Here is a 114896-nt window from a genome sequence, read left to right on the forward strand (position 1 = left end):
TGGGGCATAAGTGCACCGAAGGCTTATGTGCTGTTGACAACCTGCCTCCCCTGCTGAATGTGACTCCAGCCTCCTTCCATAAAGGGCCGGCGGCCCCTGGCTCCAACCCTTCCAAGAGCCGTTTTCGGTTTATTGGCAATAAAAATGACGCGGAACTTTGTCAGATTCACTTTGGCTCCTGTCTCATACGCAGTCATTGACAAACGGTTTTCACAACTGGAACAGCCAGCACCGGTTCTCCCAGGCTGCCTGCTGATCTGCTCCCTAATGCAGAACATCCCGTGAGATCTGGGCACAAAAAGCTTGTCGCCCTGGTACTTTCCCTCCTTAGCAATGGCGCATAATCAGGGCAAGCGTTCCCGGGCTACCTTGCTGGGGTAATTTCCTCCTGCGATTAGCCTGAGGGGGAGGGACTTCATGCCACTGTCTGTTCCCCACATTCTTATGCCCCCACTTCCAAACACCAGCATGATTCAGAGCGAGTCCCTGCAGCGGGGGGAGGCAGTTTGCTAACTGCCTTAAATGGTCCCAACTCCACCGCAATCCCACCCAGTCTGTCTCTTAGACAGAGAGTGGGTTTTCCTACACACCACCACTAGGGGTCAGCCAAACTTCATTTTCCTCCACTCCCTCACCCTAGAGACGCTGACAGGCTCTGTGTGGCCATGGGTTGTAGTCACACAAGCAGAGCCACCGGGGTGCGTGCCTGCCGGGGTGTGCACCGGGGCCAGCTCCCTGCAGAGACGTGCTGCATGTCCCACGGGGCCTCCCCCCCAGAGCTAAGGCACCAGCCTAGCAATAAACAGTGGGGGCCACCAACCAACCAGGGCAGACCAGGCCTAGGAACGAATGCACTTAGGCTCTTCCGGCCCCCGCAACCCTAACCCCGCGAGGGCTGCTGCTTTAGGGAGCCCTTGAGGTTACTGCTCTCTAGGCCACTGCAGTACGGAGTACGAGCTGGTTCTCCAGCACGTCTCCCCATCAGAGATGCTGCCTGCAAGGCCTGGGCCCTGGAGCATGAGCCTGTCCGGAGAACAGTCGGGCTGCACACAGCACGGGGAGGCCTGCTGGAACCCTTGACCAAGCGGCCCAAGTGGCCCGCTCAGTGAAGGGACGAGGCCGTGCCCCCTTCCCGGAGGTCTCAGACTAGGGCTGGAGCCCGCGGCGGTGCAGGGGGGAGCTGGCTGGGCTGTACCAGCGCTGCTGGAAGAGCTGCCTCTGGGCAAGCAAGGAGGGCAGGCTGGAGAACAGAGAATAGCAACGACCCTGTGTTAAAAAGGACGTTCTCGTACTGCACCCAGCGCCGGGCTGGCCCAGGACAGCATCACCACCTCACCCCTCCTTGGATATCACTGTCTGGACGAGTCGCCCAGGCCTGCCGCCCAGCACCGGCGCTTTGCCTGCTGCCCAAAGGGACAGGGCAGGAGCAACAGGGGGTTGGGAGTTTGCTCAGCCTGAATAGCAGCAGCCACTCTCCCAGCCGGACCCTGAGTTCCACGGAGCAGGGCCCTGCCTTGTAGGTTTGGCAAGTGCAGGCCGCCTCCTTCTAGATCTTCACACTGTGCCCATCACCGTGGGCTCTGGGTGCCTCAATCTCTCCTGCCCCAGCTGGGGCTTCCAAGGGGAGCCACATTCCCCACAGCCAGTTCCGAAGCCCCGCCCCAGGCTAGAAACCAGACACAAAAGACGACAGGTTACAGGGCGGGACAGAGCCAGCAGCAGGGACGGCCAGCAGCCCCCTGGGCCGGGGGGGCAGCCAGCCAGGGAGACAGATGGAGGCCACAGAGCTGGCAGCACAGCAAAGAGGCCCACAGCATCCCAGTGCTGCCCATAGAGGCCAAGCACGCTCGGCCGGGATGCTCGAGGGACCCGGCAGGGGGCTGGGTGCACACAGCACAACTGCTCTCCAGGGTGTCATCGTGCTAGCTAAGTGATGGATTATGTCCAAGAGTTTCCTTAACCACACATGGTCCCTACAAGCCCTGCACCTCCATGGACAACCCAGACGCTCTGGCCAGTCAGCGCAGGGTGTGTGTGGGAGGGTGCCCCCTTTGTCTGATGGGTGTCTGGACAGCATCTCTGTCCCCACCATCTCTACCAGCTGCTGCGCTAGTCCCAGATTGCAGGAGTTCAACGTGCCCCTAATCGCTCACTGGCCTGGGGTCCGACAGGTCCAGATGATGCCCAAAACTCAAGGCATCTCTGCTACCACCTGTCACCCCCACGCAGCCCACTGGTACAGTTACAGCTCTTGCAACCAGCCTGTCGATTTTAGGTCGTGGCTTTGCCCCCTGGTGCTCACTCATTCAAATTGCAGCTGGGAAAGTTTGGGCTGCTCTGGCTCATGAGATCCTTGGCAGAATGGGGGGATGCACGTTAGGGGGCTGGAGCACTGAGGAGCCGGGGCTGGGGGTGGGAGTTAGTCCACAACTGGCACCACATCAAACAAGCCTACCCGGACCAATGGTCCCAGAAACGAGTATGGTGGCTTTGGGCATGGGGGTTTACTCACCGCAGGGGAGGGTCTGTCCGCAGAATCCCCACCTGAGAGGTGGAGTGGAGGCATGGTTTGGGGCTGAGCAGTCATTTATGGTGTCTAGAAATTTTCTCTCTGCATCACAGCCTGAGGTGATATACGTACAGTCAACATGAAGATAGCTGAAATTCCCTATTTTTGTAGTGTTTTCTGCCTTTGTAGCCTCTCTACTCTCCCTGCACATTTCACAATCACCATTCTGGTCAGGTGGTTGGTAGTATATTCCTACTGCTACACTCATTGTTCAAGCATGGAATTTCTATCCAGAGAGACATTTCTATCTATCTATCTAGGGGGCAGTTTAATTCATTTAAGATTTTACTGTATTTGACACGATGCTTTTTTTCACATATAGCAGCCCCCCACCACCAGCACAACCAACCCTGTCATTTCTATGTATTTTGTACCTGGTATTACTGTGTCTCATAGATTATCCTCACTCCACCAAGTTTCTGTGATATCTGTTCTAATAATATCCTCCTCTAATGCAGCTACCGGCTACATGAGGCTGGGAAACTGAACTCTAGAGCTTGTCCTCTCCAGTGGTGGGCTGGGCACACTGGCAGTGCAGTGGGTGAAGCTGGCCCTCCTACCACCTACGCAGAGACGAGGGACCCCAGACCCCTGGAATAGCAGGTCAGCGCTTTCCCCACCAGTACAGTCACAGAGAAACATTTGCAAATGCTTTAAAATCTATTCCATGGTCCATACTTTACAGACTAAGTCATGCCAACACGACTCCGTTCTCATGCAGAGCCTTCGGGGGGCCTTTTCAGTGATTAACAACATCCGACTATTATTATAATTACAGTGTATCAGGATGGAAGCTCTCGGATGAGATGGACTATTTGTCTGACCCAACAGAGTGGCAGGCGAGAGGCTGGACTAGACGGGCTGTTGGTCTAGTCCGGTCAACATCTCGCTCATTCATATTCTGGGAATTCTTGAGTTATTCTTTAATCACACTGCACCTAAAGGAAAACCCTATGGAATTTAATAGGGATTAATCCGACGAGGTTCTATGGCGGTCACGCGGAAAGTGTATTTATGTTAATTGGTTATCTCGATATAGGGTGACCACATAGCAAGCGTGAAAAGTTGGGATGGGGTTGGGGGGAATAGGTGGCTACATAATACAAAGCCCCAAATTATAGGGACTGTCCCTATAAAGTCAGGACATCTGGTCACCCTATCTCGATACTTTTTCGATAGGATTTCCATAACATGCTGTATAGCTCCATAGTAGGGACACGGTTCTCTGTTATTCAAGCATCCTATGGAAAAAGTGCATTGTTTTCTATTGTCCTTATGGAGAAGACCTACAGAATATAAGTTCCAGAAGACACTTGGCTGTAGGGGATACGTTGCAGAAATGAACTCTTTGGGGGGAGGGAGGGGAGGAAGAGACACTATTACTATTTAACATTTTTATTACGCTTCCTTCAGAGGAAGAAACTTTCCCCCCCTCTTTGCTGTCTGGTAAGCTGCTAGCAATCATCAGGCAGACAGGTGGTAAAGATTCAGACCCATCAAACAATGCCATTTAGTTTGTAACCTGTGACTAAATCTGGTGTTAGCTTTAATTTCAGTCTGCTTCAGGGCTCGCTTGTTAATCTCTATGCAAAGCAGATGAAATGAATATGCAGCATTTTGGATGTAATTGTGCAGCTTCAATTCAGCTCTATAATTTTCCAAACAGGATCTTGCAATCAAGCTTCTATTCATTAGTGTATAAACAATTTAGTTTCTCAGCTCTCCAGTATGCCAATCATTTCAGTGGAGTGAGCATCTCTGACAAAAAGGGAGGAAAGTTTCCTTTGTGTAATAGAGGTAAAAGTTGCTGGGTAACTTTAGCCCACTTCACACAAGAGAGAGATTCTGGCTGTTTTTAAAGAATCCCTTTGTTTTCCTGTGTCTGGCAAACTGGTTCTGAAGGACTGAGTGGCATTTTCCCCCTAAGTGAGAGCCCCCCAAATCTGGCCAGTAACGAGCCCTTTCATGACTAGACACAAAACCAAGGTACTGACCACATGTGACCATTAAAGATCCTCTGATAGCTTTTGCAAATGGGGTCCGGAACCCCGAGAACAATTTTCCCTTGGATCATGTCATCCTGCGGATCTTCCTTCCTCCTGGCATTTCGATCAGAGGTTTTTCTCCTTCACTTCCTGTCCTAAATCATCACGTAGCATTGCTGCTCTTTATTAAAACAGTGGTCACATTTCACCCCAGAGGTCGCTGCGTGTCAGTGGTGGAAGTGATCCTTCTGTCTAGGTGGTCCACGGCATTCTGTGGCGTAAGTATGGATTTCTGCTTGCTAAGCCTGGTAGGCTCTCTTGGACGGGATTCCCATGCCAGTGTCAGATGGTGACTGTAGTAGGACACTGGCTATAGTGCACCATACCGAGTTTATCCTGGAAACTCATCAGAGGTGCTCAGAATCTAGGTAGATCCTTCCTGCAGCGTGACGGTCACAACATTTGGTCCCAATGCAGAGACAGAGCAATGCAATGCAGAGCTGCCCAGACTAAGCATCCTTGTGAAGCCTTCATTCAGCAGCCCCCCCACCCTTAGGAGCCCTCTTGCTACCCACATGCACAGCACCTCTTTGGGACATTTGTGTCTGGGAGAGAAGACTCTTGTCCCCTCTGAGAGGGGCTCATAATGTCCTCCCCCGCTCTGAGGCTAGAATTGTGTCTCTCCCCCCGCAGCCCACTTTCTCTGTCATGGTTAATACCAGCGCTCTCCCTTTCCACATTCCCCTCAGGCTTCTCCCTCCTGTCATTTCCGCACTGCCCTCTCTACCCCCTCACATCCCCTTGCATTCCTCCAACCCTACCCACTCGCCTGCCACCCCCTTACCCCACTCCATGCATGGGGCAGAAGGGGAAAGCAACTTGGTGAAGCATTTCTCTGTCTCTCCAACCCCTTGGTCAGCAGGGCCAGCTCCCAGGCTGCCCTGCTTTGCTTCCCCTCCTCTAGGGTCTCCGGGTGCCCAAAGGGAATTGGGCTAGCACCCAGGGCTGGAGGGTACTTTAAATATCATCTCTCTAAAATCTCACATCAGCGATCCCGGAGGTTTCCACCCCCTTGCTTTGGGCTTGCCAATAAGATAAAGTCTGAGTGCATGACGTTTTAGAAAGGAGGAATCATTTAATTTAGGAAAAAGTGTTAGCTTCTGGGGGCTAGACGGCCCTGGGCATTAGGTCCTTCATCTCTACGGCACCAATTCAAATCCAGCCCTGGACCAGTACTGGCCAAACATCCTCCCATGGCTGGCACGTGAACTGCTGGCTGGGGAAGGCTAGCCCTCAGCCCTGCCCCTTCTGCCTGAGGCCCCGCCCATTCTGCCCCCCCATGCTGGAGTCCAGAGTCCCCCACACTGTGGCCACCGGCGCCTGCCCCAGGTTAGTGCCCCCAGCCCTGGGAGGGCAGGCGCCGGGGCCCCAGTCCAAGCTGGGGCCACGGCACAAGGGGAGCCGCAGAGCGGGAAGCAGGGCCACGCCTGGCTGTTTGGGGAGGCACAGCCTCCTCCAGCCTAGGACACCTGCTGCCCGGGCATCCTTCCCATGAGACGGCTGTTGGCTAGGCTACGGGAAGCGGGCTTGGGGGCACTCAGGCCAGCTCCTAGCAGGCAGGTGCCAATAGCAGAAGCACAATCAGCAGCACAACACAGAGACGAAGGGTTGAATGGACTAGAGAGAAGGCAGGATGGCCCAGTGGTTAGGGCAATAACCTAGGAATCGGGAGACCTGGGTTCGATTCCTTACAATGCCACTGACTTCCTGTGTGAGCGTGGGCAAGTCACTAGGCATCTATGTGCCTCAGTTCCCCTCTGTACAATGGGGCTAACAGCCCTGCCTTGCGGGGCCTTGGGAAGATAAATACAGTGAATATGGTGACGCACTCAGATACGATAGCCATGGGGCCGTATAACTGGTAGCCAGTCGTTCGTTCTATCTGGCCAGGCCTGGCTGGAACACACTGAGGGGTGTAGCATAGACAAGTCCTGCACTCCAGGAGGTAGAGCATTTCTGGCTCCAAGGCTGTTAATCCACCCAGTTAGGTGAAGTTTTTGTTTAAACATTGAGGGTGTTTTATCTACTTCAATCCATCAGCTAAGCACGCGCGCTATCGACCGTATGGGAAACGGACAAATCCCATGCAATCGGGGGCCAAACCTCGCCATCGGCTGGACTGATGAATATGAACTCCTGGCAACACACCCTGGTGCTCCCCATTCAAGCTCTGCAGAGACATGACCGACACTTACAACAATCTAGGGCTTGCATGGCCCAGGCATTGCTGAGAACAGCCACAAAAGGCAGCGCCGTCAGCGGACATGCTTAGCGTAGTCTCCATTTCTAAGTGAATACCGACAGGTCTAATTACAGACTATCATGCAGGCAGCTTATTCGCTCATCACACAAAAACCGGTACTGAACCCTAAGCCATAGTATTCACAGAACGCAGCAAGACACTGCTGAGACCGCACAGGGAACTAGGCAGGCAAACCACCTCCAGCAAAAACTAATTACTTCCTGATTGTCTCAGGCCACCCACTGGGTAGAATAGTATAGACTAAATTCAGCATATACATAACTAAGTACTTGGCACCAATTTGGAATACAATAATCATCCTCTGCGTTCCATAATTAAAATCTGATCACTCGGAAGAATTATTTCCTATTCTAAGTATTGGGTAAGGATTGCATAATGCGGAGGAAGAGAAGAACGCAGCCTAGCAGTGAAACACTCCAGTACTAACGGTATTCAGTCACACACTGGCTTTCCAAAAATGCACGTTTAAAACATGGTGCAGTGTGAAATGACGGCAGGGGAGGAGCAGGGGAGTCATTAGCAGACAGGAGGGTTTATGACCCTAGTTTTAGCAACCAGTTTGAGGTCATCTCAGGTTTAAGCAGAGATGCTGCAAAGCCCTACCAGCAGCATTTGATGCAGTACAACAAGGGACCTGCAGCAACCTTAACTCTGCCCCTTTATGTATATGCAGCACAACAGGCTCTTTCTTCACAGGGCCCTTCTACACAGAGGCAGCTTCTGACATTAGCCACCTGATGGGACAGGAACAGGTCCAGGTCCAAGCAGAGAGCAATTTGCAAGCCTCTGTATTCTCCGATTTCACGGGGGAGCGGAGAAGAACGGCCGTTACTGATCAACCCATTTTGGCTTCTTTTGTAACAATGTAGCGGAGCCACATCACTCCATTTTGGAGGGAACTGGACACCAGGCTGCTTTCACTCCAAGCCACGTCTGAGTTACAGGAGCATGGAAAGGCAACAGGGGAGAGGTCAATGGATTAAAAAAAACAAAACAACCTCTGAAAGGGCAAAACTGGAAAGGATTCCTTGGTGTGCTGAGCAGTAGCACTAGCCATGAGCACCGCGAAGCTCCGTTGGTGGAGTGATTAGAAGCCACTGGAAATAAAGGTTTAGGACTGGAACCAGGAAAGCACTGGGGAAAAATAACTACCCAGGAGCGTTTCACAAACATTGGTTCCCATTTATAAGTGAATTCACTTTGGCCAGGTTTTCTTGCATTTCCTTTTCATTCACACGTCGCCCTTGCTAGCTTTCCGTGCAAGCATCAGTGCTAATGGTAAGCTCAGCCGCTCACGTACCCGCCACCCTGAGCCTTGCAGTAGATGCTCCCTTGGCATAACTGGGAAGCTTTGGGGCCTAATCCAGTTCTGTCACACGGGTGTAAATCTGGAGTAATACCACTGAAGTCAGTAGGGTTACTGCAGCAGCAGAGAGAGCAGAATCTTTTCTGTTCACTTCCTCCCACTGGTTTGCAGCTGGATCATACGCTGGCCATGCAGCAGGGGTGGGGCTGCTCGGCTGCTCCCAAAGCACGTGCACCTTCCTTTACGTTGACCCTTCGCAAGCAGAGAGTTGACCTCTTACCTACAAAGCAATGAGGCTTCATGGCCAGGTCTATTGTGATTGTGCGTCTGCTAAAGGCGTTTGGAAGGACGCAGTAATAAGAAATAAAATAAAATGGAACGTGTGCGTCTGATCCATTGGCTTCCCTTTGAGGCCCCCTGGAGACTCAGCAAGAATGAGAAAGAATACATGGATATTGCATGAGCCCTGGCATCTGACAGTAGGCCAGCCCTGCGGTCGGCCACTGCCATGACTTGCACTGTCCAAGCTCATAAATCACCCGCCGTGACATCCTTTTCACAACTCGATTCCCAGCCAGGATATTCCTATTCCTGCTGATTACACATCAGTGCGCTCGGGGGAAGTTGTATCTCCCATTTCCAGGAAGGGAGGCACCGCAAGGAAAATGCATTGATAAAAAGGAGAATGAAATCAGCTTTGTTCATGCTGCGAATCCTCTATTGTTCCTGCTGAAATCGTCAGCCATCACTGGAGAAAGTATTTCCTAAGCGATAAATCTCCTGGGCTCCTCTGCAGCCTTTGCCTTGGCACGAGCTCCTTCTTGGGTTGTTTTGAAAGAAAAGCAGCCTTCGCCATAAGGCTGTCTTTGTGAGATACAGACTTTATTTGATTAACACTTTCACCTTCCACCCCTGGCCCTGTGCTGGGGCAACACCTCTGCAGGACGGATGCCAAGCACTTTGAGAGCCCCTGAGCGCTTTTGGGATGGGGGTGCTTAGGTCTTCGGGGCCAGACTTGAGTCGGCCTGTAGTTATGCCGTGCTGTGTCCATCAGAACTCGCAGGGCCAGGCCAGGCCAGGCCAGGCCAAGGACCCCAAAGGGGCACCTAACATAGCAGGAGGTGGAGTTGGCAATTCCATAAGTCAGCTCCTTAACCAGTGCCCCACTGTGGTGCTAGGAGCCACCATGCTGCTAGACCTGCGTCTTGCACAACAGCAAAAAACCAGAGCATGTCGATGTTAGACCCAGAGGGATGATTATTACCACCTAGTCTGAGCCCCTGCATAGAAGAGGCCAGAGAACTACACCCAGGGATTCCTGCATGGAGCCCATCACTTCTAGGTGAGAGCCCTTAGAAGGAGAGCTCTGATTTTGGGGTCACTGAGAACACATGGCACTTTGCAAGACCAGGGCTGCTGCTGACCATGCTGTTCTGCTTTCTTAAATTCACCAAGCAATTCCAATTAGCGACAGCATTCTTCGTGTCTCATCCCAGACCACAGCGCAGTGTTACTGCGCCCAGACGGACAGCTCAGGAGGCTGAGTCAGTAGTGGGGGAGATAATGGCTGTACAGAGGAGGGGTGTGGCAGCATGATTCAAGTGCAGTGTCATCAAGTGTTCTGGGTTCTGTCCCGGCTGTGCCACAGACTTGTATTTGATGGACAAGTTGCTTTGCCTCAGGTTCCTCCCATCTGTAAAATAGGGATTAGTAATACTCACCTGCTTTCATTAACGGATGTTTGTAAGTGCTTTGGGAAGAAAGGAAAGCAGCAGAATATGGACCCTGGACTTCAGAAAAGCAGACTTTGACTCCCACCGGGAACTGATAGGCAGGATCCCCTGGGAGAATAACATGAGGGGGAAAGGAGTCCAGGAGAGCTGGCTGTATTTTAAAGAATCCTTATTGTGGTTACAGGAACAAACCATCCCGATGTGTAGAAAGAATAGTAAACATGGCAGGCGACCAGCTTGGCTTAACAGTGAAATCCTTGCTGATCTTAAACACAAAAAAGAGGCTTACAAGAAGTGGAAGATTGGACAAATGACCAGGGATGAGTATATAAATATTGCTCGGGCATGGTGGAGTGAAATTAGGAAGGCTAAATCACACCTGGAGTTGCAGCTAGCGAGAGATGTTAAGAGTAACAAGAAGGGTTTCTTCAGGTATGTTGGCAACAAGAAGAAAGCCAAGGAAAGTGTGGGCCACTTACTGAATGAGGGAGGCAACCTAGTGACAGAGGATGTGGAAAAAGCTAATGTACTCAATGCTTTTTTTGCCTCTGTCTTCACAAACAAGGTCAGCTCCCAAACTGCTGCACTGGGCAGCACAGCATGGGGAGGAGGTGACCAGCCCTCTGTGAAGGAAGAAGTGGTTCGGGACTATTTAGAAAAACTGGACGTGCACAAGTCCATGGGGCCAGATGCGTTGCATCCGAGAGTGCTAAAGGAACTGGTGGATGTGATTGCAGAGCCATTGGCCATTATCTCTGAAAACTCATGGCGATCAGGGGAAGTCCCAGAAGCCTGGAAAAAGGCTAATGTAGTGCCAATCTTTAAAAAAGGGAAGAAGGAGGATCCTGGGAACTACAGGCTGGTCAGCCTCACCTCAGTCCCCAGAAAAATCATGGAGCATGTCTTCAAGGAATCAATTCTGAAGCACTTAGACGAGAGGAAAGTGATCAGGAACAGTCAGCATGGATTCACCAAGGGAAAGTCATGCCTGACTAATCTAATTGCCTTCTATGATGAGATGACTGGTTCTGTGGATGAAGGGAAAGCAGTGGACGTGTTACTCCTCGACTTTAGCAAAGCTTTTGACACGGTCTCCCACAGTATTCTTGTCAGCAAGTTAAAGAAGTATGGGCTGGATGGACGCACTACAAGGTGTGTAGAAAGTTGGCTAGATTGTCGGGCTCAACGGGTAGTGATCAATGGCTCCATGTCTAGTTGGCAGCCGGTATCAAGTGGAGTGCCCCAAGGGTCAGTCCTGGGGCCGGTTTTGTTCAATATCTTCATTAATGATCTGGAGGATGGTGTGGATTGCACTCTCAGCAAGTTTACAGATGACACTAAACTGGGAGGAGAGGTAGATACGCTGGAGGGTAGGGATAGGATACAGAGAGACCTAGACAAATTAGAGGACTGGGCCAAAAGAAATCTGATGAGGTTCAACAAGGACAAGTGCAGAGTCCTGCACTTAGGACGGAAGAATCCAATGCACCGCTCCAGACTAGGGACCGAATGGCTTGGCAGCAGTTCTGCAGAGAAGGACCTAGGGGTTACAGTGGACGAGAAGCTGGATATGAGTCAACAGTGTGCCCTTGTTGCCAAGAAGGCCAATGGCATTTTGGGGTGTATAAGTAGGGGCATTGCCAGCAGATCGAGGGACGTGATCGTTCCCCTCTATTAGACATTGGTGAGGCCTCATCTGGAGTACTGTGTCCAGTTTTGGGCCCCACACTACAAGAAGGATGTGGAGAAATTGGAGAGAGTCCAGCGAAGGGCAACAAAAATGATTAGGGGTCTAGAACACATGACTTATGAGGAGAGGCTGAGGGAACTGGGATTGTTTAGTCTACGGAAGAGAAGAATGAGGGGGGATTTGATAGCTGCTTTTAACTACCTGAAAGGGGGTTCCAAAGAGGATGGATCTAGACTATTCTCAGTGATAGCAGATGACAGGACAAGGAGTAATGGTCTCAAGTTGCAGTGGGGGAAGATTTAGGTTGGATATTAGGAAAAACTTTTTCACTAGGAGGGTGGTGAAACACTGGAATGCGTTACCTAGGGAGGTGGTGGAATCCCCTTCCTTAAAAGTTTTTAAGGTCAGGCTTGACATAGCCCTGGCTGGGATGATTTAGTTGGGATTGGTCCTGCTCTGGGCAGGGGGTTGGACTAGATGACCTCCAGAGATCCCTTCCAACTCTGAGATTCTATGATCCTCGTTAGCTCTATGCTACTGAGCTGGTTTTCCAAAGTTTCAGAGGAAACACTTAAGTTAAACTAGTTTCTCATGAAAAAAGAAAAGGAGTACTTGTGGCACCTTAGAGACTAACCAATTTATTTGAGCATAAGCTTTCGTGAGCTACAGCTCACCTCATTGGATGCATACTGACTAACACGGCTGTTACTCTGAAACCTGTAGTTTCTCATGGACATTTTAAAGCCACCCATTAAACACATCTATCCACTTGGCTGCTTGTAAAGCCTGTTCTTTAGAACACTTGTGTCCCTTTAACAGAACGTGTCCCTTTGCCAGTGCCCAGTGTGAGGCTGGGGCCAAAGGAACTAATGCGATCCTGGGCTGCATGCAGCAGGGAATCTCGAGAAGGAGCAGAAAGGTTATTTTACCTCCGTATCTGGTACTGGAATGCTGCTGGAATGCTGGGCCCAGGTGTGGGGTCCTCGATTCAGAAAGGATGTTGATGAATTAGAGTTCAGAAAAGAGGCACACAAATGAGAAGAAAACCTGCCTTATAGTGATAGACTGAACTCTTTGAGCCTAGTGTATTTAGCTTAAAGTTAAGGGGTGACTTGATGATCATCTAGAAGTACTGACATGGGGAAAAACATATATGAGAGTGGGCTCCTCAGTCTAGCAGAGAAAGGACTGACACAATCCAATGGCTGGAAGTTGAAACTAGACAAATTCCCACAGAAAATAAGGCCTGAATTTGTAACACCGGGCAATTACCCACCAGAATATTTCACCATGGGTGCTGGTGAATTCTCTATCACTGACAATGTTTAAATCAATAATGGCTATTTTTCTAGATCTTCCCTGGGAATGATCTGGGAGAAGCTCTCTGGCCTGCGTGCTACAGCGCAGTCTGGATGATCAGAATGGTCCCATCTGGCCTCTGATGAAAGCTTTGGGCTTGGCAATTCCCTTGACCTGGTGTCATTTATAAAGCTCCAGGGTAAGGCTTGCTAAAGCACCGAAGTGACTTAGACGGCCATGTGTCAGTCAACGGGACTAAAGAGCCTAAGCATCTTAGGGTCTTAAGAAAACTATCCCTGGCCTGTTTTCTTCATGCGGACACAGAGTTTCCAAAGGGCTCAGCACTCAGTGTGGTCAGCACTCAGTGTGGTCACTTATTTGGGGACCTAAAAGGGAGCTGAGGTCTCTCTAAAATCTGGCCGTATGTGGGTGGAACTTTGAAAATTCTGGCCACTGAGCTGCTCTACATCATCAGGAGGAAAGGAACATGGTCCAGTGGGTTCAAAAGCAGGAGCTTCCAGCTCAGTACCAATGTGCTTGGCTAAATACAGGTATTAGGTGACCTCCCGCGAGGCCACGGAGAGCGTCTCTCAATGCATCAGGCTTCCCCTTACTGGTGGGTGGCAGTGGTGGAGGAAATAATCACTTAATTTGACAGCTGATATTTTGGTAATTGAGATAATCATCTCCGAGACCAAAGCAATCAAACCGGAACGGTTCCACACTCCCCTGGGGAGAGAAGCACTGTGAAATTCACATTGTAAGAATTCAGACACCGAACCTTTCCAATAATCAGGAATTAAGAGCATATTACCCAGGCACGCACAGGAAACACTCTGTTAGGCCCCAGCTTTGCAGCCTCTCCAGGGTCTGATCTCCCTTCGATTCCTACGGCGTTCCACAGGCAGAGCGGGTACAGAACTGAGCCCTTGGTATGCTAGAATGGGCTAAATTATTCAATATCCCAGTTTTTCTGCAATTCTTCCTTTTAAATATTTATTCCTGGCACACAACACATTACAGCGGAACATCTGCCTGGTTTAGCCTAGGGGATACTCTAATGTTACAACATGGGTCTTACTGTAAACTAGCAGTCCAAAACTGGGATTGCATCAGAGGCTCAGTGGGAGTAGTAGATACTGGGAAGCCATAGAACAAAGAAAAAGTTCTGACATGAACCCAAATATGCAGCCCTGTGCCCTTTGGAATTAAACTAGGCTTACAATACAAAGAACTGCATTTAACCTAGATTCTTCACATTATCTGATTACAGGTGAGGATCAGTCATCACCAGACATAAGCAAACCGCAACCATCACGCACTGAATCCAAAGAGGAGATCATGCTAATCCATCTTTTCTGTTACTCTCAGAGCTGACATAGGTTGCTATTGCCAGGTATTTAAAATGCAGGAGTCAGGTTGATAGTTGTACAAGAAAAATAGATCAAATTTTAAAATAAATACAAGCAAAATGATCTGATTTTCATCAGCATCATCAGCTGCCTTTCAGGAAGCCACAGTCATCCCCCTGTTCTTCATTTCTGGTTTACAAACTACTTCATTCCTTGTTGCTTTGGAAACCATCACAAAGACCCTCTGCATCACCCAAAATAACTAGCAACAGATGCTGCTTTGACCTTAGCAACTTCCTGGAAACATACATTTGTCAAAATGAAAATAAAAAGATTAATGTGAGGGAGGCGCTTGAAGTTACAAGGAAATAGCCACACACAACCCCAGACATGGGAGCCTGCCATTTGTAATAGCAACGCAACGCTTGGCCAAGCAAAGGACAAATCAGCTACAGACTCCAGCTGACTGATGTTGCCCCACCCTCATCTCCACATGGCACTCTCTGGGCGGCTTGCCCATGTTGGCGAGATGACCATACAAAGCTTCCAATCCTAGGAGATGCTGGGCACCAGCTGGAAGGTGATTAATGCCCTTAATGTCATAATACAGGGAATCATGGACTCTCAGGGTAAGGTTATGTGAGAAATGCTGCAGCACTGAAGTGTAGAACGGAAGGGGTACTTCCTTCTCCGCAGTAAATCCACGTCTCTGAGAGGCGTGGGTAGATTGCCAGGTGAGCTGTAGCTCACGAAAGCTTATGCTCAGATAAACTGGTTAGTCTCTAAGGTGCCACAAGTCCTCCTTTTCTTTTTGTGGATACAGACTAACACGGCTGCTACTCTGAAATCTGTTGATCTAGTGGTGTTTACACTGGAGCTTACATTGGCTTAGTTAGAGGGCTTAGTTTTCATAGCCCTGAGTGATGTAGTTGAGCCGCCCTAACTTTGTAGTGTGGACCAGCCTCTCAGTTCCTATTAACCAGGAGGCACTTAAGCTATACGCCAGACAAACAGGCTTCTACACACAGTGCCACCTGGATCTGCCTTGGTTTACCAGGACCACACCTGTCTGAATCGCCAATAGAGCACACAGTGACATCCAGTGGCTGCATGATGTTACTACAACAAAACATGACACTACGCTTACTGGCTTCAACAGGAGTTGAGGGTGCTTAGCAGCGCCTCCTGTGAGCAAGACCCACCTCAGGAGTACAGGCATTTCCTGAGTATTCATGACCAGCCCAGGAAGGGGTGATGGCTCAGACTCCAGCATTATCAATCTGGCATCTTCCCTGGGCTCTCACCTCACTTGAGAAGAGAGACACCAGCCAACCTGTTTGAGCGTCACATTTACCTTCTTTATCCAACATGGCACAGGAAACAGAGAAGGAAATGGCCTTCTAGTCTAGCTCCATAGCAATGCAGGGTAGCTCCCCAGGGGTATGTTTACTAGTGCTTTGTGCAGCCTAGTTTTACATGTCCCAGGTAATGGGGTTTCCAACACTTTCCTTAGAAAACTATTGCACAGCTTCGTATATGTCGCACTCAGGATTTTGTTATCACTTAGTGTCCCAAATCATCATGCTGCGTTACTGTGCAACTGTTAAATAGCTGCCACATTCCACCCCAGAGGTAGCTGCATTTTAGGGGTGGGTCAATCATATCCTTGCTCTAGCTTTACATAAATTTACAAGATGCACTGAAAATAAAAAGTGTTAAACAATAACAATTTGTAGAATGAAAAGTTCTTTAGCAATATATGTTTATCAATAGCATTTAACAGAAAGACCACCAGTTTCAGGCTTATTCTTTGCTGAACACTGTACAAAAATTAATGAGAAAAGGTGGATGAAGTAATGTATTTCATTGTCTCTTTCACCAACAGAAGTTGGGCCAACGAAAGATAGTACCTCACCCACCTTCTCTCTCTCTCTCTAATATCCTGGGACCAACAAGGCTACAACAACACTGCAATCAATCAATCCATCAATAATAATTGCACTTAGACTGGGTTCTCATTCTAAATGCCCTGTGATATTTATAGGTTCATTTATTAATATCTTCCTTTGCATTGCTTCAAAAATGTATTGTGTAGATAATATTGAGACTGAAGCAGCATAATTATATATAAATCATGACATTTTTATTTTAGGATGCTTACAAAAATATGGTGTTAGCTTAGAGAATTTTTTTTTAAAACCTGTCTATAGTGCAACAGTCTGTTTCAATTACTCTGCAGTGGTCATCTCCTCTCTGTTTGGTTGCTCTCTTGCCTTTTGTTTCCTACAATATGCAGAAGACTCCATTTTGGGAGGAGGAAGAAGAGCTGTTACGAACCATGGTTTCTGTGTTACCACCACCACACACTAGCTAAGTGTTCTACAGCCACAGAGGATAAGAGCTTATTACTGCTACGAACTAATGGAGTTACTCCTGTATCTCCCGTGCTTAGAGGCCCAGGCTTTTAGTGTTGAAGGCTGTAGGGTCAACCCCCCTTAATACCTTTTTAAGAGGTGCGAGCTTTGTTAACGAACAAATTGGAGTGTTACTTAGGAAGCCCTTGCACCCCACTAGGGCGCTCAGGATTGGGCACATCACAGTCACATGACTGAAGCCAGAGCTAGTCCAGAAGTAAACACACAGTGAGACTCTGGAGCCAGAACTTCCTGGCTCTGGTCCATCTTCAATTCAAATACAATCAAAGCATAATAAAAAACCCACCCTCTTAATATTCAGAACAGTAAAGGCAAGCCAGCAGGCTCAATACAGCGTGAAATGCACATGGGGGAGGTAATAAATGTAGAGGCAACACTGGGCATTCTCCAGGAAAGCAACAGCCTTGGACTGAAGAGCCTGGAGGGATTTTCAGAAGCAGGGAGAGAGTGAGTTGAGAGTGAATTCTGGGGCACCAAGAGTCACATCCCTGGGGCCCTCTCTGCGAGGGCACAATTGCCTGCCAACCTGAGACAGGCTCCCAAAAAACCAAACACAGCTGAGAGAAGCCATTTGGTTCAAGGAGGATGAGGGGCGCTTAGATGTAGCAGGCACCTTTGCTGTTAAGGTCTTAAAAAACAATCCCTCTGATCAGTCTCTGTGAATTATAAAGCTCACGCAAAGGCCCGCACTTCCTCAGCAATAAACTATCCACAATAGGAGCCAAAAGCACTCACCAGCTAGAAGGGAAGGAGACACAGTCTGTTGCAGCCAGATGATAACTTTGAGCATCCACCTTCCAAGTAGAAGACCTTGTCTCACCCTGAGTTACAGGGGCACCTAGCAGATGAGCATGCTGGGAAAGGCTCCTTCTAAAAGAGGGGGGGCCCAGAGTAAAGTGAGAACTAGACTGTTGCTGAGAAACATTCCCAGGGTAGGGGTGGAATTAACAGCACAGGGAGGGGAAAAGTTTCAGGGCTGGAGATAGTTCTGGCCTTTCATTTTCCTTTAATAGCATGTTTCCATAATATAGCCCAGAGGCACCTGGCTGTGAGCTGCTTCTTGGCTGGAAGGGCCTCACCACTACATCACAAGGACTAGTATTTCCTTTTGTATTTAAAGAGAAAGTGCATGAAGAAGGAGGTGTGTTCTTGCCCCGCTTGGGGGCTTCTGTATGTCTTATCTAGAATACCAGGAAGGGGTTCTCTCTCCAAACAAGATGGGTAAGGGTTTTTTCCTGCCTATTTTTCACCTTTCAAAGATCAGGTGTGTCAAGTGTGTGTCCCTCCTCTGGAGCAGTTAGAAGTGGGGCAGCCATCTCTTGTGATCAGTGGTGTTTTTCTTAAAGCCCCAGCTCCTGGAGTCATGTGATTATGTGAGAATCTGTTTTCATTTTTTCAAAAATATAAGTTTCCAGCACTCACGCTGATGGAGAAAATCTTGATAATGTGACGCTGAAAGGCTCAAAAGGCAAATAATACCCACCCCGTCCAAAAAAAACCCCCAAACTCAAAACCCCCCAAACCCCTTATTGTTTTTAAAAGCTCTTGATTTAGGGCCTGACTCATGATTTTTGACCACTTGGCAATACTACAGATATGTGACTTGGGAGCTTTCACAGCCGTTCATGGAAGAAATGGGGTGGGTGTTCTCGCGGGGGGGAAACAGCTTTTCTCCTCTGTATGTGAGTTAAATAAGTGTTAACAAAAATAACTGAGCAACCAAGCATGCTAAACAGTCTGAATACAAAACCCTCCCCTCCTGGGGGTTAGGCCTATTCGCAGGGGTGCTGGAACAATTTGTATAGCGGGGGTGCTGAGAGCCATTGAACCAAACTGTAAATCCTGTATATAATGGAAACCACTTCAAGGCAAGGGGTGCTGCAGCACCCCCCGCACCCCTAGTTCCAGCACCTATGCCTGTTCGTTCTCTGGTTGTCCACTTGGTCATGCAGGGCAGGAAAGAGCTGGAATTCAAGCTTTTATAAAAGAATCAAGAAAGGGACACAGATTCATTTGTTTTGCCCTCTGCAGGTCACTGTTAAACCATGTCATTGGTCTCTGCCCCTGGGGGGGGTACAGATTTCTACCCACTCTACCCTTTCAAAGCTGACGCTCACTCGACAGCTGTGTAGCTGTGTGAAGGGCCTGCTGATCTGCAGCCCAGACTCACATGGCCCCTCTGTCTACGTGGCGCCAATGAACTGGCTGGCTTTAGAACTGTTGTGGGTAAGTCAGTCAGAGCCATAGTGTAGACCCAGATGAAGGCAGCCGGACCCAGTCAGACAAATGGGTCAGGTGCCTTAAGCCCTCTAAAAATTGGGTCTTTGCCATGACTAGAACCAATCTGGAAAGTGGTTAAAAAATGCCCCAGGCCCATAGTCAGAACCCAGCCACCCCAGCCCTGCCTCTGGGTTTTGTTATTTGAGGGTGTTTGAAGCTGCTTGTTGAGTTTGAACATCTCTTCCTTTGGTGGGTCAAACGGTTGGGCCAGTAACGCTCTACCAATAACTCTCTCTAGGGCACATCATTTGCTTGGTTCAGTGGTGGAGACATTGGCTAGATAGTGGTGATGAGCCAGATCTGTTACTCAGAGCACATTACTCAGGGGCTGTTCTCCAGGCACCCCAGGAACTAATGAATATTGAGCGCAGGCAGCAAGCAGCTCCTGCCAATAGCTCCGCAGTCATTCTGCAAACTCCCATTGGCAGCAGTGAGCACAAACCCTCAATTCACTTGGCTTTGCTAGCGTGTTTGACCGTCGCTGTTTATTCATGGCTGTTTATTCTGCTCTGATCCTTGCCAGAGCCTGGCCCACAGGCTCCCAGGTCTCACGCTGACTTCATCCCGCCAGAATGCGTTTTAAAATAACGTCCAGTCAAAGTGTTTGATTGTTCTCAGGGCCTGTTGGGATAGTTCCAGAGCATCACAGTCTGAACAAGAGCGCTGCTGAGAATGACGCTTCTTCCGTTACACCGAGGCCTTCACCGCCGATTGATCAACGCTAATCCCGCCCCTCTCCAGCACACGGGAACCCTTCCTTTAGTGCAGACACTGTATCCTGCGCTGGTAGGGAGACGGGCTTATGATCTTAGTTGGGCTTTTCCATCTCCAGGGCTCCAGCCAAGGAATTCACCCCTTCAGCTACAACTCCTGTCTCATCGTCTCTGACTCAGACCCTTCCTAGCAGTACTAACGGCTGCATTATGGCTGTTGTCTTAGCCCCGCAAACACTTCCACGTGTGCTTAGCTTGAAGCATGCAAGTAGTCTCCTTGACTTGACTGGAGTTCTGACGGTGTGTAAGCGTTCACAGAAGTGAGGCTGGGGGGAGATGAAGGGGGTGTTCAAACAGATGCAGATGAACAGGGATGCTCACATTTTTGCAGAGTTCAAGGAACACTTTTCCCCTTAAGGGACGGGGAGTTTTTAACCTCAGAGAAGATAAGATCAGCCCTATGCCCCCCACCAGGGGTTGACCTCAACTAGCTACAGTGCGGTAAAGGCTACAGGGCCTTGCCTCCACTAAGATTTTACAGTGCAATGTAAAGGCCCTGCTTTGCACAGGGAAGACAGAGCCTTGGCTCGCTCTTCCCAGGAGCAGAACGTGCTCTTGTAGCAAGTCAGGATTTCTGGGTCCTGAGCCCAGTTCTGCCCCGGGTTCCCTCTGTGACTTTGGACGAGTAACATCACCTCTTTGTGCCTCAGAACTGCTGAGTACGAGGGTTGATGCATTTATGCTGGGAACTGTTGCTCTGACAGCTTGGCATGACGCTGACCTGTTCGGATGCTCTTCCCTGACCCATCAGCCAGAAGGTGCTGTCTGGGGCAAGGTCTTATTATGTGTTATTATTCTGTGTCGCCCTGTGCTGCTACTGGGCCTAGTGTCCCTTAATTAATCTGACAATAAAGAATTCGTGCTGTCAGGTAAAAGGCGCTTCAGATGAATGAAGGTGTATTGCGGGGGGGAGCTTCTCCCTGCTGCAAAGTCCTATGGATGTGATTGCAAATTTGGGGGACATGAAAGCCAGAGCTGCTGTCTGCAGCTTCATGCAAGCAGTTTAGTGGCACTTGACCAAAAAAAAAAAAGGGGGGGAGGATTTCTGTGATTACTGATTGTAACTCCGCCTGGCAGCTTCATCTGGGAGCAAAGCAATTGTCACAAATGCAAATCCTGACCCTGCTGGAATTTTTTGCCTTTTCCAATATGCTGGAACACTAGCTGTAATCCAGGAAGTAACTATGGCAACTGACCTATACATTTACATATTCTTCCAGTTAATTACAGGGACATCCAAGGCAACTATCTTTGCTGGGTTTTTTTAACATAATTTATTGTTTTCATTTTGCTAAACAAGCGCCATAATCCAGGACCCTTCCCAGTTACATTATCTGCATTATCTAGAGTCACTCACCAGTTTAAATCAAATTCTTCTCTGTTAAAATACCTTAGATTCATCTCTAACCAAGAGATCCATGTGAGGAGCCTAACATGGGCAAAACTTTCCAGGCCCCACCCCCAAAGCTAAGCCTTCAGACTGATCAGTATTGTATCAGACACACGCACTGATTATTGGACCCCTGGGTGCACGGGACCCCAGTAACGAGCAAGTGTTGAGAGAATGCAGAATCGGTCAGCACTACGCTCAGCTGCTGCGGCAACTCAGGGTGTTGGACGTTATCAGGTGGTCAAGGGACATCTACACAGAACACATCAAGGGACATTGGCAATACCAGGCGGGATGAGCTGGAATGCTGATGAGAAGGGCAGAGGGGAAAGTAATTGAAATACTTTCCTCATGGATTGTATTTTCCAAATGGACGACCTACCCTAAATTCTCAGTTACTGAGGGCCAATCTCACTTGTTGCTATATTTGCTTTCCACAACCAACTCTCTGTATAACTTTTCATGAGTGATGTACCCGAATACTTGGATGCTAATATCTAAACTGTATTCTTAAATTTAGTCCCCTAAATTGGGTTATTGCTGATTATGCACTATATGTATCTTATGACTTTAAAAACAAACTTTATATTTCTGGATAATCTAAGCACTATACCCAGATGTGTGCACACTCTTTTCTTAACCTGCATATTATATTAATTTTTTAATATTAGCTTTAATAAAATGTGTACATCCACCTCACGCAGGGCTCTATGCGTGCAGTAGAAGCGCACTGATCTAATATGGCTTTGTCATGTCTTCAGCTAGGTTTGGGTACTTCAGGCTAAAACACTGGGACAGCGCATTAATCTCTCTAGGAGCCTTCATGGGCTTACGCTGACAAAGAAGCAATAGACATGAAAACTATTGTACGGTTGGAATTTTACAGCCGCCAGTGGCATAGCCAGCCTTAGAACCCTGGAGACCTGACCTCTAGTCCCCTGATCTAGCTATTAAACGACAGTCTTTTCCAGAGCTGGGAATAGACCCAGGAGTCCTGCTTGCTAGTCTCCCCTGCTCTAACCACAAGATTACCCATTCCCCTCTCCTTGGGGAGGGCTGCAGAATTTGGATAACAAAACCAGGGTTCTGGTTTTTGTTATGAACCCTCAACTTGGGTTTCTTGGTCTGGGGGTTCCTGGAGAACCCGGGAACATGTATGTGTGAGGCTGGGGGCTCATTTATAGTCTGGGTGGATACTATGTATCGCTCTCTCTCTAAGTACTTAAGTGGCCCCCCACATCAGTCTTGTGCCCAAGTGACTAAAAGCTGGTGGTTTTAAATGAGTTTTACTTAGTGCTGGGTGCTTCCGTCGAACCTGAAACTCCAAGTGAAACTTGGGGCAGGAGACTACCAACCCCAGATGAACTGAAGCAAAGCAAAGGGCTCCCCAGAGATGGTCGCAAGTGAAAGTGCTGAGTTTCCCACAGCTCTGCTGACCATGCAGGTTTCCAGTTCCCAGCCTGGAAGGAGCAGGAGTTGTATGCTGTGATGTGTGTGAAACGGTTCTGGGGTGACGCTGCTCCAACTGCTTTGCTTTAAAAAATAACCCAGGGAAAACAATTAAAAAGTGATGAGATCCAGAGTTTACAAAAATTTAGCTGCAGCCCAACAGGCTGGGACCTAACCTCTCCAGCCGTTTTTTAACCTGTCAGGGAAGAGTGGGGGCCGGGTGGGCACGTGGTTGGTTTGCTTTTTCATGTTTTTGCTTTGTTTTGTTTAAATGAAATTAAATGATCAATTTTATTGTTGTTTATTGCAGCGCCTTCATTGCTCACGGCTGGCAGAGACGAAAGCCCCACACGGCTCAGGGGGATCATCAGCAGCATTATCCCATTTTAAGCAGAGCCATGCTGGGAGAGTGGGAGGAGGCACACAGCACATCCAGGGCCCTAAATTAACATGTGACTTGCCTGGATTTCTACTGCAGGCCAATGCTCAATTCTCTTCCAGTGTGCACCATCCTGGTTACCAGATGTGCACTGGCTCTCACCAGAATCTCTCTGCATAACCAAGGAGTGTGCAAGGCATGGTCTTTCCACCCAAATCTCAGCACATTCTGCAGGCTCTCCATGATGGGAGGTGAAGAAGGTGGGAGTCTAGGTGTCATAAGGCATCTATTTGTATGTGTACCCTAATTACTGTAAACCCCGCAGATTCTCTGTGCTCCAGCAGGTACACTGTGCAGGGAGAGGGGGCCTGTACACAGGGCTGCTGTTAGCCAGAATAGGGCTGCATGTTAATCCCACTTTTGCAGTGCAGCCTACACCTGTTCAGGGGCATTTAAACACAGGAATGGAATTTGGCCCCATCGCTGAAAATCTGTGATAGGCAGTTGGTCATGAACCGCCATCCCACGCTGTCTCCTGCAGCTGTTGGACAAAGTGGACATCACTTTGATTAGGGCAGCAGGCCAGTTTGGGGCATTAAGCAGGGCATGGGGTCCTTTCCAGGGCACAGGAGGGTGGTGAGCCTGAGGTTTCTCTGAGCACCTTCTGCACAATATCTGCAAACAGGCTCCGAGCAGCCACCCAACTCCTGCTGCTTCCCCCACCTTAAAGATTTAAGATCCACCAGCTTCCTCTGCCCTCTCCACTGAGCCAAGCATCAGAACGTTTTATAAACTCAAGGAAACACGAGTCAAAGCAAAAGGAGCCCAAAGCTGAGCCAAATTGTGACCTCAGCAACCTCTTTTCTTTGTCTCGGCTGGGACCTCATTATTATCTGTCATCATTTGCTGAGTCTCCTCCTTCAGGAGAGACAGCCAGGCCCTTCCTGGGGAGCAGGGCCTTGCCGCAGCTTGAAGCGGATTTAATTAATGTGTTATCTCTGTCATTTCCATCTCTACTTCCCTTCAGCCGCAGGGTTAGTGCCCTATTGTATCCTGCAATCTCGAGGGGAGCTGAGACCCCAGCCCACTCCTACCTCAAAACCTGCTTCACAGAATGGATTCTTGCCCTTGACTTCAATGGCCCGTGGATCAGGCCCTGACTGCAGGGCAGGCGGTAGCTGGATGAGGCTTTCCTGGAATGGAATGGTATAAAGAGAAGGGGGTGCGGTTTTTCAACAGCACCTCAGTTACAAAGAGCTTACAAGCCAAGCTTAAGGCAAGGGCATCAGGTGGGTCCAGACAGACAGGGGAGCGTAAGGAAACAATGACAGTACTGATGAGTATGACAGACAGAGGTCACAGCACACCCATTGGCTAACCACGGATGGATGTTTTGTTGACATCAAGGCCAAGGAGAGCTTTGAAAAGGGATCTGAAGAACAACGAGGTGCTTTACCGAAGTTTACGGGGAGCTTGTACCAAGCAGCAGCCATGGTGGGAGAAAGCACCAAGGGGCTTGTGGGGAAATTTAACAAAGGGTTGACAAGGGCTGGCCTCATGGGAGGCTTCTGCACTCACTCCCCACATTCTGCCATTGGCCAAGAACAGGCTCTGCCTCTGTTTGCAACCCCCTAAGCATGGGCTGTGAGGGTCTAATCCTGGCCTGGCGTTACTCCCTTGGTGCTGCCACTGCATGACTGTGTGGCAAGGCCGTCGATTCTGTTACTCCTTCCCTGTCGCCTCCATGCTTCTGCCCCCTTTCATGAGCAGGCGAAGAACACAGCCAGTCACGGTGTGGGGCACTTTCCAGAATTCCTCCAGCCAGGGCTGTTACAGGTTGCTGAGTCCCACCCATCCAAAGGTGCAGTCTGTTGAGGGGGAACCTGCCCCCGCCCCGCCACACACACACTGAATGCCGGGCTTGGAATGAATAAGCCACACGATGGGGAAAGGAGCAGAACGAAGGCCTTGTTTGCTTAGATAATTTTTAGTTTTAACTAACTTTTGGCAGCTGTGCAGCCAGTTTAGTCACAGATTAAACGGGTAAAGCTAGAATTTTACGCCAGCAAAACCAGCCATGGGAACGTTAACTAAACTACCCCGTTAGCTAATCTCCGGGAGACCTTCTCTTTGGGCCAACTCCTGTAGTTCTTAATCAGGCCAAACTGCCACTGACTTCAAACACAGGATCAGGCCCTTCGTAGGAAGCGGAAGAGTAACAACAAAGGCAGTTTAGGCAATATGCTATACCAACGTCCTTATGCAGTGTCCTATGTCAAGCCCTCTCTGCTGCTCACTGTTTCAGCGTCAAAAAGCCAGTCTCCCTGCTGTCTTGGGAAACAGAAGATGCTAAATGGTGGAGCCTGTCACCAAAGTGGCACCCTGAGAGGCAGGAGGACGGTTTGTAGGGACGTGTGCCCCTGTAAAGATAAATCAGAGGAATGGCTGGAACTTTGCAACACTGGGTCAAGAGCCACAATTACCCCCAGGTCCTGCCTCTCCAGTAGTGATGGCTGAGAAAGGAGCTAATACTAAAGAAGGCAGAGAGCATCATGTACAACAGAGGCTAAAGAAAGGACGGAACATAATTTTATGTTGGAAGCGTCAACAACTTGCCCCTCCAAGCACAAACAGCTTTGTGACAGGCAGGGAGTGTTTGGTGCAAAGGAAGGAAATGGAAGAATTACATCCATAGAACTTCCCAGCCTTTGTTCCCCCTCCTGCCCCTTCTCTGGTCTTCAGTTGTTTGCTCTCCTCCTTGGATGTATATGGCTTGATATTACCCAAGCAGGCTGAAAATGGGGTATATCAGCTGAAAGCAATTTACTTTGAAATCCAGCTGCCAGATTTTCCTTCATTCGTTTACTTTTAAATGCTTTTTTAAAAGCCAAAATATACAAGGCAGCCAAATTGCTGACATGTGTGCTGGGCCAGTACCCCAGCAAATGCTGCATTCTTTCATGTCCTCCTGGACTCAAATCCTCTCTTGTTTATTTAAAATACATAGAACACTTCAGCACTATTAAGGAACACGTCTTACAGTAAATGGAAAAAGGTTTCCTTGCAGGCAAAGTGGGGGGGAGGGAGGGGAAGAGAGGGAATCACTTTGATTCATTTTTGTTCCTAGAATAGTTTGCCTGCCACATAATGACCCAGCCACCCACATCTTCCTCCATCAAAGTCTGTTTGCAAATGGGATGGGCTCAAAAAGCCCATTAGCCAGTAGTTCACCAGGGCTTCACCAGCACACAAGGTGTCTTGGTATTTCCTTTCTATGGATCCTGGTGGAAAGTTGCCCTGCCAAAGCTGAATGATGCTCCAAGGCCGAGCTCTGGAGCAGATAGCAAGGCACTCTGCTGCTTCTGACTCTCATGAGAGAGAGAGAGAGAGAGAGTCTGACTCAGACGGACCTCCATCAGTTTGCCAGCTCATTTGAAATCTGGCCCCAAATCCTCTCTTTCCTCCCTTTCCTATGCCTATTAATTTCCCTCTCCACCTGTTACAGTCTCATACATTCTACATAACTGATCGTATTCGACACTTCTGTAACAATAACACTTGGCACTTTTATAGTGCGTGACCCAGTGCACGTTGACTCCAGGTGCACTGGATCAGGTCCACAAAGCCTCCTGCCCAAGGAAATCAATGTGCTTTGGAAACAAATGATTTAGTCTCATCACACCCCTCGGCATCATTATCCCCGTTTTACAGATTAAGAAATTGAGGCCTCGAGAGATTAAGTGGCTGATTTTGAAAAGTAGTCTCCGTTTCGGTAGGTACAATTTTTAACCTGCAAATTGTGGATTCCAAAACTACCAAGTCGACAGCAAATTCCGTGACTGTACCTGCACACAGGGATTTAATTTTGTTGTAGATGCAAAACTGCACTCAGGTAGACTGGTACACAGTTGCAGAAGAGACCTGACATGGTAGGCATTCATACAAACACTGAGTGAGAAAATATGGATTCATTTTCCATGCAACATCAATCTTTCAACAAACAAACAAAACAACAATACCACCACCAGTAAAAGGAGAAAATACTAAAAAGATGCTAAAGTGGATAGCAAATAAAGACATTACATAAATAAAGCAAACAACAGGTAAAGAAGCAACAAAGAAGTTTAGACTCAAATGTAGTATTTGTAGAAATAGTGTCCACAAAATCACTTTCATGATTTTTTTATACTTAAATCCTTCTGCAACAGATGCAACCCGAACATTACAGCACTGTACTAAATAACACCTGCACCACTAAGTGAAATTGACTATAAACAAAAGCGAAATTCTACTTTTACTGCCCAAGCTTTCAGAAGTACATAAAAGTAACCACACAGCATAAAAGATTAAAAGTGAATATTTTTAAATCCTGTCATTTTAACTGTATAATATATTATTAACACCACCAGGAGAGATAACTGTTTTGTTAAAAATATTATTTTTAGTCTGTCAGTATCCCTTTACCAAACCCTCTTTCTAAATGAAAACTCTGCTGGCTTTGCTAGAATTGGTCTGGTTTCTTTCATAGCAGAAAGTACGTGGGAATCATGAACTTCCACTTAATAACTGTTAATCATGTAGACTGCACCACCTTCTCATAATTTTATTTTGATTAATTATCTGGAGTATAAAATCTTCCAAAGCTTCTCAGATGGAATTTAGAAGCCAATGCTGCATTGTTCCAAGCTCAGATTATGTCATAGATTGATCACAAAAATCCCACAACTGGTTTCACTCATTCCTAGCAGCACCAAAGACTCCATCCAAGTGATAATAGAAGAGTGGAGCAGTCTGCAAGCCAAGCACTTCGCACAGGCTGTATATTAGCCTTTGGGGACTTTCACTTCTGTAACTGACTCCATAGCTCTCTGGTGCCCTGCGCCTCATACTAAACAGTGTCTCCAGTATGAGCTGAGAACCATCAAGTGGCTCCGAAAGCAGGATTTTGCCCTTGCCGGCTATACACAGACAGCAGTGATTTTAGGTTTATGGCTTCAGTGTGGCATACTCTGGAGACCCAAACCACAACCCTTCCTGGCCAGAGCATCATCTTCTATTCCCATGCGCATTCCCTCAGACAGTAAGGTCTCTAGCTGCCTTCCTTCCTGGGCTCTCTGGCTGCCTGGGGCTCACCAGAGCTGTGTGGAGGGAGTTGTAAGGAGGCAGGAGGCAGCTGGGAAAGTTGCTCTAGGAAAGTTGCCCACGGCTGAAGGGACCTGGTCATAGACGGAGGGGATCATTGTCACGGAGTGTGGGGGAGTCCAGGCCCTGCACCCCTCTTCCTGGGATTCACTGAGACTCTCAGCCAGTCAGTAAAACAGAAGGTTTATTGGACAACAGGAACACAGTCCAAAATAGAGCTTGTGGGTACAACCAGGACCCCTCAGTCAAGTCCTTCTGGGGGAGCAGGGAGCTTAGACCCCAGCCCTGGGGTTCCTTGCGTTCCTCCACCCAGCACCAAACTGAAACTAAACCCCCCCAGCAGGTTCCCTTCTGCAGCCTGTCTTCACATTCCTGGGCAGAGGTGTCACCTCCTCCTCCCACTCCTGGCTCAGGTTACAGGCTCTCAGGTCTCCCATCCCCAGGGCACATTCCCAGGTCAACACTCCCCCCTCCCTGGTGCGTCACATCCTCACATCTCTCCCCCCTTCGAGACTGAACTGAGCGGGGTCACTCTGACCAGTGACCTGGGGAAGTTTGGGGCCCCCTCTCCGGGACAGCGCATCCGCTATCAGGTTGGCAAGGTTGGCACTTCCCTTCACGTGGACCACGTCCATGTCGTAATCCTGCAGGAGCAGGCTCCACCTCAGGAGTTTGGCGTTGGCTCCTTTCATCTGGTGCATCCAGGTCAGGGGAGAGTGGTCGGTGTACACGGTGAAGTGTTGCCCGAAGAGATAGGGCTCTAGTTTCTTGAGGGCCCACACCATGGCCAGGCACTCCTTCTCGATGGCCGTGTAGTGTTGATCCCGGGGTAGCAACTTCTTGCTCAGGTACATGATGGGGTGTCTCTCCCCCTTTTCATCCTCCTGCATTAACACCGCCCCCAGTCCCGTGTCTGAGGCGTCGGTGAACACCACAAAGGGCTTGTCAAAGTCTGGGTTTGCCAGAACTGGGCCACTGACCAGAGCACCTGACTCCTTCAGCACCTGGAAAGCCCCCTGGCACTGCTCGGTCCAGACCACCTTGTCTGGCTTCCCCTTCTTGCATAGCTCAGTGATGGGGGTGGCGATGGCGCTAAAGTGGGGCACAAATCTTTGGTAGTATCCTGCCATCCCAATAAAGGCCTGGACCTGCTTTTTGGTGTGGGGAGCAGGCCAGTCTCTGATCACCTCCACCTTGGCTGGTTCCAGCTTTAGGCGGCCGCTCCCCACCCGATGGCCCAGGTAAGATACTTCAGCCATCCCCACCTTGCAGTCAGCCCAGCCCCCTGGAGTCGGTCCAGCACTTGTCTAACCTGGGACACATGGTCCTCCCAGGTCTGGCTAAAGACACAGATGTCATCGATATACGCCACGGCGAAACTCTCCATCCCCCTCAGTAGCTGGTCCACCAGGCACTGGAAGGTGGCCGGCGCTCCCTTGAGGCCGAAAGGCAGGGTCAGGAACTCAGAGCCCCAGAGGGGTGATAAAGGCCGATTTCAGCCAGGCATCTGCATCCAGCGGCACTTGCCAGTAGCCTTTTGTAAGGTCCATGGTGGTAAGGTACCGAGCTCCTCCCAGCTTGTCTAGGAGCTCGTCAGGCCTGGGCATGGGGAGATACACTGATGGCACTGAGCTTCCGATAGTCCACACAGAACCAGACCGACCCATCCTTTTTGGGGACCAGCACCACCGGCGAGGCCCAAGGGCTGGCAGATGGCTGGATCACCCCCAAAGCCAGCATGTCCCGGACCTCTCTTTCCAGGTCCTGAGCAGTTTTCCCTGTGACTCGGAAGGGGGAGCATCTTATCGGCGGGTGCGACCCTGTCTGCACCCGGTGGACAGTCAGATTAGTGCGTCCAGGCTGGTTGGAAAACAGCTGTCGGTACGGATGCAGCACCCCCCTGACCTCAGCTTGCTGGGCAGGTGTTAGCTGATCCGAGAGGGGAATTGTTTCCAGGGGGGAACCAGCTCTGGTCCCAGAGAACAGATCTGCTAAAGGGTCATCTCCCTGCTCCTCCCAATGTCCACATACGGCCAACATCACATTTCCCCTGGCATAATATGGCTTCATCATATTCACATGGTACACCCGGCGGTGGTGCGCCCGGTTCGACAGCTCCACCACATAGTTTACCTCATTGAGCTGCTTGACAACCTTGAAAGGTTCCTCCCAGGCGGCCTGTAGTTTGTTCTTTCTCACGGGGATGAGAACCATCACCGGATCCCCGGTGGCGTAGGCAGGGGCCCGCGCCGTGCGGTCATACCAGACCTTCTGCTTCCTCTGGGCTCTGGCCAGATTCTCCCTGGCCAGGCCCATGAGTTCAGCAAGTCTCTCTTGAAAGATCAGGACATACTCCACCACTGAATCTCCATCGGGAGTGGCCTTCCCTTCCCACTCGTCTCTCATCAGGTCCAGGGGGCCCCTTACCCTCCTTCCATATAACAGTTTGAAAGGCAAAAATCCGGTAGACTCCTGGGGTACCTCCCTGTACGCGAACAGCAGGTGAGGTAAGTACTTGTCCCAATCCTGCAGGTGCTGGTGCATAAAGGTTTTCAGCATCATCTTTAGCGTCCTGTTGAACCTCTCCACCAGCCCATTGGACTGGGGGTGATAAGCTGAGGCCCAGTTGTGCCGGACCCCACATTTCTCCCACAAGCACCGGAGCAGGGCCGACGTGAAGTTGGACCCTTGGTCTGCCAAGACTTCCTTGGGGAACCCCACTCGGCTGAAAATGGTCAGGAGCGCATCTGCCACGGTGTCTGCGTCAATGGAAGCTCAGGGCACTGCCTCGGGGTAGCGGGTAGCAAAATCTACCACCACCAGAATGTATTTCTTCCCCGACCGGGTCGTCTTGCTGAGAGGCCCCACGATGTCCATGGCCACCTTCTGGAAAGGCTCCTCTATGATGGGCAAAGGTCTCAAAGGCACTTTCCCCTTGTCCCGGGCCTTCCCCACCCTCTGACAGGGGTCACAGGATCGGCAATACTGCCGGACAGTGGTAAAGACCCCGGGCCAGTAAAAGCTCTGTAGCAACCTCTGCCGGGTGCACCGGATTCCCTGGTGCCCTGCGAGGGGGGTGTCATGGGCCAGGTACAGTAGCTTGCGGTGATACTTCTGGGGGACCACCAGCTGCCTCCTGATCCCACAGGACTCTACTTCCCTTGTGGGAGCCCATTCTCGGTACAGGAACCCCTTCTCCCACAGGAACCTCTCCTGACAACCTCTCTTCATGGTCCCACACTGAGGTCGGCCAGGTCCCTGAGCTTCTGCAAAGAGGGGTCTTTCCTCAACTCGGCCTGGAACTCAGCGGCTGGGGACGGGATGGGGACTGGTTCCCTCTCATTAGCCTGGTCTGAGGCCACAGCCTTGGGTAGGGTCCTGCGCCTCCGGTGTGGTACCCTCCCCAAGGTCAGGGTGCAGTGCCCCTCGCTGGCTCTGGCTACAGGTCACAACCAGGGCGGTCTGGGGGTTGCTTGGCCAGTCCTCTAGGTCTCCCCCCATCAAAACCTCAGTTGGCAAATGGTGGTGTACCCCCACATCCTTGGGGCCCTCCTTGGCCCCCCATTTCAGGTGTACCCTTGCCACGGGCACCTTAAATGGGGTCCCGCCCACCCCCGTCCAGGTCAGGTAGGTGTTGGGCACCACCCAATCTGGGGCCACCACCTCGGGCCAGGCCAGCATCACCTCCGTGCCCGTATCCCAGTATCCATTGACCTTCCTCCCATCCACCTCCAGGGGAACAAGGCACTCTCTCCGGAGGGACAACCCCACGCCCACCCTGTAAACCGAGCACCCTGAGTCTCGAGCATCCAGCCCTCTGGCGGAGCTGGCCTGGGGTACTCTTCCCTCCTGAGCAGGTGGTAAACTGGCAGCCCCCCTTGCCTGGGCCGTCTTCAGTTAACCCTGGGTAGGTTGGGTCTGCTCAGTCTGTCCCTGAGCCTGGGGCACTGGGTCCGTACGTGGCCTCTCTGGCCACAGTGATAGCAGCTCAGGTCACGTTGGTCCCCTCTAGCGGGTCGGAGGGGCCCGACGCCAGGCGTTCCCCTTTGGAGGGGGTTCTCCCTATTTCCCCGCTGGGAGGTCCCATGGTGACTCTCTCTCTGCATCGGGGGGGGGCCTGTTCTTTTGGGACTCCTCCCGGCTACCCCGACCGACTGTTCACAAACTTGTTGGCCAGCTGCCCTGTGTGCTGTGGGTTCTCTAGCTTTTTGTCCACCAACCACAGCCTCAGGTCGGAAGGGCACTGTTCATACAGTTGCTCCAGTACGATTAGGTCAAGCAGGTCCTCTTTAGCTTGGGCCCCAGCTATCCACTTGCGGGCATATCCCTGCATCCGATTGACCAGTTGTAGGTATGTGACCTCAGGCGTTTTACGCTGATTCCGGAACCTTCTCCGGTACATCTCGGGGGTCAGCCCAAACTCATGGAGCAGGGCCTGTTTGAACAGTTCGTAGTCCCCTGCCTCCGCCCCTGTCATTCGGCTGTACACCTCCACAGCTTTGGGGTCCAGTAAGGGGGTGAGAAACTGGAGCCTCTCTGCAGGGTCAACCCTGTGCATCTCACAGGCATTCTCAAAGGCCGTCAGGAAGCTATCTATGTCCTCCCACTCCTGCTGGGCCAGGAAGCACTTATCAAAGCTCCTTGCCGTCTTGGGTCCCCCCTCACTCACCAAGCCGGGGCCCACTGCTCCTCAGCCTGGCCAGCTCCAGTTCATGCTATCTTTGTTTCTCCTTCTCCTGACGTTCCCTCTCCTTCTACTCCTGCTCATGCTTACGTTGTTTTTCATGATCCTCCAGCTCCCTCATTTTCATCTCCCTCCCCCATTACAGCTGCATCCGCTCCAGGGATGGGGAGCTCCGCCAGGAGGATCCCCTGCTGGCTGCTGGGGTCAGGGTGCCCTCAATATTCACTGGGCTTCCCCCAACCCCTTCCCCAGGCATGGGTAGGAAGGGTCTCGGGATGTCCTTGGCAGCAGTCTGACCACTCCTAGCCCGGTCAGGCCCCAGGGCCCACGCTGCATCCACTGGGCGGCTTCCCTCAGGGACAGGGATCGGGTCATCCAAGCGATCCCTCTCCTCCAACTGGGCAATCCCAATGCGCAGCCCCCTCTGCCTGCACAGCTCCACTAGGTCGCTTTTCAGGCGTTTAGCGTACATCTCCCTGCTGGCCACTCGCAGGCCGGGCAGCTTTCTATGGTTTCCAGGAAAAACCCCTAGTGTGCCAGTCCTTCTTGAGGTCACCACCTCTTTGCCAGGGTCGAGCTGCAGAACCTCCGTCCCTGGGACCGCTCGCTGCAATCCCCCGGGGGACCCTGTTACTGCAAAAGTCCTCTCTGGTCACACACTCCCAGGGGTTAACCGCCCCCTTAAACCGTCTCTCTCTGAATCTTCAGCACGCCTGGTCCCTGTCAATCCCCCTTCATTTTACTGTTCCCCAGTCACTTACTGCAGGAAGCACCGTTCACTGGGTGCAGTACATCCCACCTCTGCCACCAGTTGTCACGGAGTGTGGGGGACTCCAGGCCCTGCACCCCTCTTCCTGGGATTCACTGAGACTCTCAGCCAGCCAGTAAAACAGAAGGTTTTTTGGACAACAGGAACACAGTCCAAAATAGAGCTTGTGGGTACAACCAGGACCTCTCAGTCAAGTCCTTCTGGGGGAGCAGGGAGCTTAGACCCCAGCCCTGGGGTTCCTTGCGTTCCTCCACCCAGCACCAAACTGAAACTAAACCCCCCCAGCAGGTTCCCTTCTGCAGCCTGTCTTCACATTCCTTGGCAGAGGTGTCACCTCCTCCTCCCCCTCCTGGCTCAGGTTACAGGCTCTCAGATCTCCCATCCCCAGGGCACATTCCCAGCTCAACACTCCCCCCCCCTGCTGCGTCACATGGTCACAATCATCATGTGTCATTTCACATTGGCCTGCTCTAATCGCACTGTCTCTGGACACAGCTCCTACCATTCAGGGTGGCCAGGCGTGGGGAACAAGAAGTGCTTCTGCTTGGGACTGGTTAGACTGTAACCGTTCTAGGATTGTGGGTAAGTGCACGTCCAGGGCTCACACTCCAGGGTGCAGTCGTTTTTAAGACCAAAACAGATCAATATTATCAAGGCTCACCTCTGTCTGTAGTAGGATGCTGTAAGTGCTGTATGGGGTGGGGGAGAAAACAGAGGCACAGAAGGGCAATGACTCTCCCAAGGCCACAAAGCAAGTCAACGTCAGGTCTCCTAACTCTGGCCACTGCGCTACACTGCCCCTGCGCTCTTCTCTGTTTGCTGCTCTGCAACATGCTGGGGTGAAGGTAGAAAGCAAACCCATGAATGCGTGAGACAATGAATAACCCAGCAAACAATCACAATCGGCTCCTTGGCTGTCGGGAGCCAAGTGCTACTTAGAGGGACCTGGATCGGAGCTGAGCCTCCCTCCCTGCTTGCATTGTATTCCTTTCCTTCGCCAAAATGTGCTTCCTGAGACTTGGGCAGAGCTCACCGCCGCTGACCCTCACCTTCCTCTGTTTAGCCTGGAGAGCAGGCTTGCCACGAGCCCTGAGATTGCACCTTGGGGCAGACATCGTCCCCTGCTGCGTGCACATTGCCAGGGTCAAGCCTGCCTGTCAGTGGCTTCCTGAAAACGAAAGCCAAGTAGGGCCACACCTGGCTGTGTCCCCTGGGAGCACTGGCTGGAGTGCTCACACTTTAAGAGGCTAAAGTGTGTGTGTGTGTTTAGAACTGATTTGATACCAATGTAAGGCTCTATCCAATCCTCCTTAAACACGCAAAACTTGGGCCAAACCCTGCTGTCCCCTGCACAGCCATAAATCTGAAGTTACTGAGAGCAGAACAGAGGTCAGACAGCACTTTGTCTGAGTGAGTAAGGAGCACTCAACAGGGCTGTTAAATGGCAGCTCCTGTTTGCATGGAGGCAAAAAAGCTACATTGCTGATAAATAGATGAATCAGCCTCATGGCCATCAGAGCAGCCATAAATGCTGCTTTTAAAAATTAAGGGTGGCAATGCTTTAAAATCCCCGATAGATCTACACTGGAGCAAAATTCTCGCAACAATGAGAGTTGGAACCTTAGCTCTTTTATAAAGCTCCCTTTCTCTGGTATTGTATTGCCATTCACAGTGCCAGAAATGGGCCACAGCTGGGCTTAGCAGAGCACCAGGCATGGTCTTTCTGCTCACGGTTCTCATTTCCCGCCTCTCAAGGCATCCGTGGGGAGAATTAACTTGAACCCCGCCGCAGCGAGTGGAAGTTGAGGATTGTTGCCGCTATATAAATGAAAAATTAACTTAAATCTCAGTTTGCTAACGAGGCAAGAGCACACAAACACGCAGCTTTGGAATCCCTTCGTTCGGGGATGTGCCACAAACAACTGTGCTCTTTCAAAGGTCGGGCTGCAAGCAACACTTAGAAGATACTTAGGGGAGGGGAGCAGTGGAAAAGGAGAAGGGACAGAGGCTCTCTCTCACTCACTTTTATTTCATTAAATGCTCTCTGGTTTCCTCTTAGGCCAGACTCTCCACAGGGTCCAGTTGGGTGCAGCAGAGCTGGTTGCAACTACCTGATTCTTTGCCGCAGCCCTAATGCAGGCCAGAGCAGCCATAAATCATGTGGGGAGAGCCCAAGGGCACTGAACTTGAGTTATCTACACTCCAGTTAGCCCAGCTTGAGAGAGCAGCCTACTGGAGCCACGCTCACGCGTGTGGGACTGACTTCTGGGGACACAGCCTATGGTTCTTTGCACTGCACTAAGCTGACCTATGAATTCTTTGCCAGGGAATTGGGGGAACTTGTCTGTTTTTTCTGGGCAAACAGGGGTATTGTGGAAAGGCACTGAGGGGCACCACACTGCAGCGTGGTCATGTTAGCAGCCACCAAACTGTGCTAACTCAAGCTCTAGCCTACATCCCTGATAAGCCAACCAACTTGAGATGAAAGACTCCACTACCACTCCACGTCCCACTCCAGATAATTCCTGCCTTGACTAAAGGACATCTACACAGCTGAGGGAGACCATATTTCCAGCACTTGCTCAGACAGTGTGCCTCCTTCCTAATCACAGCCAGTTATAAGTGGAATGAATGATGTGTGTGGACAGGACTCAAGGTAGGGGCAACACTTGAGTTAATAATTCGCATTAACTCTGTCATGAAGACAAGTGCTGAGTCTGGTTTTCCTCTGCTAGTAACACTGATTTAGAATTGGGATTGACACCCGGGAAAAACTTCATTCAGGTGTCCTAGCAGCGCTTAAAGCAGCCACAAGAGGGAGTCTTCATCTGCTACTGCATTCAGATTTCAAAAACCTTAACAGCTTCTAGACTGTAGGAGCTTACAGTGTTTTGAAAAGGATAAAAAAAACCTGTGACTAATTATTTTGGATTCCCAATTCCCTCTGTGGCCTTGTGCAAATCAGTTACCTCCTGTGCTTTGCTTCCTTTCCCCTTTCTCCCCCCTCCCAGGGATGCTGGGAGGATGTAGTTAATGTTGCACAAGCACTCTGAAGGTTAAAAGCCTGCAAATGTTGATAATTATTAAATAATCCTTTAAACCGGTGGTTCTCAACTCTGGTCCACCGCTTGTTCAGGGAAAGACCCTGGAGGGCCGGGCCAGTTTGTTTACCTGCCGCATCCGCAGGTTCGGCCCATCCCAGCTCCCACTGACCGCGGTTCACTGCTCCAGGCCAATGGGGGCTGCGGGAAGCAGCGCGGGCTGAGGAATGTGCTGGCCACCCTTCCCGCAGCCCCCACTGGCCTGGAGCGGCGAACCGCAGCCAGTGGGAGCCATGATGGGCTGAACCGGTGGATGCAGGAGGTAAACAAACCAGTCCGGTGCACCAGAGGCTTTCCCTGAACAAGCGGTGGACCAGAGTTGAGAACCACTGCTTTAAATCAAGCTACACAGAGTCAGTGCCTTTCACCTGTAGAGAGTCCTAAAAATGCACCTCACGTTATTCTGCCAGCTCCTACAGAACATGTTATACTGGGGGAGGGGGGAGGAGTGGTAACAGTAACCACCACAATAAGGAAGTTATATTCCACTCATGGAGAAGGAGCAACAGTGATACTGTGCTTCAGGTTAGGGAAGAGTTACTCTCTCGCACCTATGCCCCTGCGCGGCTGCAGCTCGGCCAGTGGCCATGTCTCGACCCACACTGCAGATGGCTGAAGAAGATATATGAAAGGAGATGGTCTTGGCAAATCATGGTTTTCCAACATTTTACGGACTTACTCTACCTAGCCCACAGATCTCTCTCTCTCTCTCTCTCGTTTAGGAGGGAGAATTTCATCCCACTCCAGATAATTCCTGCCTTGGCTAACGGACATCTACACAGCTGAGGGAGATGACAATATTTCCAGCACTTGCTCAAGACAGTGTGCCTCCTTCGTAACCACGGCCTGTTATAAGTGGAATGAATGATGTCCAGATGCTCACCTTCTTGGTCTATAACGAATGCTTTCTAGCCCCTCTTCCAGTGTCGCAGGAGACACAGTAACAGTATTGCTTCAGACTGATGAAAATCAAGTTGCAGATATTTTGAAGGCATAAAATCAGAAGGCCCTGGGGAGGATGCTATTTCTAACTGTTGTCTTAAAGCACACGCTAGCGTAGCTGCACCCGAAATGAGCTCTTCTCCTAGAGCACCCAGACTAGAAATTGCCCTACAATTTTACTTCTCCTACGCCAAGGTCTGAAAGAGTGCAGCAGTTTCTGCTTAATCCAGCATCTAGTGTGGCAAGCAACCATGACACCGGCTTGCAATTTTCCAACACTAATGGTTAATTTTTCATGCATGTGATTATGAGCCCTGGCAAAGCTCACAGCCCATAACAAACAAGGCTTCTCACTCACATTGCCAGCAGCAGAACTCCGTGCTGAATCTGCACCAGTCTGCTATCTGCCAAAGAAATGTCAGGGCACATCCCTGGAAGATGGTATTATGGTCTTAACTCAATCTTGCTATTCACCTGTTCTACATTTTCCAAGAAAACATTACAGCTACATGATGGTACTGACGCTTGACTAGAGCAATGTAATATTATTGACCAGATACTGCTACAAACAGAACATTAATCCTGCAAGGTGGGGGAGGGGGAAGAGGGTTTCAAGGAAAAGACCCAGAGCCTTTCATTTCTAGCTCCTGCTGTACATCCAACCCATGTACATAGTGACCGAAGGTAGCTACCACTCATCAGCCTATTTGAAATGAGTTAATGGTCTCAGTCCAGCTCCTTGTGTCAAGGAATCCACATGGTGCATCTCCACAACAATTAACATCCCTCTTTGCACAAGCAGTCTGGAAGCTCAGGGTTAAATCGGCATGGAGACTACACTACTCTCCCACGCCCAGAGTGGAACTCTCAAAGGTCAGGCCCAACTACCCCAGCGAATTACAAACAGAATGATAAAACAAGCCAGGTTTCAAGAGACCTAGTGTCCTAATTATGGAAAACAAATTGTGCTCATCTGCAATTCTTAGTTTTATTGAGGGAATTCTATTAGGAAAGGCTGCCTTACTAAAATTCCCCCTCAGATTCTGCAGACTCCTGCAAATTGGCAGTGAAGTAAGGTCATGCAGTACTTGGTAGCTTATCATAAACTACAGCATACACAGGTGTCTCCCTTTGTTGAGCTTTGTCTTTTATGGTAGCGAGCAAGCTGCATACAAGAGACAACCAAAAAAATTCTGAAAAATATGGGATATGAATTTATAAAGAAACTTTAAGAACAGAAAGGAAATGAAGCATCTTAAATATTCCACTGGAAGTAAGTCACTCTTCTACCCCAAGATGTTGTGTAAATTAAGAATTTTTAGTGATAATCTGAATACATTTTAAACATTCAAAAGTGTTTTTTTAAAATTATTCAAATCAAATGTAGCAGAAGTCATGTTGTAGTTCCAGCTCATAATACCAAATCAACTTCCATTTATTACATTTTTCCTTTCAGCTCAAAACCTTTGCACGGTAAAAGAGCTGAATTCATTAAGCAAACCATACAAAAATGGCATGCATGAATCATTTGCATTAAACAATTAAATTAAAAAGGAACACATCTTGTAATGATATTTCCTTTGACTATACCCTCATCTGACCTCATTATTTTTATCCTGAACAATTCTTGCACAACTGTTTCTGAATACCAACAATATTGGAGGATGGAGATGGACAAGTTTTAGTCTTTTCATTTAAGAGATGAACCATGGACATGGAGTTGTTCAAACTCGCTAACTGCTGGTTTTAAAATATGGCCGTCTTGAAATTCTGCTCCAAATTGGTCAACAACACAGTTGGCCAAAAGTTGATGCTCCGTTTTGTCCTAATACTTTTTCTACTATCTTTTCAAAGAAGAATAGTTAAGGAGGCACAGCTCACTCCCCAAGGTATACAAAGCATGGCTAGCCTAGCCACTCCTCTGTCCTCGTGACCTTTTCAAATGATGGGCCAGGGAAGCTCTGCTGAATTCCTGTTGATTTAGTCACTTCATTTCCCTTCTTCACCAGCCAGTGAAAGACACTCAACCCCACCGCCCCACTCTTGCTCAAGGAGTTCAGCTATTTGAAGTATTTTTCTCACTCCTCTATTTTCAAAACTGCTTTTTGCCTCTAACAACAAACTTTGCTGAGAGAAGTAGATCAGAATGTCACAGTGCAGACTTGTGATCTTAAACCTCAAGGGCAATAGTATAAACCAGAGCATTGGGAGCAAGGCATTTAACTTTTCCTTAGTGCAGTACTCTGCTTAAGGTTTTTTTGTTTGTTTGGACACACAAACAGTTATATTAAAAAAGTCATTCTTTTCTGAAAAGATTTAATGGGAAAATACCCTTTAATTCTAATTAGGAGTTCACTAATGGAATGCCCATACCTATTTGTTCCAAAGCCCGCCTTCAGTGGTGCAATGTTTCATGTGTTATGCTGACAATAGGAAGTTATTAGCAAAGTAATATCTAATAGGTTCTTTTGTGAGGTTGCCTAACTATTGGGTTTGATTAGTAATAACATTCTGCAACAAAAGATCACTTACAATACTGTATCATTTAATGTTCTAAACTCTATTGGCCAAACACCATTTCCACTTATTCAGCTGAATGCAACTAGGCATCTGGTATACCCCTGATTTAGATCTTGACAGAAAGTAAGCTAATCTTTCACAGCAGTAAGAGTTTCTACCCTGAACATAAGCAGTTCTCTGCTTGGACCTTCTAAAAAGGAAGATTGCAGAGATGTTACGGAGGTACACCACAGCTCAGTAACACATCCAATGGGCTTCAAAAATAGGGTGATGTGTACAATAGGATGAAAATATGTATGGCATATTTCCCCTGGGTACCAGTCAACTTACCCAGAAAGTCAGTAGCAAGAGTTCATAAACTGTACATAAGCTATTTGCAGGCAAAGATCTATAAAAAGTTCCTGTAGCTCCATAGATTGTCCTGGTTTGAGTCCCCCACCGGAATCACCCAGAGTTCTCACATGCATTGAGACAAGGACATACGCATTTAACAGGATTTTGGAGCAAACATATTTTTAAACTTGCTGGGTCCCACAAGTGCCAGCTAGCTTTTTGCATTTACCACGTGCAACTTCATCCAGCTAGACCATTCAGAAACTCTGTCCTCTGCATCATAGTCCTCTTGAGCTGGCTCCCGTTGAGGTATCCTACAGAAATAATATCCTACTACAGAAATGGTAGCCCAAGTTCTCCTCTCATAATGGGAACAGAAGGCCTAATTCTGTCCTCAAGCACATCACTGTAAATTTGGAGTAAATCTATTAAGTGACTGGAGTTATTCCAGGTTTACATAGGTAGAACTGTAATCAGTCACTCAAGATAGGACCAGATTCTGAAGGATGCACTCAAAGAACATATACCTCATTGAGGAGAATTAAGGTATTACATACATTAAGCAGCAGAGGAAATCTAGGTTTTTGTTTAGCAAAGGAAGTATTAGTCCAGAGCTTCATAAAAATTTGAAAAAAATCTTTATCCAATTATTCAAGACGTACATTATAAAATGTAGCCAAAAGTGACAGCGACTATTCACATCTGTAGAATGTGCTATTTTTTTTCCACGCAAACAAACAGAAGATAAAGAAAGTACAAAGGAATCCAATTTGTAAAAGCTATAATCAGTTTGACTTTCCAATACAAAATTGATATAAACATTGGCAGATTCTGAGGCCTGGAAAGAATCCTTATGTAAGTGAATAAACCCATGCTTTACCCAAGCTCTCAAAGAATAAGGGCAAGATCATAGCTTATCCTGCACAAGGAAGTAGGGGGATGCAAGCTGCCTCTTACTCCCTTGCACTGGAGTTCTGTACCAACACTTCCTGTGGGCCTGGGAAAGCAGGCAATACATTCCTCCCCACACCTGCAGATGGGCAGAAAGTGAAGGAGTGGCCAATCTTGACTTTACCTCACCAACATACTAGAACAGCAAGGCATGTGTGCGGCACCTATATAGACTCACTGCAGCTTAATCCCTCCCCAGAGGAGACTGTCACTTCAATTCACAGTCCCCCAATCTCCCTCCCAGGCTGCTCCAGCACCCTACCCTTTTCTATGGGCTAGATTGCAAAATGACAATCTAGCCCTAAATACACAAGAGGCTGTGGCCTGAACTGTACTTCTCTGGCTTTGGTGCAGCAAGTTACTTTGATTTTACTGACCCTTGTGTTGTCACCGTTACCATGTGTCTTGTCCCTTGGATGCTGCAAGATGGAGCAATTAAGAGTTGGCTGGTGAAAGGAAAAGAAGAGAGTTTCAGGTGCTGTCACAGTGAGGTGACAGGTAAGTCCTTGAAATCAGGATCTCTACATAAAAAGGCCTGTTTTGCTATGACATTTAGCACTGGGACATCTTACCTGAGTAGCCACAGGGACAAAAATGCAGGTCAGGAAATAATTTTTGACGGGTTCAGCTATTTAGCATAGAATTCTCATGTAACAAATACACTCTCCCCAGTGAAAGAGAGCTGATGAAGGATGGAAACAACTAAAACAACATACATGAGACATGACCAGTCACTTGTGAATTTAAATACACACGCCTTGATATCTCAAATAATACTGAATTTCTAACCAGCAATCTAGGAAGCATGGACTAACTACTTGAAAAAAATAATTTATGTATCAAATCCCAAATTTGAGGTTGAGTCACCAGTTTTTACCTCTGCAGATTAGTCACCTTCATAAGAGGTTTGTTGGAACCACCACATAGACACACACGCAGAGATCATCAGTAGCTTTGTGAATCTAAATTGGTGACCTGTTAGGCTCCTATCTGGCTTGTTTGAACTGGAATCTCATAAGAAAGGAGGTTTGTTGGAAAGAAGATGGATACTTGGAGGCACAAGTATATAAACCACTAATGCAAATTCTGGAAATCTGAACAGTGAAGAGCCGGCTCGATTCATTTTGCATTCTCCCATTTTTTTTTTTTTTTAATATTTAGTAAGAATATAATAAAAGAACTGGACCATACTTACATACACTGTTTGGCAAATCTTGGCATAAATCTTATATTCTCGTTGCTGAATAACTGACTTTAGCGACAGAACTGACTGTGTTAAGTGGCTAAAAGGACATCATCTTTTAAGGCCATAAAATTCTAAAAAGCATTTTAAAAGGCAAAAAAACCACAACAGTAGAGGGGACACTGTTCCTGAGCTCCTGTGATGTATATACAAAAGTCTACCACGCCAGGTGAATTATGGGTTTTTTAATCATTAACGATTGCACCCAATACACATTGGACAAGATAATTTACATTTGCAAAGAACAGAGCTTACTATAGAGTTGTCGATCCCATTTTACCAGTTCCAGAAAAAAAGCCTGCTGCCATATTTAGCAGGCTTCAAATCTCCTTCAATGGGCGGACTTGGCTCTGGTCTTGGTCTGGAATGATAGACATTCTCAGGGATAGGTCGGTCTGTCTGCACTTTTGTGACCTGGAAGGAAAAGTAGTACACTGGAATTTTTCTTGTAGTATTTAATAGACAAAACTACACTAAGCCAATAGCTTGGAGGAGAAACAATACATGTGGCTTTAATGCGTCATGCAGCAGAAAAAGAAACCATCCATTAGTAGAATTAATCAAATGCTTACTAATGCAGCACATATTGCTTGAAGACTCTGCAAGTATTTAGTAGGGCACCTTATAGTTAAGTGGGCCAAATGATTCACAGTGATAGACTGCCACAGATACATAGGGTACATTAAGGAAAGGACTCGGACACATTTCTATAATCTAGATTAGGATAAGAAAAGCAGGAAGGAGTGAAATCAAAGAGTGGTCAGGGAAGAGTAAGATAAAGCAAAAACAGTACAATAATACGGTCACTTAGGAGAACAACGCATGTGTCAAGGGTCACACAATTTTTTAAGAGGGGAACGCTAATAAAACAGACAGAAGAATCTGGCCATCCAGTTAAGGAAGAGCTGAAAGAGTGTCATGCAGTACACTGGAACATTTTTTCCATTATATTGAACTGACAAATGGAACACTGGTACATGAGAAAGGAAAGCTGAATTCAAGACAATATGAAAGCTACATAGGGATCTAGAACCGGAATTGTCCTCCTGGGTCGTCTAGTCCAGTCCCTTGCTACACCTATTAAACCAGAAATAAATCCACTGTTACAGTGGAGAAGTTATGAACTCTGCGCTGTATTTATTGCAACACAACTTTCACACAGAATATCCTAAAATGCTTTACAGAACTAAACGTAACAGCTGATTAAAAATAGTAGATAGAAAGAGATGAGGCATACGCAACAGAAAGATGTTTTTCAGACTAGATCTGAAATGAGATGGAGAAATACAGGGGGGTTATCCCAGATCACAAGCATTGCAGAGGAGGTTCTTGTATCAAAAGTGCTGAGACTGTGTTCACCTGGAAATCTAGTCTGTTTAAAAACAGTTAAAAGTAGTTTAAAATATTATGCATGAAGAGTGGGAAGATGTGAAGCAAAGTGGAACAAGTACATAGAATACTTTCAAAATGTAGCAGCACAATTCTGAACTAGTTTCTCAAATAAATGAGAAGCAGTAGATACACTTCAAGATTACAGTAAAGGGGACCATATAGGACCTGGGTGGATAAGGTGATGAATCTGTGGGTCTCTGTGAACATCAGAACACCAGCAGCACTCTGTACACGCTGGGTAACAGGGACTTTAGGAGGTCAGAGAGAAGGGAGCTGAAATAACCAGTAAAAAAGGAGATGAAGACATGGAACAGGATTTCCTAATTACCTTAGACAGCTCTCCCAGATCAGGTCTCACCCAGCCCAAGTTCTCCAGCACACAATTATCAAATGCCAGCTGCTGTTTTCGGCAACGACGAAGCTCTTGAAGGTTGGTATAATCAATACAAGTCCAGTACTCAGTAAAAGGTTCTGCACAGTGTGCCTTAATCTTCCTATAAAACAAAGGAAACGACAAGGTGTTATTTTGGAAAAGACAAGGTAGCTTATAAGAGCTACATTTGCAAAGCTGGTACTCTCCCATTCACTCCAGCCCAAAATGCATGAACCAATTTCCATTTGGTTGCCATTCAGTAGTTATTTGCAAAGTTTAATTTCCAGATGGTATTCATAAAATTGTTAAAGCCTGGTAATTTTGAAAGAAATAGATAAAAGAAAGATAAGCAATAAATAAAAAAATTATGACACATATGCATGGCATTTCACAGAATACTACTACGCCCTGTCAAGAAGAGCTTACAGTCTAAGCATATGAATTTATAATTCCACACTGATCTCAATACAGGTCTGTATTACCCTTTAAATAACTACAACACAATGATTAATATCAGGTTTCAGAGTAACAGCCGTGTTAGTCTGTATTCGCAAAAAGAAAAGGAGTACTTGTGGCACCTTAGTCATTAATATGACTGTTAAGCTCAGCAGCTTTCAGACAACATTCTTACATCTCACTTAGTGCATGCTTATTTTAATAATATAATGTGAATGCTCTGTTTATGATACTTAACTGCTTCCAACTAGTTAGATTTTTTATTTTTTTTTTTTTTGAGCTTAGTAAGACACATCCGCTTAAGGTCTATTATTAAGGCTGCGGGTCTGTCATGGAGGTCACAGATTCCGTGACCGTCCATGACCTCCGTAATTTTTGCCATGGCTGGTGCTGGCTCAGGGGCTGCCCGAGCTCGGCAACCCCTGGGCCAGCAGCAGCAGTTTGGGTGTGTGGGAAGGGGCTTGGAGCAGGGGGTTGGGGAATGCCTGGGGACACTTACCTAGGGATGGGGAGCTCCCCGGATGGCTCCCACTGGCATGGCCCCCCCTGCAGCTCATAGGCGGCAGATGGGGCTCCGCGTTGCACACTGCCCACGCCTGCAGGCCCCATCCCCGCAGCTCCCATTGGCTTCGGTTACCAGCCAACGGAAGCTGTGGCAGCCGGCACTTGTGGCGGGAGCAGCAGAGCCCCTGCCTCTGCCGCCTAGGAGCTGCAGGGACACGGAGCAGGATAGGAAGCCCCTGCCAGCCCACGTCCCCTTCAGTACCTGTGGGGGTCCCGGGCCACATCCCCCAGCACCCACGGACTGCCCCCCCACCCCCCAGAATACCCGTGGCCCCCTGCCCAAATTTTAGTCAGGGCAGGTATTTTTAATAAAAGTCATGGACAGGTCACAATTCTGTGAATTTTTGTTTACAACCTGTGACCTATTCATGGTTTTTACTAAAAATACCCGTGACTAAAACATAGCCTTATCTATTATTAATATTTGTAGTGCAATAGCACCCGGGGGCCTCAATTAGGATCGAGCCTCACCTTGCTGGGTGCTATACAAACACATACAAAGAGGTGCTCTGCCTCTAAGACTATGATCCTCCAAACATTTCTACACATATGATTTCAGTCATGTGAGGAAAGTTTTGTATTTATTTAAATGTTTGCATCATTGTGCCCCAAGATGATAAAAGATGGGGAAAGCAACTCACAAAACAAGTCTGACATTTTTAAAAGTATAGTCACAAGTTACTGAAGCCCAGATACTCCTGATCACCATCTTCAGACTTTCAAACAAAGCCAACTTGCCTTGAGGCTGAGCGCAAGCAAGAGAAGTCAATATAACAGAAAGAGTGTGGGTCACTGTTTTATGAACAACTGAAAACTATTGAATACTTTGCCTTCCAACTAGCAGAGGAAGTAGTCTCCACCACTGACATGCTCCACTGAGGAAGCACTGCCTCCAACCCTCAGGAGTTCAAGTCTAGGGAACAGCAACAGCACCTCAACAAAAGTTTAAGAATACCATGATCATCTTAGCTATAACTAAAGAAAGTTGTTATTGTAGTGCTTGTGTAAATGGTAGCACACAGGTAGAAGCTATGCCAGCTGACACTTCAGGACAGATTCTCTCCTCCTATGTAAATACCTTAAGCAGACAGGTAGCAACATACAGCACATGCTCACTTCATCACCATACTCTTTTGAAGCACTAATTAAAAATAAAAAGTGTGTGTATTGTGTCAAAGTGCTGAAGCATGAAATATATATTTAATTTTAATACTTTCATCTTGGTTTTGATAGGGACCATGTATACTACAGGCTACACTCAAGTAAAAATCTCATTGACTTCAATGTGAGTTTTGCCTAAATAAGATCTGCAGCATCCAGCCCTAAAACTGAATTTGAAAAGCCACCTGAGACTCTTACCTGAAAAACTCCAGTGCACACTGATTGACTTGCTTTCCTTCCTTTAAGCATTTCCGGGGGTCCTTCTCCTCCCAGCGGCACAGCATGAACTCCTTGTTGGGCTTGTCACACTGCGAGCCATAGTGATGGGCTGCAGCTTTCAGCACAGAGGAGCTGACGCTTACCTGAGGCATTGGGGGAGGAACGTAAGAACAGCCACACTGGGTCAGACCCAAGGTCCATCCAGCCCAGCATCCTGTCTACCGACAGTGGCCAATGCCAGGTGCCCCAGAGGGAGTGAACCTAACAGGTAACGATCTAGTGATCTCTCTCCTGCCATCCATCTCCACCCTCTGACAAGCAGAGGAGAGGGACACCATTCCTTACCCTTCCTGGCTAATAGCTATTAATGCAACTAACCTCCATGAATTTGTCCAGTTCCCTTCACAACCTCCTCAGGCCAGGAGTTCCACAGGTTGACTGTGCGCTGAGTGAAGAAGAACTTCCTTTTGTTTGTTTTAAGCCCTACTACCCATTAATTTCATTGGGTGGCCCCTCGTTCTTATATTACGGGAACAAGTAAATAACTTTTCCTTATTCACTTTCTCCAAGCCACCACTCGTGATTTTACAGACCTCTGTCATACCCCCCTCCCCCCCTTAGTCTCCTCTTTTCCAAGCTGAAAAGTCCCGGCCTCTTTAACCTCTCCTCCTAGGGGACCCGTCCCAAACCCCTCATCATTTTCGTTGCCCTTCTCTGACCCTTTCCCAATGCCCGTGTCTCTTTTCCGAGGCGAGGGGAGCACGTCGGTACGCGGCACTCAAGAGGCGGGCGTGCCGTGGCTGTAGCGAGGGGCAGCGAGACGGAGAGGAAGACGGGGGCTGCCCCTTCCCCCGTGTCAGGCCCAGGGTCGGGCCCCTCACGACGCACCCGGCCGCTGGAACTCGGGCCCAGATTTACGCAGCCGCGGAAGGGTTTCGGGTCCCCCGCGCGCTCGGCGTCCGCTCTAGGGCAAGTTCCGCCGCCGGGAACCCCCACAGCCTGGGCCCGTCCGGTGCTCGAGCCCCGGGGGGGGCGGGGGCGGCCAAGGGGTCCCCGGAGCGGGCACAGCTCTCACCTCCGGCACCTCGAGTTCCTCCAGCGAGGGCACCTCCAGCGAGCCCGGCATGGCGCCAGCCCGCGCCCGCGGCCCGGTCTCCTTGAGCTCCCCTTCGGCGCCCGCCCGGTACGGACGGCAGGCCCCACGCCACTGCGCGTGCGCCACCAGGTCTCACGGAACTCGTGCGCATGCGCCACCGACGAGCGAGCGAGCGAGCGAGAAGCGGGTCAGCGGCGCGTCGACTACGCAGGGGGCGGGGCTTGTTCTCTGTCCCCGCCTGACAGAGAACTGATGCCCCGCCTTCCGGCTTGTTACCATGGTGACAGTTTGCTGCCCAGCCCAGCCCAGGGCAGGACGCATCCCGGGCGGGCCCCATGGAGGTCACGGGCAGCACCTACCTCGGAGACTATGTGCATGGCAGGTGGGGGCTGGGGCTGAGGGGGGAGGGGCAGCCTTGGGGAACGGGGGGACAGGGCTGGGCCATCACCCCCCAGTGCTGGGCCATTGCACTTGTGTGAAATGCAGGGTATGAAAATTCCCCAGCGTGAACAATCTTAGGCAGTGGAAATCTCTGGGTGTGAAAACCCCCAAGTGGGAAAGCTCCGAGATGCACTGTCCTTGCACACCCACTTGCTTGTGCCCACAGAATTGCAGGAGTGGAAGTACAAGACTGCGTTAGGACCTCTTTGGAAATTGGGACCTTTTAATGCGAGAGAGGCACAGCCCAGGATGGGGAGTGAAGCGTAGCTGCGGTCTCATCCTGCTCCTGAAACAGCTTCCAGTGGCCTTGGGCAAGTCACTTAGGGCCAGATTTCTAACGGTGTTTTGGCACCTAGAGGTGCACATAGGCCTAGTGGGATCTTCAAAAGTGCCCCATCGTCTGTCTCCCAACTCCCCTTGAGATCAATGGCAGTTAGGCATCTAGGTGTTTTTGAAGATCCCACTGGGCACCCGTGTGCATCTGTGGGAGCCTAAATATCTTTGAAAATCTGGGCCTTAACTTCTCTGCATCACTGTCTGTAAAATGGGACTAAAGTTACCATGCTGGGGGATGTGAGGATAAACCGACTTCATGTTATTCATCACTCAACCACACTGCCTCGCTGGAGACACTGGAGAGTGGAAGAGTCTAGGACATGTCCTATTACTAATTGTAAGTAGCGTACAAATGCTACAGGAAATGATGTTGGTGATTCAGTAGGTTGCACGCGTCCTTCCAAGGCCACAGCCTGCTGATAGAGGGTGCTTTGCTGCTGTCGTCGTCATCACCACATTTTGGATCAGATGTAAACCCAACATCTTATGGTTATTAAAGATCCCATGGCAGATGTTTTGTTTTTTTCAAAATTAGGGGTGTTTGCCCTATTGTCCTGGCCAAATTCTTAAAGGCTGATTCAGTTTTGTCTCCCTAGCATTCCGCTTGTAGTTCCTGTTGCAAAAAGTGTTTTCACATCCTGTCCTAAACTTTTGGGTGATGTTGCTATGGACTGTTAAGCCCCAGAAATGGCTGTGGTTAAATGGTGGGTACATTCATCCCTGTTTGTAAATCCAGTTTGAAATATATTTGGGGGGGTTGTTGGATGAAAGCTGCCTTGTAAATAACAGCCATTATTATCCACCCTTTCTAAGGGTGCTTAAAGATGGTCATCAATTTTCTACAGTTCATAGCTTCTGATTTATATTAATTACTATCAATCTCCCCTTCCTTCAATTTGTTGATTTTTAAAATTATTTTTATAGCTCCCTTCACTTCCCCTCTAAACCAGGTCAATTTTTTAACCAGTAAGGCCTTCTTCGTCAGTTGTTTTGCCTTTTTGGACATCTGGTTAAGTGTTCTTAAACAATTCCTGATTATCATTTACAGGATTGAAGGGAAAGGCCGCTATACTCTCCCAACTGAAACCAAATATAATGGCAAAATGAAAGATGGAATGTTTCATGGCAAAGGAACCTTGTATTTTCCTAATAGAAGCAAATATGAAGGAATCTGGGACTGCGGAATATCGAAAGAGGTATTATATCACTAGTCCTTTAGATGTGATCCTGAAGGCTTAAAAACATAGGAATAGAACACGAGGAGGTTGGAAGTTCACCTATGCCAACCCCTGTGGCAGTCATAGGAAACTGATTGGGTGGGGGTATACCCATCTTATCTAAAGTCTGATCTCTGCTCTGTACTCAAAAGCAAGTTAAAACGCCTTTGCTCCCAAAGGTTACTGCAGATATGCTTTAGGGGAAATTCTCCCTGGTTCAAAGACTGTACATTCAGAAATGTTTGTATCATGAAAGAAATGGAAGCTATCAAACCAGCACCTTTCCCATTTTTCACTCTCAATTTTGGCTTCCCCTATTGCATGTACAATAGCTATTTCCCACTGAACAGGGAAATGATTTGGTTATGGAATGTGGTTCTCATGGATCTGCAGGCATCATTTTCATCTGCACTTAAATGTGGAACAAAACTACATATTATTTATTCTCAGATAACATGCATCCTTGGTAATGGATATAAAAAATTGTTATTCTTCACTCCATTCATCACACTTATTAGTTCGGTACTTGAATTTGTTTTGCAGGGGAAATACACTTTTGCAGATGGTCTTGAATTCAAAGATAAAAAATGGCATTATTGTGATGCCTACGACAGAAGATTTTATACAGAAATCTGTTCCGGTCTAAAACCAGCAGGTACTGAGTTGCATTTGTGTCTGGAAGGATTTAAACCAACAACTATGTTTATTAAGAGAGACTAATTCACCTACATGAGTAACTTGGAGCAGGAACATTCTGGTTTATTTCAGAACTCCATCCACTTGACACTGACAAATGTGGTGAATAGTCTCTTCTTGAGTGATCATGTCATGAGGGCAGGACATTGTAACCTAGCAATTTCTGACATCTGATTAAGCCTTTTATGGGTTTCACATTCACTGCATTCTAGACATATTTTTATTACAGAAAGCTGGGACATAAAACAAAAGAAAATATATTATCTTGCACTCATAATTTTGCATAATGTTCTAAAGCACCTGAAAGAATAACAGAAATCCACAAACAGCATGGTACATGAGATGTGTGGCTTGAAAATGACAAATTTTCAGTGGATACGAAAACATATATTTACTTTATGTCCAGTCTATAAAATGTGTCTGTTAGACACATTTACTAGTTCATCTATGACTAAAAGGTGAAAAAATTATGTGATAATCACTGAATAATATATTGGCATAGTGAACAATGACATGTCTCTTTAAGCCATGGCTAGGCTTTCTTGGACTCATTTTGGAGTTTTCAGTGCATGTTCATAGTATTAGTCTTATGGGCTAAATCACAGGACTGTCAGTAAGAGTAACCAAGATCTCTTCCTTTCTGTGCCAAACATTTTCTCGGTGGGCCACTCTGTGCTTCAGTTTCTCCATCTGCAAAATGGTCATAATAATTACCTGCCATAGGAGTGATGGAAATCTTAATTTAGTAAAGTTTATTAAATGCTTTAAAATCTTGTGATGGAAAGTGTTACAGAGATGTAAAAAATAATATATATTTATTATCATTATTTATTTTGATAAAAGAGTACAGTTGTAAAAAAAATGGGATTTTTTGTTTTTCTAATAAATTATACTGTGTCTTTTCAGGTATCTCTCAGCTTACAAACTTAGATCCTCCCAGAACGATTCCAACAGGCTGTTATGACTGTGGTGATGGATTCTATAATCCTAATACCAGAGTTGTCATTGATTACAAACTCAGGTTTTTGAGGAATGCAGGTATGTGTTTTTTTCATCTTGAAGTTCAGTGTAAGTTGACTTTGTTTCACATACATTCAATCGTGTATGATTATAGCTGACATTTAAAAACCTGTATTCAAGTTCTGCAGCTACTAAGCTAAAATATTTCAAACAACATGGATTGTTTGTATTAATTAGTTAATTCCAAGGAAAGTTGCATAAACCATCCTGCACATGGTTTACAAAATTCTAAGTGATGTTTTCACAGGCACATATGAATAAATGCATTTGATTCATATTTAATAGCTTTTAAACCCAGGAAGACTCATTCTCCATTATGATACCCAGCAAGACAGTGTTTTCAAGATATATATCTATCTTTTCAATGGGCTCAGTCCAGCAAGGTGTCAAGCTCTTTGCCCTGATCAGTTAAGTATATGTTTAACTTCAAGCACAGGGATAGTCCCTTTGATTGCAGTGAGACTGCTCACTTGCTTCAAATTAGGGACATATTTAAGTGCCTTGCTGGATTGTGTCAGTGCTCACACTTGCGAAATCATGTCCTGAGTGCGTTTACAAATCTGGATATAGTGTTGGGGGAGGAGAGCAGGGAAGAGGAGAGACAAAAAGAACTGTAGGTATCATCTGCTACAAAATATATCCTATAGTATTTAGCCTGTTTCATAAAGCCTCAATAAATACTGATTTAGATTATTACAAATGGCACTGATCCAAAATACTAGAGTGGGCCTACTGATGAGTAAGATAAGTAAAATGCTTTCCAAAAACACAGGAACCTGCACAGATTAGTACATGCGGGAACGCCTAGGAATTCAATTTATTGTTTTTTAAATGTATGCTTTGAACTCATTGTCCTTAGCTACATTTATTTCTGTAGCCTACAGATTGTATCAATCGATATTCACTAACATCACATCATAGAATGCAGTCTAACAAGATAATTATAAGTAGAATATGCAGTACATTATTCTGATCTCTTTTATATTAACATTCCTTTGAGAATCCAATACTAGCGTAAAGTTAAATTTGTCAACATGGGTGTGAAGGAGGAATGTATCATGTAGGCCATACCCTTCCTCTAAGAACACGAACACAATTGAAAGATCCAGCACTTGTTCGACATCAGAGGAATGTTGACTTCCCCCAGAGAAATAATTCAGGGCACAAGGCCACTGCAGTTAAAAAAAAAAACAGCTGTAGGAAGAAGAAACTGAGGAAAGAGGTTGGAATGACAGGGAACAGATCCAGAACTATTCCTCTATAGGTTGGTCAGGAAAAAGCAGGAAAACCTCCAGGCTTCTGTCCAAGTCTTGAAAGCATCAAAAGCAGATGGTAGGAAGCATTCAGGAAGCTCTTACAACAGCTTGACAGGTTTAGCCAAATGACACCATCTTCCTCAGGTCTGGGAGTGGGATTTGAGGATACTCCAGCCTTTCACCCTTGTTTGTTGCGAAGCTGCTTGCTTCATTGCTGGTGGAGCTAGCAGGGAAAGGAGGCACTCTGCCTTTGGCACTGACACTCCTGCCAAACAATCAATGAATCAAAACATCTTTCTAGCAAGGAAAAGAGAAGGCTCCATTTGAATTTGTTGCAGGTTGCTTTTCTTTAATGCATGTGTGTACACAGAGTATCATAGAGATTCCTGCCTCAGTTAGCAGGACTTCAGTTTCACAAATATCGAGGGCCTGACGCTCATTTACATTAAGGCCCTTCACTGCCAAGTGGTGCAACGGAGTCCTAGTGTAATTGAGAGCAGGTCCAGTGTGCATAATGAAAGCAATAGTTTCATTTCTCCTAGTGTTACTAGTCACAAGGATTTCAATTTTTTAAAAAAGGTTTGAAATTATTTCTCAGTTTATAAACCTTCCTTGGTGATATACTGAAATTTCTGTAGTCTGTTCATGTGCTTTTTGGATCTTTTCTTTTTACCCCCCAATATCATCTAATACACAAAATTGCAGACATGAAAACACATGCAGAAATACCTATTTGTGAGAAGAAATGGTGTTCACATTTTTCAATCAGTCATTTTGGAGTTAGACCCCTCCTACTGCCACTAAAGGAGTATAGCCTTTGAGAACTCTTACTCATGACCCCATTTTTATTGACTGGCCAATACAAAGACCTGAAGATGAATATCTAGAGTTTTGCATCTTTCAATGAAAAGCATAAAATATGAGATTTTAGATTTGCTGTCAAATGGAGAGCAAATTCCAGGGTTAAAGGAGAGCTATGGCATTCTGGGAGTGTAGACACTAGATGCCATAGTTTTCAAAGAGAAATTACAGTTAGAAGTAGAAGTCATTCCCTGCTGAGGAGGTGGAGTGAAAGGGGATAACTGAGTGTTACTAGCAGTTCTGCCCCACTGATAACAAAACAAAGATGTTTGTGATGTAATATGCTTTCCTTCTGCTTCCGTCCTCCTGATGCTAACTTAACTGGTGCAACCCCTGCTCCTGCTTCTACTAGTCTGAGATGGATTCTGCTTTGCTGCCTGTTCTCCTTGCCCCTCCTCTGGGACTTAGATGGTGAATAAGCCTTGGGGTTGACCCTCTGCATGTGGAATTGTATCTGATGTACCTTTGTCTCTTTATAGAACATTAGAGAGGAGGGCAGAGAGGAGGCAGAGACAAATCCTTCTCTCACTTACACCAGTGTAAATCCAGGGTAGGTTCATTGAAACCAGTAGATTAACTATGGATTCACACATGTGTAACTAAGAGCAGAATTTGGCCAAGAGACTCAAGACAGGTTATTATTTATTGAGAGGAAAGGTTTTTTTAATGCTGGAGTCACAAAGCAGCTAATAAGCAAGTTATGATTTTGACAAGCCTAGCATCTTGTGACTTAAAAGAAAAGTCCCAGAGTGCTCAAATGCGGAGTTTCTGAGTAAATTATTACTATTAGAAGTCAGGAGTATTATTTTATTCTGTAGTTTAAACTGCTGTATTTTTAGAACATCAAGAGTTTATTTACATGTCACTAATATGACTATAGGGAAGGTTGAGATGACACTTTAATTCTAAACCTCAATAATTACATGCTTGCAGCTTCCTCCTAACATTACCCTTGGGACTGAAACTTCTCATGCTTGGTCTGAACGAACCTGGAAGTGAATCATCTTGAAAAATTTGAAGAAATTCCATTTATCCCTTCTGGATCATCCAAGGACAAAATCCATTCAATAATTGTGTAGATGTGTGTGGCTATCCTTCCCTGTCAGTATCTGAGGGAGGCCACGCCCCCACATAGTTGGGCCTCTGTTCAGTCAAGGGTTATTGGAGAATTAGCAATCTCTGAGATGCTGGCCCTCTAAACAGGGCCAGACAGCAAGCCATCTGGGGCTCAGGCTCTCAGGTAGGGCAGGACCACAAATAGTCTTGGGGCTCAGGCCCTCAGGCAGGGGAGCACCAGTCTTGGGGGCTCAGGCCCTTGGGCAGAGTGGAGCACCAAATAGTCTGACATCCTAGCTCTGGCAGACAGCAGACAAACGCAGGCCTCTTGGCCTAAGGTAGGGAGGCTGTCACTCCAGGGGTGGGGTTGGCAGCAGGAGGTAGGGGGACCTGGGCCTACCCTACTCCACCTGGTGCCAGCCTAGGGCCCTAACAGTGGCAGATGGTTCCATCACTGAATCAGCGGGGATCCAGTCAAAACATGCTGACCTGGATTCAGACAACAACACAACTGGACTAAAGTCTGGTGTCTCTAGGCTATTTCCTACACTCCCGTCATTGTGTACCTGTTGCTCAGAGTTATCCTCCATCTCCCTGGGGTATACAGCTAATGGCAGTCCCAAACAGCTCCTCGGTGTTCCTGTCAGCAGGTGGCTCTGGCAGAACCTCCAGGTCCTCGGCGCAATGGAGGTCTCCATCAGGCTTATGTCCCAGCGACGGGTGGGAGACATCTGTGTCCTCCAGCGGCTCTTGCCCAACTGAGCTGCCTTTTATACTTCCTGTCCTGCCCCTCTGCTTCTGGCAGGGCAGGCATGGGTCTCGTGGCTCCACCCACCCAGGGGTAGGCGGGGGTTCTTCCCCATCAGTCTCTGAGGAATGCCGTGCACCCTTCTTGTCTTCAGGAGCTTTGTCTTACAATTTAGATGTGGTGTGTACAGAGTACTCAGTGAGGAATGTGGGCTTTGCTTTGTCTGAAGAAATGTAGTTGAGAAATAAAGCCATAACTATTTGAAAATCATGCGTTACTCATGCACAGTGTATTACTTTCCATACCACTCTTAGCAAGTACCAAATGTGAGCAGGTTGTGTGCTCATTCTCGCAGACAGGGACTCTAGATGACATCAGAATTGGCAGAGGGGCGAGGACTTGGCAATCTTGCAGACCTAGGGAACTTTCTAGATATGAGGCAGCAAGTTAAACTTAAAAACATTACTTGCTGAACATCATTCTCCTCTGCGCTCCTCTGATGTTGTCCATTCTATTGATGTAGGCAGTGGGTGAATGCTCTGATTCCAGACTAGCCCCTAGTCATTGCCTGAGAATCTGAGAACTTTTTTGGCAGATGCCCTTTGCAAAGGTACAGGAAAAGAAAAGCCCTTCACCACAAAATATCCACATAAAGAGAATAATATTTTCATTCTTCGACTGAACTTAGCTTCCTAGTGATTTGAATGTCTACCTATAAGACAAGATTATTTAGTAATTTATATATTTGTTTCTCTTTTATTAGATTTAAGATTCTGAATGTAAATGAGCTCTAGCTCCTGTTTGTTGAAAATCTTAAAAGCTCTTCAAATAATTGTTCTATGGATACTTGTTAAGCTAAAGAAATCAGTTTTGATCGGCAATAAAAGTTCGTGCTATTTCAAGTGCAATGCTACAGCTATTTGCTGTTGTATGTTTAATCATTTTGAATTATATGTCATGTAAAAGATTTTAGCTCTGGGGCAATTGCCAGATGGCTGATTCTGCGTTTCACTACAACAAAAGAAATAATGTTTTTGTAAAGCTCTGAAAAATTGTTGGTAATCAGTATGTTCTTCAAGGACTGGGATCCAGACCTGTTTAGGAAAAAAAAAAAAAGAAAAGCTTTTGCAGAAATTAATTTGAAGTGCTTAGTCTTTACCTCTGGGCTCTGAACAAAACAAATTGTGTCTATTTTTTGTGGATTTTTTTTTTATCAATTTGACAAATCCAGTGAATTTTAAATTTTACATATTTTTGTGACAAATGCAGTTTGTTTGCCATTCATTGATCTCTCTGCTTGGGGCTGGCAAGCTTACTTCTCCTGAAAAACAAGCAAAGACAGGTGAAGAAAAAGTTGTGCTCAGGTCTGTACATACATATAGATACAAGCCTGTAACCCTTGCTCACACAAGTAGTCCTTATGAGCCTGAGTAGCCTATTGCTTTTTTTCCCAAACAGCTAAAACAGTTGTCCTCGTCATCTCCTGCCTTGCCTGCTGCTCACTCCTCTTTCTGAACTATCTGATATTACAGTCTAATCCCACCAAAATGCCATAGCAAAAAGTATCTTACTTGTCGGCCATCTGACCAAGTCGCTCCCCTTGCTTCCCTTGACCTCAAGGTGTTGCTCGATTTTACTCCAAACTGTGCCTTGGATCTTGTCTCCTATTATGTTCCCTGATGTCCCCTTTCCCCACCCTTCTTCTATTCCCACCATTTATCTTCTTCTGTGCTGCCCCATATTCATGCTACTCCCCAATGTCCCACTCCCCCATCTTCCAAAACCCCCACTTCTGTGAAGCCCCCAGATAGAAAATATGGAAAATATTAGATCAACAAGAGGGACAGAATATTTGTTATTATAAACCCCTTCCTCTGAGTCTCCTAGTTCATCTTATCTTCCTGTGACTGTCTTCTAAACTGTAAGCTTTTGGGGGCAGGGCTTGTCTTAAAGTCTGTCTTGTGCAGTGCCTAGCTGATAGACAGCATTTAACAAATAATACAGATCAATTGACTTTCAATGGGATTCCTTACAGGAGTAAGGATTGAGGAATACCACAGTCCCATCTTCTACAATACTAGCAAGAAACTTACCAAGTAACATCTTTATTTAACTCACTTATTTACCTTAGGAACAAACTGCTCTTTGGGTGGTGAGAAGGAACCCAAACATAAGAGAGCGGGGAGAAGATTGCTGGGATTGATACTGGGGACTGCTGTGGGGCCAAGTCAGGGGGGCTGAATGGGAAGACTGAAGGAGGGGAGGAATTCAGTGTGTTTAATTTAAAGAGAAAATACCCTAATCTCATAGAATGAAGTGCTGTGTGACTGTCATCACCCTGATCACTTTGGTTGTACCCTTTTCCCCACCCTTCACTGGCTGTTGTCTTTTTAGATTGTATTTTCTGTCGTACAGGGACTGTGTCTTCCCTGTGAAAGCATCTAGCACATTTTGGACATGACTGCAAAATACATACTTATGTCTTCCTAAAGGCTGTGCAAGCTACAGCTATAATTGAGAACTCTATGCTATGTAACCTAGAGAGCATTTTTAAAAATTGAATCTGGCTTCTAAGTTTTACTAGTCAATTTACCCCATTCAAAAAAGCAGTTTATTAACCAGTATGATTAGCCCTCTCTGCTGCAGCTAGCATGGCTAACATGGTGTTAATATTAATACATGCATCACATTACTAAATCACTGCAATCATGTAAACAACTGTAGCCTTTGCTGATATATTGTTCATTGTGGTTTCCTGAGCCTAATATAATTATCGCTTTGAAACCTGTGAAGGTTTAAATTCCAAATAGCAGCATGCCAAGAACAACAACTTTGTTTGTGTGTTAGCCATCCCATTGCGAATCCACTTAGAAAGTTTTGACCCAAACAGTATAGGGGTTTGTGTTCAGCTATACAGTACGTGTGAAAACAAGTTTTGTAGGAGATGGAAAGTTCATTTTGAGGCCATTTTGGATTTACGCAATTAAATGGAAATGGAACGGTGAGAGTTTGCTTGTGGAAGTAAAGGTTAATTGGATACATATTTTCCATTTTCTTGCCAGCACTGATGTTGTTGAAGTTAGGTGTGGTAAGGAAGGGGGTGCTGGAGATTTTGGGGAGAGGCAGTAGATGTGATGGCTGTGATGCTATCACAGATGGCTATAATTGTGGAATGGAAGAACATGATAAACTGCACCATGGATGATGGGAGGAGTCAGGTATGTGAGACAATGAACAGCTGTCGTTATTTACGAAGCACTGAGAATATGCTTGGCACTGACATAGATTAGAAGAAGACATAGTTTCTGTTCCAAGGAGCAGACAATGCAAAGGCCCTCTTTTGCAACCTTTGCTCAAGGCAAAGTAGCTCTTACTTATGCTAGTAGTCACATTAGCTTCAGTGAGACAGCTCTTGTGGGTAAGGATTGCAGGATCAGGCCCTAACACAGATGCAGACAATCACATTCTAACATACGGGATGTTTAAGGGGACAGTGCATGGTTTTCTCCTTGTGAGAATCACCAAGTATTAATGCTGTGGGAGATTATAGAAAGATGCAAATACGGTTTAGCAGAGTGGTGGAGGCCTGTTGTTGGCTTGTAGCAGATTGGAAGGTAGAGTATCACAGTTTGGATGGAAACAAAAAGGCACAGAAATCATTCAAAAGAATCAAATGATGTATTCTAATGGCTCACCTAGCAAGTCCTCAGTTTGCCTCAAGACTTCAACTATATTTGTGCAAATTATTAGATTTCACTAACTTTAGAGTAAGTTATTAAGCAAACTTGGCCTCCTTGGATGTTATCAATGTTTTCATACAAAGCAATGTCCTTTATTTTCAAAATTTGAACATGAAAGTAGCCCATTTTAGCGGAATATATTTCATGAATGTATATTCTACTGATGCTGCTGAAGAAAACGGAGAAAGAATAAACTTTTAAAGATAAATGAGCTGAAATAAAATTCAACACACAATGTGAAGAACCACACACTACCTAATTCTGTCCAGGATGATAATGTACAGTTGATTAAAGAGTTTGTATTTTTTTTTTTTTAAGAAAAATTACTTCTGAAGGTGAAGATGTGCTCAGACAATCATATTAACATATTCAGACAATCGCAATTTGTAAAAACGTAATTACAACAAGCTATCTGGTAGCATTAATCAAATGTCAAGGTTTAATTCCATTTTAAATATTGATGAAATGTGATTCTCCAGTCTAACCCTGGTGTTGCAGGGTTATGGAAGCCGCCAGCGACAGAAAAAGGGGAACGTGTAGTTAACAAGCAGCTGCCACAAAGAAGGATCGGCATCTGTGATTTAAATTGTTAGCTGCACAGTCAGGTAGAGTGTAAAAAGGGTAGTCAAGAGGCTGTTAAGTCCATTGCTGCCAATTATTAACAATCAGGGAGGAGCTTTAAGACTTGTTCAGTACAATAAACCCAGTTTGTCTTGTTTCAGGGGTTACTACTGAAGAGGTTGCAGCTGCACTGATTCAAATAGCCCTAAAACTACAGTAATTATCAACCAGTCTTCTTTAGCGTGGCAAAAGTATGTTTAACCATAGCTTAACTCTTTATGTTCTAATATTTCTCTGCCTCTTTACACATAGCTAATCCCTGGACCCCTTTGGATCTATATTTTTGTGGTTCCTCTAGCTATCCTGAATAGGATCCTTCATTTCCCTTACCTCAGTCTAAGGAATATTTGTGAGGTGCCACTAGTTGGATAATAGTCCTGGAGGTTCCAGATATTTTGGTCAAGGTCCTTCATTGTGGATATGGCGTCCCTGTTTCTTTTTGTGGCTCCCAGTGCATTTTACCTACCTTCCAGGGCTGCAGCCCCATCGAAGACAATGATTAGAAGTCAGTGGGACTGTGAGCGTGAGTGGAGGTTTGCAGACAGCGCCCTGCCAGCTCACTTCCACTTTCTTTTCCACTTGAGTGAGTTCTCAGCTCCGTATGCCGTTTTCAGACAGCTTCTCTTTTTAGTGCAGCTCAGCTGTGAATAAAATGTTAGGAGGCATAAGAAAGGGGATGGAAAATAATACTGAAAATATGCCAGCCTGTGACACACCCTCACCCTAAATAAAATGTTACGTTCTGGTCACCCGCTTTCGGAAAAGAAAGAGGAGGTGTCCGCGGATGAGTGCTGAATGGGGTTAGAAATATAGAAAGGATACCATGGTTTTGTTTGGAGAGGAGACAAAGAAGAGAGGGACATGATAGAGGTATACAAAATAATGACGTATAGGTAAAGTAGATCAGTTGCGCCTATATATCCCTTTCCCGTAATGCAAAGCATGGAGACATGCAATGAAAATGAAAGGCCGCCAACTTAAACTATCCAAAGAAATGCTTTTCTATACCGTGCCTACTTAACTGGGTGAACTTATTGCCACAAGATGTTATTGCAGTCAAAATCTTAGGAGGATTCTAGGTATAAGTCAATTGCTAAATGAGAGTGGGTAGGAAGATGCTTTCCCTGTGTACATATTATTGCAAATTCTTCACTATGAGGTTTCTTGCGTCTGCCTTGAAGCAGCTGATACAGGCCACTGTCAGAGACTAAAACCTGGATTTGTAGCTCTTTGGGGCATGGACCATCTTTTTGTTCTTTGTTTGTACAGCACCTTGAACAAAGGGGGTCCTGGGCCATGACTTGGGTTCCTAGACACCACAGTAATACAGATAATAATAAATGGATCACAGGTCAGATCCAGTGGGGTAATTGCTATATTCCTCTAAATGAAGCAGAGGGTGCCCTAAGGTAGGACAATGTGCTGTAGTCCCTTCACCAGACAAGCTCTTCTTTCTATTCAAAGTGTAAATTGGTAATAACTGACTCCATTGGGACATCTCCTTACAATTCAGTCTTTGTGAAAATTGTACTTAGTCTTTATCAATGCTTATTTGCTGATACTTACTGTGCACAGAATCAGATGGCTGCATGAGCTGAGCTATGGTGGTGCTGGGCCTGGAGGAGAGACTAAAATCCTTAGAAGAAAAGACTTATGTGCATGTTGTTTATTGAAAAATAAGTTTCCTTCTGCATCAAGCTGGATGGACCAGGCTCCTGTTGAAAACTCATTAACTGAAGTCAAAAACGTCTTGTGCCTTTCATATTGGTCAGCTGAGCAGCAGAATTACATGACCAATGCAGATTCGTTACCAGGAAGGCAGTTTGCTCACTTCATGCAACTCTCCTAAACAATATGATCTTTATCAAAGGAAGCAATGGATACAGGAGGTGTTTAGCAAGTGGAGTTTTTGATTGATTTCCTCATTTTGACAGAAACAGACAATTTCATTTCTTGCAGTTATTACAAGTCCAGAGTAACAACTCTTACATTGAGGAGGTTCATAATCATATAGACACTAACAGTCTGCACACTATCTAGCTCATCTAGGTACTTCATGGCCTCCTCTCCATAATATTGGAGCATCTGGAGTGCAGAAATAGAACCTGACATGCAAAATAATCACAGCTTGCACATGATTTATTGATTACTCCCTGTCTTGGGCTCTGGGAGCCTCCCCCCTTGCAGGGTCTCACAGTTTTGACTCCAGCATGAGCCCAAACATCTACACTGCAGTTTTATAGCCCCATGGTCCGAGCCCTGCCAACCCAAGTCAGCTGACCTGAGCTAGCCGGAGGTGTTTTATTGCAGTGTAGACGTACCCATAGGGGCCAACTTTGCAGTCCTACCACAGATTTCAGTGGGATGTGTCCGCCTAAGGACTTCAGTGTCAGACCTTAAACAAATTCAGTGTTTTTTCTCTTCTTTTTAGTCATCCTTTTTAAAAAGTTATTCTGGTGGTGCTTATTTTCTCCTGGCTTATTTCCTTCAAGACAGAAAGAAAGAACACTATAATTGGGTGTTTTATTAATGTTGTACTCATGCCAAGGAATAGAGCAAAAGATGCATCATATACTTGCTGAGGTGGACAGAGAAAGCAATATATCCACTTGGGGTATGTTATGAAAATATCACTGTATCATGCGTTACAGTAGTTAAAGCACATCTACAGACTAAACTAATGAGAGAGATCATGAGCAATACAGCAGTCTTTTCCACAGCCCCCTTCATAGCAGAGTAAGCTTTTACAAAACATCATCCCTGAGTGTGGAATTGTGAGAGAGGTGACAAGCTCAAATAACTGCTGTGTGTATAAATTAGTAACTGTGTGCAGAAGAGTAACACACAGTAGTGTGCTCTTGGGGAAAACCTCCTCTGATTCACAAGCATTGCTGACTGCTGTTTGTAGAGGGTTTTGTGACAAGTGCCACCGTTTAGACTTGGGACAAAAGCTTGGGCATATGCTTTGGTTAAGTGTACATTCACTGGTGCTGTAGCAGGGCTCAGCATGAGCAGCACCCCCAGGCCGTGAGTGTCTGCACTTGTTCCACTTGACCATGAATGAAAAAAGATGCTAAGATGGCAGAGAAAATAGGAAAGGGAAACAGAAAAAGGAAAAGACGAGCAGATAGGGTTTGATTTAAAGCCCACTGAAGGCAATGGGTCTTAAGAACAAACTTAAGTTTTTAGTAACGGGGCACCTCTTTGCCATATACCCTTTGTTTGCTTCTCTCCTTGTTAGACCAGCACAGCTGCATTTATATGACTTTTTAAACTTAAAGGTTGCTATATAAACATAATAAAGGCCCAACGCATAAGCAGAAGTCTCCCTTCAGAAGTTGATTCCTCACTAGCACTGTGTTTCTTTTTTTAAAAATATCTGACAAGGTCAGTATGTTCTCTTTCAGGTAAGCATTGCTGATTACATTGCTACAAAATCCTTGACATTTGGAACTAGGTTGGTTAGAAGCACAAATTGCAAACATTGATCGGAATTTGTAAAGATGACAGTAAACAGAAGTAGCTCTGCTACAGTATGTTTCATTTGAATAAGAAAATAGATACTGGTACTCTTTAAAGCGATATAATTAATATTTTTATCTGATCACCAACACAAGTAAAAGCCTATCAAACAAGTTTTTCAGACAGGCTGTTTTTAGTCCCTTCAACTGACAGACCCTAACTACTTATGTTTATCAAGTTATACTTTTCTGTAATTATTCGAAATATTTCTATTCACACTTTGCTGGATAGGTGTTTTCTCCAAATTGCCTTTTGGGTTTTCACTTTTCACCTTGTCTCTCTCTGAGAGATAACAACATGACAGACATTGAATAATTTTGGGAGATGCAGAAGATTGTCTAAAGTACTTCCATCAGCTTGTTGCTATCTGTTGTAGTGTGGCATTTTTGTATAATAATGTTGGAAGAAGAGTGTAAAAAAAAAAAAATTCAAACAAACCGGGGCTTTGACTCTGGACTTTTCACCAACTGCAATTTTCATAAACTGACACCAACATCGATAAAGTTTTAGATCCTCATTATTGGTACTGGTATCACACTGTAAATGAGCATGAGACCAGAAATTATACTATATACAAGGAAGTGTTACAATTTTTTGCATGAGTTCCAAACAGTTAATTTGATCAGATAGCCTAATGATCAGATCTATTACCATAAAACCGGTGTTGCTTCCTTCTGTTATATATGTTTGAATCTTGGCAAATGCCAACAAAACTGTACACAGGATCTGTTGGCTAAGCAAGAAGTATTTTAAGAATACATTTATTCCTCAAAGAAAATTGCCTGTCTGATCTGGACTCCTCTATGCAAAGAGCAGGTCTGAATCTGTAAGATTTGACAATTTCTTTTTCTCCCTTTCAGATGATGATGAACATGAATGGATCATTCGCACCTGCCGGAAAGGCTGGGATGAAATAACTGGATATAAACCTAAACACTGAACACAGCTTTAGCTTCTACCCTGATTTTGGAAAACATAATTTGATTCATCCTTAAGTCTGAATGTCTTTGTGGATTTAGATCAGTCCCTACCATTATGTGAATGTAGTTTTGTAGCCTTTGTTAGCATAATAAAATTGGAACCATCATTTAATTAACTACGTTCACATGAAGCCATGGAAATAAGCTTACTATACTTATCCTAATATTCCTGAGAGGTGTGCAGTGTAGTAGGATCAATATATACACATTATTAAGCTTCAACATACAAAACAATGTACTAAAGAGACTGCCTCAAATTCAGTGCTGAAGGCATTCAGCTCTAGCTTAGCATTATTTCCCCAAGTCCCAGTTAGCTGTCCTGGTGTATTTCTTTATCCTTCTTTTGCTCACTACTTTGATATTGACTGATCATTGTAATAACATACACCAGTTATTCTTTAACCACTGGTTTTCTAACTAGGAAATTATATCCATTTACCAGGAACATTTGTTGAACTCTCCTTTAACAAAATAATAAAAGAGAAAAACTGGGTGGGTTGCTGTTTGATTAGTAAGCCAGAAAATAATTTTAAAAATCAAATGGAATTACATCATTTTCTTGATGTAAGTGCCAGCACTTCTACTTGCATGAACTTTATTTATTACACAAATCAGACATTTACAAAGCACAACATTAAAAGTATGTAACAAAACAGACATTGGTTTTACAAAAAAGTGCTTACAATTTAGTTTTTGTTTTTTCAATAAATACTAGTCTTGACTGTCCACTCATTCAAAAGGATTTTTTTAACCATTGTAGCCAAGACATGTAATCGCAACATGCTACAACAAAATGATCTGCTTTTGAAATAAAATTATGAGAAGTGTGTATAGTTGGCCTCATATTACAAGGTCTGAATAGATCAGTGACAGCAGTAGTGCAGGATTTAGCCCCCACCCGAGTATTACGTTGTGCAAGCATCATTAGCTAGGGCACTGGAGTTAACCAACATGAGCCAAAAATCAACAAAATGTTTTGGGAATTAAATTTTAACACACTCCATTTTCAGTCCCTCCTCCCATCAGATTTATTTATCGTATTAAATTCTAGTGGAAAGTTCATCTTTCACTGGCTAACCTCATTGGGTGGGTCTATAACATTTTTTGTAAATAGCCATTGGAATATTGTAATACACAGAGTCTGCAGCACTGCACCGTAACCCATTTGGCAATTACTGAATAACCTAAGTAAAGGAGAAGGATTTAAAAAAAAAAAAAATCTATAGACAGGAGATGAATGCGAATGACCTGAGATAAGGTTTTGTTCAATGGCAACAGTCAATGTGAAATGCATTGTGAAACAAAGTATTGAATAAATTAGAGTATTTCTTACATTCTTGGTACAGTTGAGTATTTTCCATACACAATAGTTAGCTCTAAAACTGCACAAGCTGAATCGCTTCCAGTTCTTCCAAACAATTTGGGCTTAAAACGTCCGAGTCTGATTTCTGCAAAGCTGCTGTGGCTACTTACTGAAGAGATCTTCCTTGAGTGTGAGTTGTACAGCGCAATACTCTCGACACAGCTAGTGGTGACTCCACTTACACAATATATATTTGGTCAGAAATGTCTACACATTAGCCCTGTGCTTTGCATTCTGATCCTGTCAGTGGTAACAGTTAAAAGAACTTTGATGTACAGTACATATTACAAGTCAAATTTGATCAGTAACTAAGTAGTTGTTTAGCAGACATATTCCGCAGTCTCCCGCTCATAATGCTGCTGAGACAGAAGAGAAATGCACCAAACCTTTGTCTCCCTCAATAAAACCGTGTTGTGGAAATCTCAGTTACCATGGCATGTGGGGTCAAGTTACAGTCTGGAGTCTCACCTTCACCATCTTAAACTGAACATCTACCCATTACTGTATTACACTAGTTCCATAACAAAACATTCATTAGCATGAGCAAGCAGAGATGGGGGAGAAAGTGGCCCTTCCAAGCAGCATGTCACCATCAATGACATTTCATGTGGACACAGACCAATTCACTGCAGCCTCGCTGTGACACATACCAACAATCTGAACGCTCAGCTGTTGCCGTTCTCTCGCTCGTTGTTAATACAAAAACAAAAATCTGGCTGATCGTTGACTGGTAGAAATTTGCATCTGTTTTCATTCACCTCCTCAAAGGGGCAATAATACTGAGTTCTGGAACACATTAACCAATCAGATCACAGATGCAGCTGGGTAGACACCAGTCTCATGATGGTTGAATTCAATGGAAACTATTATTAATCTTTCAGGAGGTGAATAATAGTATTTTATGGACTTCTAACTTCATCTGCCCTTTCAAATGTTAAAGTGTGGATACAACGTCTAGCTGTTGGGTACAGTTGGCCTAGCTGAATTATCATAACAATAAATATCTGCAACGAGACATATTGACTTGTAATTTCAGCAAATCTCAAGATGTGTTTTTGCTCAGTTACTTCTCCGATCAATAGATCTTGATATTCACCTCAACAGAAGTCCATATCTGCTCATTATGTAATTTACTTTACAAAGTTACTTTGGTGAACACCACCTCGCAATGAGCTAGACCCACATGCCCAGAAAGCTTTGTTACAGTGAGATAACAGGGTACAACTAGGAAAGGTGCTGCAGTGCTGGAAATACTCATTGCCTAATGGTAGCATGATGGCTGCCATCTTGACTGAAACTGGAAATTGAACCAGGGACCTCCAGAGCTAAAAGCAGGAGTCTCTGCAGCTTGAGCTATAAAGCCAGGTTGTATAGCTGGTGGACTCAGCCTCTGTGGATCAGGCACAGAGAGGGACAGGTCTCACACACTGATGGGTCATACTAGGACCTCACATTCTTGGAAAAGCTGCCTTCAAATCTCACCAGCAAGGTTGGCTGGAGCACTCACAGGAGAGAGATTTTGTTAGGGACCAACTACTAATTTCAAATATTGTTTACCTTTTATTATTACTATCTAGGAAGGATCTTTGCAGTGTTTCTTTCCTGGCTCGGGACCGGGTTGTTGAGCCCTTACTCAGTGGTTGCAATGCGACTGCTCGTGAGAGTAAGCACTCACCAGAATGGGGTGAGTGCTCTACAGCCTGGCCCTTTCTGAGCTGTCATTTTGAATTGTGGCCTAGTCAGAGCATTGTGCTCTCACCTCAATGAGCACTAGCCAGGAGTAGCCGTGAAACACCGGAAATGGGGTACAACAAAGACCGAGGTATTCATGAAAAAGAAGCTGCCAGATCTAGCAGCATGGCCCGTTTAAAAAAAAAACACGCTGTTCTTGCCTGCTGCATGAGCTCAGCCATCACTTGTTCCTACTGGCCCCCTGTGTGCAGTTTAAATTAGTTAGTGTCACTCTCACTATATTGAAAATGTAAAGCAAAAGATGTAAAGTGATCTCTTAGAAGTTACAGGCTTAATTCATGCACCACTGGGACAAGGGAGCAGGAACTGAACCTCTGGGGCCAGCAGAGGCTGATGAGCGCTGGGGGCTGATTCACAGGAATCCCGCCACCAGGAATTCCACCAAGTAGGGACAGCTTTAACTAGCTGCTGGGCCACCAGAGGAGTCCAGCTAGCAGAGGCTGCGTAAGGGATATGCTGAGTCCTACCCACTCTCCTGCAGGACAGTGCCCGTTTTTGTTTGGATGTAGGCTAGCTACAACATCTGTGGAGTACTGGTGTACAGAGCCCTTGTGACCATTCTCACTGGCTAAACTTTTGCTGCTAGGGTTCTTCTGCTGGGGTCTGTGTCAGAGTGAATTAAGCCCTGTGTATTTAAGACACAACTTTCATCTGGAATTTTAGTAGTGAAATGTATTGTTTCCTAACCCCAGTGGGCACAGTGGCCAGCAGTCTGGTGCAGATACACTCCTGGGATCACTCATTCAGGAGTGAGAAATGGCTCCAAGGAAAAGGCTGCCAAGAAACAAAAGATGTGGCTGATGGTCCTTGGGATGGATGTGTCTCTAACGCACTGAGAGCAGGAATGACAGTCAGGAACCTCTGAGCACTAATCATGGCCATGATACCCACTCCCTTTGTGAGCCTGGGGAAGTCATCAACCTCTGTCCCAGTTTTCCCACCTGTAAATTGGGGAGAAAGAGATTTACTTACCTACCTCGCAGGGAGAGTTAATGGATTAGTGGTTCTAAATCTCTTTGAAGATGAAGGGCCATATTTCTGGCTGGCATAATTCTATTAACTTCAGTAGAGTTGCAACCAGTGGTGAATTTGGCTCAAATGAGTGCTAAGTGGCTGAGCTAATGGGCCTGATCCAGATCTCATTTACAGTAATGTACATCAGGCGTAACCTAATGGAACCAACAGTGTTACACTGGGGCGAGTCAGAATCAGGCCCAAGTACTTTGCTCCCTCCTTTCTTTGTATTGTTAGGTAATAATCAATACCACCTCGGGCTCAGCATGTAATGATCTTTTCCTGTTCCAGGACGCTGGAAGCAACAGTGAAAGTGCAGTAGGGTCACTAACTTGGGCTGTGCATGGCAGTGCCTTTGGGGCTCATTGTCATTCTGCAGGTCCACAAGAAACAAGCAAAAACCATGACTGTTGGCGGTGCTGCTGGGAGGCAAGAACATTGGCTGTCAGATGCTGTCGGTGCGAACAGAATGCTGAATTGAGTTTCTCCTGCATGACTGATCAGAACTGCCTTCGATTGAACACCGTGTTTCAGCGGCTGAGGGTCAGCGGTGGTGGGAACGCTATGGACAGATGAGGAAGAGTTCGCGCCGTCAATATTGAAATAGGATGACCTAGCGGGAAAAACGTTAATGGAGAGTTAGCTACTTTCAAAGACAAGCCAACGCCTCAAGAGAAACATGTCTTCAGGGAGCAGTTGCAGGCATGTTTCCCAGCTGGAAACCAGAGGCTCATGCAATCAAGGATTTTCCCCCATCAACCAACCTTTTTTAAAAACTAAAAACATGGTTTGAACTTAAGCTTTAGTGACCCTTTCTACAGAATAAAGTCACTTCCTGAAAGAAGAGTTGTCTTGTGTAGATCAGTAGTTAGGAACAGGAGATTATGGGAATATGTTAACAGCAGCCTTCATTTAAAATGAGCTTTACGCCAAGGGCAGATCTTTAGCTTTTCAATCATAGTACACCTTATGCAAACTTCATGTCAGCAGTTATTTTGTTTGCTCTATGGTAGCCTCTCATACAGCCAGTCACTGAGGTGTTTTGTTTTGTTTTTGAAGAATAAGATCAGGACTTTAACCAATTTGTTTTTAGTCTATCTACTCACAATAACAGAGCAGCCTGGCCCAACAGTACAATCTGAGTGAGCACACACATGCTTCTCTTCACTGCAAATGGAAACAGGGCCCTAGGTTTATTTGTGTAGGGTCCTCCCTCATTTCTAATTATCAGTTGAATCCTATTACAAATCACATGTTTGGAAAAAGACACCACTTTAAAGTGACACGGTGTGGGAGGTGACACGGTGGGGGAGGTAATAGCTTTTATTGAACCAACTAAAAAAATATTACCTCACCCACCTGGTCTTTCTAATATCCTGGGACCAACGGGGCTACATCACTTCAGAGTGACTGTTTTAAAACGGTGAGTAGCATTTGGGACAGCCCTGTACCCTCAGCATCTGATCCTGAGACATTTCTTAAGCAAGTAGTTTAAGTGGCAAGTAGTTTAATTGAAACCAGTTGCATGACCTGTACGAGTAGGGTTTGTGTGTGTAAGGCCATCAGAACTGTTTATCAAAGAGTTTGATAATCCAGGGCTGCCAAACAAAATACTGAATGCTTAGAAAGGACAGAGCTCAATGTCTTCAGAAATGGGTGCTGAAAGCTGAAACCAACGGGAGCTGAACACCCCAGGCTTTTGAAAATCAACCCACCATTGAATTGCCTAAATAAAGCTTAGGAGCCTAATTTTAGACGCATTTTTGAAAGTCTTGGCAGGAGGTAAAATGTTTATTTGAACAGTAAGCCACACACTGGACATGGTCAGTGTTCAGTTGAACCACACTGGTTCATATCCAGTAGTTTTCTGTTATTGTTTCGAGACACAGTAGCCTAGTATTTAGGGTTGGAGGGGTTTTTTTTAGTGATGCCAGAGAGTCTCCAGGAGCATTTCTCTTTCATGTTAACTCATGGAAAACTGAAAGGTCGTGGATGGCAAAGGCCTTCTCTACTCAGAGTTAATGTGAATGCCCATTCACCACAAACCACATGGAAAGCTGGGTAATGAAGCATGAGAAAATGCTCATTACTACACGGAAAGGGAAGAGACCAAACAAATGGGTGATGGTGGATCAGGCAGGACGAATCAAAATACTCCAATAAGTCTAAGTGCAACAGCCCAACACATCACAAGAACACCAGGCGCTGAAAGACATACAGACAAAGGACATTTTGTCAGTGGTTGGTGAGTAAATCAAGGGTCACCAGCCATGGGGACAGTAGGGGTGAGCTGATAGCAGCTGGGGAGATATTTGGATGAAGGAGGGGTGTTGGTGGCACCAGGAAATAGCTTTCATCTGACAACAGGCAGCACGAGGCTGTGGCAATTATATTATACACAACTTTACTACAATTAATGCTTGGACTCCACGCCTGGAACAGGGACTACATTTACCTTCTCACCCCTATTAGATAGTGGTCCTTCCATGTCTGCTTTGAGGTGCACTGGTGGAGCAGTGTAGGGAAGTCTACAGTGCACTTGCCCACACTGTACCTGACCTGTGAATGAGAAGAGGGCTTCAGCCTCTGTGACCTTCAATCAATTATTCTTTGTGCCAGAACTAAATTAGTTGCCATTATGCTATAAATAACACACACACACCCTCTAGGCTAGGCAGCCAGGATACTGAGCAAGACATTGATCCGGACTGAGTAGTAGGAGGAAAGTCCAGGAAGAGTAACTTGGACATCCTTGCTTTGTTTCCAGCATACTGATGCTTAACAAAAATTAGCTTCTATCAAGGTGCATATGGATCAAAAGAGAGGGGAGAAAACCTTCAGATTTTCTTAAAAGCAAAATGATCCAGTGTAGTCATTGTACCCACGTTAGCAGCCCATTAATGAAGTGGGTGTTCTGGGACCCACCATTCACAAATGATTAATCAGCACTTAGAAGGGTAGGAAGAAAACTTCTGATCCCATTCATGGGAACAAGACCACTACATCTCCAAATTAAGTAATAACTACAGGGTCATTAGCCATCGTCCGCAATTTACAAGGAAAATGGAAGGAGGAATAATGACCAACGTGAAGCCAATACAATGACCTCAGCTGAGGATGACTGATCCTATTGAAAGACCATAACTAGGACTTCTCCTTTATCCATTCCCTTCTCCACCTCTCTGATTCTCTCCACCACAGCTGGCATTAAGCTCTTTGGTCTGCTCGGCTGAATAGACCCTTCAGAAAGCTCCAAAGGCCAGAGAGTTTTTCCAGGGGCCTTTTCTCTATAGGGAATCAGGCGCTCCCCTGACCATGGTCCACAATTAATAAGACGTCAGACCCTGCAAAGAAGAGTATCTGCACCATTTGTGCACTGTACGTTCACAAGGAGGTTCTTGATGGCGGATATCTATGCAATGGCACCATTAACTTCTTTGAACAGACCTTCTCTTGCTACAAAGCCCTTACTTTCCCCAGTAGCAGGGTTGCCAACTTTCTACTTGACCAAAACCGAACCCTTGCCCCACCCCTCCTCCGAGGCCCCACCCCCACTCACTCCATTCCCCCTCACTAACTCACTTTTCACTGGGCTGGCCCAGGGGGTTGGGGAGGTGGTGAGGTCTCTAACTGGGGGCCAGAAATGAGGAGTTCAGGGTGCAAGAGGGGGCTCCGGGCTGAGGCAGGGGGTTGGGATGCAGGACAGGGTGAGGGCTCCGGCTGAGGGTGTGGGCTCTGGTGTGGAGCCAGAGATGAGGGGCTTGGGGTGCAGGAGGGTGCTCCATGCTGTGGCTGAGGGGTTTGGAGTGCGGGAGGAAGCTCCAGGCTGGGGTGTGTGGGGGAGTGCAGGCTCAAGCTGGGGATGCAGGCTCTGGGGTGTGAGGCCGGGGATGAGGGGTTTGGGGTGCAGGAGGGAGCCCCGGGTTGGGGGCAGGACTCAGGGTTGGGACACAGGCTTACCTTGGGAGGCTCCCAGTCAGTGGCGCAGCAGGGCTAAGCCAGGTCCGGCTCCTAGGGGGATGTGGAGGTGTGGGGGGGTGGCAGGAGGCTCCGCGTGCTGCTCTCACCTGCAGGCACCGCCCCCAGCTCCCATTGGCCATGGTTCCCGGCCAATGGGAGTGCAGAGCCGGTGCTCGGGGCAGGGGCAGCGCGTGGAGCCCTGTGGACCCTGCCCCCCGCCTAGGAGCCAGACCTGCTGGCCACTTCCAGGGCGCAGCCCGGGGCCGGACATGTAGGGACTAGCCTGTCTTAGATCCGCAGGACCGCCAACCAGACTTGCAACAGCCTGATCAGAGGTGCTGACTGGCGCCACTAGGGTCCCTTTTCAACTGGGCGTTCTGGTCAAAAACTGGACACCTGGCAAGCCTACCCAGCGGGCCCATCTCCCTTTCTGCCCCCGCCACGTACACTACACCACGTGGTGTGGTTGACACTTACTCTCTATGTATCCGTGCAGGGTTACCATCCTGGCCCTCTCGGGGCTGCTAAAGGGAGAGTAGTGGATGTCATCAGAGAGCGACGAAGGGATCCGGGACTGGGGGGCTCCAGAAGGCGGCACCGTGTGCTGAGGTGTGTGCTTTTTATGGCGCGCTCTGCAGTTTTGAAACCAAACCTGCAACGCCAACAGAAACCAAACCATTTGGGTCAAGCGAGATCTGCACTGAGATTTGATCGATCACAGAGACCACAACAGACCTGGGGCTTCCTTTGAATTCTGTGCATGGGGAAATCTTCCCACCACCACGCTGTGCTGACCTCGCCGCCTTTATTTTATATGTTAGAGCAGAAGTTTCAACGCCGTGAAGCATGAGCGTCAGGGCTCTTTGACTGCGTTTTTACTATTAATTTGCCTTGGCTCATGAAATGACACAATCCAGCTTTAATGCAATGATGAACCTGTTGGGCTTGATGCTGGAATCACTGGGTGAAATTTCATGGCCTGTGTTATACAGGAGGTCAGACTAGATGATCATAAAAGGTCTCCTCCGGCCTTAAAATCTACCCGTTTTTAATGGAGAGCTACCAACTGTTATCTTGGTCTTTCAGTGCTCAGAACCAAGCTCAGTGGAAGCACTTGGTAGCAATATTGTAACATCTTAGGAAGTTCCCCTACCATGTTCCTGACCAGGACTTTGGAACAATCAAATAAAAAGACGTTCCCCTTTGCCAACGGTCCACCCCGGGTTTCACACGGAGTCCAGTGCATGCTGAGACAGGACGTTGTGTGTGTCTCTTCACTGCAGAGTGAACGTGGGCGATTGGCACGAACATCTGAGCTCCCAGGTTAGCCTAGCCCTGCCTGAGTTTAGCGGCCTCCCTGGCGCGGCACTCACCTGTGTGTGTCCCCAGAACTTCTGGGGGCGCATCCCAGAGTCCTTTGTGCTGCAGCAAGCTGAGCCACTCTATGAATCCTCCCCAGTGAGTCGGGGGGAAACCTGTCTTCTTGTCTTTCTGGGCACACAGGGAGAATTGTGGGAAGGCTTTGGAGGACTATCATACTTAAGTGCTTCACTGCAAAGCGAGTGAGTTACCATTGTGACTGAAAGCCTCACTCAGACTCAAGGTTTGTGTGTGTATGCAGGGGGGGGGGGGAAGGAAGAGGCATTGGGGCAATGCCTGGGTTAACTCTGCAGTGGAGACAGACTCATACTGTACAGCCAGGCAGTACAGACCGGTCCAATGAAACCAATAGGTGTGTATCTCATTGCTTGGATTAAAACAACACCCAGTAACCTCTGGCTGTAGTTAGGATGCTGAATCCTGCTTTTTCTGCTACCATAAGATACACGTGAATGGCCATTTTTTAAAAAGTGCTAAAGTATTAATTTTATTTCTTCCTTTTTAATTTTTTTCAGAGGTAGGTCAGAGTACAAATGTTCCATGACTCTGAGAAACCCTCTCTCTTTGGTGAAGAATGTGGATATTGGATCACAGAGAAGGAAACATAAGTGTTTCACACAGGATTATGCTTGACAAATTGTTTCCTGATGAAAGGTCCTTTTTTAGAAAAAAAAAATCTGCACATGCAATTGCCCAATGTATAGTCCACTTGGTCGATAGAAACTTATTATTGGTCTTGGGGTTATTAAAGAGCCCTGTAACTGAGGTTTGAGCTAGATTTCATCCTACTAGACATTTAAATTTGCCTTTGGCCAGGCAAACATGGATGAAAGTCGCAGGTTTGTTTTAGACTTTCAGGTTTTTCTTACATGCAAAAATACGTCAGTAAAACATTAAAGCTGAGAATATAAATCCACAAGAGGGACAGGATGTTCAAGGTGAGATTCCTACAGGAACCGTACTTACTGCTTGCATAGGCAATGCTACTACTTAGCTGTTATATAGAGCTTTTCATCCGTAGATCTCAAAGTGCTTCATCATCCCCATTTTACAGATGGGGAAACTGAGGCACATAGCAGTGACATGACTTGCTCAAGGTCACCCACCAGGCCAGTATCACAGCCAGGAACAGAATCCAGCTCCTGTGCTCTACCCACTGGGCAGCATTTCTATCTTACTCTCTATCATTATTACCTTCACTGCCTTGCTGCACAATATATACAGTGCACCCTCACTGTGATGGCTTCTGCAATTTCCTTACATATTTTCCTCATGGCTGTTGAAGTCCCCCCACGTTCATTTGAAAACCTCACCCTTAATGTTTTCCAAAGTTTCACCTGTGCTGCTCCTTGGTATCATTCTATTCAATGAAATGCATTGAACAGCTAAAGTTTCTTCGTATTGAGGAGTGTTTGTTCTTGGTTGTCTGGACTGATTTTCAATGACAAGATAAAGTGGTTGGTGCCAGTATTAAAAGCAGCTCCCCCCCCCTTTAATATATTTGCACTGGCTTGGAGCTAGACTTCTTTGATTATACAAATTTGAAAAGAAAAAAGAAGAGAAGGGAAAGGGGAGGAAAGTGGGAAATGGGAGAGGGCGGGGGGGGGAGAACAGTGCTGGTACAATTAACGGACTCTGCAATCAAACACATGCACCTTGGAGCCAGCACTTGCTAGATCCAGCTAATCCAGCGTGGCAGTTCCTAGCAGTGACTCAGTGATGGTCACTCCTACCATGCGTAAGACGACTGTGGAGATTTAGGCTAGTGATTCCCATGAATCTCAATGTGGCAAAATCCCCAGTACAGCATGGCACTAAGTAACACTGCAAAGCATCAGAAGAGCAGAGCTTCTCCCCCAACCCTTACCTGAATGACTCTCCTACTAAGTCCTGTCATATCTGCCAATTTCTGAAGGGTCTGTGCATCTGGGTTGTTATCCTGAGCAAACTGGGCCTGCATGACCTAGGGCAGATGGACACAGGGAGAACAGTCACCTGGACTCATCCAGCAACGTAACCCTACTCCAGGCAGAACCCCACGCCAAGGCCACTTTACCTGCAGCTGCTCCGCGGTGAAGGATGTCCGCGCTCTCTTTGCTGGTTTGGGTTGGCTGTCTTGCTCAGACGGGACCGCTCCTTCTAGCGTGATCCCATTGCCTGCAGGGAGAGAGGACAGTTCTGAGCACACATCTCTATGGTTTGTGGCTCAGTCTGTTTGCACATGCGGTTGCTGTATATGGTGGAATGCCAGTTAGAGCCCACTTACAGGAACCCAGAACCAGTCGTCTAAGAGAAGGGGATTTTCTCATACAGCCGGAGCAGAATTAACCCCCTCCCCATATGACTGTCTGGGGAGGTCACTGAAAACAGGAGCTTGCCCAGTAAGGGAGAGTTCTGGGTTGACGGGATTTGGGCTACTAGTTATTTTAGGTCATGCAAAGTGATTCAACTCCCCGGGACCTGACGCAGTGCCCCATTATTCAAGTCAGCTCCCATTGCAGAGCATAGGAGCTTGGCCCGACTGCAGGATCAGGCCCTGACCTTGATGCACAGCCCAAGCTGGGGAATTCAGGAGGAGCGTGGGAAAGAGAAAGAATCAGGGCTGGAGCAGTCACTGCACCTCTAGATCCGCCCCAAGCAACACAGACCCTGTTGCCCAGCCTCGCGCCGGAAGCCCCCGCAGAGCTGGGTTCCCTGGCATACCAGGGCTGTGCACTTCCTGCCTGCTCCCACGTCCCCCACCCTGGGTTTTGGCTCCCCTGCAAGGCCTCACAAGGGGACAGGATTCCCCCACCCCCGGGTGTTTAACATGTGCAGAAATCATGCGCTTGCAAAGCTGAGTCCTGCGTTAGCTACTGATCCTGGCTGGCAATTAGCACAAGCACCAGCTGCAATCTACAGCCAGGGGGAGACATTTCCCTTCCAGCAGGTGCCGAGTGTTTCCTTTTGAGGAATATGAAGTTCTGTGGTTCAAACAGGTCTCGAAGCAGCATCCTACCAGGGACGTTAGCAAGGCAGGTCCTCTCCTCCTTGATTAACATCTCTCTGAAACGTGGCCCCTATTGCCAAGCACCTCACAAGATTTATCCTCCCAACAACCTGCCAGGGCTGTTATCCCCACCGTACAGAGGGGGATGGAGGGCACAGAGACACGAAGTTACTTGCCCAAGGTCACACGCAATCTGTGGAGGAGCAGGGAACTGAACCTCAGTCCCCTAACGTAAGAGCGGACATTCTGAGTCAGACCAATGGTCCATCTAGACCAGGATCCTGTCTTCCCACAGTGGCCAATGCCAGGTGCCCCAGAGGAAATGAACAGAACAGGGCAATAATCCCCTGTTATCCGGTCCCAGCATCTGGCAGTCAGAGTCTTAAGGACACCCAGAGCATGGGGTTGTGTCCCTGTCCATCTAGGCTAATAGCCATTCATAGATCTATCCTCCATGAACTTACCTAGTTCCTTTTTGAACCCGGTTATATTTTTGGCCTTCAAAACAACCCCTGGCAATGAGTTCCATAGGTTGTGCATCATGTGAAGAAATACTTCCTTATGTTTGTTTGAAATCTGCTGCCTATTAATTTTATCAGGTGACCACCTGGTTCTTGTGTTAAGTGCAGAGGTAAATAACACTTCCTTGTTCACTTTCTCCATACTACCCATGATTTTATATACCTCTGTCATGTCCCGTCACGTAGTCAGCCTGCAACATTAATGTTGGCACTAAATAGTTTGAATAACTCCTGCACCAGCTTTGTATGGGCTGGCAAGTTCCCAACAGAGCGACACCACTTAGCACTGATGATCTCAACTTGGCACCAGCAGGCGTCTTTGCACCGTCTCCTCCAGCCCCAGGAACAGTTCTGATTTATCTAAGGCTAGTGCCTAAGAACCCCAATCAGGATCCGTTGTGCTAGGCGCTGTACAAACAATATAAAAAGCAGTCCCTACCCTAAAGAGATCCCAGTCTGATTAAGACGCAGCACAAGTAGGTGTATCAGGTAACTGGGAGGAAGGGGGCACAGTAACAAGGACAAGCATTTAGATACCATACCAGCCGGTATCGGTAGGCACAGCAGAAGCAGGTCTCTACATTCCGAAGCTCTTGACTCTGAGCACTGAATCCAGGCCACATGGAAGTCATTCAGGGGTTAGCCTGGCCCTGGATGTTTTGCTTCCTTGCGGTACCTATAGCTCCTGTGCCAGCCTGGCCCAGGTGCTGGCACTAACTATGGGTGGTTCAAAGTCAGAACCAAGCCCCAGACGCTTGCCCAGTGGTGACCCTGCAGTGCCGTACTGGAGAAGTGCTGCCCGGCTACAGCTGCTGTCCTTCAGCTGAGACACTCCAGCAAAGGCCATGCCGCTCCTCCCTGCTGACTGTCGAGCGGGAGGATAAAGGTCTCATGGCACTTTCAGAAGGATAAACCCTGAATCCTGGGCAACATCCCCTCCGTCAGTGAGCAGGTTCTAGTGCTCCTGGCTGTTGCTTCAGGTATAATCATTACCCCACTGCAATCCACGGGCAGCATCTACTGTAACTTTTCAGTTTGCAAAGTCCTTTGGAATCTCTTTGGTAGTTCTGCTCTGCTGATTAAGGTGGGACCCACCACAACAAGAAGGCTCAGTGGGGAGAAAAAAAATTGGGGTCGGAAAAGTCCTCTTTGTTAGCTCTCCTGGAAACCTGAACATTGTAATGAGTTAAGCGAGTGCCGAGAAACACTTGGGGCGTGTCTCGTGAAGGAGATGTGGCTTTACTGACAGATAGCCAAGTCCCCAGCTACACAGCAGAGGAGTCCCTGTTTGGGGGTCTCAGGGTGAAATTCCCCAGCATAAAACTTACACACCACTCGAGTCCCACTGAAGTGTAAAGTGGGGTGGGAGTGGAGGACATTCACGCTGCCAGCACGCAGGAATCGCACCATCCATTGCCCCTGCCCTGCACTAGCTCTCTGGCTAAAACTAGTCGTTTCCATGGCTAAAAGACTATTTCTGCCATGTAAGTAGTTTGTGGGGGGGTCTTTCCAGCTACTTCTGCCCCCCAAATCCTCCTCCCATGCGAGGAATGTAAACCCCTCAGTCCTAAAGTCTGGATCTAGGATTCCTACAGTGAGCAGTGAATAAGACCTGCGGTGTTGGTCATCTGGGTTCCCTGCCCTCCCCGGCCATTGTGGGGTGCTTTTCTGTGGGGTATTTCCCAGGACATATGCAGCTAAACCACTGCAATGAGGAAAACAGGAGAGGAAAAGGATATTGTGCGTTTGATTCATGCACGTTCAGCCAGAATCAGTTTGCGTCTGAAATACAGAACCAGGCCGTGCCTTGCCAGGGCCCACCCGGACACAAAGAGCTTTAGGGAGTGGGCCTAGGGCATGAGGTCACGTCAGGCCCCTGGGGAATATTAGAACCTTCATCTTCCACAAAGTCCTGGAAATGGCACCCACTATAAGACCTGCTTCTACTAAGTGATTCCTGAGTGCAGTGCTCCCTCCAGGGTCCTCAGGCACACTAGGGCTGGCCGTGCTCAGACTGGGTGGGTGCCTGAAGCGGGGTTCAGCAGCTCCCCCTTCCCTGCATCAGGAGCGGTTTGCTTTGTAGGCTGCACCAGGCTGTGATTGTCTTGGCCCACACTGAAGGGCTTTCTCAGCCAGTTTGACTTTTTCCTATAGGATGATGAATGGGATTCAGGCTTCAGCAACATCTGTTTATTTTTCTTATACATAAAACCTCATGTGCAGAAGAAATTGCTTTGTAATTACTGGGGTGGGGGAAATGTGTGGCCCTCTGCAATTCTCCAGACGTTGCTCCTCTCCACACCTTTCCCATCCTCTCCTCAGGGTTTCCTTGTTTGGTTCCAGTGCAGGAAACGCTGGCTTTAAGCTGCAGAATCATGCGGCATACCCGCTCCGCCCAGCTGCCACTGGGCTTCCTCCTGCTGCTTGCCCTGCATGGCTGGTGTGATCTCCCTTTGGGAACAACCACGCTGTGCCTAAGCGGCAGGAGAGAGACAGCATCTCAATTGGTGTAAACTGGGGAAGCTCCAACCACTCCAACAGAGTAATGGCCATTTACACTAGCCAGAGAGCCAACCCATTCATACCGGCTGGGGATCACAACATTCAATATCCCCATGTCAGGACAAGTGGCATCTTCCTCCTGTAGTCCCCTTCCCACCAAGAGCTAATCCTAGCAGACACAGCAACACACCCGCATTGTTAAGAGCAGCACTGTACCCCAGGCATCGGTCTGCCATGTGGACTGACGTCCCGCAAACAAGCATCCCAGAGTCAGGACCCTCCCAGGCGGATTTGACATTTTGTTTTCATCTCATTGCTTAAACCTTGTAAACACTCTGATTGTTTTCATGTCATTCTGGGTAATCGTTTCCACATGCAGCCGAGGATGGTGCACCACATTCACATCCCTCAACAGCGCATCCGCCCGAGTTAAACACACACCGGCCTCCCCAGCAAACAAAAATAAGAACAGTACTTAGCACTTCGGCAGTGCTTTCATCTGCAGAGAGCTCTGATGTTAATTAGAGGGTAATAAATGGCAGGGGAAGGCACTGGGGACAAGACTAGCTCCCCCATGTGAAATTCTCTTATTTAAACTTCTCTTCCCTCCTCCCCCTTTCTCCTCAGCCTCTTCTGTGCTCCAAGAGTTTGGTGGAAAGATATGAGAGTCCATGATCTAGGCAAGAAACAAGCACCCTGTGAGCTCTCCTGATCACTCCTAGTCCAGTCTAGTAATGATCCTTGCACACAGCTCTCCCACACAGTCTCTTTGTTAGCATTAGCCCTTTGGTCTCCTGCCTAACTGCAGCCCACAGAATAGCCTTAGTTTCTGCAGCACTAGGGAGGCCCCAAGGTTCTGCCCAGGCCAGGAGAAATTGTCACCCTAGGAGAAAATTAAGCTTCATTGAAAACCACTGTAGCACAATACAGTTTGAATCACGTAATTGAGCTAAATGAATCTGCTTTGATAAGCAGGCAAGAACTCCAACACCATCCCTCAGAAAAACAGGCCAGCTGCATGAGGCCACGTGTGGAAACAGGAGCAAGGGTAGGCCATGATTCCCGACTCACCCACCTGCACTGTACCATGGGAAGCGTTCCACCCAAAAGCGTCTATTAAACCTTTACCTTTGCAGAAAGACCCAAGTGCGTCTCTCCGTCTCAGTACAGAGATAGCAGCCAGGGCTGGAGGAGACCTACCAGACTGAGCCACACAGAACTCGACAGATAAGATACATGGGGCCAGATCCTCTGCGGAGTCAGTCCCACTGAAGTCAAGGGGCTGCGCCATTTACACAGCTGGGGTCTGGCCATTGCTCGCCAGAAGGCGAAACAGAAGTGCTCTCAAGGCGTCTCAGTTCAGAGTCAGACACTCTGCAAGCACCGCCCACAGGCCTTCTGCTGTGCCCTGTGAGACTGACCAACCTGCTTTCACAGCCTGCTTTTATCACAACCTGTCTGTGTCCAGTGGCACCCTGGAAGGGCTCAAGCAGGGTTTCGAAAACCTTCATGTGACTCCCTGCACCCGACAGCACCTCCTCTGAGCCATTCGTATGGGAATAATGTTCTGTCAGCCTCATGACAGGGGTTTAGCTTCAAATGAGCACTTAGATCACAAAGCAATTCCTGCACCCTGCTGATTCCTGGGACCATTCCTTCTCCCCTTTCAGAAGGCCACCTTCACAGGTGGTAGGTCTTCTCCAGTAACAATTTCACTGGCAGCACAATGACTCTGCAGGCATCTACACCTCACTCCACACAAGCAGTCAAATAACAAAAGCAAACATTCAGCAGGCACCAGGCCACGCCGCAGTTTGCAGGGACAGACACTCAGCTCTCATGCTGGGGCAAGAGGAGAGGACAGTCCCAGACTCAGCATCAGGAGAGGCAGTTGCTGGGATTGGCCAGGGCTCCCTGGGGGCACTAGGGCCCTGGTAGAGATGCTGCCACTGACCCCTGCCGTCTTCGTCTTGACTAATGATAATTCCCTTGTAATGGCATAAGCACTCGTTCACCTCCACCCATTCTATTGGCCAGGGACACTGTGATGCTCACGTTATGGGCATCTAGCTAGCATTTCCCAGGGCATTTCCTCACATCTAGCTAGCTTTCCCAGGGCATTTCCACCGGCCTTTCTGCATCCAGACCATTGCGTTACACATGGCTTCTGGCTGACCTTGGCTGTGAGAATACTACTGGCTTATTTGTGATAACTGCAATGTGCAGCACCACCTGAAGACATTGCTGTGGGCAATTCTCCCCAGCCACCCGAGAGGGACGGTGTTCTTTATCTCACTGTATAAATGCTAACTATTATATGCCCGTATTTTCTCACATAGCTGCGTTATCGCCTAACCCTCAATATGCCACATAGATGCAGAATGTCTGAGACTGGTTTTTTGCACACGTAATGTACAGGTCTGTCAGCTGGGCACTAACAAAGCACAGCTCGGCCCCTCCCACTCTGAAATGCCCAGCCAAGGAACAGTGCATCAGCTCTTACTGAGTTGAGAAGCTGAGGAAAAAAGCAGGACAGTGCTAGGCTCTCTCTGGCGTTGTGAGCTTGCGTCCTCTCCAAAGCATTCTAGAGCCTTCACCAAAAACTTTGGCGCGAAAGCAGTTTAGATGGCTCCATCAACACCAGGTTTAATGGCAATAACCTGTAAAATTGCTACAGGTTCAGGGACACAGACGGTGTCCCTGACCTGACACTCGGCTCATGCCCATGGCACAGTCACAATGCAGCTTAAAACCCAGGATATGCCACCTCAGCAGCTCGCCCCATGGCACAGTTACAATGCAGCGTCTCACAAGACTTGCTGACTTCAAGGTGAACTCACCAGGGACGCAAATCCTAAAGCTGAATGTCATCAGACTCCAAACATCCCAAGTCACCCACCGACCAGCTGTGCGTAATGCACGAGAGCTAGGGACGGTGCTCAAACAATCCAACTTTTCAACCCTTGGGCCTTTCATTTGACTCCCCACATGGCCAGCTCCTCCACATCATCCATGCCGAACTTCGCCATTCCCACGAGAGCCTCTTCCACCCCAGCCCCCGGCATCTCACAGTCCAGCTGCCTTGTTCATTTCCAGCAGCCAGTTCTTACTGTATTTTATTGGTATAAAATATAAACATCAGCACTCTCCAGCCCTGAGTGCAGTCCAGCCCCGCACTGCCCTGTGTTCGATTAGCTCAGCCAGTTGGGTTCTTTCTGTGTCCATTTGAATGTTGCCACTCAGGAAGAGGGAGCTGGAATTAGTTCAAGGGGAAGGGAGCTGCTCCGTTTTGCATTTGACCTCTGCTGCTCCCTGAGAGGTGTGGGACTTGATTGAGAAACCAGATCCTTGCTGTCTCGCTCTCCAATTGTGCTTACAGTAAGGGGAAGGTCAGCGCGCAGTCCAGCACAACTGGGAAGTGGCAGGATCCGTGGGAGGGCAGGGCCAGTGGAAAATGAGGGGAATGTTTGGTCTGACTGCCAGGTTTCCCATCTTCTAGATTTATGACTCACCGACTCAAAATCCCTACTGCTTCCTGCCCCGCGTGCTACAACGGGAGACCAGCAAACCCAAGCAACAACGCATCCAATCAAAGCCAAGAGTGGGGCCTCCATTTCCTTGAGAGAGAACTCTCGGCGCCCAGGCCCTCCCGTGCGTTTGGGGGCAGCAGAGCTGAGAGAATGACAGCACCACCCCTCCCCCCGCCTAGTGCTACCACAAAATCTTTGCCAGATTAGGCCCCTCAAGGCTCTTCCAGGACCTCAGTCACCACTTTGGATCCTGCTGGGCTCCTGGTAGCCTAGGGAAACGTCTGCCTCGGGCCTCCTATTGGAAGGCCAGGGAGGAGGAGAACAAAGGGCTTGTTTTGCTCCCGGGTGGCACCTAGACATGTCACCTACACACAGATAGAGCCCCAGGGCAGTTGGGAAAAGCGGCAGCAGTGGGAGGCTCCAAGGCAGGAGAAGAGGCAGCAGACAGCATGGGGCGGCTGTTCGCAAGGGGTGGCCACTTCTCACCCAGAGCAGCAGCAGCGGCATGGAGCTCAGCGCTGCCGGGGGTACAGAGACTAGCAAGGCTAGTGGGAAACAAATAGGTTAAATTGGCCATGCCACCCCAGTGGGAGGTTTAACCCTGTGGAGACTGGGCACGTCTCTGCAGAATCTGGAAAACACCAGGGCTCTAAAGCAAAGGCTCAAACTCTGCCCTGGGGCACACACAGGCCCCCGTCCATTCCGGACGCATCTGAGGGTGGAATTTTGCCCACAGAGAACTTGCCCACCAGGGATGATGAGGTTGGTGTTTGCTGCCATCTGGACTGCCCAGCTTTCTAGGTAAGCCTCATCCAGCCAGGGTTGCTGGAACAATTTGTATAGTGGGGGTGCTGAGAGCCAATGAACCAAACTGCAAAGCCTGTATATGAGGGAAACCACTTCAAGCCAGGGGGTCCAGCAGCACCCCCCGCTCCCAGGGGGTCCAGCAGTGGGCTGTTTGAACTGGCCCTAGCATCAATGCACACAGAGATGGGCTAGCACCATGGCTTAGTTACCTAGTAAAGGAACAGGAGGGGAAGGCGGGGAAAATCCGCTTATTCGGCCATTCTACTAACATGGAGGGTGACATTCTCAGGAGAGAGCGGTGCCAGCGAGTATCCCGGAGGGTCTGCATACCATTTTCAGCTGCTCGCTTGAGGTTCTCTATCATTGTGTCATAGTGAATCCGGCACAGCACTTTCTCTTCCACCAGGCCAAACTCCTCGCCAGTAGACAGCTGCCTTTTACAGGAGAAGCAGGCAAAGCAGGCAAGATGGTAGGCATTGCCGCGGGCTCTCCTTACCCAGTCGCTGGCATAGATCTGCCTGCCGCAGCGGGCACACTTTGTACCAAATCGACTGGAAAAAAAAAACAAACACAGAGAGAAAGGGTGAGAACTAAGACAGGCTGCCGCACCGTGATTGTCATTCATCTGTATGACGCCCCACCAGCATCAGTGGGGCACGCCACACAGACACAGGCTCAGAGACAGTCCTTCCCTCAGAGAACTCGTGCTCTAAACAAACCAGAGGAAGGGTGGGAGCGGAAAGCGATGCCCAGAGAGGCCAGCTGACTTGCACACAGGAGGTTAGTGGCATGGCTCTTGACTCCTGGTCAGTGTCTTACTGCCTCCCTGGATTGTTGCGAAGGGATGGCTCTAAACACAGGCCAGCTGCACACGGACTGGAGTGAACACCACTTACCTAGCTGTGTGCAGCGTTATTGTCACCGTGACAGTCCCAGGACAAGGTGGGGGGAGGTGCAATACCTTTTATTGGGCCAACTTCTGTGGGGGAGAGAGACAAGCCTGAGAGCTTACCCAGGCCAGACCTGAAGAAGAGCTCTGTGTAGCTCGAAGGCTTGTCTCTCTCCCCTACAGAAGTTGGTCCAATGAAAGATATTCCCTCCCCCACATTGTCTCACCGCTGACGTAGGCCTTATCACTCAGCACTGTGCCATGGGCGTGCCCAGACGCCACAGGCAACAGGGTCAGAGAAATCCTTGAGCTAATAACCGTTCATGGTGCATTAAGCCAACCAACCAAAGCAAAGGTCCAGGAGATAAATTTGTTTTGGGGTCCCACAGCCATTAGTAGAGATGAGAGAACCCCACGTGTATTCATCTGTTAAGAATTCACGAGAAATCTCAGCCCCTCCCCAGGAGAAGAGGTCCACCACGGACACTGGCCATCTCAGCTGAGAGGCGAGGGATGGGCCACGGAGAATGAATTCTCCCCCCCAGTCAGGGTTAGGTGCACTGCCAGTGAGGGGCAGCATTTATGGTACTACCTGGGCCTCCCCTGTTCTGGGAGCGAGTCCTTTATCCCCCAGGTGCCAAGCCAGCACCTTTCAGCACATTCACTGCAAAGAACCCGAGAAGGAGGTCAGAAGCTAGAGAAGGTGGACTGTTGGAGGCTTTGAGAGCCCTGTCCCAGGGGATCGAGTAGGGCAAATGCATCTGGCATTCAGAATAGGCTGTACCACCAGCTGGGAGCAGGGGATTCCCAAAGCATTCGGTGTTGGCCCAACTCTGCTCTCATTTAAATAAATGGGAATGAAGCAGAGTGTTTTGGAAAATACCTTCCCCACCACCACCATCACCACGGTGAAATGGTGACCCCATGGAAGTCACGGGGGGGTTGCCCATGGCTCCAGTCGGGCCCGGATGTCACCCATCCTGCACACTATCACACAGGGCTCCAGTGAGAGTCAGTCTCAGGAAACACTTCGAATTATTAGATCCAAACAGTTTAGTGAAATTTAGAAAGTTCCAGCCCTGAGAAAGCCAAGCAAAAGGGCCAGGCAAGGTAGTGACCTCAATAGGTTTCTTGGGGTCAGAGACTCAGAGGCAGAATCATAGGACTGGAAAGGACCTCAAGAGGTCATCTAGTCCAGTCCCCTGCATTCATGGCAGGAGTAAGTATTATCTAGACCATCCCCGACAAGCATTTGTCTAACCTGCTCTTTAAAATCTCCAACAACGGAGATTCCACAACCTCCGTAGGCAATTTATTCCAGTGCTTAACTACCCTGACAGTTAGGAAGTTTTTCCTAATGTCCAACCTAAACCTCCCTTGCTCCAATTTAAGCCCATTGCTTCTTGTCCTATCCTCAGAGGTTAAGAAGAACAATTTTTCTCAGAAGAGAAATAGCATTAAAGGTCTGATCGAAAGCCCACTGAAATCAACTGAAAGATCCACCCCTGGTTTTGGATCAGGCATTTGGATAAGAGTTGAAAGTCCGTCTGTGGCAATTGCCTAACAGATGATAAATTCATAAACAAGCAGTTGAGGTAACGTGGTTAAATGAATCATCTTTCAAGTCTGTGGGCTTTTTATTTTGGTCTTTGTCAATGTGACATTAGGATGGGAAATGTGTAAAGCTGGTCAAAAAAATAGTTGACAACTTTTTTCCTTCTAAATAAGCCGGTTTTATTGAAACTGAAATGTTTCAAAAAAATTTATCCGTTTGGGCTAAAGTTTCCTTGGGAAGGTTTCCCAGGCCCAAGATGGAATTCCTGTGGTGGGGAGGGGGAGAAAGAGAGCCCAGAATAGTCATATTGCCTAGTGGTCGTGACACTCATCTGGGGTGTGGGAGACTTAACCCTGGGTCTCCCACATCCCCGTTGAGTGCTCCAACTACTGGCTTTTCTGGAGTCTGTCTCTCTTGAAAAATTTCAGAAGGTCAGCACTGAAACAACAACATTTTGAAATCTCAAAAATTGTAGCTACATGGAATTATTGTATTCCAGCCAGCCCTAGACATTTATTAGAGCCGTTTTCCCCATTCCAGTGAATGGAACCATTTTTTTTCAAATATTATATACATCATTTGCTTTTTTTTAATTTATAAATAAAAGTCTTTTCACTGATAGAGGAAGAAAGTCGGTTGATTAACGTATGCCAAAAATGTCATTTCATGTTATGTCCTTGAAAAGGCAACAAAAGTTCCCCAAGTGCCCTGTGTTCTGTGCTGTACGTCTAGGACTATTCTTCGGTTTATGCAGAACCCAGAACGTCCATTGACATCCATAATGCCTGAGGGGTGCAAATCTCTGTTGCTTGCAAAGGGTTCTATAGTTTAGAAGAGAGAATCAATGTGAAATCCTTAATATACAAATGTCCCATTCAACTCCCCAGAGAACAGGAGACTGTTGGGGGACCATTAAATCCAGCTCGGTGAAGTCCAGTTTGCATTTTCCTTCTGATTTTTTCTTTTAAATGGATGTTTATAGTTCTTTAACAAAGTGCAAAAACCAAAAACAAAAAAAACACCCAAAAAAACCCAGCAGCAATGAAATGATGGAACAGACTATTCTTTGTGACAACAGAGTTAATGTCAGTCCTGAAATTATTCTCATATCAGATAATGTTTCTTTCATATACAGTCTAGAGATATTATTGGGGTGAGTTTTGTTGCCTTTGCCTAAAGCATCAGCAGGAGACAAAGGATACAAGACTAGATGGGCCATCTAAATCCCTGCATTATAACCCCAATAGAGATCTGGCATCAAATGAACTGCTTGTGTGTTCTGCTATTGCGGTTCCCATTTTTCAATATTTAAATGTGGCAGGTTAGCCATGCCCGAGCCGAGCCAAGCGCTTTTGCCACCAGTCTACCAGCTACAAAGGGCCAAGAAGGTGCAGAATACATTGCTTCGTGTGTATGTCAATTCTCAGTCTCTTACATCTGCATAGCTCAAACTTCCTTTCAGTTTTGTTCAACAATCTGAAAACATCTGCTCAGTGTGAAGCAGCAGTCAAAAAAGCAAACTGAATGTTAGGAACAATTAGGAAAGGGACAGATAATAAACCAGAAAATATCCACATGAGGAGAGATTAAAACAACTGGGACCGTTCAGCTTAGAAAAGAGATGACTTGGGGGGAATACGATAGCAGCCCCTAAAATCATGACTGGGGTGGGGAAAGTGAACAGGGAAGTGTTATTTACCCCTTCACATAACACAAGAACCAGGGGTCACCCGATGAAATTCACAGGCAGCAGGTTTCAAACAAACATAAGGAAGTATTTCTTCACACACATTTCTTCACAGATAAATTCCTGGAGGACAGGTCCATCAATGGCTAATAGCAAGGTGATCAGGGATCCAACCTCATGTTTTGGGTGTCCCTAAACTTTTGACTGCCAGAGGCTGGGTCTGGACAACAGCAGATGGATCATTCAAAATTGCCCTGTTCTGTTCATTCTCTCTGAAGCATCTGGCACTGCCCAAAGTTGGAAGACGGGCTACTGGGTTAGATGGACCATTGGTCTGAACCAGTCTGGCCGCTCTTCTGGTCTTAATCTGGGATCTGTTTTATTATTGGATCAATTTTTATTCCCAAAGATTTTTGGGAAACAAAAAACCATAAGACACTTGCAAACCCTTCATGTTTCCAGACTCATCTCATGGCTCAGAGCAATTTCAACCATTTCAGCCGTATGATATAAACCGATTGTTAATTTAACTACAATCCTCACAGAGCTACCCCAGACTCACCACCCATCACCTGCGCATTGCAAATCCAACCCTGCCCAAACAACCTTTCACATTCTGTGCTGGCTAACGCATTATTTCCAAGTATTCTAATGGCCCACAAGCTCATTGCACTCCCTGGAGCGACTCCACCCACCGTGGTGGAGTTCGTTCCAATTTACACCGGCGTTAGTAAAAGCAGACGCAGGTTCTCAGTGCATGAATACCTGCAGAGCTAGGGTAGAGACACTGGGCTAGTTAGATGGGACAAGACCGGCATCTATTCAAATTACTAATTACGAAACTATATGGGAGGAATAGAAATGTCTAAATTTCCGAGTCTGACCATAGCTGACCAGAAAAAAAAAAAAACAAGTAGGCTGCCAAGAGAGGACACTTTACGCTGAAGTTGCACAGAGATCTAGCTCATGTACTTCAGCTGGGAACATTGGCTGGCAAGAAGTCAGTTTACAGTTTATATAAAAGCACAAACAAAAGAACTGTGTTAATTTTTTTCTATTCAGAACTACAGATCATTCCTGCAACTTGGATTACTTGGAACAATGTGCTACGTAAACAAGCTTACACACTAAACTGTCGAGAAATAAGGGGAAGGGTCAAGCTTAAGCCAATTAATAACACTCTGTAATGCCAAAAGTCTTAGCCCATCTAATCACACTTCTCCTCCAGAGCGCACAAAGCACTTCATAAAGCCAGGAGAGTTTCATTATCCCATTTCACACATGGGAAACTGAGACAAGGGGTGCTAAAGTAACTTGCTCCAGGCCAGTGACAGAGCCTGAATTCCCTATGCATTGGGAGGCGTTACCATTTGAAATTCAGGCAACTATCCAATCAGTTACCTCCCCTGCTCTGCCCAGCTGCTGAAGCTTAAAGACCACCTGGTGTAATGGTGCAACCCCGGGAAACTGCAGCTCAGAGAAGAAAACCAAAGGCTCAACCCTGCACCCACTAAACTCAAGGAGAGTTTTCCACCGATTTCAGTAGCAACAGGATCGGGCCCCTTGGACTTTTCCACAGATCTGCTGGCTTTTTCTGACCCCCAGCCGAAATTTAGGAGAGGTTTGATTGTGACATTCCTTGCTCACCACAGCCCTGCTTCTCCCCATCCCACCTTAATACTAACTTGACAAAAGCAGACTTGATACTGGGTACAAATATGGGGTACAGAAATGTCTGGCTGTTATTTACCGACCAGGCTCATGCAATCTTTCAGTGATTTAATGCAGTCTGTAGGCCCAATCCTGTTGCCACCAAGACTGACGGTGTAGCATATCAGAATAGGGTAGTATCCCTTTGTATAGTTTGAGAGCCCTCAGTGGTGCTCACTGTGTTCTAGGTTTGTTTAGAAGCCTGCCAGAGCTCCCATGTGTATTCGCAGCCAGGCTTCACATGTTGTGTACAGCTAGTAGCCATGATTATTTGGAGCCCACAGAGCCCATGCATTCATTCCCTCATGTTGTTTGTCATGTAAAGTGACAACAGATGGCAAAACTCTCAGGCACTTCCGTGGTGAGGGAACAGGGTTTAGAAGTTTAAATGAACTTTCCATACTGGACTCCAGCACTCTGCCAGGCACTCAGCTATTGGGGAGTGACGGGGACTGCTCAACAGATTGACAGACCCTCACACCTTCAAAGGGCTGGCTAGTTACAGTCCCTTCTTCCCCTGCACTTACGTCAAGGAGGGCCAAATCCATACACCAGCATACCCCTCTGCAAAGGCCATGCAGCTACATTTCTAAACCAAATCAGAGCCTTTAAAAAAAAAAAGTCCCCCCCCAAAATACTGAGAGAGGGAAGTTTACACTGCACCAAAGCCCCTGTAAAAATCCCTAATCTTGGAGAAGCTGCATTCCGGAACAATAGGAAAAACTGTTTGGGCTTTTTTTGTCTGCTATTAGAAATCCAGCACCCTTGGGATCTGAATGGTTCTGGAAATTAGTAATGGAATAGGAGGCCTTTCCCCTCCAGGTCACCCGTCATGGCTGTGGTCAGAAGTAACCAGAAATGATTGGCGTTCAGTCGCCTATGTGGAATGAGTTGGCGGTTTCAGTCTAGCTCCCAACAAACGAGCCCACATCACCCAGCACATTCCAGTGGGGCAGCCCCAGCAGGAAGGGGCAGAATGGAGTGGGCCATGGAGGCTGTACTCCCCTCCTCCGCCTTGAGCGGGGTCGCCTGAGAACAGGGCTGTCGCATGATGGCAGGAGCGGAAACTCGCTCTGTCACTCTCTGTGCTGAACCTGGTCTCTGGATACCGGGCTGTGAGTCCGACACCAGCACTAAGTCGTGTGTGTAAAAAACCCCTTGCTGGGGCTGAGGCCAAATCACCGACTCTCACGCGGCGTGGACATTGCCAGCCAGCCAAACAGGCTGCTACGGGAAATGCCAGCAGGCCTGTACCTCTGGCGCTGCGGCAGCCCCAAGGACAAGGTACTTTCTGATCTTCTTTACCAGATCCTTGCTGTAAACAGTGGAATGAAAATAAAATAGAACAAAATCCTCTGGGCATTGTCCTGTTACCGCCTGGGCTCTGGGAGAGCCAGAAAAGGGGACTTGGCTGTAATCGCTACTCCAGGAACGTCCCGTACAGCATGTGCCGTAAGGTGGAGAATGCCAAGCATTATATAACCACTGCTGCATGGGATTCGTGCCAGCCCCTTGGAGAGGAGATGGGCAGCCATGGACATGCTAGAAGAGGAGGTGAAAGATACAAAGCCGGAGGCTTTCCCAGGCAAAAGCTCATATCCTCCTGATTACAGTCTCAGTCCTGCGTCTCCTCACCCCCCGCCATGTAGCAGCACTGGCTCTGATGGTCTCTTACTGTGTGTAAGAGCTGCTGGGTTGGGTCCAGCAGCACGTGGTTTGGGGCTGGCTGACCACCACAGCTAACAGGAGCTAGACAGCAGTGATGTTCCCAAAGCTCATCTTGGGCTTTTCAAAGGTGGATGTAACATCTGGCAATAGGAAAGTGCAAACTCCATGTAGAGCCTCCTTTTCCCGGCCGGCTCTCCGCACTCTATTACACAACCCTGCCACGGCGCTTTAAGATGTCTGGGCCAGTTTCTCCCAACACCGTCTTGTTTACTAATTCTCACAGCCCCCTGGGAGGCCGGCAAGATTGTTACCCCATTGTGCAGACAGGGAAAGGAGATTAAAGAGAGCTGCCCAGGCCTCAGTGTGCAGAGCCATCAGTAGAACACGGCATTCCTGGCTGCCGTGATCCATTCTGGGACCTTTCCCTCACCCTGCTGCTATCTGCTGAAGGTGCCTCAGTCCTGGCCTCCAGAAGCTCTGGTGCAACCCAGCCATTTGCCTCAGACAGGGCATTTCTAGACCAACCTACAGTTTAAGACCAGTCCTCCCTGACTGGCAAAGCACCTGAATCCTGCATCTCGTTCGGGGACCCTCACATGCCCTAGAGACTCTGAACTGTGCCAAACATTGTGATGGCAACAGCGACTGTAGGGATTAGGCTGAGACCACCTCATGCATTTTACATGTGACCGAAGTCCGAAGATTGCTAGCCGTGGCTCCGCTGCAGGGTGTGGGGCCAACCTCCCAGGGCTTGCTCCGCAGCACAAACAATATGCAGCAGGCTCCATCTGAACCTCCTTCTTAGTCCAACTTCTACCCTAAATCACAGAAGAAAACCTCATTTTTCTTGGCTGCCGGGGCCTGCTTCTATTCTCTGAGCGATTCCACCTCAAGGCCCGAGTCACAGGGATGGGAGCCCTTAACTCCTGGCCGGGAAGAACAAATGGTTACCAGTTATACCCGCACATTGCCCTTCCCCGGAAGGGCTCCCAGCCCTTCGCAGCCATTCATTCAACACTCCGGAGAAGCAGGAAGGAGAGTTAGCCCCCCTTGCTAGAGGAGATGCCCCCAGGTCTGCCTAGGAGCTGGAACCAGCGCTCCTGACTCCATGTTCCCCCTCTCCTGACAGCCATTTTGCTTTCTCAGCTTGGAATGGCCCTCAGAGACCCACATCAGATGCTCATGGACGAGCTCCTGACCCCTCTGTTCCTGCTGGCTGTCGCATGGCACCATGCTCCTTGGGAAGGCAGGCTGCCAGCTGCAGCGGGGACCATCCAGCACAGCTGGGTGTGTATAAAATCATGGCCAATGGACTCAGGCCCATGCAGAGGCATCATGCCCTCAGAACAGAGCATTCTGCTCAATGCTGTAACGTCCAGTTTTGATCCTGAAGAATTAGCCCCCGGGTCACTACATGCAATCAATTGACAAGACACAGGAAAAGGGAACAATTTTGCAGGGAAATGCCGATGAGGCAGCCGGTGCATTGCTCACAGGGAGGAAATGGGCTGTCTTGCCACGTGTCCTCACCTAAGTGAGGCAAGGGGAGGCTGGGGGTGACCAGAACATGTCATCTTAACGTGATCTCTGTTTACTGTAACAGGGACGTCCCAAGCAGAAGAGAAGCTCTTGTCCCCTCTCTCGCTAGGTATTTACAGGCCACACTCAACAACCTAGCAGCATCTCTCCAAGTGTTTACACTGCACCTATCACCATTAGCTGAGGGCCTGCTTAGCTCCCTGCTTTTGGGCAAAGGGATGCAATTCTCTGCAGGGCTGAGAATTATCAGCTGGCATTTCTGCAGGTGCCTGTTTGCCATTATTCCAACAGCTGAGCTGGCCACACAAAGGGCAGGCCAGGTTCAAATCAATGTGTGCCGTTGAAATGATACATTCAGCCTGTGGGGGGGGGGGCACATCCTTCCACCCTAGCAGAAGGGAGCTGCATCCAGCCGGGAGCCAGAGACTGAACATGGCTAAACCAACAAACAAGGCTGGTTTCTGTCTCCCTCCACTTCGCTCCTATGGGAATTGCTTCTAGTCTGATAAAGACAAACGTGTGCTACATTCGGAAATGCATTCCCCAGTCCCTTGCTCATCTATCATGGCTTTAAAAAAAAAATGCTTCCCCTGGAGCAAATGAGGAAAATATGAAATGCAAAGACCTGTGTTTAAAGGAGACAGCTGTAGATACAGCAACGTGCAATGTGGCGATCCCCCTGTCCTGAGCTCACACACCCAGGTACAGAGGTGGCTGCAGACCAACGTGCAATCTGACTCCTCATCTCTGCGGGGAGCCGCCCCGGAGCAGGGCTGCCCCCAGCCAGCTAAGCCATTTTAAAGGGTGGCAACCACCGGGGTGCAAAATGGGGTTTAAACATGGGATTTTAAATGTGCTGGCTGAGCCGTTTTAACACCACCACGTATTTTCCTAGTCTAGAAAAACCCAGAATAGATCATTTGCCCTCCTTTGCCGGGTACCATACAGTCAGGAAAAATCAAAACTATTGAAATTAAATGTTTTTAAAAGGCTAATAATAAAGTTATTTTGCTTAGTGAAAGACTCAGACTCCCCAGAGTTACTGGTAAAAATGTAACAAAGAGATTTGTCTGTTAATGAGGCGTTGGGCTGCTGTGTTCCCAGCAAGTCACCCAAAACCTGGTTCTTTGCTAAGTATAATTAATGAGAAGAATGTATTTATTATCTAATTCAATTCAATTATATATTTGCGGATGTTTCAGCTTTTGGGGACAACTAGTGCTCTTTGCTTTGAAGAAGTGGCTGCCAGTGGACGCACACACCATTTGCCTATACACACGAATAGTGAAGAAACACAGAATTAAACTGCTAACCCCCTGGGAATCACTATTTGTGTGAAAACCTCACCAACAGAAAACTCCTGTTTAATAAGGTAATTCTCGCCTCTGGTAAAAGATCGCAGATTATTATTTATCTAGGCGTTTAAAATAACCGCGGAGCCGCCTATCCAAAGCCCTAGGCAACCTCACACACATTCACAAGACAATTTACATCTCAGCAGCGTTAAAACGATTAATTCAGCAGGTGCTCAGCCGCCTACAGAAACCCTTTTCCGCCCCTTCCTGGCGTACGAAGCCCGGCCCCAGCCCTCTCCAGCACCCTGACGAACAGACCGGGAGAGCTCCCCACTCGGATCCTTCCCTTTCGTTTGCACCGCCGGTTCCGGGCCGTCTGTGCAATGAAACCGGATCGGATTTGCTCACTTTCGTTTTTGGGGCCTTTTCATTTTCTGGTTCCCGGGCCTGTGGCTGGTGGGGGTCGTAACGGTACCGTGAACTGGCTACGTAAAAAAGAGAGAACTTTGCCTTCCTTACAAACCCAACCCAACCCCTTCCACTAGCCTTGCGCCTTGTAGAGCCAGCAAACCTGGTCGCTGGAGCCCGCTGAAATCGTGCGACTAGCGATCCGCGGAGCGCTTTCAATCGAGAACCATTTTACTGTGAAAAAATTATTTTCTGCCAAAATATTCTGGTTCTTGTAAAAACAAAACAAACAAACAATTGGGTTTTTTTGTTTTTGTTTTGTTTTCTGTTTTGTTTTCAACAGCTGGAAACCGAACTTGTTCATTAAAAAAAATTCAAAGCTTTTGGTTTTAAAAATTAAAAAACGTTTCCGTTTTCGGTCGCCAACCAACAGAGGTTTCAAAAAAAATCCAACCTTGGGCCAAAGCTTTTTAAAAAATGAAACGGACAGGTTTAAATCAAACCCCACCTTCGGAAAGCACCTTCCCTGCCCTCCGCCCGCTGAGCGCCTCGGTTGTTAACCAGAAAGCTGGACGACACGCTTGGCCTGAACCAGGGTCCTCTTGATTTTCTTCTTCTTCTAACTCAAGGAAGAGGAGGTGGGAGTTGTAAGGAACCCTAATGACCCCTGAAGTGACGCCTGCTCGGCTACTGGGCACCTGCTTGTGAACAAGCGTGTGATCACCAAAGTGCACCAGCTCGCACGCCCGTGCCAAAGCCCTGCTGAATGCCCTGCGCGGAACACCGCAGAGCCCCCCAGAAACTCGGATCCTCAAGTCTCGGAGCCACCTTCTCGCACCTGAAACAAGCCGCGGGACGCCAGGAATCGGATCTCCACCGTTGTCCAGTTCCACTTCGCTTTACTGTCACTTTAATCCCGCAGAGCCCGTATTGCCATTGACTTCCCATTGGGATTGAGAGCAATGTCCATGAGTCACAGGGCTGAGAGAAATCACCGAGCGGAGTTAACCACCTCCGGGGTGGAGGAGGCCGGCTCTCCCAGCGCGGTGTGAACGGGCGCAGCAATCTGGCGCTGTAGACAACGATGCTGCTCCGAACTAAACTCCTCATTCCCCTCAAATCCCTGGGAGAGCGCGGGGGGGGGGGGGTAAACACACCAGCTACAGCTGCACTTGCAGGAGGCTGTCCGACCAGGGGCAAACTAAAAACGCGTCTCTTGTCAAGTCATTGGCGCTGGGTTTTGCAATAGGAATCTCTGGCACAATCGAAGTCCCGGTGCGTGGCCGGCCAGACACACTCCGTTGCTCCTGGGAGGGACCGGGAAACGGGCTGTCTGTTAAAGGTGTTTCCCAGCACCCGATGTGACCTGCCTTAGCCCGGCTAGCCCCTGGCCAGGGGCGCTGCCCGCTCTCGGGTTGTGTCTAGCCCAGCAGCACCGACACGAGTCCCGCAGGCTCTAACGCTGAATTCCAGAGGGGGGGGGGACCCGCTTCTCCCCCAGGGAAGGGACCCAGAGGTGCGGCTAGCTCGATGGGGTGCCCCATCTCGGCCCAGCCCGGACACGACCCCACTGATCTCACAGACACGAGAAACCAGCCAGGCTGGCAGCTCTCCCGTGCACCCTGGCTGGAGCCCTGGCCCGCGGGATGTTTGTCTTCCAATGGAGCCAAGATTGCCCTGTCTGCTGGGCCAGGCTGGCACAGGGGCTGCGCTTCGCGGCCTGGCAGCGGGTCGGAGCCGGGATCAGAGCAGCCGGGCGGGCCGAGAAGGGCAGGTCCCAGCGGCAAGGCTGGGCAGTGTCCGGGGCGCTGTTGGCGGAGCTCAGGTGCGTTGGGATGGACGCTGCGTCCGGCGCTGCACGGCCAGGGCTGGGTGCGGAGCGGCCGGGAGAGATTCGCAGCTTGGTGCCCTGCGGGGGGTGGGGGAGGAATTGCTTTGGGGGGGGGGAGGGAGTGATTCGACCTGGCTCTAATTGCTGCCACGTTTGCAGCTGGCCCGGGGATGTGCGGGGAGCAGCCGGGAAGCGCAGGCACCTGCTGAGCAGTATTTTAAAACGCAGTGACTGCGCGAAACTCCGGCCCGGCCGGCTTCGCGCTCCAGCTCGGCTCCCTGTCCACACGGCAAAGAATCCGGCGCAAGGAACCCAGCGCGGAGCAGCGGCCCTACAGACACCCCCGGCTCTATGCACACCTTCCGCCCTCCCTGTGTATGGACACACACGGACGTGGGGGGGGCTCTGATTGCTGCCCCACTATCAACACACACACCGGTCATGGCACATAACACGCCGGTGTGAGGTGTGCGTGTGTCTCGCACAAATATACACAGCACGTGTGCAGAACGAATGTGGGTGAGGGACACACCCAGCCCCCCATTAAAACGCAAACGTGTTAGGAGATCTCTGAGTAATCACACGCCCCCAATTTATATTTAATGTTAATTATACAATTAATTTCTAGGTAGACCGGTTGGGTGTGTGAAATAACATGGGCGCGTTTACATTAAATCCAGGTAAATGGCACATACCACACGCACGTATGAAACTCGTTACACACGCGCTGCATCCTTACTGACAGGAATATTTATTCCATTAATAGGGCCAGGGTCCCCCCAAGACCATACCCGCCCCCCACTCCCCACTATTCGCTGTTAATCGCCTCCTGCTGGGGCCAACGCAGCTTGAGGGAAACCAACTTCCTGCAAAGCCCCAGCCCGGCTGCAAGAGCGAAAAACGAGATTGAGCCCCCCCGCCCAGCACAGCGGCTCTGGGGCCTGGGGGGGTCGACGTGACTGGGCGCAGTAACGAACTCAGCCAGGCAACCGCGCCACGACACCCCCCCCGGGCACGGGCTGGCACCAACCTGCTCCCCCAGCTCGCCTGGGTTTTCGGTCTGTCCAGCGAGCCCCCCCGGGACCCTCTAAAGCGCCTGGGCCGGAGGCAAGAGCCGGCCCCACACGCCACAGCCCCTCTCCCATGGCGCTGCGGCCGCGCAGCTCCGGGGCTTCGCAGTTTGCGCAAAACCCATCCCTCCGCTCCCGGAGTCCTACTCCCGCAGCAACCCGCCCTCCCAAACCGGCGGGGCCCCCATCGCTAGCGAGCCAAGGCGAGCCCCAGGTGAGGAACTCCATTATTCCCCCGCTGGCTAACCAGCGAGCCAGGCAACGGAGCCTGGCCCCGGGGCCGATTGCCGCTAGGCTGCGGAGCTGCGAGACTGTGGACAGCAGGTTTGCGCGTTTTATTCAAAGCAATGACAGCGAGCGCGGCTCTGCTGTTCGCAGGCGACTGTGCAAACGGCCCCGACTCGCTCCCCCGGCTCGGGGCTTAGTCACGGTCCCTTCTGCTCACTGGAGAAGAAACTTTAGTCCTGCGGGCATTGAATTGTCCCTAGAACCGGGAGCTAGAGCCTCAGGCTGGATGTTTTCTCTGCCATGCTCAGACCAGAAAGGACCCAGATTTCGCAGGCCCGGCAGGCCCAAAAACCAACCGGGCCCTATCATTGAAATGGTAAAGTGAGCGAAGCATTCACACCGCACAGTGACCGGGGCAGGCGGAAAGGGAGTGACTACGGCGTCACCTGAGCAGTGGCTTGTTTAGTCCACCCCCTTTTCACCATGGCACCCAAACTGCCAAACAATCAAACAACAAAGTCATGGCACCAGCAGGCGGTTTGCCCGCAATTTGCAGCAGGACTGTTCGGTCTGCTTCCCTGCGACTTCCTCGCCCATTTGTCTGTCTGGTCTAGTCACACTGTAGACTCTTCGGGACAGAAATTAGATCTCTGAGTGTCCGTACAGCGCCTGGCACACTGGGGCCCTGATCTGGGTGGGGGTGGCTAGGCTGCACCCTGACTCTGTGTGTGTGTGAGAGTCTCACACACACACACTAAAGCTGCAAGACGTGTCACTACAAATTCGGTCGCCGAAGCAGCAAAGCGACAGCCCACGCGGGAATCTCGGGTCCCTCCGACAGCCCCAGCCAGGGTCCCTGGTTGCGGACTAGCGCTGCCTCTGAACGCCCAATACTCGCTCCCGGCGCTGGTACCACAAGGCCGTAACATCCCCAGAGGAACTAACAAGGTCTGACTGCAAGAATCAGCCGATCTCCTGGAGTTAAGCGCTTCCTCCCCATCCGCTCACCCCGCACACGCCGGCTTAGGCCCCGTCTAGTTTGGATGGCAAGTTCTGGTTAACTGATTGGCCTGCGCAGCGCCGTGCACACGACTCGTGCCCGCCTCCGGCTCCTGCACAGTCCCGCAACCCCCCCCTTCTGCTCTCAGCCCCTCACGGAAGGTCATGAAGCCAGGCACCCCAAGTGTCAACAAACCGTGCCACCGGCTGCGATCAAGCCCATGGTCTGGGTACCGGAGCCGCCCTCCCCTGGCCCCCTGGGACAGCCCATTTCAAAGAGCTGTCCCTCCTGCTGCCCGCTCAATACCCAACCGGCCCTGCCAGCCAGTGCCCGTTGTAACCTGGCCCTGCCCCTGCGCCAGAAGCTACCTCCAGTGCGCGTCCCCTGCGCCGCTCCGGCCACCAAGGGGACCTTCCCCTCCTCAGATCTCAGACAATCTCTCCGCAGCGGGATACCCTGCATTCCGCCTGGGGGACGGGTAATATCCGGCAGCTCTCTAGCGCTCACCCCCCGCCAGCCAAGGATCCCAAAGCGCGCCACAGCCCGCCAGCCACCCGCGCCACGCAAAGGGCAGGGATGCGGAGGGGGCAGGCTCGGGCGTGTGACAGCACGTAACGACACGCCCGGCAGTCGGGGGCAGAGGGATGAACTCCGCATCCAGCGGCGGGGGGAATCGAGGCACAAGGGCTGCAGCTATGCGAGCGGGAATGTGGCCAGGACGCACCAAACAGAATTCCTGCCCCCGGGCTGACTCCGAGCGCCCAGGGCCTGGGCTTGGCGGCTCCCACACGCTCGCCGCAGGCCGGGGCATGGACCCTCTGCTGACGCGGGGGGAGAAGCCAGCACCTCCAGCTCACCCAAGCAAGGGTCTGGTGTGAACCCGCAGGAGCCCCCGAGCTGGCTGCCAAAGGCGGCGGACATGCGCGGGAGAGAGGCCGAGCAGCTTTACGCTCAGGCTAGTGGGGCAGTCTCTGAAAACAGGGGGTGACTCCACGTGTCAAGCCTGGGCGGAGAGCCCTTCTGGGGGAGCCGTGCAAGGCAGCACATGGCCCACCTCCCTCTGAGGTGCCTCGCTCGGTCCTGACTCGGAGCCGGAGGGATCCCCCAGCACTTTACAATCTTGAACGGATATAAATTAGCCATAGGCGGGAGTCACTTTCTTCCCCACTGAAATGCAGCTACCTCCGAGCGGGACGCAGCAGCTGCTTCCCAGCTGCACGGAATTACACACCCGTCCCGACAGGAAAGGGAGAGGAATGCCTGATCCACTTGACACTTGCGGGGGGCGGGGGGTTGGGGCGGTGAAATGTAATTCTCAGAGCCGGGGCTTGGCCGGGACACCACGGTTAATACTCCCTGTTACACAGCCACTCCTGGAGAGACCCCAGCTCAGCTGCATCCATGAGCCCGGGGAACAGATTTCAGGGGACAGCACGAGAATAGGCCTTCTTAGAAACCCCTCCTGGACAGGTAACCCCCGGCAGAGATTCGCCTCGGGCAGTAGGGGTTTCTTGGGAAACAGGCCCAGCGGAGGCTCTGCAGTTTGATTGCACCTTCCGCGTGGGACGTCCCCAAGCACTCCTTGGGGACCTCAATCAGCCCCCACTGAAGGCAAGGGGAGCTTTGCCATTGCCTTCCAGCGGAGCGCAGTCAGGCCAATGCTGAGCCCCCTTCGAAAATCCCTCTCTCCATCCCGCCGCTCCTGCAGCGTGTGGCCCAGGGCACAAACGATACACAGGGTTTACAAGGGACACGCTTCGAGCCAGGGAGCACTGGGGCCTTGCGACTCACCGCACTGTCTCCCCCGCCCCGCATGGCTCTGGTCAAGTTCCGAGTCCCCTCCCCACGGTTAGAATAGCGCTAGTTCTCCGCAAACCTCTCAGTCCCGGAGCTGCAACCCCCCGTGCAACAGAGGCCCAGATGGATTCTTTGTACATGAACCCTCTGGAATGGTCTGCGTTAAACAAAGCGCATCGGAACATTAGTTCATCAGAAACAGAGGAGCGGATCCTCCTCACAGGGCCCGAAGTGTTTCCCGGGGACTGGGAGGCATTTCAGCCCAGTTCCCTGCCACGAGAGGGCCGGGAATGAAGGGGCCCTCAGGATCAGCCCAGGGTAAAGCCACAAACACGTGAAGCCGGAGTGTCCAGACTAGCCTGCACAAGCGTGTTAACTGCCTCCACTAAACTGTCAAACCAAGGAGCTGGAGGGGAAAACCCTCTAGCTGCAGTCAAACCCTCAGCCATAACTTGCTGCCGCAGCGCTCGGAGGCTGAACGAAACCAGACTGACGATAGACATGCACAAAATTTAAGTTCTTGAATATTCATGGTTAAAGCTCTCACACATCTCTGGAGTCCCCTGCCTTCCACCCAGAGAGCGTCCCACTCCTGCAGCTCTGGCTCACACGAGTCAGGCCGCCCTGAGAAAGGGGTTCCGAATCAGAGCCCCAATATTTCCAAGGGGAACAAACACCACACACTGCACTGTGCCAGACACGGTCGCTGCTGACTTCTCTGTCCCGTGTAAGTCACACAAAGGCAGAGGCGGCTTCCAGCGCTGCCGAGCCGCAGCTCTACCAGAATCCGAGAAACAATCAGCCGCAGGTGAGGCCAGGCACCCCGGGGCCGCCAACACTCCTCAGTGGTCCACAGAATCATGGTAGGGAAGTAAATGAAAAACACAGATGCCAAAATAACTTGTTTTCTACACACCATCTACCCCCGGGCACCTTTCAGAGGAGACCTGACAAATTATGTCTGTCTGGATTTGGACATTAAATAGCCCAGGCACTCATCACAAGAGAAGGATCTCGCTCAGGTCTCTGACCAAAACTTCTCCTCCCACCGTTGTCATTCAACACGTTGGTTATCACCTGTCTGCCAAGCTAGCCGGCTCCCCAGAGGTGGCTGCGTTTGAGAGGAGCCGTGCGCATGTGGGTCAGTAACCCCACCGATTTCAAAGGGACGAGTAAAGTTCATCCCACACACGAGAGTTGGCGGGACCGGGGCCACAGTTTACGACTTTCTTGGAGACCACTGGAATAAAAAGCACTTTCGGCATGTACAATACCACCACGTTTCATTGTTTCCCCCAGAGCCAGCCCAGTTACAAGGCTCTTCCCCGCTGCAAGATCGCTTTGTAAAAGACAAACAGCCCCAGTTATACGCCATCCCAGCTCCTAGCTGCCACCGCTAAGGCACACATCGCCGGCCCCTCTCCCAACACGCCAGGACGCTATGATTTTGTGTGCGGCTCTTGTACAAGGTCATTCTCATTTCCTGCCTTGGATTTCCCCGTCCCCCTGGGGCAAACAACTTTGGGCTGGCCAAGCTGAAAAGGGGGGGAAATGCAGAGCGAGGCGCTTGCATCAACTCCAAACCCAGCTGAGGGTCTGGACATGCTCACTGATCGGAGGACCCCCGTCCTCACTCCCCCACTTGCTGGGCTGCCTTCAATCGCTGGTGCACTTCGATTCGATTTTAGTGTAAAAACGCCGCTCTCCCAGTTGGGGATCTCACTCCTTGTAAGCGGAGTCTGCGAGCAGAGAGTGTTTTCCTAAAACGGGTCTGGCTTTAAACCCCGATCCGCCGGCTGTGGGCTTGTTTGGGTGTTTAACGTAACATCAAAGATGTTCTAGGATGTTTGAGGACTGTATCACAGAAGTTAGGATTGCCCTAAAATGGAGTCTATTTAAATATTGCAATTAATCTTCTTTTGCAAAGGCGGGGACAATAAATACTATCCTAACCCCTTTCAAACCCCCCCCCCCCCCCGCCAACAGAGACAAGAGGCGGCATGAATCGAGCTAACCCCTTTAATGGTTGTTTTTTTTAAATTCTCGCCCTATGCAACTCCAGTTCATACAATGAGAGAAATAGAAGCCAGTAACAATCAACCCGCGCAAATATCGGGGGGCGGGTGGGGGGTGTTCTCTCTCTGATTCCTTGTGACTGGTACAGCTAAGGAACCTGGCCAGTGGGCCTCTGAGAGCCAGGATTATGCACGAGAATTTCTTCATAATTTAGAAGTTTGGGTTTGTGATGATTTGCTGCTAGCAAGGCCCTGAAGGATAAACAAGGTGGAGAGAGAGAACCCGAGTGTGTCCCGGGATAAGGGCAGCTCCTTCAAGGCTGCCAGGAAAGGCTGCAAAGACACACCCCCAGGCAGAAGAAGTGGGATGGGAGTGAGAGAGGTGCACAGGTTGCAAAGCCGGGGGAAGGCCCTTAGAGAGACAGAAAGAGGTCCGCTTAGCAGGGACAGGAGATCCATGCACCCCAACCCCCAGTCATAGAATCATAGACTACCAGGGTTGGAAGGGACCTCAGGAGGTCATCTAGTCCAACCCCCTGCTCAAAGCAGGACCAATCCCCCACTAAATCATCCCAGCCAGGGCTTTGGCAAGTCTGGCCTTAGAAACCTCTAAGGAAGGAGATTCCATCACCTCCCTAGGTAACGCATTCCAGTGCTTCACCACCCTCCTAGTGAAATAGTGTTTCCTAATATCCAACTTAGACCTCCCCCACTGCAACTTGAGACCATTGCTTGAGTCAGTTGATCGCATTGCAGTCTTAAGTTCAGGAGCTCCAGCTAAAGTCCTCCCCAGCCAGACCCCCCCCCATCCCTCCCCCCTGCAGCCAGCCTGGAGTGGTTTTAAACAAATCTGAATCAGCTCCCGACGCGGGAGGGTTGCAGAACAAAAGAGGGGCTGGGTGCCTGGCATTCGCCTCTGGCGCCTGAGCCCGCGGGGGGACATTGCCGAACTTCCCGCCACAACCGCGAGGCTGGAAACTTCCTTTTAAAACAGAGACACGCCTCTAATCCCCAGCCTCCCGGAGCCGGGGCTTTAAGGACAGCACGTGTGTATCCAACACAGGCGTCAGGCAGCGGCAGCTCAGCCCCGCTGTGGGGCTCCGCCCAGGTCCTCCCCACCCGGGCCTTTGGGCACCTCTTCTCCCCCTTCATCTCCTGTAGCGACTGCACGGAGCCGCTGAAGCAGAGCCAGGGCCGGGGGCTGCCCCGGAGGGCACCCTGCCCAGGGAGCGGCCAGACCCCTATGCGCTGCAGGGCAGAAAGGCCGCGCCGCCCGCCTGGCCCGGGATGAGCAGAGCAGCCCGGGTCTCTGGCTGGGTCTGGCCCCCGGTGAGCCGGCACCGCTGTACAGCGAGCTCCTCGGGGCTCGGGCCTGGTCTCTCTGCCTGCCTGCAGCGCGCCTAGTTCTGGGGCTACACTCCGGTCGGGAAATACACCCGGTACCTGCCCAGGGACGCGCCGCTGACCTTGCGGGTGGCTGCAGTTTGACCCGGAGCCCAGCGCGAGCGAGGCGGGCTGGCTCCTGCTCTTATTAACACCGGCCCGTCGCTGCGCTCCGCGCCCCCAGGTCCCGGGGCGCTGAGCTACCGGGGCCAGCACAGGGGACCCGCGCCTGGCTGGGGAGCTCTCCCGACGCCCCTGCACCAGGAGCCCCGCGCGCTTTCACGGGGCCGGCTCCCGCCCCGGCTCTCCCCCCAGGGAGCATTGTCCGGGCCGGGTACATCCTGCTCCGAATTTACCCCTTGTCTGCCCTGCAGCCGGGGGCGCAGGGGGCTAGAGCCGGTGCAGATCCTCGCCGCATTCCTGCGATCTCGTAGGTCTGCCGGGGAGAGAAGGCGGCGGCATGAAACCAGCGACAAACCCAGCCCGCCGGGGAGCGACCCCGGGGCAATCACACGAATTAAGAGTCGGGAGACTCCAGCCCCGAGCTAGCGCGAGCAGGGCCGCCAGCATGGCCGGGCCTCTACCCCCGCCCGGCAGATGCGATCCCCTACCTGGCTTCCTAAGGAGCCCGGTCCGGCCGGCCCCGGGAAGGGGACCCGGCCCCAACGCCGGGCTAATCCCTGCCGCCAGGGCCAGCCCAGGGGCTCTCCCGCTGGCTGCAGGGCCAAGGGGCGCCGGGCAACGTCCCCCAGACGGAGGAAGGCACCAGCTTTGGAGAGGCTGGTTCTAACCAAGCGACGGTGCCTCTCCCCGCAGCGGGGATGGGTTCCCTGCAGGGGGCAGATCCCCTCGACAGCTAGGCTACCCGCTGCCCTGTCTCCTCCCCCGGGTTTAGTCTGGCATCTGGGCTAGGAGAGCGGGATGCTCTTGGCGGACCGCTCCGGTTCTGTACCGGATTCACCTGCCCGGGGCCGGGAGGCCTAGCTCTGCCTCGGCCCCGGACACCCGGCTTTTTGCGGCGGCTGGTCTGTAACTCGCCTGACCTTGGGATCTCCTCGCGCTTCGATCGCACAGCGAGGCAGCGTTTACACTGGTCGAGTGGTGGCGGTCGTGGCGGGGGAGGAGGGGTCGGCCTGTCCTTATACACCCTCCTCGCCCATCCCTTCCTGGGACACTCAGGAAGAGGCCTCTGCCAGGCGGCTGGGCGCTTCGCCCTGCTGCGAACCCGCCGAACCGCCCCGCGGGGACTACAGGGGCCAGCCTGGACCCAGGACAGCGGGCCGGCACGCACCCGCCAGCATTTAGTCCAAGGAAGCCGACGACCTGGTCTCTTCCTTAGCGGAGACTTGTGCCGCTCCCTTGGGGTTTTGCAGTAATTAGCGCAGGCCCCTCCTTGCTGCAGGAGAAAAATCCCCTTCCGGACAAGGTCCGGAGTCTGGAGGGAGTTCGGGAGAAGTTTCTAATTTCCACGGCCTGGCAGGAAAGGGGGCCACGGGGACACTCCCCACCCGGCCCAGTGTCTCTGGGAGCTGCAGGTGCCTCGGGCCCACTGGCTGCCCCTGTAGTTATAGGTTTGGGTTGCAGCTGAAACTGTCCCAACAGGACCACGCCCCTGGGGCCAGTCCTGCAGCTAAAGCATTGAGAGCAGAATCCCGGGCTCGTTCACACGAGGGGGAATCCGGAGCCACTAGAGCGACTTTAGCAGAGTCACTCCGGATTTACTCAGGTGGCACTAGCAGAATCTGCCGCTTCTCCCTCTAGCTCCTGCGCTAGTGACAGTGCGCCCCACACCCTACAACTCCAGACTCAAGCGGGCTTGTCCCAGGCAAGTCCTCATCCTCCCCCTAGGCCTGGTCCCGGGAGCCTCGCCTAGACCCTGGGCTGCAGCGCCCTTTAAATCGAGCCGTCATGACAGATCAGGAAAAGGTCCTCGCTTACCTAGGGACCAGACCTGGGCCGAGGGAGGGAGCCCAGCGCTGACCAGCCTGCTTTCCAGGGAAACGACCTCCAATCCCGGACTGGGCCCTTTGCTACTCCGGCTAAGGACGAACCGGCCCTACGCACCAGGCCCCGTTTACACAGCGAGTCCGCAAACCGAATCTGCCCTGTAAAGGCACAAACTGCCGAAGGGCGCCAGATGCCCGGATTCGGAGCTGGACCCGGAGTGCCGCACCCAGCGGTCCCGGCCAGCCGGGCTCGGCGGCGGAGCAGGTCTCCTACCTGAAATAGTCCATCTTACAGAAGATCTCCTTGTTCTTGATGTAGCAGCTGCTCTGCAGGCGCAGGGGGGCCCGGCACACCGAGCACTCCAGGCAGCGCACGTGCCAGATCAGGTTGTTCACCTGGGACAGACAAAGGGCCTCTGTGAGCTGGGCTTGGGGCCAGGCATGGACCCCCGGCAAGTCCCTTCGGCCGCCCAACTGGTCCCCGCTCCCAAGGCAGGGCCCCCAAACCGGCCCGTCCTAGCTGGGCCCCATTCCGCCCTGCCCGGCGCTCACCTTGAGGAGGTACCGGTCCAGGATCTCCAGGCCGCAGCTGGAGCAGACGTTCTTGCCGGCGGAGGGGATGGAGGAAGAGGAGGAGGAGGAAGGCGGGGAGCAGACGGACGGGGTGGATGGGGTGCTGGGAGCTGAGCGGACATCTTCCTTATCCAGGGTGCTGGGCAGCGTCTCTCCGTCAGACTGGGACTGCGGAGAAAACACCCCAAAGCAGTCAGCCAGGGAGTCCCCAGCGCCCCTCGGGGGTCCCATTCCTCCGCTGCGTGGGGCTTCTGCTGGGATCTAACGGGACCGAGCAGCAGAACCCCAGAGCCACACCCTGCCCTGTGATTAATACCCCCAAAGCCTGGCTCTGGAAGAGGGATCCTCCCCTGTGCGCCTTGCCATTGCGCTGCCCCATCTTCCTGCTCTCCCCCGGGCCAGTCCCATGGGGCCAGGGTTAAAACGCAGGGCACGGGCCAAAGGAGTGGGAACAGCGCGCACCAGAGCCCGCTCCTCTGGAAGCCAGCGGCAAAGCTTCCGTGGGAGCAGGCTGAAGCCCTACGTGTCACTGGGGAGCTGGGACAGCGGATTGGCCGGTGCGCCACGGCCGCGCTCAGACCTTCGCCAGGTCCTGGGGCGCCCAGGCGGTTCTGCGGAGCCCGGCGCTGACCCCTCGTTCCCCTTGAGAGAGTTGCCGTCTGCTGCATGCGGAGCCCCAGCTCCCATGGGGACAAACTCCCCAGCTGCCCCATGACTGGGGCAGGTGCCTGCGCGCCCCCAGCTCTCCTGGGTCCCAGCAGCTCGCTACCTCCCACCCAGCTGCCCCTGCAGCCTTACCATGATCTGGGGGTGCTTGCTGTCCAGGCAGCGGGAGCTTCCCTTGGAGAGGGGGCCGTCCTGGGCCATCACCTTGAAGAAGAGAGCGGGAGAGGTTGGCTGGGGTTCTACCCGGCTGGGCTCTACCGCCTTGGCTTCATGGCACCCTATATAAACCAGCTCAAAACAATAAATAAGAACTTTCTAGTGGCCATTTAAATCCTTTGCAACAAAAGCTGCGTCTCTTTAATGAAGCAATTTGAATGTGGATTGAATTCTCTCCCTGCCTGCACTTAACCCGGGCCTCTTGAAGTAATCGCTCGGTTCCCATGCGAGCCAAGGCGCTGAAAAAACACAAACTACCTGCAATTAGAAATTGCCGTAAATGCCCAAGATAAGAGGTATCCAGAGTGTCAATTCCAGCTGTCAATCAAGGAATCCATCAGGCCACCCAAAGAATTGCAAATTTGATTTTTTTAATGGTAGTAATTAAAAATCGAAAGTCTTCCCCCCGCGCTCTGAAACGCAGAATGCAGCAGAAAGCGCCTGGATTGAAAATCCTCCCCATTCAAGTGAAGGGGAAAAAAACAAACACACTTTCTGCTTCCAGGTCTGGGCTTTAAAAACCAGCCCGTCTGCAGCTGATATTTAAAGCGTACAGAGGGCAGCAATTTTTGGATTCCTCGCCTCTCATCTCCCCCCCAAGCCCGGCCCATTTGCGGTTATTAAGCCCCTATTCAGGCAGACAATGCCCAGCGCTTCCTCCTGATTTGCCTCTGTCTTTGCTAAATCGCTTTTTTTGAAATTCCTGAGCCATTTGCATAAACGTGCGGGGCTCGGCGGGTCTGGGCAGGCTCCGTCTCCTCGCCCGGCGCGCACCTTCCAGCCCCCGGGCACGGAGCCGTTCGCAGCTCCACCGAGCCGGGCAGGGAGAGCAAACGAACAGAAGCCAGGATCAGCACCCCGGGCGCCCGGCTCCCCTGCCCCGCTCACCTTCCTCGCTGGGGCGCCGGCGGCCAGGGGCTGGCTGCCCTGGCGGAGCGGGGCCACGGGCTCATTCTTCCAGTACATGAACAGGGCGGCGCGCCCAGAGAGACGCGTCCCGCTCCGAGCAGGGACTCGGCGGGTCCAGCACCCGGCTCTTCCTCCTCCCGCTGCGCTGGCCCCGGGGGCTCAGGGGGTCCAGGGCCCTGCCCGGCCAGGGAAGGCCGGAGGCGGGCGCAGGGCTGGAGGCGGCGGCGCTGGCTGGGCTGGAGCTGCCGGGAGAAGTTTCTCCAAATTCTTCCTTCCACTGGCCCCGGCGGGCAGGACGCGCGGCCGGGCGAGGGCAGGGTCCGCCCCGCGCCTTCTCCAGGGCAGCCCGGCGGGGGGCGAGCGGGACCCCAGCGCCGGGGCAGGAGGCCGCGGACAGCGCTAGGCAGCCGGGGAGTCTTGACCCCCAAGGCCCGTTAGGCTCTCCCCGGCCAGGCAGCGCTGCGAGCCGGCTGGAGCTCCCGGCAGGCCGCCGAGGGGCCGCAGAGCCGGGCGCTCGCCCCACCGTCGCTCGCCCTGGGCCGGGCAGCCACCTGCAGGGGCAGCGGGCCGGGCACAGACACGTGGCGCCGGCTCAGGCGCGGGGACTGGCCTTGGCGGGAGCAGGGGGCTGCTCGCTGAGCCTTGGTCCCATAGGAGCTGCCGCCCGGACGGGCTCCAGCCCGGGGCCCGCTCAGCCAGCAGCCAGCCGGCGGGCACTGCCGCCCTTGGGAGACCGGAGAGGACTGCGCGCTCCCGCGCGTCTCCCCAGCATTATAGGAGGCGAGGGCTGGAGGTGACGGGGAGGGGCCCGGCGGGTTCTGCTCCTCTCTCCTCCTAGCTCGTAGGGAGCCAGCGCAGAGGCGGGGGAGTGACCTTCCCTCGGTTCCCAGGGCCTGGGGTCTGCCGCCGCCCCCTTCTGGGGCCTTGCGCTAGGCCCTGCGCTCCTAGCAGCCAGCCCGGCCCTGCGGGGAGCCCTTTCATTTCCAGGGAGCTACACCCGGGAGGAATTTGGCTCTTCGGGACCGACCCCGCTCCTCTCCCGATAAAAGCGGTGAGCGGCCCGCTAAAGAGAAAGGTGCAGCGCTGATACCTGGCCAAGGGGCGGAAATAGCCCTGAAGGGAGTTGGACAAAGAGAAATTAATTCCACCCCCCATGTCAGTGGTTCTGTTTCACTAGGCTCCCAAACCGCCCTGGGGCGCGGGCTTTAAAACGGCAGCGGCAGGAGAGACTGTGCGGTGGCTGGACCTGTGCGGGAAACAGCTCCCTGTACCGCCAGCCTGCAGCGAGGTTCCCGTGGGCCTGGCTGAGGATCCTGGGGTACTACCGATTATCCCTTCTTGAAAGCCAGCTGGCTCGCTCATGAGGCACGCTGGTGCGGAAGCAGTTAGTCTGTTCCTTAGAGGGGGCTAAATAAGCGAGCAACAGCCTCTCGCCCTCTTCATTACACTGAGGCGTTAGTTTCCAACAAGCAGCTGTAGCCTTCCCTGTACAACAGTGTCACCAGCTTAACTACAACATTGATCTACAATTTGATTCAGTTTAACCGGTGCAAATCCCCGCTGTGAACTCGCTTAAAATCAATTGACCAGATACAACTAAATGAGTTTGCGGCACCCTCAGACCAAAGGAAGCGCATCTAGGTGAAGGTGGCTGCATCCATGTAAGGGTGAATCCCCACACCTTTTAATGACATTGGTAGAATTCTCCTGTGTAGACCAGGCCCCACCAGTTCCTCATTTAACCCAGCCTTTCCAAACGTGGGGGCTGGAGGGCTACGGTCAGACACCCGCAGCTTGATTAGGGACTGAGCTCCACAAGAAAGGCACACCACTGACCTGAAAGGGTTTGGAAACCAATTTGGTGAAACAGGTGCTAGCCCGTGTGCTCGCACTCATTTTGGTTGAAGTGGTTTACTGCAGCTTAATTTAAACCAATTCCTTTGTACAGTGATGGGAAAGGGCAATAAGCCTGGTTTAAATCAAAAGAAGAGGGGGCAGGCAGGGGCTTGCAGCAGTGTAATGACATTGGTTTAAAATCACACCTTTAGCTAACCTACTGAAACTTTCTTGTGTAGACAATGCCCACAACTCCCAAAGAAGGGGCCTGCTTTTCAAAGGCACTGAACTTTTCACTGAACTTTAAGAGACTTTTCTAATAATAGGCTAATAGCATGTCTCCATGTCTGTTTCAATGGCAGCTCCCCTCTGAACAAATATGGGGACATAGGCCCCACTCCTTCAAAACACTTAATCTTGCATTTTTATAACGTTGAGCATTAAAGCAGCACCACTGACCTACTTTACTGCTTTGTGGAGAGGGCTTATTTTGCTACTTTACTCTCTGCTTAGTTACCTAACTTCAGGCACCCCTGTTTGAAGATTGTGGATGTTGTTGATTTCTGCTAGGAGAACACTCAGGTTGGAAATGAGACAGCCCGCGCTTGGCTGCACACCAGTTAGCTTTTCCATTGCAGTTGTATCTAGCAATCTTGGTTTAAAAGGGTTTCATTAGTAACATGATAATTCTAGAGCAGAGAACCAGCAGCAGTTCCACCATGAAGTAATTCTAGGAAAGTAACATGAGATGATGAAAGCTAGAGATGGATACTCGTGGATATTAATTTTGACAGCTAAATTGGTAAGCAAGAGGGAAATCAGATGAAAGTCATTTTAGAGTAAATACAAGACATTACATTTAAACATTCGGGTTGTGACAAAAACTGAGGGGAACCAAGAAAATTCAAACAGGAGATTAATAGTCCACCCTTCCCTCAGCCCTTTGGGCCTCTCCACAGTGACCTGACAGAAGGATAAAGTGGCAGCAGGAGCAGAGGCAAGTGCAAAGGAACCGATGCCGGAAAGAACAACTTAAGTCACTTCTCCATGCTTATGGGTTCTGAACTAGCTGGAATTCTTCAGAAAGGGAATGAGAACATGTGGAGAAAATAAAGGAGCAGTCTGCTCAGTACACAGCAATGCTGAGTTGTATTAAGGAGATAAAGAATGATGCAGTATTAGAATGGCCATAGCATAAAAACGATGTCTAACTAGTGTTTTTCTGCATTCTCTGTTGCTGTCTATGGAAATCAGGAGTGGACTCAGCACAGAGATAGGAGCTCTCCAATTTAAGCCTAGTTTATACTACAAAGTCAGGTCAATGTAAATCACCATGCATCAACCTATTTAGGCACATGTCTACACTCAGCTGTGTCTCCCACTGTTGTAAGTGTCCCATTTCGGCAACACAGTAACACTACATCCCTGAATGGCGTTGAACCATAGTCAATGTGCTGTGGTCAATGCAGTGCAAGTGTAGATACCAGGTGACCTACGTCAATCCCAACGGTCCTCCTGCAGCTGTCCCACAATGCCTGATAGCAGTTGCTCTGTGACAGTGACAATTGTGAACTCCACTGCCCAGGGGTCATGGAAACCAGGCACCACCTTCCTCCCCAGAAACTTCCCCATGTATTTTTTGAAATACCTTTTCCTGATTGTCCACCGTGGTGAGCACACCTAGCAGCTCTCCCTTATTGTGTACAACTGCCCAACCAACCAGGCCAGCTGCATGCTCTGAATGGGCTCCTGCCTGGAATAGACATGAGATATTGGATCTCCTGGGCCTGTGGACAGAAGAGTCTTTGCAGGCACAGCTACAGACCAGCTGTACAAATGTGGGATATTCACAGATTTTATGCAGGACGCAACAGACAGCTGTAACTAGTGGGATATTTTTCTCACTAAAATTTAATCTAGTTAGTAAACTCCCCCAGCATCCCTTTAATCTACCAAAAATGCATTCAACTGTCATGCTGCACCTGCTGAGCTGGGAGTTGAATCTTTCCCTGGAGCCATCAAGGTATATGTATACCAGCATACAGCTTCATGCTCCAGGAAAGCAAGGGGTAGACTGCCCACCCACCCATCACTATTGGTTTTGCAACATCGCCAACAGTAATCCACCCATCAGGGAAAAAAGGCCTCGCTTGCAAGTTTCCTAACAGTCCTGGGTTCTTAAAGATTCAAGCATCATGCACCTTCCCTGACCATCCCACACTGATATCAGTGCAACATCCCCAGTGATCCACCAAAGGTTGCATCCTATAGAAAATTAGCCCTTTCTATTGGTATATGCTGTGGTGAGTTGGGTCAGGGCTAAAATAGGGATGTTACAAACACAGGTCAACCCCATAGCTGCAAATCCATCCATAATGCCCTGCACAGTGCCAAGAGTCACAATCCCAGGTTTCAGAGTAGCAGCTGTGTTAGTCTGTATTCGCAAAAAGAAAAGGAGTACTTGTGGCACCTTAGAGACTAACCAATTTATTTGAGCATAAATCCCACAATCCTATGACAACAGCCCCCACTGGATTTTCCAACTCCGAAATGATTTCCCACTGATCACCAGTTTGCTACTGTTGCAAGCTTCCACGAAGCAATCACCACTCGCTTCTCCGCTGTCAGTGCAGCTCTCATTTTGGTGATAATGCACTGAAGAGCCGGCATGAACTCATCGCACCAATCCAGGAATGTGGCATTTCAAATTTGAATGTTCTGCAGCCACCGCTCATTGTCCCAAACCTGATCCCAGCAGTCAGGGCTCATTTCTTAGGCCCAGAAGAGGCACACCATCATCTGCAGCTGGTCTGTGCCAACCACCACCTTGAATTATTTTTCACGTCCCTTAGCAATCTATCCTCAAATAAATCATATCCCCCATTGTTGTGGTACTTCCTGGGGCTCTGCAAACACTAGAGGATCGTTTGACCCATGTTTGTAACATTCATGACAACAGTGCAGAGCTGTGCATGCTCCAAGCTTGTCAGAGATGGCAGACAGTGACAAGTGCTGCGCATCTTTGTGAGATTTTTAAAAACATGAAAATTATGGAATAGGGGAAAATTGCATGATGGGAACTTGACCCCTCAGTCCCAGCCCCCACAAAACATTGTAAAAATTCCCCAAAGGTATCGTGCCAGAGGGTGGCATGTTGCACAGTGGGATACCTACCCGTAGTGCACCACACTTTGTGTCAATAAAAGCACTCCTGAACACGAAGCACTGACACAAGCAGCCAAACACATAGGCAGACAAGCAATATACTAGCCCTGGTGACTTTACACTGACTAACTTGTATCGACCAATGGCCTAAGTCTCTATCACTACCTTCAGCTGTGGCCTTGAGACCAAACCTTCATTCCTTTGACACCCAAACTCCAGCTGTTGCTTAATCAAATGCAACCTGGGATCAGGGAGTGGATCTCCTCTGAAGTCTGAGTTACACACATGTACCAAAAAGTGGCACTATTTACCTATGGCTGGTGAGGAATAATAAATGTTTGCCCAGTGCTTTGGGAATGCAAAATATTAATTGTCAAGTATTAGTAACTTTACTTCCTTTCTTCCATGCACCAAAAAAATCAAAGTTGGATCATCTGTGATGGCAGTAAGAGCTGATTGTGTCAATCAGCATAGTAGCTAATATTGCGTGAGATTTCTCAGTAACAAGGTATGTGAGATAATATCCTTTATTGGACCAACACCTGGTGGTGAGAGAGACAAGCTTTTGAGCCACAGAGAGCTTTTCTTCAGGTCTGGCAAAGGAACTCCCAGCATCACAGCAAAATGCAAGGTGGAGATGTAGTAACTGAAGTAAGGTGTTTTGTGCAATCTCGATTCTCTTCCACAAAAAGATAGTGGCGCATGAGTGATGTTTATATATATAACCTTTCATATAAGTATGCAGGGTCATGGGTAGGTACTCTTACTTGTTCGAAATATAGCAACAAATAAAAATTCTGAGAGTTGAAAGACAACAAAAGTTAAATCCCAGCCCCTTTGCATATGGCATTCATTCTTGGTCACCCCACCTCTAAAAGGGCAACCCAGAAGCAGTGCATTGATGCAGGATGAGATCCCTGAAGAGGCAAGATGAAAAAATAATGACACTAGCTTCACTGATTTCAGAACAAAGTGTAAAACTCAGTCCTTTTCTTAGCGATACCATCAGTGCCATGGATTCAACCCTCCAAGTCTCTAAGGTTATGTCTGCAGTGTACAAAATGGATTTTTTTTTTTTAACATCATGATAGCTAACTACATAAAATCCTAATGGAGACAACAGATTGACCTCACCACCAAAGGAGAACTATTATCTTCAGTATAAAGCGTGCTTATGACACTATATGATCCATAAAGTTCTGTAGTGCTCACTTCGATAGAGAAGATTTACTTAACACTTTCTATCTCCTTACCATCCAGTGCCACTAGGATAGTAGCAATCCCTTGTC

The 114896-nt window shown here is 49.0% G+C and overlaps 3 protein-coding genes across 4 annotated transcripts; 1 reads left to right on the plus strand and 2 right to left on the minus strand.

Annotated features, from left to right (window-relative positions):
- Positions 1 to 42818: 42818 nt before the first annotated feature.
- Positions 42819 to 48046, minus strand: NDUFA8 (NADH:ubiquinone oxidoreductase subunit A8). The gene is made up of 4 exons (XM_077836044.1): positions 47889 to 48046; positions 46793 to 46956; positions 44369 to 44534; positions 42819 to 43062 (listed from the first exon to the last, which is right to left on the minus strand). The coding sequence occupies exons 1-4, from the start codon at positions 47937 to 47939 to the stop codon at positions 42925 to 42927; spliced, it is 519 nt and encodes a 172-aa protein (XP_077692170.1). The 5' UTR covers positions 47940 to 48046; the 3' UTR covers positions 42819 to 42924.
- Positions 48047 to 48244: 198 nt separating this feature from the next.
- MORN5 (MORN repeat containing 5) lies at positions 48245 to 64363 on the plus strand. The gene is made up of 5 exons (XM_077836209.1): positions 48245 to 48291; positions 49735 to 49882; positions 50447 to 50558; positions 51506 to 51637; positions 64284 to 64363. The coding sequence occupies exons 1-5, from the start codon at positions 48245 to 48247 to the stop codon at positions 64361 to 64363; spliced, it is 519 nt and encodes a 172-aa protein (XP_077692335.1).
- Positions 64364 to 69062: 4699 nt separating this feature from the next.
- On the minus strand, positions 69063 to 108663 carry LHX6 (LIM homeobox 6). 2 transcript variants are annotated; one of them, XM_077835925.1, is made up of 9 exons: positions 108586 to 108663; positions 107614 to 107685; positions 106795 to 106983; positions 106517 to 106638; positions 84552 to 84772; positions 75929 to 76029; positions 75740 to 75835; positions 72970 to 73144; positions 69063 to 69145 (listed from the first exon to the last, which is right to left on the minus strand). In XM_077835925.1, exons 1-9 carry the CDS (start codon positions 108661 to 108663, stop codon positions 69063 to 69065), a joined length of 1137 nt encoding a protein of 378 aa, XP_077692051.1. The 2 variants fall into 2 exon arrangements, with proteins under 2 accessions (XP_077692051.1, XP_077692052.1); XM_077835926.1 differs by lacking the exons at positions 106517 to 106638; positions 106795 to 106983; positions 107614 to 107685; positions 108586 to 108663 and adding an exon at positions 70988 to 71091 and having other exon boundaries at positions 69125 to 69145; positions 84552 to 84585.
- Between the last annotated feature and the right edge of the window lie 6233 nt (positions 108664 to 114896).

Source organism: Eretmochelys imbricata, chromosome 16 (assembly GCF_965152235.1).
Source record: "Eretmochelys imbricata isolate rEreImb1 chromosome 16, rEreImb1.hap1, whole genome shotgun sequence".
NCBI lineage: Eukaryota > Metazoa > Chordata > Testudines > Cheloniidae > Eretmochelys > Eretmochelys imbricata.

What these genes read in the sequence shown, in the direction of transcription:
- NDUFA8 (XM_077836044.1), bottom strand. Translation starts at nt 47,939, where the DNA reads ATGCCGGGCTCGCTGGAGGTGCCCTCGCTGGAGGAACTCGAGGTGCCG. An exon ending in TGTGCACTGGAGTTTTTCAG is followed by an intron (nt 44,535 to 46,792) that starts GTAAGAGTCTCA and finishes TTTGTTTTATAG; the next exon opens with GAAGATTAAGGCACACTGTG. An exon ending in ATCTGGGAGAGCTGTCTAAG is followed by an intron (nt 43,063 to 44,368) that starts GTAATTAGGAAA and finishes TTTTCCTTCCAG; the next exon opens with GTCACAAAAGTGCAGACAGA.
- MORN5 (XM_077836209.1), top strand. Translation starts at nt 48,245, where the DNA reads ATGGAGGTCACGGGCAGCACCTACCTCGGAGACTATGTGCATGGCAG. An exon ending in ACTGCGGAATATCGAAAGAG is followed by an intron (nt 49,883 to 50,446) that starts GTATTATATCAC and finishes TTTGTTTTGCAG; the next exon opens with GGGAAATACACTTTTGCAGA. An exon ending in TTCCGGTCTAAAACCAGCAG is followed by an intron (nt 50,559 to 51,505) that starts GTACTGAGTTGC and finishes GTGTCTTTTCAG; the next exon opens with GTATCTCTCAGCTTACAAAC.
- LHX6 (XM_077835925.1), bottom strand. Translation starts at nt 108,663, where the DNA reads ATGTACTGGAAGAATGAGCCCGTGGCCCCGCTCCGCCAGGGCAGCCAG. An exon ending in GCAAGCACCCCCAGATCATG is followed by an intron (nt 106,984 to 107,613) that starts GTAAGGCTGCAG and finishes TTTTCTCCGCAG; the next exon opens with TCCCAGTCTGACGGAGAGAC. An exon ending in TTAGTAGGAGAGTCATTCAG is followed by an intron (nt 73,145 to 75,739) that starts GTAAGGGTTGGG and finishes TTGGCGTTGCAG; the next exon opens with GTTTGGTTTCAAAACTGCAG.